The following is a 144,179-nucleotide window of genomic DNA, read 5'->3' as shown; positions in this document are numbered from 1 at the left end:
AATCTTAGTGGCAACTTGTAGGGTTTGTGTAGAAGGATTAACTCATATGGTTTCTACATCTATGGCTTGTGATGTAGCTTCTCCCACTTCTTTTGTAGCTTTCATAGTCCCAAAATCCTTAGATGAGGTATAAGGAACAATGGTTGTGGGAGTCCTTGAACAACCGCCACAAGAGTAGTGGCATTGGTAGTGGCCTCTGAGTCCATCACTATGACCAACTCTCCATGTGATTCACCCTCATGAGTCATGCCTTCAGAATTTTTAGGGTTTGGGTTAACTCCTTCACTCATTTGAAGTTCATGTTGTTGTCTTTCGAATTGATCTTGTGAGGTGTACTTGACTCGAGCCATTAGAACAAAGAAGAAGCTTGAAGATGAAGAAAGAAACTTGGTTGACAAAAGAGAAACATTAAACATTTAGGAAAACGATTGAACTTTTAGGTCTTGCAAAAAAAACATAGTGAAGTGATGGAAAAAGTGGAACTAAGACGTGGGTAATATTGTCCCAAAAAGGTTACTATCTAAGATATGGAGAGAGAAAATTCTGAAAACTATCCTCCAAAGATACAGAGATTATGTTCTAAAAATATTCTATCTTCAAAATAAATAAAACAACATTAGGAATCAGGGTTTGGATGCCACCAATTACCTGCCAAGTGGCAGATACCAACAAAGTTCTTCAAGATTACAAACTTGGCCGCATTTAAGATTTTTGTAACAGTCAATTGGTTTTGTATAGACACAAACTTCAACTAACATCAATATGTTTAATTTTCAAATTCATCAATGCGTTCTTAGAAATATTAATGACGCTAGTATTATCACAGTAGACAGTGGTCACTAGCAATGTCACTCTAAAGCAATTGAGCACAACAACTCTTTGTTGCAATATACTTTACTTTTATTGTAGAGTGGGAACATGGAGGCTTGCTTTTTGCTATATCAGGACACAAGCTTTTATCTCTAGTAAAAGCATTCACTTGAAGTGTGTTTTTTGATCATATAAATTACCTGTCCAATCAAAATCACTATATCCCACAAGACTTATGGCATTGTCCTTTGATAACCAAATTCCCCAATCAATACTTATATATGAACATACTTGATAATCCTCTTTACTATTTTGACATGTGATTTTATGTGATTTAATTGATATTTAGCACAAACGTCAAAACTGAAGCAAAGATCATATCTACTTGCGAAGTTAGATACAACAGATTTTTAATTAGACCCTTATAAGTGGTAAGTTCAGTGAGCACTCTCGTAATATTAGTACAAATCTTTTATATATTGATATGGGAGTTCTAACTTTTCTATTAACACGAGAAAACTTTTTAAGATAATGAATAATTTCTATTAACAAAAGAAAATATTTTTAATTTAATTTTAATTTATTTTATAAAATCATAATAATTTCGAACTTTATTTTTTCAATTGAAGTTACTTAATTTTCTCACTTTTAGACATGTTATTCCCGATTGAAAAATATTTCAATTGAAATTAATGGGGTATTTTCTCACTTTCAACAACAAATTATTCCTGCTTAAAAGAATATTCATTTTCAATTAATGGGTTTTAAACTCAAAACCTAAAAATTATATTTTAACCTTCTTACCATTTCACTATAATTTTAACTTATATATTGAAGTGTGAAAAAAATATAATAATAATTAAACAATTATATATAAAGAAAAAGTGACAGTATCAGTATGAAACAACTATTGATGATAATAAATTAAATTTAATCAAATATACATCATTAATTCAAATCTATTAAAATTATTAAGCTAAATTTTAATTAAAATAAAAAAAGTTTATAGATTTTAAAGTCAACCTTCTTTTAACACATGAGATTCCTCATTGTGTATAAACAAAACTCACTTTCATAAATTTAAATGAAATTCAATAATAAAACAAGTTAAAGTAAAGTTAAGAATTAAATTAAAACCAATTAAGAATCATAATATAAATATATAAGTATAGAAAGACCTAATCATAAACTTCTAAAACAAAGAAATTCTGATTTAAACATTTTACATTTCACTTCTATTTAGTCATTTATTTATTATTATAATAATAAATGTTACTCTTGTTCATAATTTTTTACGTTTAATTTCAGTCGTTGACTCGTAGGATTCCAGATCCTACGTTTAGACTGGGCCCTTCTATTAACATAAACTTTAAGACGCAATTGATCATTTTGGTTGGCGTTGCTGGCCAGAACAAAAGCATTTCAAGCATGAAGAAGAGCGAAATGACAGTGTTAAGTGCCTGTCCTATTCACCAATCACCTTTCCAACTTGAATTCTCTTTTCCTATTATTCTAATAGCTGAAGACGCATCACTTCCAAACTTCCATTATCATGAATCTCGCGTTGCAACATTCACTACTACTTCCCCTAACAAACAAACTGCAGTTAAAAGGGTATATATATAATATATGTTTTAAGGTTTGGATCCCCGTCCTTGAAACAATACCAAAATTACATCAGGGAATAAATTCATAGGCCACCATGACTCGCTCGTTCAACTTTCTACCCATGCTCCTCTTGCTTACTTTATCAGCCCTGGCTGTCCAAGAAATTTCAGCTGCACCTTCCTGCACTGAAGTTGCCATAGAATTACTCCCATGCCTCAGCTTCCTGTCTGGCAACGGTGCTGCAGATGTTCCATCGCGGGCATGCTGTTTGGGTGCTCAAACTATTGCTTACGAAGCACAGACCAAAGATGACCGACGGGCTATATGCGAGTGCCTTGTTAATGCATTAGCAAATATTGGCACATCTGACTCCTTCACTGCGCGGATACCTTTAATTGCTACCCAATGCGGTGTTGTTGTTTCTCTTCCGCCAATTACCGGCGACAAAGATTATTGTTCCAAGTACCAATCTCTTCTTCTTCTTTTTTTTCCATCTTTCATTCATCAGTGTTTTCAACGTTTAAGGCCACATTGATTTGAGTTTTCTTCTTGCAGGCTCTTCCCTTGACTTCGTTTGATATACCATTGTGTTGTGCCACACTAGGGAAGATATTAATTATATCTAGCTCAATCCATCATCCTTTAAATTTCTTAAAGTAATTTACATTGTACTTAATGAATAACAAATCCTACTTGTGGACAAATAAGATCATACATGATGTTAATGTGAAATCATACTTTCTTCGTTGCTCTTTTTTCCGTTTCTGTATTTGAAATCACCCATGTAGTATAGAAAACTTCAAAATAACTTAAATTTACTCGGGAAATAAACTTGGAATGAGGAAAAACTATGCATATATCTGTTTGGAATAATGCGCTATATGATAAAAACTGTTAATCAGCTGTCTTCAGCTGTAAAATCAGGCTCGGCTGGTTTTTGAGGAAGAAGTGGTGGTAATCTTTGAGGCAGCCTGGTGCTTTGCGAACCATTTTTCCGCAAGGTTCGCAATGCATTGGCAGCAAACTTTGATGCATAAAGAGTGGCTCCGAGACTTGGCGAGGTTCCGGACTCTTTTGCCAAAGCATTCTGCAGCTTATCCTCTGCTTCACGAAGGGATTTCATAAGCTTCCTCTTGCTGTACCGGCGCCATGCCGCTTGTATAAAAGATGCTGCCCAAGTCTGCCATTGCACAGAGTAGAACCTGAAAATAAAGTTTACTTGAGGTAAGTATTCGAATTGGTAATTATGGAAGCGAATGCATTTCTTCTAGACTTACTTGAAAGTGTGCTGGAACTGCTTGCTGTGAAGACGACGGAACTGGGAGGCAACGAACTTCAAGTCATCAGCCATTAAAGCAAAGGCTTCAACTTCAGTTAAGGCCTGCACGGTTCTAGTTGAGATAGGTAGGTTGGATGAGGACCGGAGATCCAAGGCCCATGTAAGAAGATGATCTCCACAAAAATCACCAGCCTTGAGATGAACTGCATTGAAGAAGCCGGTTCTTCCACCGTTGGTGGTCGTACTTGTTAGATTTCCTCGGATGATAAACAGCATCTCTTCTACTGGATCCCCTTCTCGGACGATGTAGCTCTTGTCGGTGTAAAGCGCCGGCTTGAGATGATCACACATTGCATCTAACAGTCTCTCATCCATTTTTTCAAACATTGGCACCTAAAAGGAAAATCTATAGGTTAATAATCTTTGACGTAAATGTGCATGCTCATTTCATAAGATGGATATTATTAGGAACGCACTCACTCTCTTGAGAAGATCCAAGCAAACATGCCTCTTTATATCCCTCTTGAGATCTTTAGGAAGGTTGGAAACCAACGTCTCTTCTTCAACCCCTCTGGTTTCTTGCCATTTATACTGCTCATACTTCCTAATACGTTCCCTCAGGTTCTCAGGTAGCATTCGATGGGACATCCATTGTTCTGCATCTTGCCTTTTCACTCTCATTTCCTCGACTCTGACTCCGGTCGACTGCAGATATTTCTGGCAAAACGGAACAAGTAATGTTCAGGTACTATGAAAGAGTTAGCAACATGAAATAAAAATAAAAATAAAAACAATGATGATGAATTAAAAAACACCTGCATATTCCCAATAAGCAGTGAAAACAGAACCAGTCCAGCAATGGAGATCACGATAGCAAAGAGTATTTCCCACACAAAAGTGCTGGTTTTGAGATTTTGACCCAGAGAACTAAAATAAGAAAAGAATCTGTAAGTTAGCAAACTTTTCAAGAACTAAACTAGAGAGGTTCATTGTTTACAAACCTTAAATTACGCAAACCCCACCAAAAGCAGTAGAAGAATTTTTTTGGAAAATCCCAAGTTTCCACCACCCGTGAGTCAAGTGCATCGATGAATATACCGAAGTTGAAGGCCCTGGAATCCTTTATGTCATCAGGATTTATAAATGGGCATGAACTATTCAGCAAGTTCACTAATGTGGTGTTTATGGTCGTAGTGTGTTTATCACAGTACAATGCACTTTCTTCACCTTTGCCTATGGCATTGCGCCAGCAGCTGTCTTCTCGTTCTATTGAGAACAAGTACCAAAAGGCTCCTACTACATGACTGGCTAGCATATAGAGGAAGAGATTCAAAGCAGCTCCAGCCCACGCTGTTTCTGCAAGTATGCCAGAAGTTCTTGTAACTTCTTTGTAAAGAGGAAAGATTCGAATGATCCTCGGAACATACTGGACGAAAATAATGAATTCCAACAAGTCCTTTGTGACCAATGAAACCGAGCCTTTGATTGTTGGAGTTATAATTAAGATTACCACCTAAGCAAAACAAACACATTAGTGTTAAAGCAACAGAACCGTCATGATATTGTTCGAAACAAGTTTGATGTGTAACTTGAAGCTGAAGGAAATAAATTAGGTGCATCAAATACCTGTGGGAGTGGAAGAATTGCCAGAACATCAATGATGAAATACTTGGACAAGTATCTCTTCGCTATTGGCCAAAGATCCTCAATCAACTCACCCCTACCAAATACCCGGGACGACGGGGCGATAAACGCAGTGCAGAACTGAAAGATCATGTGAAGTATATAAAAGGCATCTATGAATGTTCGAAGCACGCTAGCTGTAATTTCCAATCTGTCATCCAAATTAAGGCATTTGCGACGGCCATCGACCACAGGGATGTAAAAGAACAAGGGATCCACAGCAAGAGCAATGGCACATGATAAAAGGAACATTTTGTTCCATGTCTGAAGAAACTGTCCCTGTGGATTAAGAATTCTCTTCTTGGAACCCAATGCCTTTGCCTTCTCAGTTGCCGGATTACTGCCCAAAGATCGGAAACTTATTGATTTCTTCAAGCTTCTAATCTTTTCAACACCCTTCTCAAACACTCCCTGGAGACGCTCCATAAATGCATTCAATGATTGTCCAACTTCCATTTGAAACAATCCATCATCTAAATTCCAATCTTGGAACCTGGATTTGAAACAAGTTAAGACTAGTCGTAATTTCTTAGTATTCAAGAAAAGGCAACGATCAAACCATGTGAATTGGTCCACAGTTTCCAAACAGGGCCTTATTGTTGACTACTATTCATATGTTCATGCTAGGATTTGTACTATATACTTGGAATATGTCAATAATTCTAAAGTTAAACCGATGAAAACAAAACAAACAAAACAGGAACTGTCTACAAACCTTACAAATCTTTATCGCCGGAGATTCATGAATTCGTTCAAGTTATGTGGCGGTTTCTTCAAGTTTAATAAATTCAAACCTTTTGAGATCAGTAGTTTAAAAATCTAGTCCTATAATCCAGGCCCTGCCAAACAAAACCAAACTTCACATCAGATTATTAGCAAAACCTCATATTATTAATATCCATTAAACATAAAAAGTAGATCATTGGTTTATCTAGAAAATCTTTTAGTATAAAACATAAACTTCAACTTGTGCCATGATTACAATCTACTTTACCTAACCTGCACAGTATTTTAATTTTTTTTTTCTCAGAGTGTAAAACAAGTTACTGTTAATGTTCTTTCATTTTCCTCGTTTTCTTAATGGAGACCTGAGAGTATGAGGAAGAAAGCACTGAAAATCATGTCTACTTTAACTACGAAAATAATTTACGTAGAATATATTTTCAACAAAACAAAAATGGAAGAAGAACAAAATGAAGATCCAATAAAGACCATGATCATCAATCTCTCATAAATTCACGACAAAATTAGTTGACGAAAAAGAGAAGCAGCAGTCGTTGTTGTTACGTTGTTTTCTCTTCAAAACGAAGGGAGGGGGGAAGACTCACCTTAATGAAGTCAACACTCAAAAAATAAGTTTCATTTCATTTTTCGAAAATCCCGGTGACGGTAAACTTGTTTAGGTAATTGGTTTCGAATATTTTCAGACAAACCAAACAAAAACCAGGGAGAGAGACAAAACAGAGCAACAGCCGTTTTGTATTTGATCTTATAAAGACTTAAAAGCAATGGAAAATGAAGGAGAAGATTCGTATTTAAAACGGGAAAACAAAAAGAAAAAAGTTCGTGGAGGGAGGGAGGGAGGGAGGGAGTTGTTAGTGACAGTTACTATCTGCAATTTTTAATGCCTTTTCAAAAAGAAAAAAAAGGGAGGGAAATATATATATACAAAATGAAAACCAAAAAAATGTAATCAAAAACAAAATTGGAAAACAGAGCGCAGAGGGGAAGACAAGTCAAGCCAAAAACTTCGCTGAAGCCTCTGAGAAATTGTATAGCGTAGCTTTTGGGGGGCATGACAAGTACCTTAAAAAAGTCATTTGGATTTATTTTTAAGTGAGACAACTTTACGGAAGCTTAGTTCGGTTATTATGGAAAAAGTTTATTTTAAACCTAAAATAAAAATAATTTATAAAAATATAAATATAAATTTAGAATGATTAATCAAAAATTTCAAAATTAAAACCTCTCTAGTCTTTTTCAAAAACAGTTCAGATTAAAATTACTATTTAAAATTAATTTATTATTAATTCATATACTAAATGTTCTATTAAGTTGATATTACTCTCAATCGCATCATCCACCCAATTAAGAGAATTGTAGATATGTCCTTCTGTAATTAAAATATTTTATATTGTTCAATAGTAATTCAATCTTTTACTTAAAAATAATAAAAATTATATACATTGGGATTTGAATCCAAATTAATTGAGTTAGTAAAACTTTTATTTTACTACTCAACTAAATTTTATTTTTATATTTTATATATTTCAATTTTTTTATGCACATTTTATTACTTTCATCAACTATATATATATATATATATATATATATATATATATATATATATATATATATTTTATTGAGTTAGTGTCACAACTCGACACCGACTCGTAACATGATAAACAATTTTAATCTATTTTTTTCATTTTAATATCGTATATATTTTTATGTTATTATTAATTAGTTTCAAATAATATATTTCATTATTTATTCTATGTTTATTTCAAAACACATTTGTGTTTTAAATTTATAGTTTCCACAGCATACGCGTGTGATAGGATTTCTATCTTTGTTGATGGTTTTCATTTTAATATTTTTTTTGTTTTGAGAAATTCATTCTAAGTTTTAAACTTTAATATTTTTAGAATGAATTACATTGTAGGCCCCCAACTATACTTAGTTTGTTTTTTTCACTTAACTATAAAAAGTTATAAACCAATCATTTAACTAATTTTGTTTGTCATTTTTGTCCAATTCTATTAAATATAGTTAACTTTGTAATCAAAAGATAACATGATAGTTCAAAAATTAGCATAATAATAAATTTAACCTTCAATGTTTACGCATTATATGAATTTAATCTTGATTTTAAAAATTTAACACTTACCATTTACATATAAGCAACTCCTATCAACCTTAAACCCCAAATTAATTAAAAGCAACATGAAACACGTAGCCAAAATTGTTTAAAAAAAGGCTTAAGATCGGATAAAGTAGGGTTCAAATTTTGGGTTCCAAGTTCATGAGATTTGGGGTTATTTCAGAACAATCCAAAGGCAGAACAAGAAATAGGGGAAGATGAAAGTTATTTTAATGCCTAATTTGGTAAGAGAAAACTACCAAGGATAGTGGCGACGTCAACAATATCTTAAGGTTCTTCATATGTCTCAGATATTAATAAAAAATAATTTTGTTAGATCCCACTTTTTAATTACATCATCTATAAGCTGGGGCAATGCTTTTTTGTTGGTTTCAATTGATGCTCTCTATTTTCACTATATTGTGTTTATATTCAGGTGCATGGCTATTGTTTCCGGTGATACCTAATTCCTAACATTAAAACTATAATCTATTAATGACCATTACAACAAACAATGACAATATGCATCGTATCACAAAAACAAATATACAAAAATCCATACGACATCATATCCTTATAACAATTTATTCATTCACAACAATATCTCTCATTGTAAAAAGATCATTGACCTTAAGGTTTGAAAGAAAAAAGTTATTGTTGCAAATCATAGATGTTTTCCTAGGTCGCATCTTCAGGGAATAAGTTTATCCACCTTACCTAGTTTTAGTTACAGCTCGATTGCCTCTCTTACCCATCTTCCTGTCAAATACAAATAAAGGTTCCTTAACTAATACCCCATAAGAGCCAACAATAGGCAAGTCAGCTTGGCAAATTTGATCATCTAAATGGTTCTTCAGTTGAGACATATGGAAAGTAAGGTTCACTTAAGACCTCTCTCGTAAGTATAATTGATATGCCACACTCCCAACCTTGGCCACCACTAGATAAGGACCAAATTTCTTGTTCCCAAGTTTTTTATTTCTCCTTTACAAACTCTGTATTGTTTATAAGTTTGTAGTTTCAAATAGACCCTATCACCCATAGAAAAATTCCTATCACTGCCTTCTTGTATACCATATGTTTCATCTTGTTCCTGGTCCGTTGAAGATAAAATTTGAGCATTCTCACATTTGCTTCCCTGTGTTGTAAACTCTTATCAACTATGGCCACCAAAGAAGACCCTACTAAGTAAGGAGAATACAATGGTGGAGGCTAGCTATACAAGGCCTCTTAAGAAGTAGTGACAATGGAGGAATAATGAGTTGTACTGTACCACCATTCAGCTAACGGTAGCTAGCAAAACCAATCCCCAAGCCGCTTCCTAGTTATGCACCTCAAGTACCCTTCCAAACACCTGTCAAGAACCTCAATTTGACCATCTGTTTAGGGATGATAGGTTGTTGATAGCTTAAGTTTATACCCCAATTTCCTCAAAGTTCCTGCCAAAAAGTGTTAACAAAAATTGTTTCCTTATCTGAAACAATATATTCAGGCACCCCACACAAGTAAAACACATGATTCAAATATTCTTGAGCCATAATTAGGCAAAGTAAGGATGAAAAAGACCTAGGAAGTGTCCATAATTATTCAATGTATCCACTATCACCAATATGAAACTTTTTCCCTTTGAAACTAACAATCCTTTAATAAAATCAAGACTCACTTCTATGCAAGCTTTGTCAGGTATGGGCAGAGGTTGCAATACTCCAATTGAGGTTGCATTATCAACTTTACACCTCTAACACACCACACACTTAGCCACCCAAGCTTGAACATCTTTGCTCATTCCTTTCTAGTACAAGGAACTAGCCAACCTTTTCCTGGTGTCATGTGCTAGATCTGGTGCCACAAGTGTAGTATTTTCATCTAAGTACACTTGTATTTTTTCAAACAGATTGGTTAATAAAATTATTCATGAATTAAATTAATACTTTGTATATTTTCGTCACATGGTTTTTGCATGCAAAGTAAAATAGAAGCAAATGTTACTCATTGGTTGATAATGTTTAACTAATACTAAGCAACATTCCGTGGCCAGATTGTAATACGAAAAGATAACTTGTATTAGTAAATGAACCTAAACATGTTATTAGTCTAATTGAAAATGAGCAAATCGATTGAAAGACTAATATGTAATCTATCAAGTCCAATTAAGGAGATACCTTGTCTTAGGCATCGGAGCGGATGACTCCCAAAAGATAGAAACATATATGTGACTGACTGGATTGAAAGTACATTAGACTGGACCCAAGTAGAATAAATCCTGAATCCGTTTATGGATTTATTCACTTGTGATGTTTATAGTGTGACATACCTAAATCTTGAGTGGATAACAGATTATGTATGCATGACTTGTACACTTTGACGTAAGTAAAAGCCTAAGTTCAAATAGAAAAAAAAACTAAAAGCTGGTATGTTAGGTGTACAAATTCTATAGTATGTAATGTCATTCACAATAGTGGAATTCATAACCCAAGACAAGGTTAAATGATATCCTCTCATAAGCATTACATGGTTGATGAAAAGTAAACGTGGCCACGGGTCGTTTGTCTTTGTGATGGATGACTTGATCACTATTTGATAGTGATTGACTTTTCATAAAAGAAGATGTAATAGTTATTATGATATAAAATAGGATCAAATTGGGAGAGCGGATATTATCCCAAAGAGATTAAGGATATCCTCTAAGGGTAACACATATTTGACAAGGTCGTTGGATAAGTATTAAGTAGTTGCTTTCATAATGGTATGTCATTAGGGAGAGCTCAATCATGATAATATAATGGATGAATTCGTGACTAAATGAGTTTATAATTAATAGATGAAAAGCTAGAACTTAATTATAAATCATTTGATCCCTAATTACATATGTTCAATCAGTCCCTCTGCTAGCTTGTTGAAACCCGAAATGAATTGCATATTTGAATAGAAATAAACGGAATGAATAGGAAAAAAGAAATGAGAAACATTTAGGAATGATTATGGTTGTCTCCAAATGGAGAAATGAAATCATTTGGAAATGAATGTAGGTTTCCAAAATGGAAATGGAAATGAGAATGATCCATTTGGAATTCTGTGTGAATTACTTAAAAATGATCGAAAGAATGAGTATATTTTTTGAGCTATTTTGAAGCCAAAAAATGAAAATAAATAATTCGGTCACACTAAACATGTTGAGTTGTGAAATATTAAACATATTGTTTTCGAATTTTTACTAGGGATAAAATTGTCAAAATTTTATTGGGGGTAAAATCGTCAAAATTTTACTCGAGGTAAAATAGGGATAAGAAAATTATTTAATATAAATTATTAATGTTTATTTTGGAAAATAGAAAAATATGTATGAGTTAGATTGAATTATAAAATGTTGGGTTAAAAGTTTAGAAAACACATATAATTTGGCTTAATACATATGAGGGGAAGCACACCCTATTAACCCCTCTCCCTCTCCTAGTTGGACTAGAAGTTTTTTTTTTTTATTTGACATAAACATCTACAATTTAACAAGGGTTCTACCTTCTCTCCCTATAAATAGATGGCACCGGTAGAGCTATTTACACAACTTTGAGAGATTGTTATTCTACCGAAAAATAGAGAGAATTTATTTTCAACTATTAAATATATTTTTCCATAATAACAATTGTACTAGTTTTTATTAAAGAAGAAAGAATTTTCATTTTCCATTTTCACCTCTAAAGGAAAAGAAAAAAAAATTTAGTTTTGTGTTTTGATTTAATTGGTTCAAGCTCACACTCGAAGTAGTTTGTGGTACGAGAATAGCGGAGAAGATCAGTTGGTTGAAAGTCGAAAAACATCAAGGATCTGCTTATTCGAGAACATAGGTACGATTTAGGTCTAAGGTTTATTACTATAAATATCACAAACCAGGTCGATTTTCAAAATTTTAATTTTTTGCTGTACAAAAAAATCGTTTTCAAACCGGATTTTTTCCAACATCATGAGCCCTTGAATGACACTACAAAGAATTGTTATGAAAGTTCAAGTCGAAGTTATTACCAACCACCAACTTTTGCTTTCTTATCAAATATTGACCATCCAAAGTATATTTAGCATGAGACCTACTGATCCTACCAAGCCCCCAATAAGCTTTTGAATCTTATCATCAACTTGCCAAGATAGTTTAAATTTTTGTACCAAATTTGTGGCCACAAACACTGTTGGAAAAAAATTATTTAGAAAAAATTATTTTAGGTACAACAAAAGTTTAAAAATGTTCTAAAATCGAGTTGTTGTTTTATTTATAGCAATAAATCTATTGATCGAAATAGCAAATGTTCTTTGTACAAGGCAGTTAAGTCGATCCCGCTTTCAACTAGATGTCTTTCTTCACTATCCAAATTGCCTTAAGTGTGAGCTCGAGCAACTCAAACAAAATCACCATGAAAATGTTTAATTAACTTTCAGTAGGAAAGTTAATTTCTCTCTATAATCAGTAACTACACATTTTTCCCAAAAAATAGAATTTATTTTGTTAAATAAATTTTCACCACTTTCTGCCAGAACTTCTATTAAGTGTTGTAAATTGTTTAATTGGTAGTTCCTTATTATAAAGAAAAAATACAAAAGTTCTATTTGAATAAGGTCTAATTAAATAATATTATTTTAATAAAAATATACAATACTATAGTAAAACTATAATACAGGGGGTGACGACACCCCAAGTAAAACATTAGTGTTTGTTGCCTCTTACATGGTATAAGGCCAAGTTGGGCCTTTATTGTATTTGGTCTAATTATATGTGTTTCCTGAATTTTAATCGAACATTTATGATTTATCCAACACAATATTTATTTTCTATTACACAAAATTTTATTTATTTAAAATAAATTTTCAATTAAATTATTTTCACAACTCAATTCTAATTTCGTTAAACTCAAAGCAACTTTATCGTAATAAAATCTATGAGAAAAATACATTTAATTTCCCTATTCAAAAATCCATATCCAGAATGACTTAATTTAATTCTCACTTCAAACTTCAATATAATTAATTAAATAATAATTCAAGAACTTAAATTAATTCTAAGGTCATCTTTTGTACTTAGTGAGAAAAGCGGATAGTGATACTTGTGATCTATTACTCTTACTTCATCATTTTCATTCATTCAGTTGTATTCGGTTCTAATTAATTCATTTTTAGTTATCTCAAGTTAGTAGAGGGACAAATTGGACATATATAATTAGGGCATAATTAATTTATAATTAAGTTTCGACTTTTTGCCTATTAATTATAAACATATTTAGTCACAAAGTTATTCAACTAAATTATCGTGACTGAGCTCTCCCTTATTATATAACACTACGAAAGCTACTTAATAACTGCTCACCAAATGAGCTTGACATAAGTGTGTTACTCCTATAAGAAGTTCTTAATTTCTTTAGGATAAATTTGTTCTCCCAATATGATCATATTTTATCTCACGGTAACCATTACATCTTCCTTCATAAAAAGTCAATTACTATAAATAGTAATTAAATCATTTAGCACAAAGAGAAATAACCCATGACCATATTTACTTTTTATATATCATGTAATGTCGTTAAGAAGATATCACTTATGCTTTATTTGGACTATGAGTTCTACCATTATGGAATGATACTACATATTGCAGAAGTCGTATACCTAACATACCAGCTTTCAATTTCTTATCTATTTGAACTCAGGCTTTCATTTACATCAAAGTATACGAGTCATGAATATATAGTTCATCATCCACTCAAGATTAAGATATGTCACACTATGAACGCCACAAGTAAATAGATCTATAAACAAATCTAGGATCTATTCTACTTGTCTAATGTATTGTTGGTCCAGTTAGTCACATATATGTCACTATCTTCTAGGAGTCATTCGCTCAGATGCCCAAGACAAAACATCTCCTCAATTGGACTTGATAGATGAAATATTAGTTTTTCAATTAGTTTGCTCATTTTCAATTAGACTAAGGACATGTTTAGATTATCTACTAATGTAAGTTGTCTTTTCATATTACAGTCTAACCATGTAATACTACTTAGTACTAGTTAGACGATAGATAATCAACAAGTCAATATTTGCTTTCATCTTGCTTTACATGCAAAAACCGTTGAGGACAATATACAAATATGTTAATTAAACTGATGGATATTTTATTAAACCATTTTTTTCAAAAATTACAAGTACATATAGACGAAAATACTACACTAAGGATACTAGATCCCAATAGGCACTCTCACCAAAGAAAGCAATTGAGATTGAATGTGCTACAAATTGGGTCTCTTAGATAATGTATCTACCACTACATTAGTGGCCTCCTTGTAATAGATACTAAATCATACACCCCAATATTTTGGCTACCTATTTCTATTGGAAAAGAGTAATAGCTTGGTTTCCAGTGATTCATCATAATTTGATACGTCAAATTAGGCTCTCCAATAGACTAAAGGTATGTATTCTCAAGCAAATTAAGTTTTTTTTCTATGATTTTGTTGAATTTTAGCTTTCACCATTAATAAAAGTTCTTGAGTAGTTTTGCCCCTACTGAGACCCAAATTGGACAAATGGTGCCAAGAGGGACCTAACGATATGTTTTAATTGGTCTAAGAAGATGAAAATGACTCGACCTTAAGGAAAATATCATTCAAATAGGATTGTAGGTGATAAAGAATTATTTTGGTCCATATATTTGTGTTGCAATAGGTGCGCGATAGGATCACTCAATTTTCTGACATAATATGATATGACTGATGTCTTCACTCTTTCCAGTAACATAAATTTAACTTGTAATTTACAGGTGTAAGTCATCATCATCCGAGGCTAGACTCTAACATGGTAGCTGACATTATTCTACCTATGGTGAAGGCGAGTCTCAAGATTCCTATCCCGGTGTTGATTACCAACATCCGTAGCCAATATGTTTACATATCATCGTACTATAAAGCATGGGTCGCAAAGCAAAAGGTTATAGATAAGTTGTATCATGGCTGGGACAGGATGTACAATGATTTAGGGAAATAATGTCAGGTATTGGATCAGTACGTACCAAGTTTCATAATTGATCTAGAAATGCACCCAACATACTTCAGCGATCATCTAGTCTCTGGGAAAAGAGTATTCTATCGATTCTTTGAACATTTGATCGATGTAGGGAAGTTTTCCAGCACTGCAAGCCTTTGGTGTAAATTGGCAGCATTTGACTGTACGGGAGGTATCAACATCTGTTGTTGATGATTATTTCCCAAGATGGCAATTGGAGAATTTTACTGATAGCGTTTGTAATAACTCCCTCCCAAAAGGCAAATGACTAGGATTTCTTCCTTAATTGATTACCCAGTCGTGTTTGCCCATAGCCTGACATATGTTTCATATCAGACAGGGGAACCAGAATCTTGTCCACTATTGAGCGGTAGGGTAGCCTTTGGGATTACACCTACCATAAGTACTATATACGACATGTCAACTTTAACTACCATACAAAATGGCCTTCAGAAAGTGAGTAAGATCAATGCATTGACATGGGTACGTAGTTTCCACTTTGACTATAGTATGCTAAACCATATATCATTGTATATTGTTTGCATTAATCGATATACTTTAATCAACATGGTACAAGCTCATCCAACCTCGTCTTCACGAGATGTTGGATAACTTGTATGCCATTAACAACGTCGGTGTGGACAACTTCACCGACATACCCTTCGAACTGTGGAAGCAATCATATGATAGGGGTCTACGATACAGGTACATGACGATGAACCTAGCAGAATGCATCAATTTCGTACTGAAGGGGACGCATCATTTTTTGATAAATTCTGTTGTCAAAGAAACATAGCTTCACCTGGCTACCTTATTTTCAAAGCGAACGGCGGTGTATGCTGGGTAGATAATGGGTAGTCACGTCTGGTGCAAAGATGTTATGAAAGAAATTAGACGAAATACAGTAAGAGTGAACATTATGTATGTAGTGTGTCATTCACATCGAAACTAGAAATTTCGGGTCATGAAGTTCGCTAGGCCCAACCAGGACATGTTGGGGGCAATATATCATATCGACCTACCAGAAGGGACGTGTGATTATGGAATATTCCAGGCACTTCGATTCTCATGTGGACATGTAAGTACCACATGCGCGAAAGTATGAATTGAGTACACGTCTCATATCAACAATGTGTATGGAGTGGAACGCATTTACAATGTATGGAGACCTAATTTCCACCCATACCAAATGAGAATGTGTGGCTTCCATGTCTAGTGTGTCGTTCGAGTTAACTCCAAACATGAACTTGTGTCGCTTCCCAAAAGGTCATCCGACTTCCACTCGGATACACACAAATATGAATGTTCAAGAAAGGGAAAACCAACAAAGGTTATGCGGGTATTGCAGAAACTTAAGACATACGAAGGCAACATGTTCTGTATTGAGGGATACAGTGGTGCCTCAACATTGCTAGCATTCATATTTTCAGCTATATAAAATTAATTACCAGGCTTCCTTTTTTGTGTACAAATTTTTTTCTTTTCTTTTTACCTTGCATTTCAATTGTATTTGCCACTGTCTACTAACATTTACATAGTGTAAAAATTCCTACTTTAAGTGCTACTTCATGTACCTTTATTAATCACTAGTTCAATAAAGGTACCTATCCAAAGTTACATATTTCATATCAAATATTATATATGGAAATTTACCTATAATTTACATGTAACAGCCTAATTTTCAGTGGTATTGGGAATAGATATTTGAGATCACTAAATCCGACGGGTGATTTGAAAATTTAATAAATTAATACCTATGAGTCAAATGTGAATATAAAAGCATTTTTGAATTAGTGAATTTGGTGATTTAAAAGAATTAATTAGGTAAATTGGGTCGAGAATAAGGTATCGAGACCTCGACTTCATAAATTGAGCCATAAATATTATTAGAAATATTTATGGAGTGTTGGTGAGGTAGTAATAAAATTTAGTCAGAAAATTTTGACGTTTGGGTGGTTAATTAAATAAAAAGGACTAAATTGAAAAAGGTGCAAAAGTTGCTAAAAGGATTAAATAGCTCAATTGTCAAATAAGGAAGGACCTAAAGTGCAAATAAGCCCAAAGGAGATATTTTGGGCGGCAATAGCTAAGAAAAATCAGGAAATGGGTGAAATAATGACAAATTTGGAAAATTGACAAAATTGGCTAAATAAAAATGGGACTAAATTGGAATATCTAGAATTCTCTTCATTTCTCTTCATATTCATCAGCTGAAAAACAGCCATGGAGGAGGGTTCAAGCTGGTTTTCATACTCTAGCTTCATGTAAGTTTAATTCTTACTTTCTCCTTGACATTTTTATGTTTTTGGACTTTTACAATTGGGTCCAACTTACTATTTCATTAGTTTTTGATTCCATGTCTAATTTTTGAAGTTGTTATGGATGAGTGCTGGAAGTATATGATGATTTTGCATGGAATTAGAGCTTTAAATTGTTTATATTCTGATTTTATCGAAAGAATTGAATAGAAAGTGAATGTTCGGGACCTAATTATAAAAGAGTTTAAAGTTAGAGTTTTATGTGAAAATTCTGAATTTTAATAGTTATGAAATAACTTATAATGTCTAAAAAAAGTATTAATTGAGAAAATTATCTTAATTGAGGGGTTAATTGAGCAAGGACTGAATTGTATGAATTGTGAAATTTGAGTTAAAATGGAAATTAACATTTTGCACTAAAACTGTTTTGGGCAGCAGCAGTAGTTTAACTTTGAAAAATCACCAAAAATTTTATAAATCGAATTAGAGGATGAATAAAATATGAAATTAAAGCTTATTGATTCTAGTTTCTTATAAAAGAAATTATGCAAGCAATGAAATTGTAAATCATGAGATACAATAACTTTTGTGAGACAAGGTCAGAATGATTTCGGGTTCCCCTGTTCTGAATTTGGAAAATCATAAAAAATTGATAAAAATAATTAGAGCCTTAAATTTATATTTTTAGAATCTGTAATGAGTCTATTTTCAAGGGAAATAAACTAGGACATCATTCGAATCTTGTACGAGAAGATAATTAATTTTTAGTGAAGAAGGGTCGGAACTGTCAGACAGCAGAACAGGGGATACTTCAATGAATAAAATGTATTAATTGGCCCAACAAAAAATTATGAAATTTTTATGGTAAGAATAAATATGAGTCTAGTTTCTGGGAAAATTTATGGATCTTAATTTGGAGTTCTGTAGCTCAAGATAAAAATAGTTTAGTGACTATGACACAGATGGACAGCTTGAATATTCACATAAGTAGATAGTGAAAATTATGGATAATGTTACCTGCAAGTGTGTTGTTTATACTAAGGATGTGGATGGAGAGGAGGAGGAGGAAAATATACAAAAATATATGAATGACTCGTGTATAAATTGATCACATGCCCGATTATAATCGATAAGTGTTGGACTAGAAATGATTAATGTTTTATTTGGTATATTTATTATGAAATTATGATTATTGTTATAATACAAAAATTGAACTTGTGAGTTTATATGGCTAAATTTTAGTGATTATTTGTTAATTTTATGAATTTCATGATGTGTTATTTCATATGTATTGATGATAAAATCGTGAATAATGTAAAAGCATGAAAATTAAATAAATGATCAAATTGAGCATATCAGTTCAGTGCCAAGATGAATTGAAGGAAAAGACCATGGTTAGACCATGGCAACAAGTGATAAGTGATAGCTTCGGCTACACTTATCTGATCAAGAAAAAGTGAAAGTGATAAGTGATAGCTTCGGCTACACTTATCGATCAATGACAAATGACAAGTGAAAAGTGGTAGCTTGACTACGATCGATGAATAGTGGTAGCTGCGATCGATCGATGAAAAGTGGTAGTTTGGCTACGATCGGTGAAAAGTGGTAGCTCGGCTACGATCGATGAAAATGGTAGCTCGGCTACTGATCGATGAATAGTAGTAGCCCGGCTACAAGTGACAAGTGACAAGTGATTTTCAGTATAAGACCATATCCGGGATATGGCATCGATGTGATATATGCTACTGTATAAGACCATATCTGGGATATGGCATTAGTGAGATATGTGATTCGTGTAAGAGCATAGCTGGGCTATGGCATCGATATATGAATATGTGTAAGACCATAGCTGGGCTATGGCATAATTATGTGAAGATGTGTAAGACCATAGTTGAACTATGGCATCGAGAAAACGAAGTACTCAATTTCGTAAGACGTTCACTAATTTGACAAAGTTTGGTAAATGTTACATGGAATTATATGATACAAGGAAGTACGAGTTGATAAGATACGAGTATAGAACTTGGTTGATAAATGAATTCATTTGTGATTATATAATTGTTCATCTTGAATGTACTGTCCATATGTATTGATAATTCAAATGTTTTAATGAATAAAATTTCGATATGGAATAAATTGAACACGAGACAAATAATTATGAAATTGAACTCGAATTCATGAAAATGACGGTTATTGATATATGGAGACATAAGACATTGATATATGAATATGGAAAATGTTTGATAAATGTGTTTATTCATAATTATAGAATTATATACCTCATGTGTACTATTTGCATAAAGATGATATTTTAAATACTTTGGTTATTTAAGCTTAAATATGAAATAGTCTGAAATCAAGATAAGTTGTTGTGAAAATATATTTAGATTACAGAGTTATGGCTGATATATGTTGTATGATTACATAATGTGAAATTGTGTATATATATGAGAAATTGAATGAGAATTAAGCCCATACACATTTCTTGTTATTTATATGAAGTGTACGACTGACAAGGGTGATGAAGTTAGAAACAGAGAGTTACACGGGTTGAAAACACGAGCGTGTGACTCTCCAAAGTGTGAAAATTTTCTAAGTGTTGCAAAAGTTTCATATGTTTACGGTTTGGTCTCGAACCACCCTGAATGTATGTTTTGGGCCCCGTAGGCCCATATAAGGGACGTTAAACATATGTATGAAATTTTTTAATTTAGAAAAAAATTTTATGGCTGATTTTTTTTACATGATTGATCATATTAAGTTTGCTAATGCCTCGTACCCTATTCTAGGCTCGGAATACGGGTAGGGGGTGTTACATTACATTAGAATTAAAAAAAAAAGTATGCGTTGCAATAGAAATATATAAAAAAATTTGATCGTTTCTTTATTAATGTCATTTATATTTACATCGCAATAAGTAAATAAAAAAGACATCATCAACAGCGTCGGGCCAAATGTGTGCCACAAGGAGAATCCTAACAGGTGTGTGTAGGATTCCTGCGCACAACTAGTGGTGGCAGCTCGGTCTTGATCATGATCCTCGTCCTTACATTCTTAGTCTTCACCTCCATCTTTGTATTCATATTCATCTCCATCGTAGCCTTCATCTTTATTTCCACCCTCGGCTTCATTTTTATCCCTACCCTTGACTTCGTCTTCGTCTCTATCGCCTTACTCCCACTTGATATCGATGCCATCCTAGCCTCTCATCGTGTTTCCTCCACTCCACAAGAAGGTGGTTGTGTCGATGACCCACCTCAATAAAACAATGGCGCGATAGGTGTTTGTGACACTATCGGTGAATAATCGTACGATGTTGCAAAACTCAGATACATCGGCACTGACCTAGGTATCGATACTAACATCGATGACAACATTGGTGTCATCATCAGTGACGATTCATTCATTGACATCTGTGTCGATATTTGCATCAACATCAATGTCAGCATGGGTGTAGAATGTTAAGGATGAAGGTGCCCTTAAAAACGTACTTGCGTGAGATGTAGATGCAGGGAGTTGTAGTGGTGCATAGTGTGGTACTTGTGAAAAAACGAGGTTAGTAAAATGAATATGAATAAGTAGAATGAATTGATCAAGATGTGGCATAGACATCGTTGGTACTTTTTGGGTCAGAGACAGGGATGAAATCGTCGTGACACCTCCAATGATAATAGATTTGGTTTGCCAGTGACTCTAAACCAGGGTATTTACTCCAAATAGACTACCATGTCTGGTGCGAAAAAGGTTCACAGATAGGTAGGAATTCCATTTTACAATTCCAAAATTTGATGAACTCCTTATGGTAATCTCGTAAATTTTCTTCGGTCTTCCCCCCAAGATCCAACCTATACATTGCTTCCATGTCTCTAGTGGCGGCAAAATTTCTTGCCTTAATTTGAATTGTCGCATCACTCAATCCAATTCGTACATCTCCACCATCATGTACACTATCAATGGAACATTCGCATCCCACATACTCCGAATGGCCAAAAACTTAGACGAGACACATTCTATGATATCCGGACCGGCATATGGCATCCATTCAAACTGCAATGCATAATTATAAATTCTGTTATGTACTGAATTTTAAATTATAAATTATTGTGTAATTATTATAGGTTTGAAAAAAAATAAGTAATTAACCTCGTATTTCGAGTGTTGATCTAACACTAGCTAGATATCTTTGAGTTTCTCTGGTAATCCCCCGTAACTCGGCCTATGGTTCCACCTATTCAAGCAATATGTTAATTCAAACATATAATAAATAAACAACATTTACTATACTGATTATATATTTATTATCAAATGATTTTTTCCTTGTCACCAATTGGAACGTATATGGTCATTCATTCGGAGACGTAGAAATTGTAGTTGCCACCACGCCTATGATTGCAGCAGGAGCAGGCAACCACCGATTGACATCTTATTAAATTTTGTTGCCCGGCACAACTCCTGGTACAACGTTGCCAACACGGTTGATCCCCAACTTAGGTGTTTGCATTCTTTGAAGTCAACTAGGTGTAGTAGTCACCTTATGTGTACCAATTTTTGAGATTTATCAAGCATTCGAATGCCCTCAATTAACCTCAAGATGAATGCTTAGGTATATTTTTCTTTGACAACGTCGGGTGTATTCAAAGGAAGATCTTTGAAATTGGTCTCTAACCATTTCATATATTTCTAGCCACCTTGAAACTTGTTCGGCACCTTCCCCAACAATGCCTCGTAAAGGTCCCCTTTAACGGGAATGACCGTTGACCTCGTGATGACTAGTCCATCGATTGATAAACCAAGTTGTAAAGCTACATCTTCGAGCCTGATTGTACACTCACCATGTGGAAGATGGAAAGTGTATGTCTCGGACCTCCACCTTTTCACAAACACGCTGATGAGTATACAATCAAGTTTGCAGGCCCCGGGCATACAATACATATACAAGAATCTGGAGTCTTGAAGTAACTACGAATTTTAGTGTCTAGGCTCTTTGACAAGTTATGTATGAACCACTCCAAAAATGATCATTCCCCTATTTATATCGATAGAATAAATCATTTTAAAATATTTTAAAAAAAAAAACTTTAAATTTAACTTAATTGAAAATAAAAAAATAAAATTTCATCTTACCATTATCGCTTGAGCAATGGAAAAGTGTTTGTCGATAAACAAACTAGAGAGCTTGCCATTCGTGAAAATTTAATAGAAATGAATAATATAAGAAATAATTGAATAAAACTATAATATTTTTAAACAAGTGTATCGGAAAATTTAGAACAAAACTTGAGGAAATTGAGAGAATTGAGAGAGTTGAGAGTTTTGAAAGAATAGAGAGAGTTGGATTGAAGTGAAAAGACTGAAAAATGATCTGGTATTTATAGGAAAAAAAATTTACCGTTAGCCATTAAAAAATTTTACTGTTACCAATGTTCAAAAAGCCATTGGGGAAATGGCCGTTGGAGGAAAGCTTGCCCAACTAGACGCACTTTCACTCTCTCTCCAAAAATGGCCTATTTTCCTAATTTTTTAAAAAATGCCTAAAAGGCCAATTAAAAAAACTACATATTTGTCTTATTTAGCGGAATAAAGTCATAAATAATTATTTAAAGAATAATAATAAATATTTAAACTAAACATACTTAAATAATTAAAAGGTTGGATTTTGTACTCAAAGGAATATTGTTTAATTGTATATTTAAACTCTAGGTAAAGTATACCTAATGTCTTTTAATTATTAGTAAGTGTTGGTCACTTACAAATTAATCAGTAAGTTATTCGAAAGTTATCATTTAAGTCATCAAAGCACTAATTTGCTAATGGATGTCAAATGTGGGACTAGTAAGTTTATAATTTGGTCACTCAATTATAAATAAGTTTACAAATTGGTTACTTAATTTTAAAAAATTATAAGTTAATCATTGAACTATTAGTAAGATTGCAAGTTTACACTCTAGTCACTCACTCTTTGCACCATTACTCTTAACCCAATAATCCAAACAGTACCAACAACAATGCAAGCCCAAAACCCGACAAAGCCATTGTCAACAACATGCCTCACCTCTAACCTAACCAACTCAACAACCCTTCATTCTTAACCCACTCACTATTTCTCCTTCAACCAAAACCATAACCCAAGAAAATCTACAATGAAGTTATTTACACACTCTTACTCTGAACTAGCAACCAAATATCGCCACAACCATAATGAAAACAAACAAAAATAAAAATAAAAAAGGAAGAAAGTCTCATGTTTTAACGAGCCCTAAGTTTACCCTACAAAAGCAAAAAGATAGAATAAAATCAAAGAAAAGATAATCGATATATAATTAAAAAAAGACTCAAATGTGCAAGATTCAGTTAGGAGTTAGTAAAAGAGTTTCAAGTGTCAGAGGCCCATCCAAAAGGTAAAGGAGAAATTCTCGCTAAAAAGAGGAACATGTTTAGAGCAATGCGAGGACTCGATGATGAGGGATGAAAATTGAAGAGCTTCTCCATTATGGCTTTGAGTTTAAATCAATGAAGTTTCAGGTCATTCTAAGGAAAATTAAACCACAAATTTGAAAAAAGATGGGAAAAAGCTCTAATTCAATGTGTTTCTTTGTCGAAAGAAGAGGCAAGATGGTGGAGAGATTATTGGAATTTAACTATGAAAGAGGTTCCTAAAACCCTAAAGTTTTTTAATCATTTAGTGACCAACTTGTAACTTATTAGAAATTGAGTGACTAAAAGGTAAACTTACTGATAGTGTAACACCCTATACTTAACCCGATAATTGGGACCGGGTACCCAGTGTCACTATTAACCTAGATAACTTAACAACATTTCTAACCTGATTTACTTAAGCACCTAGACAATATCAAATTATACATACATTAATATCATTCAATCTTACTCATTTGATGTAGCAACATAAAATTACAAAATTTCACTTCTATTATAACTCATATCATTTGAGCATTGAATTCTTACAAACTTTCTATGTTATTAAAGCTAACAGTTTCTTACATATTTTAAGTTGAGGTTTTAATATAAATACACTAAATTTAGTCTTCGAGGCATAAGTTTAGAATGAACTTAATGAGATCCTAAGCAACAACATATCGTAAAGACTCTTTGTCTTCAAGGGAAAAGAATGAAAGCATATAATTTTGAACTCCCTGTGTATAGCTAGGAACTCTACAGATTTTCTAGCATGGTCGATGCCTTGCCTTTCCTGGTTTCCGCTATTGGCTGACCTACCCATTGAATTAATCACGGTATGCTCTTTCAATTAACAATTCCTTTTGGAACTTTATCCTACCCCGCTTCATCTTAGATTCCCATTTTAACTCTCATGGTCTTGCCTCCTCAAGATAACCATATTTGTGCATACATGGTTTAGTGACTACATTTGCTACTGGCAGACTTACAACTGTCTTTACTATTAAGGCAAATCCCTACCCCGATCTGCTCATTCCACACTAAACTAAACATATAATTACCATATTACCCAGCAATTTCCTTTTTTGGCTTAACCCATGGCATAAACCCTTCCTTATGTAAGACACAATCTAACATCTTCTTTTACGATCTTGAATATGAAATTTAGAGGATGTGTAACAGTCGATTTAAACCCTAATCAGAATGGTGGTTTCGGGACCATGAATCCAAGTCAGAAAAATATTTCAAAATTATTTTCTGTGTTTATTCTGTGTGAATTTATATCTGTAAAATTTTCGTAAATTAATTTTGTCGTTTAGTTGCCCGATTAGATAAAATGACTTAATCGCGTAAAATAAAAATTTGATGGTCAATTGAAAAAGGGCCAAATTGTTATTCTCTTTTTAAGTAGAGGCATTTAAGTTACAATTAGGCCAAAAATAATTAGTGTGGACGGTTGTAAACAACCACTATAATTGTTTCATATTTTATTTTAAAGGTTAATTAGGTAAATTAAATAATATGTTATAATATATATATTATAAATAAAATAAGCTTTCATACATCTTTCTCCTTGCCGAAATAACAAAATAAGAAAAGAAAGAAACAAGTTAGGGTTCGGCCATTAGTAAAGCTCAATCAAGGTATGTAACTAGCTCGGTTTTTGATAATTTTTACGTTTTTGAGATCGTTGCTTCGAATACTGTCTGACCCATGCTTAAATTTTTTTATTTTGATGAATATTTTGAGTTATGCCATTGATGAGAGCGTGTGATTTTTGTTTTTTGATGATGAATTGTGAAAGATATATTTTAGATTAACATATTTTGTATTGGAGTTGTAAGAATTAAGTGACCCGAATTCTTATTTAAATAAAATACGATGGAAAATAAAATAAAAGTAAAATCAATATAGAACTAGAATTCTTTTATTTTATTTTAGAATAAGGTTTTTAAACCTTATTAAACTCCATATATTTTATATTGATTAGGATAAGGTGTTTCAATCCTCCTAGAATATGGCTTTACAAGCCTATAAATAGACATAGTCTATTCCTCTTGTATTAATTAAAATTTTTCGACATAGTGAATTTTCTTCTCCTCTGCCCGTGATTTTTTCCCGAAAGGGTTTCCACGTAAATTTTGTGTGTTCTTTATTTTATTTTTATTTTATTTTATTTTTCACAAATTGGTATCTGAGCTTCCGGGTTGTTCATCTCAATCACGGTAATGGCGTCTTTGAAGTATGAAATTCCGTTGTTGGATCTCAATACCAGATTTGCGTTGTGGCAAATTAAGATGCAAGCAGTTCTTGCACAGATGGATCTGGAGGATGCCCTACTAGGGATAGATAAGATACCTTCGACATTAACAGATGAAGAGAAGAAGTGTAAGGATCGAAAGGCGTTAACACAATTATATCTGCATTTGCCCAACGAAATTTTGCAGGATGTGATGAAAGAGAAGACTGCCGCTGCACTATGGAAGAGGCTAGAACAATTATGTATGTCGAAAACTCTAACAAGCAAGTTACATATGAAGCAACGTCTTTATGCTCATCTTTTGGAGGAAGGTGCGTCTGTACACGAACACTTAACAGTGTTTAAAGAAACTCTCTCAAACTTGGAGGCCATGGAGGTTCAGTATGATAAGGAAGATTTAGGGTTGATTCTAATTTGTTCGTTGCCCCCGTCTTATTCAACATTTAGAGACACGATTTTATATAGCCGCAAGTCTCTCACAGTTGATGAGGTTTATGATTCTTTGACATCGTATGATAAGATGAAGCATCTTGTGGTTAAACCCGACTCTCAAGGAGAGGGTCTCATTGTTCGTAGGAGACAAGATCGAAATGCTGATAATGATAGTGGAAGGACACAGGAACGGAATCCTCACGGTAAATCTAAGGGTAGATCAAAGTCTTCAAACAGAGGTAAAACTTATAACTTCTGCTAGAAGAAAAGACACATTAAATCTGAGAGCTACAAGCTACAGAATAAGATTAAAAGAGAGGCTGCAAACCGAAAGGGAAAACAACCAGAAAATTCTGGTGAAGCTGATGTTGTAGAAGACTACAGTGATGGTGAACTTCTAGTCACTTCTGTCAATGATTCTAAAGTAAGTGAGGAGTGGATACTTGATTCAGGCTGTACCTTCCACATGAGTCCCAATCGGGATTAGTTTACAACTTACGAAACAGTGTCTGAAGGTATTGTTTTGATGGGAAATAATGCTTCGTGTAAAATCACAGGTGTTGGAACAATTAAAGTTAAGATGTTTGATAGAGTTGTCAGAACACTTAGTGAGGTACGACATGTTCCAGAATTGAAAAGAAATTTAATTTCTTTGAGTACTCTTGATTTAAAAGGGCACAGATACATAGCTGAAAGTAGGGTCTTAAAGATTTCCAAAGGGTCCCTTGTTGTGATAAAATGGCAGAGAAAGATTGCCAAGTTATATGTTTTGGTGGTTCTCATCATTATTGGTGATCAATTGTCGCTTCATCTTCCTTGTCAGATGATGATATTACTAAACTTTGGCATATGTGCCTAGGGCATATGAGTGAGAATGGCATGGCAGAATTGAGCAAAAGAGGACTTCTTGATGGGCAAGGAATTTGCAAACTGAATTTCTGTGAGCACTGTGTTTTTGGGAAGTAAAAGAGAGTTCGATTCACTAGAGGAATCCATAACACGAAGGGAACGTTGAAGTATATTCATTCTGATCTATGGGCGCCATCCAAAGTGCCTTCGAGAGGTGGAGCTAATTATATGCTAACCTTTATTGATGATTTTTCCAGAAAAGTTTGGGCGTTCTTCCTGAAGAAGAAAAGCGATATGTTTTTCGCATTTAAGTCTTGGAAAATTATAATTGAAAAACAGACGGGAAAACAGATAAAACACCTCCGCACAGACAATGGCTTAGAGTTCTGTTCTGATGAGTTTAATAGATTGTGCAAGTCAGAAGGGATCATGAGACACTTGACAGTTCATCATACTCCACAGCAAAACAATGTTGTAGACCGAATGAACAGAACGATCATGGAGAAAGTTTGATGTATGTTGTCAAATGTCAACTTACAGAAGTCATTTTAGGCAGAAGCAGCCTCTACTGCATGTTTTTTGATCAACCGATCTCCGTCCATTGCCATTGAGAAAAAAACTCCACAAGAGGTATGGTGCGTAATCACGCTAATTATTCTGATTTAAAGATTTTTGGGTGTCCTGCGTATGCTCATGTTGATAATGGAAAATTGGAACCGAGATCCATTAAATACGTTTTCTTGGTTATAAAGCTGGTGTAAAAGGGTATAAGTTATGGTGTCCTGAAAATAGAAAAGTTGTGATTAGCAGAGATGTTGTTTTTGATGAAACTACTATGCTGCCTAACTTATCTCTTAAAGACGCTTCCAATAAAGAAAATCAAAAGCAGGTGGAGCATCAGATTAATACAGAGTCAACTCCTCAAGCCAGAACAAAAATTGAGAATAGAGTTGCTTCTTCACCATAATACTCTATCACCAAAAATAGAACTAGAAGAGAAATTAAACCTCCAAAGAAGTGCTGATCTAGTTGCTTATGCTTTAAATGTGGCTGAAGATATAGATGCGAATCAAGAACCATCTAATTATTCTGAGGCGGTTAGCTGTGAAGACTCAGAAAAGTGGATGTTTGATATGCAAGAAGAGATGGAATCACTCCACAAAAACAGAACATGGGACCTTGTGAAACTTCCTAAAGGTAAAAAGGTTGTTCGTTGTAAATAGGTGTTTAAAAAGAAAGAAGAGACTCCAGGAGTTGAAGAACCCAGATATAAAGCAAGGCTTGTTGCAAAGGGTTACAGTCAAATTCCAATAGTGGACTTCACAGATGTGTTCTCCCTAGTTGTTAACATAGTTCGATTCAAGCTTTGCTTGGTATTGTGGCCATGCATGATTTTGAGCTTGAGTAGTTAGATGTAAAAACTGTATTTCTGCATGGAGAACTTGAGGAGGATGTTTATATGCAACAACCAGAGGGTTTTATACTCTCAGAAAAAGAGGACTATGTTTGCTTGCTGAAAAAGTCCCTTTACGGTTTGAAACAGTCACCAAGACAGTGGTACAAGAGGTTTGATTCCTTTATGACTTCTCATGATTTCAAAAGAAGTAGTTTTGACAGTTGTGTTTACTTTAAAAAAACAGTGATGGTTATTTTGTGTATCTACTTCTTTATGTTGATGACATATTAATAGCAACAAAAGATAAAGGAGAGATAAGAAAGGTCAAAACCCAAATAAGTAAAGAATTTGAGATGAAAGATTTAGGACCAGCAAAGAAGATACTTGGTATGGAGATTCTCAGAGATAGAAAAGCAAGTAAATTGTACCTAAGTCAGAAGAGGTACATTGAGAAAGTTCTTTGCAAGCTCAATATGCAGAGTGCTAAGCTTGTTAGTACTCCTTTAACATCCCATTTCAGACTTTCATCTGCTTTTTCTCTACAATCAGATGATGAGATTCAGTACTTGTCACATGTTCCATACTCTAGTGCAGTGGGATCCCTCATGTATGCTATGGTTTGTTCACGTCCAGATTTATCATATGCAGTCCGTGCTGTTAGCAGATATATGGAAAATCCTGGTAAAGAACATTGGAAAGCAGTTCAGTGGATTTTAAGATACTTACGAGCCACTACTAATGTTTGCTTACAGTTTGGAAGAACTAAAGATGGAGTCATAGGGTATGTTGATGCTGATTTTGCTAGAGACCTTTATAGAAGAAGATTTCTCACAGGTTATGTCTTTACAATCAGAGGTTGTGCAATCAGTTAGAAAGCCACTTTGCAATCTACAGTCGCTTTGTCTACCACTGAAGCTGAGTACATGGTGATTACTGAGGCTTGTAAAGAAGCTATTTAGTTGAAGGGACTCTTTAGTGAACTCAATGAAGACCTTCAAATCAGCACAGTATTTTGCGACAGCGAGAGTGCCATCTTTCTTACAAAAGATCAAATGTTTCATGAGAGAACAGAACACATTGATGTTCGAAATCATTTTGTTCGTGATATTATTGCTCGTGGTGATATTGTTATGAGTAAAATTAGTACTCATGAAAATCATGCAGATATGATGACTAAGTCACTTCCTATAACCAAGTTTGAGCATTGCTTAGACTTGGTTGGTGTTCATTGTTGAAGTTAAACCCTTAAGGGGTTTTATGGAAGAGGTGGAGAACTTGTTCATTGAAAGTTCGCGATGAAGAACTTGTTCATTGAGAATTTGTGTCAAGGTGGAGATTGTTAGAATTAAGTGACCCGAATTCTTATTTAAATAAAATACAATGGAAAATAAAATAAAAGTAAAATCCATATAGAACTAAACTTCTTTTATTTTATTTTAGAATAAGGTTTTTTAAACCTTATTAAACTCCACCTATTTTATACTGATTAGGATAAGGTATTCTGTTTTATAACGTCCGAGGTAAGTTTATAAGTAAATAGAAATCATTAATTCTAATTATGTGTGAGTTAATATGCTGATTTGGAATTTATAGATTTATAGTAGAGTTAGTCGAATATGATTAAGCATGGAAATAATGATTTTGAGTTTAATTCGACTAAGTTAACACATTTGAAAGCCCGTATGAACTATATGAAATATCTGGAATCTTTAACATATGAATTGTTTATGAGACAACTTTATAATAGTCATATTCGGGCTTTATTGCCTAGCAGGCTTTGTGCCGGTGTATTATATCGGGCTTTATTGCCTAGCAGGCTTTATGCCGGTGTATTATGTCAGGCCTATTACCTAGCAGGTTCTATGCCGGTGTATTATACTAGGCTTATCGCCTAGCAAATTTTATGTGAGCAATGGTAAAAGTAATCAAAAGTGTTAAACAAGGTAAAGTGATCAGGTATGTGAATGTGGTTTATTTATTTGAAATGAAGATAAATTGATTGAAAGTTATGTGATAAAAAAGTTATATGATGCTATTGAAAGTGTATAAAATTATGGGTAGTGTAATTTTCGGGATTTCTGGGATTTCTGTGGTTTTCAATGAATTTTGAAATTTTTGTGTTTTAACTATTTGGCGTAGGTTTAATTATGTTAGTGGGCCTCTAGAGGGCCCAAGCTTAAGCTAAAACCCGGTAATTTTAAGTAATTTTAGTCCATAGGGAAAAGGGGTTCTGGTTAACTGGGCTTTTAAGTATTAACTAGGTAAAATAAGACATAAGGAAGCAAGTGGCAAAGTGACATGTGGTGCCATTGGGAAGGCTATAAAAGTGGCGTGTAGAAGTGTAGGAAGAGCCCAGGTTCGAACCGCAAGACAAGCAAATAAGGTGTTTATTTTTGTGCACAAAAATGGGAGGTGATGGAACAAAATGGGGAACTCTGTTAGGGAGAGTTTAAGATGATAAGGGGATTGAGTAAGGATAAAGATAAGGGAGGAAATATAGGAGCTGATCAAGGACCAAGAGGTGGTCGGCCAAGGGACATTAGCATGGGAAATTTGGCTAGGTATTGTAGTAGCAGGAATTTCGGCATTTGGGTGTTTTGTGCCGTTTCTCTAACCATCCTTCCTTCTCCTTCTTTCTTTTCTTTTTCTCTCCATCTACCTTCTCCTCTTCTTTTCTCCACAGCTGAATCCTTCTACCACTTTACTCTTCACCACTTCTTTATTCTTTTTATTTTTAAGCCTTACAGCCGAATATCACAAAAGCCGAAAACCCGAAGGTTGATATTGTCTGTGCTGAATTCTCCTAGCAAACCTATTGATTTCTTTTTCGTCTTTCTTCATCCTTTGTGATCAACTCTTTCTTTTTCTGAACCCCAAACCTCTGTCGACAAAGCCACTACAAAACCCTCATCTCTTCTTTACTGTTACTAAAAGCCGAAAACCCCATATTTTAGGGGCATAGCCGAATTCTTAGATCATTAAAGGATCGACTTCTGCTAGGATTTGAGGGTTAGATCTACATCAGAATCAAATAAAACTTAAGCGGAATCATTGGCTGAAGAAACTAGTGGTAAGTTTTCGAATCTATTCTTTATTACGGGATTTAGAAAAGCCGAAATCCCTAAAGGCTTATGGAGGCTGTCGATTGGGCTTTAAAGCTCTAAGGGTTGTGACAATTGTTTATTATGATGATAGTGCGATTCAGAGGCTGCTGATCAGAGGCTTGGACAAGGGGAAACGACTGAATCTAAACACAATCGCTAGTTTCGGCAAAGGTAAGTTCGCTAGTGCCATGGTACTTTGGGCCGAACGTGGTAAGGGGTGAGTTAGAGTTCGTTTTTAGTAGTTAGATTAACATGTTAGTAATCTAATTGTAGGCAGTTCGTGTGTGGATCTCGACAGCATATTGTCACAAATCAGGTGTGTAATTGACACCCTCTCATAGACTAGATCGGCAAAAGCCGAAATGCCGAAATGCCGAAATGCCGAAATGCCGAAATGCCAAAAAGTCGGTATTTTGGGGGCTTGCGAGTGTGCGAATGCTCGTAAGAAAGACTGATTAATGTATTTGGTAAATTCAAGTGTTAAGACTGTAGAATGCGATATTTTGTGCATTATGATGTTTTGGGCTTAATGGGCCTAAACTGGGCCAATGGGCCAACAGGCCCACTTTGGTTAAAAGACGAAGTAAGTGTTTCCGAATACTTGGTAACGCTAAAACAAGCATGAAACCCTAGCCATAGGTAATAATTACTGAAATACCCTTATGCATGTAAAATTACCATTATACCCCTAGATGTGAATTGACCATTATACCCTTAGGGTTATTTTTGACCAAAAAGCATGATGATCTGACTCTGTATGATGTATGCCATGATTGTGTATCTGTTGCATGGGGACATGGGTTATGTTATGGAGGAAGCGTCCTGGTGGCTATGCCACAAATTATCTGATCTGGTGGCTCTACCACATATATCTGTCCTGGTGGCTCTGCCACAATTATCTGTATCTGGTGACTCTGTCACATTATCTGTTCTAGTAGCCATGCTGTATATTTTTGAGGCGTGTAGCGGTTGGGTGGGTCGAGTAGTCTCCCCACATGGTGAAAGGTTGGTAAGGGGGTATATGTGGTTGGTTATGGGTTGGGTTCTGCATATACATGAAATATCTGATCTGATCTGTTATGGCCTATGGGCTTAATTCTGTATACTATTCTGGGCTAAGGCCAATTTATTCATTTACGTGGTTTGAGTGATATGGGCTATGGTTGGGTTAATTTTACACATCGAGTTTCCCAAACTCATCCCTATCTTCATCCATGCGGTAATCCCCAACCATAGTGGGCTTGGAGCTGCGAGGATTTGAGTGGCCACCGCTACGCAATATGGTTTCTTCCGGTGAATTGGACTTCATTTTTCATTTACTTTGATGATTTGGGTTTTATTATGTAATAAGGCCGCTCTATTATCTTTTTTATGGGTTTGGTTTATATTTTATTATGATGAACTTAATTTATATTAACTATTAAAATGGGTTAGATCTAGGGTTCGTTTTCAAAAACATAAATTGATTACAAAGTAACACGATCTCAAACAAGGCTTTTACTATGATAACGTTTTTCAAAATTAAATATGTTTTATTTTAAAATGAACATAATTACAATGGTAACCTAAATAAATATACGATGTTAGAGTGTGGCAATGGCGGTGTGCATATCTAGGATTGGATCCGAAAGAGCTTGGTACTTAAGCAGTCTGATGGACTTATCTCCTCTTTTTCGGTTTCCTACCTGGTTCACAGCTTCCATCCACTTTAACCCTTAATGAATTAGCCCTTTGAACATCAAGTACGATTTCCTGGACTAAGAATGGATAAATGTTTTTTACGTTTCGATGTGGCACGTTGGATCCGGTCATGACGTCTAGGCCGGGTTTGGGGTGTTATATTTAGTGGTATCAGAGCCAAGTTGTAACAACTCAGCTGTGGAATTGGTTTACAAAAACAAAGATTTTCAAAAAAAAAATTTAAATTTGGATCTTCTGAAGGTGGCATTCCAAATCTCCGGCCGAAGCCTGTAAGTATCATTCTGAATTTCTCTGAATATTTTCCTGGATTGTCTATCTGTACTGAAACTCTGCTAGGATACTCTAGATATGATGATACTAAAACCACAGGAAAATTTGATAAGAGACTGAAACTGTAGCTAGACTTCGGTTCTGCGAAAATAATCTCTGAAATACTGTCTGATTCATAAAACATCTGTAATAAACATTGGAATGATATTAATGCATAAAATTCATAATCAGATAATACGATATGAGTACAAGAGCCGCTCGTAGAAGAGGCCGTAGACGTGGCCGTAGAAGGGCTTGAGCTGGATCTTCGTCTTCGGGACATATGCCGGCGGCAGATGCACTGGTACCATCGGTAACGGAAGTGGAGTCTCATGATTGTGGTACGGGGGATGATGCCCTATCGCAGGCAATGCTTCGTGTTCTGGAAAGGGTTACCGAGGCAAGTACGGGCAATAGAGTTCGGGGATCCATTTCTGAACGACTCCGGGCCAACAGAGCGGAGATCTTTAGGGGTGTGTCTGGTATCACCCCGAATGTGGAAGAATATTGGTTGGAGGCCACGGAACGAATTATGGATGACTTGGATTGCTCTGTGGAGCAGAAGCTGAAGGGAGCCGTATCGTTGCTACGGGACGAGGCTTACCAGTGGTGGCTCACTGTGAGAGAAGGAACCCCAGCTGATAGGGTAACTTGGGAACTGCTTAAGACGGCCTTTAAAAGTAAGTATGTTGGGGCAAGTTATGTGGACGCTCGTAGGAAGGAATTCTTGAATCTGGTGCAAAGAGGTAAAACAGTTGCCGAGTACGAGGCTGAATTTCTAAGGTTGAGCTGGTATGTCGTGGGCATAGTTGCTACGGAATATGAGCGAAGTGTGCGCTTCGAGGATGGTCTTAGGGATGACCTGAGGGTGTTGATTGCTCCGCAGAGGGAGCGGGACTTTACGGTCCTGGTGGAGAAGGCAAAGATAGCAGAGGAGGTTAAGCGGGCTGAAAAGCAAAATCGGGAAAAGGATCGAAACTATTTTCGGAGGGATTCAGGACCCTCGGGTGGTGCTAATAGGAATGTTAAAAGAGCAAGAGTGGAGGAACCAATTCGAGCAGTACCGATGAATGTGGTTAGACCACCAATCTGTGGAGACTGTGGTAAGGTACATTTGGGCGAGTGTAGAAAACGCTCTGGTGCTTGTTTCCAATGTGGATCTATGGAGCATAGAATTAAGGATTGTCCTCAGAGAGCTGATCAGGCTCAGGTTGCTGTACAGAGGGTTGCTCAACCCATGAGAGGTGGACCACAACCACCGAGAGGATGTGGGCAAGGTAGGAATAGAAATGGAAATGGTCGAGGTCGAGGGGCACTTGGCAGGGGTGCCAGAAATGTTGAAGCTCGACAACCAGCATTGGTGTATGCAGCTCAACTTCGAGAGGAGGCTGACGCACCTGACGTCATAACTGGTACATTTTTGGTTTCTGGCATGCCATATACTACTTTGGTGGATATTGGATCTACTCATTCCTATGTTGCATGTGCCATATCTGGGTCATTGGGTGTGCACTCTGAGAAGATTGTGAGTGGGGTATCTGTGTTAAGTCCTTTAGGTCATTCGGTTAGGGTAGACAAACTGTATAGGGATGTGCCCTTAGAAACTCAAGGTAGGATTTTCCTTGGAGATCTGATGGAGTTACCATTTGGAGAGTTTGATCTCATTCTGGGAATGGACTGGCTTGTTAAGCATAAGGCAACTTTAGATTGTGTTGTTAAATGAATGGTGTTAAGGACTACGGAGGATAAGGAGGTCATGGTGATAGGCGAGCGAAGGGATTACTTGTCCAATGTGGTGTCGGTATTAAGAGCCGAAAAATGGATTCGAAAAGGTTGTGAGGCCTATTTGGTATTTGTAAGCCAGTCGAAAGAGGAGGAATTGACAGTGGATAAGGTTAGGACCGTAAAGGAATTCCAAGATGTTTTTCCGGAGGAGCTCTCAGGATTGCCTCCGAACCAAGAGGTTGAGTTTGGAATTGACTTATTGCCTGGAACAGCACCAGTGTCCATCGCAACGTATAGGATGGCACCGAAGGAGTTGGTGGAGCTGAAAGCTCAAATTCAAGAGTTGTTGGATAGGGGTTTCATTAGGCCAAGCGTGTCTCCATAGGGAGCACCGGTGCTATTCGTGAAGAAGAAGGATGGTACAATACGGATGTGCATTGATTATCGCCAGTTGAACAAATTGACAATTAAGACTAAGTATCCACTGCCAAGGATTGACGATCTGTTTGACCAGCTTAGAGGGGCTTCTGTATTTTCTAAGATCGACCTTCGATCTGGATATCATTAGTTAAGGGTCAAGGAGGCAGATATCCATAAGACGGCATTCAAGACTCGGTATGGTCATTACGAGTTTCTGGTTATGCCATTTGGGCTGACAAACGCTCCTACAGCATTTATGGATCTGATGAATCGTGTGTTCCAGCCATTTTTGGATCAGTTCGTAGTCGTCTTTATTGACGATATTCTGGTATATTCTGAAACTGAAGCAAAGCATGATGAGCATCTCTGTGTAGTGCTACAGTTGTTAAGGGAGAAAGAACTTTATGCAAAGTTCAGCAAGTGTGAATTTTGGTTGAGGGAGGTAACTTTCTTAGGACATGTGGTCTCTGTTGAGGGAATTAAAGTGGACCCTCGAAAAATTGAAGCGGTTTTGGAGTGGAAGTCGCCTAGGTCAGTGTCAGAAATACGGAGTTTCCTAGGTTTGGCAGGATACTACAGAAGGTTTGTGGAAGGTTTTTCTGTGTTGGCTGCACCTCTGACAAAACTCATAAGGAAAGGAGCACCGTTTGTATGGGCTGAGAAGCAGCAGGAAGCTTTTGAGAAGTTGAAGAAAGTTTTAACTGAAGCACTTGTGTTAATTCAGCCAGAGCCTGGGAAGGATTTTACTGTGTACAGTGACGCATCACATGTAGGTTTGGGCTACGTGTTAATGCAGGAGGGTAAGGTGGTTGCATATGCATCACGACAGCTTAAGCCTCATGAGGGGAACTATCATACTCATGATTTGGAGTTGGCAGCAGTGATATTTGCACTTAAGATTTGGAGACATTACTTGTACGGGGAAAGGTGTATTATATACACAGACCATAAGAGTCTTAAGTATTTGTTGACTCAGAAGGAGCTGAACCTTAAGCAAAGGAGATGGATTAAGTTGGTTAAGGATTATGACTGTTCGATCGAGTATCATCCAGGCAAGGCTAATGTGGTAGCCGATGCTTTGAGTCGTAGAACCGTATCTGATCTGAGAGCAATGTTTGCTCATTTGAGTATGTATGATGATGGCAGTTTGTTGGCTGAATTGCAAGTAAGGCCAACCTGGGTGGACAAGATTAAGGAAAAGCAGTTGGAAGATGAGTCTTTGGTCGCTCGTTTTCAACAAGTTAAGGAAGGGGAAACTTCTGAGTTCGGTTTAAATGGTGATGGAGTTCTGTGTTTCCGAGGAAAAATTTGTGTTCTGAAGGACTCTGATTTAAGGTAGACAATATTGAAGGAAGCTCATGGGGGACTTTGTGCCATGCATCCTGGAGGGAATAAGTTGTATCACGACTTGCGAGAATTGTACTGGTGGCCTCGGCTTAAACGAGAAGTAACGAAATTCGTGGGGAAATGTCTAACATGCCAGCAAGTGAAAGCTGAGCATCAATTACCTTTTGGATTGTTGCAGCCAGTGAAAATACCACTTTGGAAATGGGAGATGGTAACCATGGACTTTGTGAGTGGGTTGCCTTTGACACCATCGAAAAAATACTCGATTTGGGTGATTGTGGATAGGTTGACCAAATCGGCCCATTTCATACCAGTACGTACTGACTTTTCGCTTCAAAGGTTAGCCAAGTTTTATGTGGCGGAGATTGTACGACTTCATGGAGTCCCAGTTTCGATTATCTCTGACCGGGATCCCAGATTCACATCTCGATTTTGGCAAAGGTTGCATGAGGTGTTGGGGACACGGTTGAACTTTAGTACGGCTTTCTATCCCTAAACTGATGGTCAGTCAGAAAGGGTCATTCAGATTCTGGAGGACATGTTAAGGGGATGCGTGATTGACTTTCGAGGTAGTTGGGAGGATTACTTGCCGTTGGCAGAATTTGCTTACAATAACAGTTATCAGTCGAGTATTCGAATGGCACCGTATGAAGCACTGTATGGACGAAGGTGTCGTACACCTAGTTGTTGGACGGGGCTAGGGGAGCGACAAGTTCTTGGACCGGAATTGGTGGCAGATACTGAGGATAAGGTCAGAATAATTAGGGATCGTTTAAAAGAAGCATCTGATAGGTAAAAATCGTATGTAGATTTGAAGCGTAAGGAGATTGAGTACTCAGTAGGGGATATGGTCTTCTTAAAGGTTTCTTCTTGGAAGAAGATATTAAGGTTTGGTAAGAAAGGCAAGTTGAGTCCGCGGTTCATTGGGCCTTATCGGGTTTTGAAACGAGTAGGCCCAGTGGCTTATCAGTTGGAATTGCCTCCAGAACTAGACAGGATTCACGATGTTTTTCATGTCTCCATGTTACGGAGCTATCATTCTGATCCTGCTCATGTCGTGCCAGTTGCAGAAATCGACGTTCAAACTGATTTAACCTTTAAGGAGGAGCCTGTGCAAATATTGGCTCGAGATGTTAAGGTCCTCAGAAGGAAATCTGTCCCATTAGTGAAAGTGCTTTGGTGTAATCATGGCAGAGAGGAAGCTACATGGGAGCCAGAAGAGGCAATGCAACAGCAATACCCTCATCTGTTTAAACCAGGTAAAATTTAGAGGATGAAATTTCTTTAAGGAGGGTAGAGTTGTAAGGCCCCAATTTTCGGGATTTCCGGGATTTCTGTGGTTTTCAATGAATTTTGAAATTTATGTGTTTTGACTGTTTGGCGTAGGTTTAATTATGTTAGTGGGCCTCTAGAGGGCCCAAGCTTAAGCTAAAACCCGATAATTTTAAATAATTTTAGTCCATAGGGAAAAGGGGTTCTGGTTAACTGGGCTTTTAAGTATTAACTGGGTAAAATAAGACATAAGGAAGCAAGTGGCAAAGTGGCATGTGGCACCATTGGGAAGGCTATAAAAGTGGCGTGTAGAAGTGTAGGAAGAGCCCAGGTTCGAGCCGTAAGACAAGCAAATAAGGTGTTTATTTTTGTGCACAAAAAAGGGAGGTGATGAAACTCAAGGGGGAACTCTGTTAGGGAGAGTTTAAGATGATAAGGGGATTGAGTAAGGATAAATATAAGGGAGGAAATCTAGGAGCTGATTAAAGAGCAAGAGGTGGCCGGCCAAGGGACATTAGCATGGGAAATTTGGCTAGGTATTGTAGTAGTAGGAATTTTGGCATTTGGGTGTGTTGTGCCGTTTCTCTGACCATCCTTCCTTCTCCTTCTTTCTTTTCTTTTTCTCTCCATCTACCTTCTCCACTTCTTTTCTCCATAGCCGAATCCTTCTACCACTTTACTCTTCACCACTTCTTTATTCTTTTTATTTTTAGGCCTTACAGCCGAATATCACAAAAGCCGAAAACCTGAAGGTTGATATTATCTGTGTCGAATTCTCCTAGCAAACCTATTGATTTCTTTTTCGTCTTTCTTCATCCTTTGTGATCAACTCTTTCTTTTTCTGAACCCCAAACATCTGTCGACAAAGCCACTACAAAACCCTCATTTCTTCTTTACTGTTACTAAAAGCTGAAAACCCCATATTTTAGGGGCATAGCCGAATTCTTAGATCATTAAAGGATCGAATTCTGCTAGGATTTGAGGGTTAGATCTACATCGGAATCAAATAAAAGCTTAAGCAGAATCATTGGCTGAAGAAACTAGTGGTAAGTTTTCGAATCTATTCTTTATTACGGGATTTAGAAAAGCCGAAATCCCTAAAGGCTTAAGGAGGCTGTCGATTGGGCTTTAAGGCTCTAAGGGCTGTGACAATTGTTTATTATGATGATAGTACGATTCAGAGGCTGCTGATCAGAGGCTTGGACAAGGGGAAACGACTGAATCTAAACACAATCGCTAATTTCGGCAAAGGTAGGTTCGCTAGTGCCATGGTGCTTTGGGCCGAATGTGGTAAGGGGTGAGTTAGAGTTTGTTTTTAGTAGTTAGATTAACATGTTAGTAATCTAATTGTAGGCAGTTCGTGTGTGGATCTCGACAGCATATCGTCACAAATCAAGTGTGTAATTGACACCCTTTCATAGACTAGATCGGCAAAAGCCGAAAAGCCAAAATGTCGAAATGCCGAAATGCCGAAAAACCAGTATTTTGGGGGCTTGCGAGTATGCGAATGCTCATAAGAAAGACTGATTAATGTATTTGGTAAATTCAAGTGTTAAGACTGTAGAATGTGATATTTTGTGCATTATAACGTTTTGGGCTTAATGGGCCTAAACTGGGCCAATGGGCCAACAGGCCCACTTTGGTTAAAAGACGAGGTAAGTGTTTCCGAATACTTGGTAACGCTAAAACAAGCATGAAACCCTAGACATAGGTAATAATTACTGAAATACCCTTATGCATGTAAAATTACCATTATACCCCTAGATGTGAATTGACCATTATACCCTTAGGGTTATTTTTGACTAAAAAGCATGATGATCTGACTCTGTATGATGTATGCCATGATTGTGTATCTGTTGCATAGGGATATGGGTTATGTTATAGAGGAAGCGTCCTGGTGGCTATGCCACAAATTATCTGATCTGGTGGCTCTGCCACATATATCTGTTCTGGTGGCTCTGCCACAATTATTTGTATCTGGTGACTTTGTCACATTATCTCATATATGGCGACCATCTTTGTATATTTCGAGGTGTAGCGGTTGGGTGGGTCGAGTAGTCTCCCCACATGGTGAAAGGTTGGTAAGGGGGTGTATGTGGTTGGTTATGGGTTGGGTTCTGCATATACATGAAATATCTGATCTGATCTGTTATGGGCCTATGGGCTTAATTCTGTATACTATTCTTGGCTAAGGCCAATTTATTCTGTTTCTGTGGTTTGAGCTGATATGGGCTATGGTTGGGTTAATTTTACACACTGAGTTTCCCCAAACTCATCCCCTATCTTCATCCATGCAGGTAATCCCCAACCATAGTGGGCTTGGAGCTGCGAGGGATTCGGAGTGGCCACTGTTCTGCAATATGGTTTCTTCTGGTGAATTGGACTTCATTTTTCATTTACTTTGATGATTTGGGTTTTATTATGTAATAAGGCCGCTCTATTATCTTTTTTATGGGTTTGGTTTATATTTTATTATGATGAACTTAATTTATATTAACTATTAAAATGGGTTAGATCTAGGGTTCGTTTTCAAAAACATAAATTGATTACAAAGTAACACGATCTCAAACAAGGCTTCTACTATGATAACGTTTTCCAAAATTAAATATGTTTTATTTTAAAATGAACATAATTACAATGGTAACCTAAAGAAATATACGATGTTAGAGTGTGGCAATGACGATGCGCATGTCTAGGATTGGATCCGAAAGAGCTTGGTACTTAAGGAGTCCGATGGACTCACCTCCTCTTTTCCGGTTTCCTACTTGGTGCACAGCTTCCATTCACTTTAACCCTTAATGAATTAGCCCTTTGAACATCAAGTACGATTTCCTGGACTAAGAATGGATAAATGTTTTTTACGTTTCGATGTGGCACGTCGGATCCGGTCATGACGTCTAGGCCAGGTTTGGGGTGTTAGAAGTAGTGTATAATCGATTATAAATGAAATTATGACTTGAATTGGAGAATAATAAGATAATTGTTATATGTGTATATTCGGCCATGGTATATTTTGAGTAGAAATATATGGTTAATTTGGTTTTATTTTACTGATCTATCAAGGTCATTAATTTGTTTAAATTGCTTATAACTTACTAAGCCAAGTTAGCTTACTCTGCGTATATGTGTGTTTCTGTTTTATAGATTTTAGATCAAGTTACGAGCTCGGGTATCGTCAGCAAAGTTCATCACACTATCCACTGTTTCAATATTTATATAGTTGAACTTGAATTATGGCATGTATAGGCTGGAGCATACTTTTGAGATATTGATTTTGGTTTTGTATTTAAAGCCATGCGAAAATGGCTTGCTATTTATATTTAGATTTGGTTTTATGTGTGCTTAGTTATAATGTTTAGTAAGCTTGGTATTGATAATTCAGTTTTGCTTTATTGTGTTTAAAATTCGTTAATTTAAAGTGTCTAGTATTATGAATGAATGACTTTGTGATAAGTGTTTTATGCATTGGAAATGTCTTAACTTTATGTTCGAATTTAGTCATTTTGCTTATGGTTTATGTATATCTTATTTATAATGCTATGTACTACGATGCATAGTAAATGTGGTAGTTAATAAATGTTTGAAGTGATAAATGATTTTAATTATACTTGTGTATAATTTGGTTAAGATTATGCATGAGTATAAATACTTAAAATTAGATATTTGATTATTATTATCAAGTGATATATATTGGAATTTAATTGATGATTCGGCTATTATATATATATATATATATATATATATATATATACCTAGGTATATGACATATCGATTATGGTACTAATATATGTACACGCTCATAGGTATATTAGTTAACTTGGCTATGGTACTTATGTCGTGTAATTGAATGAGTGTTAATCATTTGGGTTGGTTATATGAAAGTGTAAATAAATTAATTAATTTCTTTAAATGATTGAGAAACTAAGTATGATTGATAATTGGCTTGCTATATTAATTGAATTATATGCTTGTGGAACAAAATGATTGGATTAAGATAGATTTTTGATTTATATGAATATAAAATTAGTTTGAGATTTGATAGTACGATTAAATGTTAAGTCAAGTATAATACTTGTTTATATTTGTCTTGTAAAAGGTAAGATCGGTGATCATATGTTTATGTTGTTAATGATCTAACTTGGTTAATTTATTAAGGTTAAGGTAATATATATGTCTATATGAATGATGCATTTATAAAATGCAAATTATAGTATGTTTATGTATGCTTCCATGTGTGATTGTATATTTGTTTAGTAGTGAAATAAGGTTAGAAGGGAAATGATAATAGGCATATGCATGTACAGCTAGTGAGATAAAAATTAACTAAATGAATAGTAACTTTTGATAATTACTATTAAAACTCTTATATGTGAATTTGCTAAAAGTTATGAGCTTTGTGCATTTACAAAGTGATTATGGAAGTCTGTAATTGTTCAAGATGTTGTCGACTTATTATAAGTATTTGTTTAAATATTTTATACTTAAAAGTATATCTTATCTAACTAGTGTTATGAATTGTATTTTTGTATCATGATTTATAAGGTATGTTTAGAGTATAATCAGTTATATAATTCATATAATGCAAATATGATATGTGTAAATTTGTAAATATTTGAAAACTATGTCTTGTTCAGTAATGCCTTGTAACCCTAATCCGGCGACGGATACGGGGTAGGCGTGTTACATTTAATTGGTATCAGAGCTATGATTTAGTCGATTCTTGAACTAACATAACGTTTGTGAGTCTAGCTATACATGCCATAAATATGTTGTGATAGTGTGATGACTTCTGACATTAAAAATGTGTTTTCATATAGTAAATGGATCCCGACAGAGCTGTAGTTGATGATGTCGAGAGTGTAGCGCCTGCTCCCGCACAAAGGACAGCACCAGCTAACTCTCGACCAACTTTGAGTAATCAAGAAAGTGAGGCTAAACAAGCCTTCTATCAAATGATAAATAATTGGTTTACTCAATATATCCAGACTAATTCGACTGCACAACAACCTCCACCCCGACTAATCTATCTTCGATGTCGTTGTACCTCAAGTAAGTGATCCGTTGGGATTGTATAAGCCACCTGTTGATAAAATCAGAAAACATGGGGCTGAAGAGTTTAAAGCTATTGATGATGATGATGCTGAGTGGGCTGAGTTCTGGCTTGATAATACTATCCGTGTGTTTGATGAGTTGTCTTGTACCCTAGATGAATGTTTAAAGTATGCCGTATCTTTTCTCTGAGACACAGCATATCACTGGTGGAATACCCTAGTATCAGTGGTTTCGAGGGAGCGAGTGACCTGGGAATTCTTCCAGACTGAATTCTATAAGAAGTATATCAGTCAGAGATTTATTGATCAGAAACGAAAAGAATTTCTGGAGTTGAAACAGGGTCGGATGACTGTGACAGAGTATGAGCGGAAATTTGTGAGACTCAGTCGGTATGCCTGAGAGTGTGTTTCGACCGAAGCTATAATGTGTAAAATATTTGAAGATGGGCTGAATGAAGATATTAAACTGTTAGTTGGCATACTTGAGATAAAAGAGTTTGTGGTACTTGTTGAGCAAGCTTGCAAAACCGAAGAGCTCGGGAAAGAGAAAAGAAAAGCTGATTTTAAAACTAGAGATTTCCGTAAAAGATCATCGGGTAAGACTTTTCACTCAGCATCGAAGAAGTTCAGAGATGATTCTAGTTGATATAAGGATACTACAGGCTTTCCTAGACAAGATCGAGACCGACCCCCTATGAGTTCACGAGACACTTCGATAGCTAGTGTTGACAATGTTCGACAGAATAGAGTCGAGTGCAAGCATTGTGGTAAATGGCATTCTGGAGATTGCAGATTGCATGATCGGTCTTATTTTAAATGTGGATCAATGTATCATTTTATCCGAGATTGCCCGATGTTGGCCGAGTAAAACACTGTTCAGAACGCGAGACCGAGTAATACGTCAGTGCGAGGCAGACCACCCAGGCATTCGGGTAATGTGAGTGACAGTCAAAGAGGAATGAAAGATACAGTAGTTCGATCTGAGGCTCTTACACCTGTCAGAGCCTATACTATTCGCGCACACGAGGAGGCTTCATCCCTAGATATTATTACTGGTACATTCACTCTTTATGATACTAATGTAATTGTATTGATTGATCTTGGTTTTACTCATTCTTATGTGTGTGAGACATTAGTATTCAACAAGACTCTGCCTGTTGAGTCTACTGAGTTTGTGATTAAATTGTCAAACCCCTTGGGTCGGTATGTTATAGTTAATAAAGTGTGTAAGAATTGTCCCTTGATGGTTCGAGATCCATGCTTTCCGGTTGATTTGATGCTGTTACCATTTGATGAGTTTGACATAATTTTGGGTATGGACTGGTTGACTTTTCATGATATTGTTGTAAACTGCAAAAGAAAGACTATTGATTCACAGTGCCAGAGTGATAAGATTATCTAGATTGAATCTAATGACCTATTACCAGCAGTAATCTCTTCGATGCTAGCTCAGAAATATGTGAGAAAAGTGCTTGAAGCTTATTTTGTCTACGTGCTTGACAGTAAAGTGGCTAAAAAAAACATAGAATCAGTATCTGTTGTATGTGAGTATCCAGGTGTATTTCCTGAAGAATTATAGGGTTTTTCACCTATTCGAGAAGTAGAGTTTGGTATTGAGTTAATGCCTGGGACGACTCCGATATCCATAGATCTGTACAGAATGGCATCTATAGAATTAAAAGAATTGAAAGCTCAGTTGCAAGAATTGATAGATAGAGGTTTCGCACGACCGAGTTTCTCTCCTTGGGGTACACCAGTATTGTTTGTGAAAAAAGAAAGATGGAACTATGAGAATGTGCATTGATTATAGACAGCTTAATAAGGTGACTATAAAGAATAAGTATCTGTTGCCACGGATTGATGATCTATTTGACCTACTGGAAGTGGCTACAATATTTTCGAAGATAGATTGAGGTCAGGCTACTATCAGTTGCGAGTTAAAGAATCTGATGTACAAAAAACTGCTTTCCGAACGAGATCTTCAGACCGTATCTAGACCGGTTTGTGGTTGTGTTCATAGATGATATTTTGATCTATTCTCATGATGAAGCTGAATATGCCGAAAATTTGAGACTTGTGTTGCAGACTTTGCGAGATAAGCAGTTGTATGTGAAATTCAGTAAATGTGAGATCTGATTAAGTGAAGTAAATTTTCTGGGCCATGTGGTCTTACTATCGGGTATTCGAGTTGATCCGAGCAAAATTTCAGTTATATTTGATTAGAAACTCTAAAGAATGTTTCTGAAGTCTGAAATTTTCTGGGACTTGCTGGTTATTATAGACAGTTCGTGAAAGGTTTCTATATGATTGCAGCCCCGATGACGAAGCTATTGTAGAAAGATGTTAAGTTCGAGTGGTCAGAGAAATGTCAGAAAAGCTTTGATCAGTTGAAAGCTCTTTTGAATGAAGCTCACAGTAGTCGGTTATCTATTCACCCAGACTACTCGCAAGATAAGCTGGCTGAATTGTATGTTTCTCAGATTGTGAGATTACACGGTGTGTCTATATCTATTGTTTCGGATAGAAATCCGAGGCTTACATCGCGGTTTTGGAAGAAACTTGCACTGGGTATGAAATTACATTTCAATACTACTTTCCATCCTAAAATAGATGGCCAGTCTGAGTGAATCATTCAGATACTTGAGTATATGTTGAGATGCTGCATTCTCAAGTTCGAAGGTTCGTGGGAACGATACCTACCTCTGATTGAATTTGCGTATAATAATAGCTTTCAATTGAGCATCAAAATGACACCTTATGAGGCTTTGTATGGTTGTAAATGTCGTACACCATTGTACTGGACTGAACTTAGTGAAAATAAGATACTCGAGGTCGACTTGATCAGAGAAACTAAACAGAAAGTAAAAGTGATCCGTGAAAGTCTGAAAGCAGCGTCAGATCATCAGAAATATTAGGCGAACTTGAAATGTAAAGATATAGCATTTCAGATCGGAGATAAAGTCTTCTTGAAAGTCTCACCATGGAAAAAAATACTCAGATTCGGTCGTATAGGCAAATTGAGTCCGAGGTTTATTGGATTATATGAGGTTATAGAGCGTATCGGGCCAGTTGCTTACAAACTACTGTTGCCACCTGAGTTAGAAAAGATCCACAATGTATTTCATGTTTCGAAGCTTCGTAGGTACCGATCTGACCCTTCACATGTGGCTAGTCCATCTGAGGTTGAAATTAAACCCAATATGATGTATGAGAAGAACCGATTTGTATTCTGGCTCATGAGATTAAAGAGTTGCGAAATAAGATCCCGTTGGTTAAAGTACTGTGGCATAAACATGGAGTTGAGGAACCAACATGGAAGTCAGAAGATACAATGAAAGAGCGTTATCCGGACCTATTCACTGGTACGATTTTTGGGGATGAAAATCCCTAAGGGGGCAGGGTTATAATAGCCGATTTAGACCTTAATCGGAATGGTGGTTTCAGGACCACGAATCCGAGTCAAAAAAATATTTTAAATTTTTTTCTGTGTTTATTCTGTGTGAATTTATATCTGCAAAATTTTCGTAATTTAATTTTGTCATTTAGTTGCCCGATTAGATAAAAGGACTTAATCACGTAAAATAGAAATTTGATGGTCAATTGAAAAAGGGCCAAATTGTAATTTTCTTTTTAACTGGAGGCATTTAAGTTGAAATTATACCAAAAATAATTAGTGTGGACGGTTGTAGACAATCATTATAATTGTTTCATATTTTTTTAAAGGTTAATTAGGTAAATTAAATAATATGTTATAATATATGTTATAATATTTATATCATAAATAAAATAAGCTTTCATACATCTTTCTCCTTGCTGAAATAACAAAATAAGAAAAGAAAGAAACAAGTTAGGGTTCAGCAATTAGTAAAGCTCAATCAAGGTATGTAACTAGTTCGGTTTTTGATAATTTTTACGTTTTTGATATTGTTGCTTCGAGTACTATCTCACCCATGCTTAATTTTTTGATTTTGATGAATGTTTTGAGTTATGCCATTGATGAGAGCTTGTGATTTTTGTTTTTTGTTGATGAATTATGAAAGATATGTTTTAAATTAACATATTTTGTATTGGAGTTTTTGATGATTTTGAATAATTAGGACTAAATTGCAAAAATAATAATTTGAGGGACTAAAATGTGAAATAAATGAAATATATGCGCTTGTACAAACGCTAGGAATATTCGGCCAAACATGGGTATCTTAAAATTTTGAATATTTTGTGTTTTGTGCAATAGGGACTAAATTGTAAAAAGTGTAAATGTCAGGGGTAAAATGGTAATTTTTCCATTTATGTGTTTTTAGACTAAATAGAATGAAAATATGTTTGAATGAGCTTAAATTGAATATGTTTAGATCAAGAACCAAAGAGATCAGATTTGGATCGGGGAAAAACAAAAGTCGTCGACTAGCTGCCCTATTTCGTTTTATAACATCCGAGGTAAGTTTATAAGTAAATATAAATCGTTAATTCTAATTATGTGTGAGTTAATATGCTGATTTGGAATTCATAGATTTATAGTAGAGTTAGCCGAATATGATTAAGCATGGAAATAATGATTCTGAGTTTAATTCGACTGAGTTAACACATTTGAAAGTCCGTGTAAACTATATGAAATATTTGGAATCTTTGCTATATGAATTTTTTATGAGCCAACTTTATAATAGTGATATTCGGGCTTTATTGCCTAGCAGGCTTTGTGCCAGTGTATTATATCGGGCATTATTGCCTAGCAGGCTTTGTGCCGGTGTATTATATCAGGCTTTAATGCCTAGCAGGCTTTGTGCTGGTGTATTATATCGGGCTTTATTGCCTAGCAGGCTTTATGCCGATGTATTATGTCAGGCCTATTGCCTAGCAGGTTCTATGCCGGTGTATTATACTAGGCTTAATGCCTAGCAAATTTTATGTGAGCAATGGTAAAAGTAATCAAAAGTGTTAAACAAGGTAAAGTGATCAGGTATGTGAATGTGGTTTATTTATTTGAAATGAAGATAAATTGACTGAAAATTATGTGATAAAAATGTTATGTGAGGCTATTGAAAGTGTATAAAATTATGGGTAGTGTATAATCGATTATAAATGAAATTATGACTTGAATTAGAGAATAATATGATAATTGTTATATGTGTATATTCGACCATGGTATATTTTGAGTAGAAATATATGGTTGATTTGGTTTTATTTTATTGATCTATCAAGGTCATTAATTTTTTTAAATTGCTTATAACTAACTAAGCTAAGTTAGCTTACTCTGCGTATATGCATGTTTCTGTTTTATAGATTTTAGATCAAGTTACGAGCTCGGGAATCATCAGCTATGTTCATCACACTAACCACTGTTTCGGTATTTATATAGTTGAACTTGAATTATGGCATGTATAAGCTGGAGCATACTTTTGAGATATTGATTTTGGTTTTGTATTTAAAGCCATGCGAAAATGGCTTGCTATTTATATTTAGATTTGGTTTTATGTGTGCTTAGTTATAATGTTTAGTAAGCTTGGTAGTGATAATTTGGTTATGCTTTATTGTGTTTAAAATTCGTTAATTTAAAGTGTCTAGTATTATGAATGAATGACTTTGTGATAAGTGTTTTATGCATTGGAAATGTCTTAACTTTATGTTCTAATTTAGTCATTTTGCTTATGGTTTATGTATATCTTATTTATAATGCTTTGTACTACGATGCATAGTAAATGTGGTAGTTAATATATGTTTGAAGTGATAAATGATTTTAATTATACTTGTATATAATTTGGTTAAGATTATGCATGAGTATAAATACTTAAAATTCGATATTTGATTATTATTATCAGGTGATATATGTTGGAATTTAATTGATGATTCGCTATTATATATTTTTATATATATACCTAGGTATATGACATATCGATTATGGTACTAATATATGTACACGTTCATAGGTATATTAGTTAACTTGGCTATGGTACTTATGCTTGTGTAATTGAATGAGTGTTAATCATTTCGGGTTGGTTATATGAAAGTGTAAATAAATAAATTAATTTCTTTAAATGATTGAGAAACTAAGTATGATTGATAATTGGCTTGCTATATTAATTGAATTATATGCTTGTGAAACAAAATGATTGGATTAAGATAGATTTTTATTTATATGAATATAAAATTAGTTTGAGATTTGATAGTACGATTAAATGTTAAGTCAAGTATAATACTTGTTTATATTTGACTTGTAAAAGGTAAGATCAGGGATCATATATTTATGTTGTTAATGATTTGACTTGGTTAATTTATTAAGGTTAAGGTAATATATATGTCTATATGAATGATGCATTTATAAAATGCAAATTATAGTATGTTTATATATGCTTCCATATGTGATTGTATATTTGTTTAGTAGTGAAATAAGGTTGGAAGGAAATGATAATAGGCATATGCATGTTCGGCTAATGAGATAAAATATTAACTAAATGAATAGTAACTTTTGATAATTACCATTAAAAACTCTTATATGTGAATTTGCTAAAAAGTTATGAGCTTTGTGCATTTATTTTAAGGCAGATTATGGAAGTACAGAATTGTTCAAGATGTTGTCGGCTTATTATAAGTATTTGTTTAAATATGTTTATACTTAAAAGTATATCTTATCTGACTGGTGTTATGAATTGTATTTTTGTATCATGATTTATAAGGTTTGTTTAGAGTATAATCAGTTATATAATTCATATAATGCAAATATGATATGTGTAAATTTGTGAATATTTGAAAACTATGTCTTGTTTGGTAATGCCTTGTAACACTAATCCGGCGACAGATACGGGGTAGGGGTGTTACAGGATGATTTATGTACCCCTTTTCCTTTGCAGACTTGCATTTAGTACAGTCCTTTAGGAACTTTGTCCATTTTTGGCCATTACCAGGAATTCCCATAACAGATAGTCCCTAGTGGAATACCTCTTTTCTAGAGAGTCGCTGACGGATTTTCCAATCGTTAGTCCCAAGTAGGCTTTTCTTGTACTGGATAGTACTGGAAGACAACCTTTTTATTCATAATTCATTAGCGGTCTTTCACCCATTTAGTCGTTAGTGAACTCCATTGTTCCTAGCAACCTCTTTACCTGCAAACTATTAGGATTAGAATCTACTTAATTGTCTCACTTTATCACACCCAATGCTGGTTTACCCGCCAAACACTGGCAGACTAATAATGGTGGTTACTTAAGTTCCTCATAGAAAATATCTCTTCCATTACAACTGTTGCGTTAAAACCGCTTATACTAATCCCTCTTACTGTCGCAAATTGGCAAATCCCCTTATTAAACATACTTGCATTTTCAAACGATTCTACTATTTTTTCTTATCTACATCATCTAATGGATTCTCTTATTATCTCGTTTGCCTGCATTCTCAATCGTGCCACAATCATCCTATTATACTACTGGCAATGTGAGTCATACAGTGATTTCCCTTTTGTACCTTGACGGTGACCGCCTCCCAACATACCAATGTCTGAAGTGAGAATATTGCAACTAAATATATGAGTTAAGGCAGAGGCCACAAGTATGCGTGTCAAGTTGTAATATAGTTTGTTTACGATGAAACACTTGGTGTAACAGCTTGTTTTTCAGTGGTTTCGGGACCACAATTCTGACGAGTGAGTCTATAAATATTAAATTTATTATTTAATATTTATGAGTAAAAAATTATGATATAGAGAATTTTGATTTGATAATTTCATTTAATTGGACAATTAGTTAAGTACAAGTCGTTTGTCCATAAAGTCAAGTGGTTTTAAAAAATGAGGTATCAAGACCTCATTTCTGTAAACTGAGTCCGTAAATATTGTCATTTAATATTCATAAAGTTACTATATAGGTGAATTAAAGTTTAGTCTAAAAATTTTTGTGATTGGATGGTTAATTTGGGTTCAAGGATTAAACTATAAAAGTGGTAAAAGTTAATCACTATGAAACATTAATTAATTGGAGGACCAAATAAATAATTGACCATTGGTAAATGGTCAAATGGTGGTGATAGCAAACTATCATCCACCAAAAGGGTTAATTAATATTAATGTTATGAATTAATGATTTATTAAATTAATTATGATTAATTAATAAGTTAATCATAATATATAAGTTAAAATTGAAAAAAAAAATGCTCAACCTTGGTCATGTTCATGCTTGAATCTCTAAATTGGTAAGTGATTTTAATTTCATTTCTTGTAATTTTTATATTTTTGAGATCGTTACAATTATATCTAACTAGCCCATATCTCCATTTTCAAAATTGTTAAAGATTTTAAACTTGCCATTGATGAACCTTAGATGTTCTTATAGAAAATGATAAATTTATAAGTCATGAAATGTTTAAGGACTATTTTATAAAGTGATTTTGTTAATTTTGAACATAAGGACTAAATTATTAATATCTAAAATTGATATGTAATTTTGTGAGTTGTAATTGAGTATATTTTAAATTGTTTTAAATTTTGAAGTTCAAATTTGGAAGTTATGATAAGTTTGATCTTAGGGACTAAATTGAATAAAATGTAAAAGTTTAGGAAATTATGTAAAATAAATTAAATGATTATAAGCATGGATTTGAGTAAAATTATGAAATTGAGATTGATATTGATATTTTGAATTTTAACTATTATATTGATCAAGTTGTTGACTTAGGTGAAAATGAAAACTATTGAATAATATTTGTTAACTAAACTGCTACGGTTTTGTCAAATAAGTTCATACTACTTTTGTGATTATAATTTATTATTAATTGTTGTTAATTATATACATATATAAACTACTAAAATTGGAATCAAACGACTAAAATTGGAATCGAGCTATGTGGTAATGAATTGAATTCTGATGGACCGAGTAAAAGTCTCATATTCGAGGTTTCAGATTGATTCTCGACTGGACCGAGCTCCAACATTTGTTGTGGACTCAGATATACGTGTTACATAGATTTAGCCTAGACTGGTAATCTGTTGTCGTTTTTAAAGTTTATCTTGGATTGGTAACCTTACATGTATTTATAGCCCTGGCCAGGCTATTTTTATGTGTTGTCACTGGTTTTGCCTAGATGGGTAACTTAACACAGATATTTTTGTATATGACTAGCTCGGACGAGCATCATATGTTGCCCACACTCGTGCACTGAGTTCTTTTACAAAGTTCCATCGAAAAATCAAAGGATATACAACGTGAAATTGTATCGTTAATGTGGAGGAAATATGAACTCTGAATACTCATATGTTTGTTATTTATTGACCCGAATTTTTTTGAACTATGTCATGATAGGGACAATATTTTGAATAGCTATTTGAAATTAACTATTAAATAAGTAATGTAAGTTATTGAATTGAATTGTATGAGCTTACTAAGTATTTTATATACTTACTTTTGTTATTATTTTCTGGAGATTTTAGATACTCTGAATTTGTCAATCAGATTAGTTAGGAGTTCACACCTACCATCTTCTGACTTGGTAGTTTTTGAAGTTTGAAAATACGATTACTTGTTGCATGTATATAGGGTGTCTACTTTCCAAATTAACAATCATGTTTTAGTACTTTGGTTATGAATAAGATTATAAGTAACCTTGATATATTAAGTGTTTGGCACCTAATTGACATTTAGTAAGTTGATGATGTTAGCCAATATTTTAATGGCATTATGTGTAAGTTTAGGTAATAGCATGACACAATATTGAATGTTGGTAATTGTTGATGTTTGGAGTGAATGGCTTGAATGGTATAAAATGGTTAAAGGCATGGTTTAATAAGGTATGATTAAATTGTGAAAATAGATTCTTATATTTTAGGTCACTTGTTGAACTTTGCTTATTGATATCTTAGTTAAACTAATGATGATTGTATAAGCATGTTTAGGCATGAAAAATCTTGGCATGAATGTTAATGTTTTGGATGGTTGTTGTTTCATGATTGTATTTTGTTATCATTGAGGACATATTAATTAGGTTTAGATTGAATGTTTAATTAGCATGTTTTGACATGTTTTAGTGAGCTTTGAATTGGTATAAATAGATGTAAATCGTATAGCTTGATTTCTAATAAAAGATGGATGACATTACTTGGGTTTAAAGGTGTTTTGGATACATGCCGTTGGTAACACGATCGTGTGCTCGATTTAAATTTTGAAATTTAAGGTCTACACGGCATCAATCAGTTACACGATTTGGAGACACGGCCGTGTGTCTCCTTCCACACGATCTGAGCTCTGTCACATGGTTTGGCCACACAGCCATGTCCTTACACCACACAGTTTTTACCCTATCACACGGCTTGGCCACACGGCCGTATGACCCCTATTTTCATTATTTACCTATATTTTTGTAAAAGTTTCAATTTCATCTAGAATTGATTTTGGTTTGTTTTAAATGTTTCGTAAGTTTGATTTAGGTCTTGATATGATTGAACAACATAGAAATTATTGTGATTTATTATGAATTGATCTTTTTGGCTCTGTTTGAGTGGTTGGTGGCCCTTATTTTGCATTTTACTTGTTATTTTGTAAATGTTTCAAATTGGTCCGGATTTAGTTTTGAACTTGTTTAAAGGTTTTTATAAGTCGACTAAGACTCAAATTTGATTTTAATGCATGTTTAACACAGAATTAACTTGTATTTATTGATTATTGAGTAATATTGAATAAATTTCTTGTGAATGTTCTAGTTTACTGTTGTAGCATCTTATAGCTCGAGTCTGGCAACTGGACTGGGTATAGAGTGTTACACTTGGTAATATTCTGAGGATCATACCTTAGGGATTGCAGTGTGGGGAAAACTACTATTAAGCCAATTACTGAAAATAACTACTAATCTACTCAAGTCACGAATTAGTACTGTTAATCTAGATGTAAGATGATAATAATAATAACCAAATTAATTGAATTAAACCTAAATCTATTCCTAAGTTCATGTATCGACTTCTCATATCCTTTATTTTGACTATACGAGTTCCTTTAGCCTAGATCCAATTGTTTTACCTAATTAATTATTGATGTGGGGTTCTAAATAGTTGGTAACCTAGCAAGGCTTCTCAGCCTTTTACTGATTTCGGGTTAATTCTCACTTATATGACTTTCGAGGGCCATTAAGCCTAGAGTTTAAGTTCTTCCTTCCCTAGCCACTGATCTGCTGAGTGATACTTGGTAGGCAATACCGATTTCGAGTTAATTCTTACCTAAATGACTTCCCAGGTTCGTCAATCCCAGGGCTTAATTGCACTCAATCAGATCTAACCAATCCAAAGTGAACTCCACATGCCAATCAATTAATTAGATTCGTACAATGAAGTAGGCGAAATATGTATAAAACATAAATTGAATTTATTCTTTACACAAACATTCAATTAACAACGTTGAATAAAGAAATATAAAGAATAGTGTAACACCCTCAACCCTTATCCATTGCCGGAATAGGGTACGAGGCATTACTGGAGTTTACTGAACATTTTCAGATAATTTTGAGTCATTTATTATTCATATTTTGAAAATAACCATAACGTTTCTCTATTGGGCCCTCGAAGCCCCAAACATACATTAAAAACCAACCGGAATTAAATCGGGATCATAAAAAAATTTCACAAAATCTTACATTATATTTTCATCTAAGTACTTACCATTTCAATGCCCTTTTAATTAAACATGTTACCACTCAATCAATAGCTTGGCACTTGTCTAAGCGTCATACAACAACATTGTTAGTATACTTGCACATACTTCATATAAATTCAACAATGATATACCTATTTTCTCAACATATCACACTTAAGTTCAATAATAGTCTCAACTTACATAATTTCCTTATATCAACATATCAAAGATAATTATATATGTGCATGTCACAAAATATATTATTCTCTTACTATTTCTTCATAAACATATATCATTCATTTCGTTATATCAATATTTCATGCATCATCATTTCCTTATATCTTATGTATATTTACTTTGGTAATAGTTCGTATTAAACTTAACATAAATTAAATTCCATGTATCTATACTTATTTCATTTATATATCTTTTAATTATTTCATACAACTATTTTGTACATATATTTCCATATGACCAATTCCGTAAACATTTCACACAACCATTTTGTACAACCAATTCATATAACTATTTGTCATCTGGTACATATTACCTGAATATTAGTTGTTCAACAGATATCTTGGCATCTCTCTTCCACGGTCTTATTTATCTTTGACATGATGCCATAGTGTCTTTCAACTATGGTCTTACTCATTTTCTGTCATGTTGCCATGGTATCTTTCAACCATGGTCTTATTCATTTCATGTCACGCTGCCATGGTATCTTTCAACCATGGTCTTATTCATTTCATGTCACGCTGCCATGGTATCTTTCAACCATGGTCTTATTCATTTCATGTCACGCTGCCATGGTATCTTTCAACCATGGTCTTACACATTTCATATCACGCTGCCATGGTATCTTTCAACCATGGTCTTACACATTTCATATCAGGTTGCCATGGTATCTTTCAACCATGGTCTTACACATTTCATATCGAGAGCACACTCCATGAACCTCATTCTTCTGATGGGATTACGGTCTAGGCTAAATCCTCGTAATATAAACTCATAGAGTATTGTCGGGATTACTAGTCCAGGCTAAATCCCCTGCAACGACAATTACTTTAATGAGCTTGGATCTGAATTACCAGTCCAGGCTAAATTCAGACACTAATTCGGATTACCCGTCTGGGCTAAATCCATTTTCCACATATTCTTCGGGAGGGCTATATCAGGATAGGATCACCCGTCCGGGCTAGATCCTTTTTACCGTCAATTCCTTTTCAGAGATCCATCGAATTTTCCTTTCATTCAACCGGGATTTCTTCCCATTTTTATCAAATATATCAATGTTTTATCAATTTTCATACAATGAACATTCAAATCATATTCACATCAATAACATACATTCCAAGCATTTAAGAATATAATTCAAGTTACATAAAATTACCTAGCGAAATTGTAGAAATATCAAAATTTAGGGACATTTTGGTAATTTACCATTTTCCCAATTTTCACCCGATATTAAATTGACAATTTCATTCAATTTATTAATTTAGATAATAAAACAATTCATTCCCTTCAATTTGATCATTTTGACATTTTTATAAAATTGCCCCTGAAGTTTTACTTTTATTCAATTTAGTCCTTAAGCCTAAAACATGCAAATTAGCCATGCTAGCTGGATATTCATATATATTTTTCCCCCTCCTCCTCTACATTCCACATCCTTAATGTATATAACACACTTGTAAGTAACATCATCTATAATTTTTATTATTTACTTTTATGAATATTCAAGCTGTCCATCTGTGTCATAGTCACTAAATTATTTATATCTAGAGCACTAGAACTCCAAATTAAGATCCGATAATTTTACCTGAAACTATACTCATATATATTCTTACCATAAAATTTTCAGAATTTTTGGTTTAGTCAATAAGTACAGTTTATTCTTTAAAGTTACACCTATTCTGATGTCTGACAGTTGTGACCCTTATTCACTAAAAATAAATGATCTTCTCGTACAGAATTTGAATGATGTTCTTGTTTATTTCTCTTGAAACTATACTCATTCAAAATTCTAAACATATAAATTTAAGCCCATAATTATGTTTATCCAATTTTTTATGATTTTTCAAAGTCAGAACAGGGGAACCCGAAATCATTCTGATGTTGTCTCACAAAATTTATTATATCTCATGATTTACAAATCCATTGCTTACACCGCTTCTTCTATGAGAATAAGATTTAATTTAATATTTTTTTTATCTTCTAATTCGATTTCTACAATTTATGGTGATTTTTCAAAGTTAGTCTACTGCTGCTGTCCAATATTGTTTTAGTGCAAGTTGTTTATTACCTTTTTTCCCTTAAGCTTTAATAAATAACAATTTTGTCCCTACTCAATTAGCCTCTCAATTGAGCTGATTTTTCTCAATTAACACTTTATTCTATCACTTTAAACTACTTTACAACTTTTGAAATCATAGTTTCAGCACTAGACTTTAATTCCAACATTTTCACAATTATGTCCTAAAATCAATTTCCATTAATTTTACTAACTTAATTCATACTCTATTTCTATTCAAGTTCCATTCCAACTCAAATTTAACTACTAAATTTTCAGCTTATTTAACTAGTTTCAAAATTTCCTCAAATTAGCCCTTCAACATAAAACTTATGAATTACTTTACAATTCAATCCTTATTTCATTTCTAACTTGAATTTCTATCAATTTAACCCTTATTTCATCATTTTACTCAACATGAACATTATCTAAAAATCTAATATCTTTCAAAACATCAACTTAATTTCATCAAAATCTTGTCCAAAGCTTCTAAAATATCAAAATTAAGTAAAAAGGGCTCAATTGACTTACCTATTAAACCTCCAAGCTTCACACCTTTGATTTTCCCTTTTCTTCTTTCTTTTCTCTTTTTCTTTCTTTCCTTCCCCTGCTTTCTGTTTCGTTTGCTTTGTTTCTTTATTTCTCTCCTTTTTTTCTTTTTTCCTTTTTTTCCCCTTTTTCATATATACACACATGTATTTATACTTGAATAATAAGTATTATTTATTTATTCATGTGTATATTATTAGTACATATTATTAGTACATTTGTATCCATTTATAACCATACATTTGTCATTATTTAATATATTTATCATATAAATCTTATAATATAATTATTTAATTAATAAATATCTATTTAATATCTAATACATGTATTACAAATGTATATATTTTTATCCATACACTTGTATATTTTATTTACTATACATTTGTCTTTATATTAATTTGTTTATCATATAAATATCTTATAATATAATTATAATAAATTAATTTAATATCATTTATTACTAATATATATATTAATTAAAATCTAAGTAAAAATCTTAGATTTTTATTTTATATCTTGCCTCACTTATGCTAAATGGCATAATTGTCATTTTGGTCCTTTTATTTTCTTTTAATCTATAATTAAACTTTCACACTTTATTCAATTTAATCCTTTTATCCAATTATCCTTAATTAAGCTAAATTCACTTAATTAAACTCTAATTAACCACTCAGAACTTTTTAAATATTTTTGATAAATATTTACGGACCTTTTTTTTTTTAGTAACGAAGACTCGAAAATACACTTTTCCGATAATCGCAAAATTCGGGTTATTACAAATAGAATAAAAGAAAGAGATGCTCATGGATTTATTGATGAAAGTGTGGCTCCAGAACAATTTCCACTCACGAAAATCTCACTTCGGAATAGGATCTTTTGATTACAAGAACATAACATCAACTAAGTAAAAACTAATAACAAGAATAAAAATCTAAGAATCCCCCTAATGTGTTGTTCTAAGTGAGTATTTATAGATTACATGTATTATGACCTAACTGGGTCAAGTAATGACAACTGAGCATGTTAATTTAGGTTGCGTAGACGAAAACACCCTTACTCATTAAATTAGCCTCGTCACAGCTGTGTCGCAATACCCTCAAGCCTATGTCACGACATTGAAAGTAGTTTGTTTTATTCTTGTGTCTTCAGGGCTGTGTCGCAACACCATTTAGCCTATTTTGCGACATCCTCGGTAGACTATTCTTTAGGTGTTATGCTTGCTATGTGCGAAATCCCAGCTCTGTGTTACAACATCGAGAGCAGTCCACTGTTTTTTTGCCCTCAAATGATGCTTTGCACTCTTAATCAACATGTTAGTATTCCCTTAGCCCCAGCTTGGCCTAAAAGATCATAAAACACATAAAAATGGTCATTTTATTCATTATAAAAATGGTCATTTTATTCACAATGTCCTAAAAAGGAAAACTTAATAAACGATATTAATTTGCTATAAGACTAGCTCGTTAAATATAGAATTGGGCCTAATCCGCTACAACGAATTGTGGTAGATCAACCTCCCCCACACTTAAGTTATTACCTGTCCTCAAGCAATGTAAACATATAATTAACAGTAAATAAAAGAAAAAGATAAAATAGAAAAATAAATATGAAGATAAAAATAAATTAGTTGCAAATAAAAAGAAAAAAAAATTGACTTGGTTTCTTTCTTTAAACAAGTTAGATTTAGTGAAGATGAATATAAATAAGAACCTCGTACCTAAACTCCCCCACACTTAACTTTTTGCTCGTCCTCAAGCAAACCAAGTGTAGACATATAACATGCAAAAAGTAAGCGTCCTTTAGATATTTTTACTACTATAAACATCGTTATCAAATATTAAAGGTATAACGATTCCTATTGCACATGCAACTTAATCTTGATAGTTCGATGCCTTAAAAAACTTTCAAAGTAAATTAAGATTAGTTCGAAAAGTTACGTTGTTAACAAATTAGAAATATTTCAGTGACCAAAAGTTTAACAATATCAACATTAATATAAATCAAATAGATATGTAGCAGACACAATAATATAAATCAAATAGATATGTAGCAGACACAATAATGTGAATCAAGAATATTCATTAAGTATAATTGTTAGCAATTCTAAAAGGTTATGTATCGATAATGCTTAAGTCACATAGGTATTCTAGGCTTGTAACGTTCTAAGGCTTAGGACGGTACGAGTTCAAAGTACTAATAATTAAGTGACATAGGATGTAATTTACCCTTAAATTATATATTATCATTATTTTATATTTTAGTGATGAACAATATCAAATAAAATTAATTTTTATCTATAATATATAGAAAAGCAAGAGCATGGTTAAACTTTTAAAATTCAAAATAAAAAATAAAAATATTCAAATGTCAATTTTGCAATATCATAAATAATAAAAATTATTTTTGTCAAGTTAATTTTTTCCAAACTCATACTTTATATATTCTTGATAATAATTTAAATAAAATAAAATTTGTATATATTATATAATCATAAACATTATATATAATAAGCATTACCCTTAATATGTGTGTTATCCTTGGTTCGCCTAGCTACAATTCCAGTTGAGCTGTATGTTGGCTTGCTAATCAGCTAATGTCATGATGTTTTTAAATGATTTTACCTTTGGTTTTATTATCTGTGCATTGATTTTCTGCTGTTTTGAGTTGATATATTCCATTTTGTCATATCTAAGCAGCTAACCACATTGGTTCACAATCTCTTTCTCTCTCTCTCGGCAAGGATGTACTAGTTGTTAGTATCTCAAGGCTGTAGCTATTTTTAAAATAATAAGACTAAGCCTTAGGGGGATTTATTAGCTTGTTAGTAGGAGGAGGAGTTGTTAGCTTGTTAGTAGCAATTTGAATTTATTTCTTGTTGAGATTGTTACTTGGGACTTGTATTTAAGGGCTGCTTTGTTAATCAATTATATTATCCCTTCATTTCATCTTTAGTTCTATATTTCATTTAAGTCTTTGTTAAACTAACAATGGTATCAGAGCATTGTCAGTTGTATCTTTGGTCAAATGAAAAAGCTCCCTTGGCACGTCAAACTTAAATCCAAGTCTGACAGGAGGGACTTCCCTGTACATCTCCCAGTTAAAGTTCTTGTTTTCAAGTTCTGATCTTACAAAGTTTCTTGAGTTATGTTGAGTTGTGACCAGTTGAGTGTTGAAAACCACGATCTTGCAATCAGGGAGGACGCTAATGGAACGAGCCGGCAGGCGAATGTCCTGGCCCCTGAAATTCACATGTTGTGCCAGACGGTTGTTATTGTTGGCCAAGAAAGCTGTACAGGCTGAAGCTCCAGGTTGTTGCCAGACTATAGCCTGTTGATCTGGACCCAGTTTTAGAGTAGTAAGAACCCCCCAAAATAGAGCCCTTTTGCACAAACTCAAGGCCCTATAGACGTCCTTAAGATGACCCCACTTTGGCTCCCTTTGAAGACCCAATTCATCAAGAGGGCCTTCGTCATAGTAACGAGTTGTTGTAAATGAGGCACTTGTCCTGCCAAAATTGGTGCCACCATAGTACATATAGTAGTTGACTATGCTTCCAGTTTTGGAGAAGAATCTAGCAACTGAGTATGCCAAATCTTCAGCTGACCTTTGGGATGGTGGATCACAGAATACTCTATACTGTACAGTCCAGTTCTCAGTCCACAATACCGGCTTGTTGCGCTTATTTGGACCATAGAAAGTATCTCCATAGTGCCTTCCATTGCATGTATTGATAATGGGATCTGGGGTATCCCTATGCTTGCACATGATCCATGAGACATTGCCATTCAAGCTAAGGGCCAGTTTTCCAGCCCATTGAACATAACTATCCCCTTTTTCCCTGAATGCTCTTTGAATAGTGTTATATTGATTCTCGATCTGTGCTAAAATAATAGGTCCTCCTTGTGGAGCAAACAACTTCTCTTGCTTCAGTTTTTCAACAATCAAGGTCACAAATCTTTTCATGTGTTTCTTGAAAGGTTCATTATCGAGAGCCATTTTTCTTGAGGGACATGTGAGAAAAGTTTTGTGAGAGTTCTAAGAGAAAATTTGAGAGATACACTTGTGAGGTTTTTGAGGAAAATGGAATCGGGATCGAGTAACCTATCCATCTTAGCCCCACCTGTGTTTGATGGAGAGAATTATCAAGCATGGGCCGTGAGAATGCAAGCATACATGGAGGGTTGTGATTATTAGGAAGCTATCGAGGAAGACTATGAGGTGACTCCACTTCCTAATAATCCAACTATGAACTAGATCAAAATTCACAATGAGAGAACCACCAGGAAGGCTAAGGCAAAGTCTTATCTTTATGCTTCGGTTTCGCCATCCATATTCAATAGAATTATAGCTTTTGGATCAGCGAAGGAGATATGGGACTACCTCAAAGCTGAGTATCAAGGAGATGAGAGGATCAAGAGCATGAAGGTGTTGAACTTGATCAGAGAATTCGAGAGGCTACAAATGAAGGAGTCTGAGTCAATCAAAGAATACTTAGACAAGCTTATAGGTATTTCCAACAAGGTAAGAGTTCTTGGGATTGAGCTCTCTGATTCTAGACTAGTGCAGAAGATACTTGTCTCTGTGCCTGAGAAATATGAAGCAACTATTGCCTCTTTTGAGAACACTAAGGACTTGACTCAATTGAGAGTAGTGGAGTTGATCAGTACTTTACAAGCACAAGAGCTGAGGAGGCTAATGAGGCAGGAAAGAAGCATAGAAAGAAGTATAGAATGAGCATTGAAGGCTAAGATGCAGCAAGGCGAAAAAAGAGAGGAACGGAAGTGGAATGGGAAGAAGAGTGATTGTAATAATGGTTCAGAAACTGTCGCAAAAGGTAATAGTACTGAAAATTATAATAAGTATTCTTCATGTAAGTATTGTGGAAAACAGAATCATCCCCATTTTAGGTGTTGGAGAAGGTCAGATGTGAAATGCAGAAGATGTAACTTGATAAGGCACATTGAGAGGTTTTACAAGGAATCGAGAAATTAGCAGCAGGGTGAAGTACATGCTGTAGTTGAAAAAGAAGAGGATCATTTGTTTGTCGTCTCTTACTTCTCATCAAGCATTTTATGTGACAGTTGGTTAGTTGATAGTGGTTGTACCAATCACATGAATTATGATGAGAAGCTGTTTAAAGACCTTGACAGGTCATTGAAGTCGAAAGTCAGGATAAGAAATGGAGAATACCTAGAAGTGAAGAGAAGAGGCACAGTAGCAATAAAGAGCTGTGCTGAAACTAAGTTGATTTTAGATGTTCTGTTTGTACCTAAGATTGATCAAAACTTGTTGAGTGTGGGTCAATTGGTAAAGAAGAGATTCAAGGTGATTTTCGAAGAGGGAATGTGTCTGATCCTTGACTCTAGTGGCAATGAATTATTTAGGATCAAGATGCAGAAAAAGAGTTTCTCATTGAATTCATTTGAAGAGGAGCAAGTGGCATCCAAGTGTCAGGAAGATAATCCTATCATGCAAGAACAACTGCAAATCAAGTGTTTTGAGAATGAGAAGTTGCATGCAAAGGTAACTCTCTTGGAGCAGCAGGTGACATCTCTCTTTGATAAACTATCATCTTTTGCACATGAAATATCTAAAGAACATGCTGAGGAGCCACGAAAAAAGAATCTATCTCAGGAGATCAAGAGTAATGTGCAACTTTTAGAAGAGAATAGTGGGTTATGTTTCCAAAATCAAAAGCAGACTAAAGAAACTTCATATGTGAAAGAATTGACATCTGTAGATGTTGTTGAGTTTAAGAATTTAGTTGGTAAGGTGATTAAGCTTTCAATGTAAAATAAAAAATTGAAAAAGAAATTGTTAGCTGCGAGAAGATTGGTTAATCAAACTATAAATCATATTAATCGCAAGTACAGTGACAACACAAGATCTTGGAAGAAGGGAAAGCACTTTGGCCACTCTCATGACTTTTCTAGAGCAACTTGTGATGATTTTGAATTATGGAATTTTGATTTAGATGGCATTGCATGCTAAGAAACAATTAGAGGCAACTCTTGAAGCTACACTAGTCGACAAGGAATTCATAGAAGGTGAATATTGAAGAAACTCGCTTTCAGAGATCAAATGACGGATATTTTACTACATTTTTCATGTTAGTCATTTTGAGTTTCTTAAGAATAAATTTGGTGTCTACAGCACTTGAATTAGGAGGAGAATGTTAGTATCTCAAGGCTGCAGCTATTTTTAAAGTAATAAGACTAAGTCTTAGAGGGATTTGTTAGCTTGTTAGTAGGAGGAGGAGTTGTTAGCTTGTTAGTAGCAATTTGAATTTATTTCTTGTTGAGGTTATTACTTAGGACTTGTATATAAGGGCTGCTTTGTTAATCAATTATATTATTCCTTCATTTCATCTTTAGTTCTATATTTCATATAAGTCTTTGCTAAACTAACACTAGCCAAGGCCAAAACAGGCACGGAGAAGACACAAGCATTTTTGGTAAGATGCTGCATATTTGAGCCACTTCGTTCATAATGGGATAATATTTGCTGGTCTGGTGTTATCAAAGTTATAAACCCTTTTTCTTCGTAAGATTTAAATGATTAGGTCCTTTTTTATGGGAAAAAAAAAAGACAGAGAAATAAGCATCTACCTTGCAACAAGATTGTTGCTTTCCATGTTTTTGCTCTCTCTTCTTTTATCCTGTGTCACTTTCAGGGTGAGATTATTTATAGGCTTCAACAATCACTAGTTTCTCTGAAGTTAACGTAGTATCTATTGGATTCAGGAATTCTGTGAACTAATGAAACTTACTATAAACTGGTGCTCCTAATTATTAGATGTGCTGGAGTTCTTCACTTTGCTTATTGTTTCTTTCTAATTTTCAGCTTCCATTAATTGAAATTGACTCGTACTAGTCCTGATTTTAAGCGATCGCCAGCAATTAATGTCCTTGTAATTTGTCTAAATGGAGAGCTTATAAATCAGGTTGCTTCAGAAGCTAACAACTTACTGAAGTATAGTCCCTTTATTGGTGTACAAGTTCTTATGGGAGGTAGAAGTGTTGCTACAGAGGAAAAAAACCTGCGACAAAATCGTTGCGAGGTGAGTGAGTTGTAATTAATGCTTGCTTTCTTATTCATTAAGGTAATGTTGGACAAATTTTTTATCCTTACATGGTTAAACTGTTGGACTGTCATGGACTAGAATGAGATTGAGTTAAAAAAGAATCAAACTATAGATTCTGTCCTAATGTATTGAATCAGGGAACCATCAGTTTCCTGTCAACCCGACTCTGGGTCTTCACTTTGAGTTAATACTGCACTTACTATCAACATCTTATACAGTAGAATGTTACATTTTATCCCATTTTAACTCGCAGATTATTGTTGCTACACCTACAAGGCTCTGGGACCGTATTGAGAATACTAGAGGATTTGAAGGGAGGCTGAGAGATGTGAATGTACTTGTACTTCATGAAGCAGATTGTTTATTAGCCATGCGTATTCGTCAAGATGTTGAAAAGATAACTGCTGCTGTTCCAGAGACAGACGCTTGTTTTTTCTGCAACAGTTCCTGAAGAAGTTTCTTTCTTTATCCCTTGTGTGTATTGGATAATGATGTTTCACAAATTTGAAGAAAATGCTAAAGTTGCTAATTTGTGTGAAGGTCCATCAATTCTGCCATAATGCATTGAGAAAAGATCATGAATTTATCGATATAGTTCAAGAAAGCTCTGAGGAGACACATTCACAGGTGGTTTTTCAGCCTGCCTTTTTTTTTTTTTTTTTTAAACATGGAATTCTCTTGATGTCTTTTAATTGCTTAAATTTTGGATATTCCAGGCCCAACAAATGCACTTGATTGCTCCTCTGGACAAGCATTTTTCGCTACTGTATATTCTTCTGCAAGAACATATTGTAAATGATGTTGACTACAAGGTGCAACTTTTAATTAGACAGTTGCAGCTATAAAGGCCTTTTTTCCCCATTCCTAATATTTTGCTAATGTTATTAAATGTTTAGTATCGGGAATTAAAAATCAATTTCCACTTATTTGCTCACCATTTTGACAATCCTTTCACAAAATATGTAATCTAGCAATCTATTCTGCAGGCTATTGTATTCTGCACTACTACTGCGGTAACAAGGTTGGTGGCTGAATTTCTCTGTAAGCTGAACATGAATGTTGGAGGGATTCATTCAATGGAAAACACCAAGTCATAGCGCAAAGGTATCTGATGAATTCTGAAAGTCAAAAGGCATTATTCTTGTGACATCTAATTTACCTGCGGGGGTTGATTATCCTGATGTTACACTTGTCATACAGGTAACAAGGCATACTTTCCCTAGTTAAATTAAATCTCCTTTTTCTCATTTGTATTTTGGGAAATGTACTGATGTTTTGAACCTATAGTTAAATGAGGTTATTTGCTTGCAAGTTGGAACAGTCTGTATCCAAGTGCATTGTCTCTCTCTCTCTTATATTCTATTCAGTCTACTGTGCAACAGTTAAACTGTTGATTTTTTTCTTGATAACATTTTATTATTACAGGTGGACGTGTTAGGAGTATCAGCTAGTAGTTAGTTAGAAGAGTTAGTTATTAACAGTTGTTAACAGTTACTCATCTTTTGTATAAAACCCTAAGGTCTCTTCATTAATTGAATAAGTCAGAATCGTTATTCAACACTGTTAGTTACTCTTATTGTTATCTTAACATGGTATCAAGAGCCATGATTTTCTTGGGGTAGTTTTTTTTTCTCTCTCTTCTTCTTTTCTCATGAGCCTGTTACTATTCCTGCAGGAGACACACCTCGCCACTCGTCTAACACTGAGGGTGTCGCACAATCTCAAGGACCTGGCAACACAGTTCTACCAAACATTCATTACTTCTCTAAGCATGATACTGTAAAACTTAGGGAGCACAATTTTTTGTTATGGAAGCATCAGATATTGTTACTCCTTGAAGGATATGATCTTGAAGGCTTTGTACTTGGCATTGTTTCTGTTCCACCCTCTTGCATACCTGGATCTGAAGGTCAGTATGTTGATAACCCTGCATTTCTTCTTCATAAAAAGAAAGAAAAATTTCTTGCTTCTTGGTTACTTTCAACAGTGACAGATGACGTTTTGGTTCATCTCACATCGGCTAAAACTAGTTTTGATATTTGGACAATTATTGAAAGGCATTTTGGGGTAAAATCCAGTGTTAAGATCTCGAGCATGCGTCATACACTCTACTCTCTCAAGGAAGCGGATCTTTCCGTCAAAGAATATCTTGCTAAGGTAAAAACCTTATGTGATATTCTCCTAGCTGCTGGTAGTGTGGTTACTGATCAAGAACAAGTAAGTATAATATTGGCTGGTCTCCCAATTGAATATGAGTCTATTCGAGTGGTTGCCTCCGCCACTCCTATGTCCCTTGATTTGTTAACGGGGATGCTTCTTGACTGTGAAGCACGTCAACTGGCGTCTTTAGCCGATGTTCCTTTACAGGCCAATTTTGTGTCTCATCAGAAACAGGCTGATTCTGACCAGTTGAAACAACCTGATGCTCCTACCACCTAGTCGCAAGGCTACAAACATGGTTCCCATGGGCAAGGACGTGGTTGGTCTCATGGTCGGGGGCGTGGCAGTAGCCGAGGCTGGCCACAGACTAGACCTCAATGTCAATTGTGTGGCAAACTTGGTCACTTGGTTCAGACGTGTTATCACCGTTTTGATTAAACTTTTTCATGTGTTGGTTCGAACCACGCGGTGTCTCTTAATTACCATCAGTTTGGTGATCAGTGAGGTTCTTCTTCGGTGACTACTTGTCCTCATATGGTACATACTTGTGGCTCCTGCTCGTCTCATTCCTCTCCTTGACAATCTCTCTCTGTTCGTCCTGATCAGGCTTGGTACTCGGACTCTAGGGCTACTAATCATGTCACACCTGATATGACTACCATCTCCAATGTTTCTCCTTATACAAGTATGCAACAGGTTTCTATAGGGAATGGTGCTTCCGTTTCTATTGCTAATGTAGGTTCTTCTAACTTGCTGGCTGGTATTCGTCTTTTGCGCCTAAAGAATGTGCTGCATGTTCCTACTGTAAGCAAAAATTTACTATCTGTTGGACAGTTTGCACGTGATAATGCAGTTTATTTTGAATTTCATCCATATCTTTGCTTTGTGAAAGATATTCAGTCAAGGAAGATACTCCTAGTGGGCCGCATGCATGATGGTCTTTACCGATTTGATGTTTCTGGTACAAGCCACAACAACCATGTTACCTCTTCTGGCTGAATTCTTGATTCTGACCTTTATTGACTTACTTTTTTACGATCGTGGCATCAAAGACTTGGCCACCCTTGTCGAAATGTATTCGTGGATACGTTGAAGGATTGTAATGTTCTATTTTCTCGAACCACTTTATCTCATGTTTGTTCAGCCTACCGTTTAGGAAAAGCTCATAAGCTTCCTTTTAGTTCTTCAAAGACTGTGTATTTGTTACCTTTTGAATTAGTTGAAACTGATGCTTAGGGTCCTGCTCATTTACGGTCGAATGGCTTTGTTTACTCTGTCTCTTTTGTGGTTATGCATAGCCGGTTTACTTGGGTGTATTTTATACAATCCAAATCAGAGGTGTTCAAGTGTTTTCATCTTTTTCATGAAATGGTTCGTGTTCAATTTGGGTGTTCTATCAAGATGCTTCAAACTGATGGGGGTGAATTTTGCTCATTGTACGCGGAGCTGTCTTGTCTTGGTATTCAACATCGCATCACCGACCCCCACACTTCTGAGCAGAACGGGGTGGTTGAAAGGAAGCATCGCCAGCTCGTTGACATGGGGTTGACATTTCTTGCCCAAGCAGCTTTACCCTTGATTTTATGGTCTTATGCGTTTGCACATGCAGTTTACTTGATAAATAGGCTTCCTACTCCTATTTTGCAGGAAAAAAGTCCTTATGAGCTGCTCTATAAGAATCGCCCTGATTATTCTCTTCTGAGGGTTTTTGGATGTGCGTGTTATCTTTACCTGCGCCCGTTCCAACAGTACAAGTTTCAATTTCAATCCGAACAATGTGTGTTTATTTGCAGAGCACCAACTCAGAAAGGTTACTAGTGTCTTTGTTGGGTTTTTGACACACTTTAATCGGGTAAAGTAAGAATTTCAAACAGAGTACCAGCAGCAACGTATTATACCCGGATAAAATATGAAGGAAAAATGCTTGGAGTTCAAGCTTTTAGCTACTGTCAAGAATGAAGAACAGAACTTAGAAGTTTTTAGAAGGCAAAGAAAAATGGAGCATATGGAAGAAAATCTGATGATTTCATTCATTTGAAATATTGGCTTAAAGCCATTACATATACCAGTCATTGGCTGGTCAAAAGATCAACAAATTCATCACCTAAACACTACCTAACTCCACTTATTACATTGGAACTTACAAAACTAAACTTGTACACTTAAGTAAAGTTGGTCATCAGCTCCTCCATCATCAAACTACATCAAATGTAGGCTTAAACTAAGTTTAAAATGAACTAGAACACATTTCATAGACTTGGTTACAAAAGAAACAAAATAAACAGATTCAGATTACGTACTTTACCGGGTAACTTATGTGTATGAATCCTTGCACATACTTTACAGGTAACTTATGTGTATTTGTTCTTGCGTGCTTGAATCTGCATGGGCTACATATCCACCTTTGTTGCTGCATGTGTTGCATGGCTCGGGCTGCTTCTTGACATGTTGGAAATTCACATGCTGCATGCAGGCCAGTTTCCAACACTCCTCCTTGGCTTGCATGCTGTAAACTCTTGTTCATTAAGCATTCTCTAATGATTTTATTCACTAAATCATTTTTCTCATCTCCTTTTGCTTCCAAATCTCTTTGAAGGTCCTCGACCATTATCTTCAACTTTGATTTTTGATTCTCTATTTCATTCAGTTTTTTGGATGACTTTTGTTTCTTTCTCTCAAACTGCAATTCCAGTTTTGCTTTCTGGATATGAAGAGATTCCAGCTGCTGCTGCAATGTGTTTGCCTCATCTATTAACCTCTGTACTTGATTCGATGCTTCATCACCTTCAAATGCAAAATTTTCTTTCAACAAAGCCTTCTCAGCTTGCAAAGTCTCCTTCTCGATAGCGATTATTTTCTGGCGGTCAAGTTCTTCACACGGACAATGATTCACTGTTATCATCCTCAAGTTTTTTCGTGAGAATAAAAATTTCTTTTTCTCTCTTTTCCAACATTATTTCGAGTTCTGAAATGCGGGATTGGAGTCCTATATTTTGTTCTCCCAGTTTTTCGGCTTCACTTGCTTTGTTCTCTAACTGTTCCGCCATATCTCTGTTAGTTGCTTGCAATGATTTCAATTCAAGTTCCAAGCTAGTTACATGTGCCTTTAATTCTTTTATCTGAGCAGATGTTTGGTTCCCATGCATATCATGCACCTCTTTGAGTGTCAAAAATTTTCTTTCTTTCTCAACTGAATTAGTGAAATTTTCAACCGAATCTTCTTTGGTTAGCTGAGCCATTGACATGTAGTTGGCATGGCTAAGCCTCTTGTGACACAACTTGGATTCATCTGCGGCATTTGTGTAGGCACTATCTGGACTCTTATTCCATCCACAATAAAACTTTTTACATCATAGCTCTTGTCATGAGCTTGGATCCACTAGGATCACTAATCGGGCATTCTTTACCTTTGAATACAACTGAATAGCCCTTCTCAAGCAGTTGAGCAATGCTAAGCAAATTTCTATCAATTTCAGGCACTAACAAGACAATTTTAACAAGTTTGGTACCTGTAGGAGTGCTTATCAGCACATCTCCTTTGCCTTCAACTTTGATGAAGTGTCCATTTCCGACCTTCACATTTGTTTTGAAGCTTCTATCAATTGACTTAAAAATGCTAGCATCAGGGGTCATGTGGTTTGTGCAACCACTGTCTATCAACCATCTATCTGTAGCTTTTCCTTTAACAGCTGAACAAGAAACTGCAAAAACTTGTTCTTCTTGGTCATTGTCTTCTTCTACTACTTGAGCTTCAGCTCTTGGCTGCTGGGGTTGGTTGTATCTTGGTCTGCCTTTGTTTTTGCAAACCCTTTCTACATGACCCATCTTCTTGCAAAATCTGCATTGCACATCAGGCCTGAACCAACATACTTTACCCGGGTGACTTACCCTTCTGCAGTGTGGACAAGGTGGATATCTTCCTGCACCATCTGCTTTAGGCTCGTTTGACCAGGTATTCTTGCCTTCGTAGGTAGAAGTGCTCGAGGCAGACTTGGCTTCGGCTTGAAAGGCACCTTCTTGGTGCTCCTCCTGTCTGCTGGCCCTCCTTTGCTCTTGTGCATACAGAGCATTGATCAGCTATGTTAAAGTGATGCTGGTTAAGTCTCTTGAGTCCTCTAAGGAGGATATTTTTGCTTCGTACCTCTCCGGTAAGGTAGAGAGCACTTTCTCCACAATCCTTGCCTCATCAAATTGCTCACCAAGGAGCCTTATGCTGTTTACTACAGCCATGATTCTGTCAGAATACTTCTTGACAGTTTCTTCTTCCTTCATCTTTAAGTTCTCAAACTCCCTTCTCAGGTTCAACAACTGCTGCTGTCTTGTCCTCTCTGTACCTTGGAACTCCTCCTTAAGCTTGTCCCAGGCCTGCTTTGGAGTCTCACAAGCCATGATCCTAGTGAAGATAACATCAGAAACACAGTTCTGAATGCATGACATGGCCTTGTGCCTTTTGGTCCTCTCATCTGCATGTTGGCTGATTTGAGCCACTGTTGGGTTGGCTCTGAGTGGAGCTGGCTCAGCATCTGTGTTGACAACTTCCCACAGATCGAAGGCCTGCAGGTAAGTCCTCATCTTAACCTGCCATATGTGAAACCCTTCACCATTAAAGACTGGTGGTGCAGCAGGAGAAAAGCCTGATGAATCCATTTAATTTTCAACAACAGGTCCTCTAAGATGAAAGCTCTTGATACCAATTGTTGGAGTTTAAGTGTACTTTAACTGGGTAAAGTAAGATTTGCAAATAGAGTACCAGCAGCAACGTATTATACCCGGATAAAATATGAAGGAAAAATGCTTGGAGTTCAAGCTTTTAGCTACTGTCAAGAATGAAGAACAGAACTTAGAAGTTTTTAGAAGGTAAAGAAAAATGGAGCATATGGAAGAAAATCTGATGATTTCATTCATTTGAAATATTGGCTTAAAGCCATTACATATACCAGTCATTGGCTGGTCAAAAGATCAACAAATTCATCACCTAAACACTACCTAACTCCACTTATTACATTGGAACTTACAAAACTAAACTTGTACACTTAAGTAAAGTTGGTCATCAGCTCCTACATCATCAAACTACATCAAATGTAGGCTTAAACTAAGTTTAAAATGAACTAGAACACATTTCATAGACTTGGTTACAAAAGAAACAAAATAAACAGATTCAGTTACACGTACTTTACCCGGGTAACTTATGTGTATGAATCCTTGCACATACTTTACCTGGGTAACTTATGTGTATTTGTTCTTGCGTGCTTGAATCTGCATGGGCTACATATCCACCTTTGTTGCTGCATGTGTTGCATGGCTCGGGCTGCTTCTTGACATGTTGGAAATTCACATGCTGCATACAGGCCAGTTTCCAACAGTCTTCACATAGATGGCTGCATTATTGTCTCACGTCATGTCACATTTGATGAGTCACTGTTTTCATTCAAAAATGGGTTCAAGTTGCCTTCTGGTTCTATTACGACTTGCTCTTCTCTACATAAATCTTCACTTCCTTTGGTGGTAGCTACTGTTCTTTCAGACCGAAGCTCTTCAAGTTTTGACCAGCCCATATCCTCTCCTGCTGTCGGATCCATTCCTTCTTTTTTGAGCCTAAGCTCTCCTGGTGGTCATTTTGTTTCCACAGGGGCACATGTTGGGTCCACAGGTACACATGGCAATTTCTCTGATCAACCTGCTTGTCCGGATGTTATTGTTCCGTGCATGAATACTCATCTCATGCAAACCCATTCAAAAAGTGGTATCTTCAAGCCTAAGTTGTTTACCTTCGTTCTCACAAAGAAGGAGCCTACGTCTATTAATAAAGCCTTCTAAAGTCCTACTTAGACAGCTGCTGCACATGCAGAATACTAGGCTCTTCTAGCAAATAACACCTGGCACCTGGTTCCCTTACCTAAAAATCGTAGGGCTGTTGGTTACAAGTGGATCTTTAAGGTCAAACGACATACTGATGGCTCGGTTGCTCACTACAAGAGTCGGTTGGTTGTGAAAGGCTACCTTCAGGAGGCCGATATTAACTTTCAAGAAACTTTTAGCCTTTTGGTTAAGCCGACGACCATTCACGTGGTTCTGGCTTTAGTTGTTTCCTTGGGATGGATACTCCGGCAAGTAGACATCAATAATGCCTTCTTGAATGGCGACTTGCAAGAGGAGATATATATGGTACAACCACCAGGATTTGAACAACATGGGGCTGGTGGTCAACAGTTGGTCTACCGATTGAAGAAAGCTCTTTATGGTCTTAAGAAAGCCCCTCGGGCTTGGTTCCACAAGCTACGCGATTTTTTTTTGGATGCTCAGTTTGTTGTTTCGAAGGCAGACACTTCTCTCTTCATTCGTCGATCGGGGTCTCAACTGATGTACTTCTGGTTTACGTCGACGACATCATTGTTACTGAACAGAATCACACGGTATAAATCAATTTGTTAGGGAGCTTGATGTTTGGTTCTCCTTAAAAGATTTGGCAAGCTGAGCTACTTTCTTAGTATTGAGGTCAGCTATACTTCGGATGGAATTTTTCTTAGTAAAAGGAAATACATACTCGATCTTCTTACAAGAGCTTCTATGGCAAAGTACAATGAGTCGTCCACTCCTACGGTCACCACGTGCCACTTGTCAGCTCATGAAGGGACTCCCGTTGACGATCCCCACTTGTATAGGAGTCTTGTTGGTGCCCTCCAATACGTTGTCATTACGAGACCTGACATTGCATTCTCTGTCAATAAAGTTTTTCAATACATGCACAACCCATTAGATTTGCATTTTAAGGCTGTGAAACGTATTCTTCGATATTTGCAAGGAACCCTGGACTATGGTATCACATTCACTCGGAGGTCAAAGATTCTTCTTGAAGGTTTTTCTGATGCTAGTTGGGGGTCGGATGCCGATAATTGCCGCTCAACCTCAGGCTATTGTGTTTTTCTTGGCGGCAATCCAATGTCTTGGAGTTCCAAAAAATAGTAGGTGGTCTCCAGGTCTACTGCTGAGGCGGAATATCGCAGCCTTGCTCATGTCACTGCCGAAATGGTCTAGATCCAGTCGTTGCTGTCAGAGTTGGAGGCTCCTGTTAGAGGTAAAGCATTACTGTGGTGTGACAGCTCTGCCGCTATGGCAGTAGCTGGAAATCTAGTCATGCATTCAAAACTCAAGCACGTCGAGCTTGATTTATTTTTTGTCCGGGAAAAGGTTGCAGTGGTTTCTTCCAAGTGGGGCATGTTCTGAGCCAAGAACAAATCGCAGATGTACTGGCAAAACCATTGTCGGAGGGTTATTTCAAAAGTTCATGAGTCAAATTCGAATCCTTCCTATTCATAGTGCAATTCCAGCAACGTTACAGGGAGGAAGTTGATTAGTACGAGGCATGTTAAGAGTATCAGCTAGTAGTTAGTTAGAAAAGTTAGTTATTAACAGTTGTTAACAGTTACTCATCTTCTGTATAAAACCCTAAGGTCTCTTCATTAATTGAATAAGTCAGAATCGTTATTCAACACTGTTAGTTACTCTTATTGTTATCTTAATAGGGCGCGCCATCTAATAGAGCACAGTATATACATCAGCTAGGTGGAACTGGGCATGATGGTAAAAAAGCGCAAGGAATGCTCTTGCTAGGACCATGGGAATGGGAGGATTTATTTCTATCTAGCATCAAGGATTTGGCAATTGCAGAGGCTCCTTTGCCTTTGGTGGATCCAGACATTAATCGAAAAATAAAGTTGAACAGGTGGAGGAGGTGCTTTCTGACATAGAGAAGAAGACCAAAGAGTCAGGTTATATGTGGCATGCTTCGATGTTACATTCGTATTAAGAAGGTAGGCGAGGATAAGCATAGACTTGTGGAGCTTGCCAACGACTTGAGTAGAAGCATCGGTCTTTACAACCTTCCTGAAATCCCCACGCACATCCTAAATGAGATGGGCATTATCAATAACCCTGATGTAAGTGCTACCTAAATTAGTAGAAAGAAATTTCTTCCATAATTAATAATTCTTAAAAATTATTGAAGCTGCTTTTTATTTTTAATTTTTAAGAATTTTTTATTTTTATTATAATATGATCTTGTAGTTCCATTTTAATCCTAAGAACTTTATTTACATTTTCTCTAGCTCTATTATTTTAGGACTTAATATAATTTTATATTTTATGAATTCTTTAGAAATGATATTTAGATATTTTTATGTAATCCTAATGTATCGAAAATATTAAAACATCATCTATGTAAACTGCACAATTTTTTATATTTATTAAATATTGAATCCATCTATCTTTGAAAGATTTGTGGTGCATTACATAATCCAGATGGCATTACTTTCCATTGATAATGTCCATTAGATGCACTAAAAGTTGTCAAAGGTTTGGACTCTTCTGTTAGTATGATTTGCCAAAATATTGATTTACATTCAAATTTACTAAAATATTTTACTTGTTTAGCTTGATTAATTAAAACATCCGTTCTCGAAATAAAATAACCATCAAAAGTAATATTTTGATTTAATCTTTTATAATTAGTAACCATTCTAGTTTTTCCTCTTTTTATTTCGGCATGATTTTTAACCATAAAGGCTGGACGAGAATGTGGACTATTAGTTGTTTCTATTAATCATTCTCTAATAATTCTTTAATTTGCATATCAAATTCATCTATATCTTGTTTAGTATAAATCATTGGTTTAACTCTAATAATTTTATTGGGATTTTCTAATTTAATTTCACAATATCTAGGGCTATTTTGCCATAATTTTAATGGTTCTTCACTAAAATTATTTTCTAATATTTTAAGCAATCAATGACTTGTTTCAAGTTGTTTAATTTATTCTTTTCTTGGTGGTGTAAAGTTTTATCACAAACAAATTTATAATTTTTACCAATGGTATTTCTATAGAAGTTTTTCTCTGATAACATAATTAAATTTTATTAATAAAAATAGTAAATGTTTATATATAAAATTATTACCTAATAATATATCTTTATGCATTCTTGGAAAGCATAATATTTTAGGTATCACAAATCTTACATTATTTATGTAGATTGGTATATTTCTAGCTTTATATTGAATTATGGTTTCATTACCATCTATTCCTATGGCTTTTATTAGATGTTTCACAGGTTCCCATTTTTCTAAAAGAATGGTATTCTTTTTGCAACTACTAGTTGTAGCTCCAGTATCTAATAAAGCATTTAAAGAATATGTTTTATATTCTCTAAATTGAAATGTAATTTCAATATATGTGTAATATTTTCTGGATTGGAAATTTGAAAATGTAATTGCGTCACTTGTTCCAAGTTTCATTTGTTGAATTATTGTCGAAGTTTGTATTTCTTCCATTATAGTGTTTCTAGAAGATATAGAATTTCTACTTGGTTCTGTAGGAAAAATAGGAATATGAACTATTTTCATTCCTATCGGTGTTGAAGATATAGAACTTCTACTTGGATTTTCCTCATCTTCCTCTATTTGAGCATTTGAGGGTAAAACCAAATTATCATTCGTATTTGTTATAGCTATATTTTTAAAATATAATTTATCACCGACGACATATATTCTATTGTACTTAAGGTTTATAAGTATTGACACTACTTATCTTTTCTATCATTCAATCTCTTAGTATTGATAAATCTCTTAAATATAATAATTTTGGTTGTATTTCAGTAGTGATTTTATTGGGTTCAAAGAGTTCAATAATTTGTTATTAATTTCTTTGATTTCTACTTTTCTTGTATTAGTATATTCATTAATAAAAGTCCAACTAATTGCTAGATCTTTTGGTAAATCATTAATTTAAGAATTTTTGTCTAAATTCTATGACATAAACATTCTTCTATCAATGGATCTGTAATAGATATAAATTAATTTGGTTTAACTTTAAATCCTATTATCCTTGTATGTAAATTTGATTGAATTTCTCCGATAAGTGCTTTTATTGGATTTTCAAATCTCATCTAATAAAGCTACTATTATTGATATGTCATGACCTTTTTAAACAAATCTATTATAATTATCATTATTATTCCTAAATATATATATCTAACTTGGGGATATCTCGTTTTAATCCTCTTAATCTTTATCTTTATTAAATAGTGGGATTTTTGTTAATCCACCTCTAGTATCTTTAGCTCTTGTATTACTACTTATTTTTTCTATATGTCTTTGACTCCATATCTTATATTTAGATATTTTATAAATTTCTTGTTTAGAAATATGATTTTTATTAATTTTTTCTATCATTTCATCATAAAAGTCTTTTCTTTTCCAATTATATTTCCTAATTTTATATCTTGTTGTTCATTTTAGGAATTTATTCTAGCGATTATTAGAACTACTTCCTATATTAAACACAAATATATATTCTTCATCTATATCGAACACATTTACGATATTAATTAAATATAATATTTTCTCAAGATTTATTTCCCTTCTCAACATATTTCTAAATCTTATTCTTCAAGTATTTTAATCATTTTCTTTCACTTTTTCCTTTATTAGGACAATTTGGTGCTATATGTCCTTCTTCATCACATTTAAAACATTTACATATTTTTTTTTAGGCTTTTTAAAAGTTTTTCTTCTAATAAATCTTTTCTTATTATTACAACCAAAATTTTCCTTATTTCCTGGTTTTTATCTAACTAGCTTATATCTTTTATTTTTCTTTGTATATTTCTTACAAGTATTATGGCGTACCGATTTAAATACAAATTGCCATTCATTTTCTAGAATTTTTGTACAATGCTTATTACTTAGTTTATGCTTAACTTGTTTAGAAACCTTACTTTGTAAACCAATGCATGGTTATTCTTTCTTTTGCAAAATTAATTCTATTTCCTATAGAATTTATACTTTCTAGTTCTACACCAGTTATTTTATTATGCTTTTCTAAATCAGAATCGTACTTTTTTATACAAATTTCATCCTATGGTGGTGGTAATTTATGAAAATATTGGTTTTCTAGAAATTTATATTTTCAGTTTTTAGTTTTTGATTTTCATGAAGAAATTTTTTAGAAAATTTTTCTAAGTATCTTACGTCACATAATTTTATTTTTGACAATACATAACTAGATAGACAATCATGATCTGTTTTATCAGTATATCCACAAAATTTTGTTTTTAGAATAAAAATTAGCCCTTTTAATAAATCTTTGGGAGTTCTAATCTGGTTGATTAAATGCAATTTATGTTCTTTTCCTTTTTCTGATTTTTCCTATTGTAGAGCCCAAATTTTTCCCGGGCTCAACAAGCAGAGCCCAAAACACCAACCATCCAATTAGCACCCCACTAAACCGACCACTAACTCCATCACCCCACTAAATCACCCCACTAACTCCACCACCCCACTTGCCACTAACTCTATCACCCCACTAAATCACCCCACTAAACTTGCAACTAACTCCATCACCCCACTAAATCACCCCACTAACTCCATTACCCCACTTGCCTGCAAAAAGAAAGAGGCAATCAGTTGTAAAATTTAGCTATAAAAGTCATTCAAAACTATTGTAAAGGGGGAGTTTTTTTGGAGAAAATGAGAGGAGATGCTGAATACGAACACAAAAAACAACGATTGAATAATGGTTTTTATTTCAAAAGATTTGCGCATCGTTTTAATTTACTTCTCATTTAAATACTGCCTTTTGTGAGTTGAAATATTTGTATTTTAAATACCTATTTATTTGGGCACATTTCATTCTAGTCCTTGTCTACGCTTTAGGAATTCTATTTATTTACAAATTATCCCTTTATTTTGTTTTTATTTCCATTGAGTTCTTTTAAAATTCATGTTTTTATATTCTTTATAATTCATTCATTCTTTCCCCCCCTTTTCATATTATTTTAACATTTTGTTAATTGATTCCACCTTCTTTTATGTTTTTTTCTTGTTGTTATTTTCTTTTGTATATTGTCATTCTGTTTTATTATATTTTATTTATTTTCTCTTTTATGAATATTTTTAAATATTATATTATTATTTTGTATATATTATTTATATTAAGCTATTTGTATTTTGTGTATATTATTTATTAGTATATATATATTATTTTGTATATCATTTATCTTGTTTAGTTACAAAATTATTCCTTACATTTATATATATATGTAAATGTTTCCTAAATCATCACTTTGAATTGTTGTACATTATTTTTTATATATATATTGTTGATTTTATATTATTTTATGTATTTTCTTTTAAATCTATTTGTGATTATACATTTCCTTTTAAATCTATATATATAATTTATGCCTTTTAAAGTTATTTTATGATGCATTTTGTTTATTTCAAACGTTTTTATATTATTATTTCGTACATATATTTATAATAAGTTTTCATTATATGTATATTATTAATTTAGATAGATCAATATTTTGTATTTTATGCATTAATTATTTTTATTTATTTTATAATTAAATCTAAAGTTTTACATGTATTGTTTGTTTGTATACATATAGTTTATTTTATGTATTGTTATTTTGTTTATTGTTTGTTTTGTGTGTTTTAATTTACATATCTACACCTTTGTAATATCGTTGATAAATGGTGTAATATATTAACTATGTACATGTTCCATATTAGTTACTTTGCTTTTGGATTTACGTGTATTGATTTATAATCGAGCTTGCTTACTTTGTCATCTTAAATTGTTCAATTCATTTTTTTTATATAAACCGAATAAATGTACTTCACCGCTTTTATAATCACCCTCATTTAAAAAACCTCTTAAAACGAGGCAATATTTCGTGTTTGGAAGTTTTAGAGATCGTGTCCAATCGTGTTGGGTTTCAATTTTTCATTCTACTAAAATACAGAATATCCTTTTGAAATTTCATCCATGATTTCCTAAATTAAAATGAGGCAATATTTTGAATTTAGAAATTCGATAAATCGTGCCCAATCGTGCTGGGTTTCGATTTACCGTTTGGCCAAATAGCCAAATATCCTTTTAAAATTTCAAATGCATGAGTTTTGAAAATCATGAGATGATTTGGTATCGATGTTTCGAAATGTTGTGTCCTATCGTGCTGGATATGATATTTTATTCTTTCTGAAAGAAAGAATCTCAATATTCAATTTAGGATATCTAAAAATTTTTAAAGGGATCGTGTTTTAAAATCTTTTCAACTTTTCAACATTAGGATGTTAATTGATCAATACTGTACTAATTTGGGGCATTGCGAGGGTACTAATCCTTCCTCGCGCGTAACCGACTCCCGAATCCATTTTCTAGTTTTTCGTAGACCAAAAACGTTGTTTTAATAAACAAAAATGCTTTATTAAAATGATTGATCACAGGGTGACCCGACCTAACAAAAAGGATTGGTGGTGACTCCATTTTCGTTTTAAAGTCGACCTCCATTTTTCAAAATAAAAATGGTTTCGACACCTATCTTCTTAGGAATTGTAAAACATCTCCTTGATATGTTCCAACAAAGTTGTTTAAATAATTTTCTTTTGACCACATATTGTTGTTAACAACTATAGTCATAAATTGTGCTCAATCATCTATGATTTTTTCATAGTATGCTATAAGAATATTAGTTAGATCTAAATATATTCCTCCTTGTTATTTAAATCATCTATTCTATGTGGGACTGGTTGAGCAGATGGTTCTCCTAAATTTTCAGATTTTATTTCATTTGTAGCTATATTTTCGCTTTGATTGCCAAAAATTCTAGTTATATTTTCAACTTGTTCATAGCTTTTATTAAAAGATCTTAAATAATCATCTTTTTGAAAATCTGGCTCTATTTTTCTTTTTCATGAGAATCTGTTTGATCAGTATCCATTGGTTCTGGTATTTCTATATTTTCTTCCTCATCTGTTGAAGTATTTTCTTCATTAGAATTGTAATTTGTAACCTATATGTCTTTTAAGTTTATAGAATTATTAGCAGAATTATTAAAACTACTACTGTTTGTAGTGTTATAGTTTAACATATAATGATAATTAAATAATGTAAGCAGATCTTTATGTTTTTCATAAAGATATTCTATTAGTTTTAGATATTCTATTCTTTCATTTTTATCAGATGTCTTAGTAAATTTGTTCTTCCTGTGACAGCCCAAAATTGACCCTAGTCGGAAGGTGGTCTCGGGACCACAAAACCGAGGCATAAAAATAATTAAAAATTTATTTTGATGCCTATAATATGTGTGTGCTCATGTATGACATTTTATGATGATTGATTTAGTGTTATAAGGGTGAATTCCACAAGAAAGGACTTAGTAATGAACTTTGAAAGTATGATAGGGAAATGTGTGATGACTAATTAAAGCATGCATGCAAAATAATGGACTTGCATGTCAAATTCCCCCTTTTATAGGTGGTGGCCGGCCATGACAAGGGAGGATGGGCTAAACATGTCATGAAACATGTTTTGTTGGTGCATTAGGGTGAAATAATAAACAAATGTGTATGGGTGATAAAAAAATGAAAAAAAATGTGTGTGAGTGTGGTAATCCCCCATTGCCGTGAGTTGTAGAGAAGGAAAGAAAAAATTTTGTTCATCCTTTCTTTGAGCCAAAACTAAGGAAGAAGGAGGATTTTTGCTTCATGCTTGGTTTGGAAGAGATCTAGAAGGAGATTTGGCTAAGTTTGCATCAAGATTAAGGTATGTATGAGGTTGTGTTAGGAGTTTCATGCATGTTTTGGTTGCTAACTTGATGTGCATGTTAGCCATGGCTCAAATCTTTGTTAAGCCATGGAAATGGTATTTGGCCAAAGTTGTTATGGTGATAAAGCCATTGCATGCTAAGTGTGAAGCTTGATGATGATGCATGCAATGATGGATTGTCTACTCTTGAGTAAGATTTTGAGCTTTTTTTGTTTTATCATGATTGAAGTTGAAAAGGAGCATGATTGTCATATTCGCCATGATGCATTCATGAGCATGGTTCATGCTTCTTGCATGTTAGTTAAAATTTGTGTTTTGGATGGCTATGGACACCTTGAAATTCGCCATGCTCATATATGTATATATATGTTTGCACATGATGTTTTGGTTATGAAGGAAGTGATGAATAAGTTTGTTTAAAGAAGAAGATGTTGAAGAATAATTGTGAAATTGTAAGCACATTCGCCTAGCACACATATGAGTGCTTGATGCTATATTGTAAGTTTTGAGCTAAAATAAGCAAAGCATTAACTAGTAAAATGCATGCTGTTTTTGTGTGGTATTAAGTGCATAATTGGCCTCAACATGGACAAGTATATTCGACCTTGGGTAGCCTATTGAAGGCCTTAGCTTTTCCTTGATGCTCGAATAAATTGTATTGAATTGCTTGATGTAGTATAAAATGTGCATGACCATTGTGTATTCAAGCTAAAGGGTGGCCATATGACCATTTAAATTCCTTGTCATATTCGCCATAAGCTAGCACAATGAGGTTTTGATAAATTGAATTTGTTTGAATTAGCTCAAGAGCTAAGAGGGCCACAATTGGACAAGGGAAGGAAAAAGTAATCGAATAGCAGTAAAATCCGTTCGACAACATCCGAGGTAAGTCCTCAAGAAGTGACCTTACTTGAATTATGTGGAATGAAATATGGATGTATTGATTATTGATTTATGTGTGTATGAGTATTGAATGATACCGGGCTAAGTCCCGAAGGCGATTATGTTAGTGATTATAATTGTGTTTGAGCCTTAGTAACGAAAATAAATATGTATGTCCAATGATTATTGATGTATGTGTGCATGAGAAATTGAATGATATCCGGGCTAAGCCCGAAGACAATTATGCTGGAAATTATAACGGGTTAAGACCGAAGGCAATTGTGCTAGTGGCTACATCCGGGCTAAGACCGAAGGCATTCGTGCGAGTCATTCTATCCGGCTAAGACCGAAGGCATTTGTGCAAATCGTGATATCCGGGTTAAGTCCGTAGGCCTTGGTGCGGGTTACCATAACCGGGCTATGTCCCGGCGATTGATCGAGTAGCGACATCCGGTTAAACTCGAAGGTATGTGATTTGAAAATTATAAGCTTGCTGGAAAATTTCAGCTAATGCACTTGTGAAATTTCCCAATGACAAGGTAAGTGCGGTGTGTGCTTTGCTGCGCTAGGAGTAGAGCGTGTGAATATCCGCTCCTATGATGGAACGAGTTATCGGCCTTAATGAAGCCGTTATTTGTGTATGAACATAAGAGTTGGGATGGTGAAGTAAGTATGATTATGTGAATGTGCATTAATGAAATGATGCATTTAACTATGTGAATGTATTGCTGTAATTAGAGTTGATTATATTCCTTGAGACTTACTAAGCATAAAATGCTTACTCCATTGCTTTGGCTCTCGTTTTCTAGATTTCGCTCGATAGCAATCGGATTCGGGATCGTTGAAGTCAAGTCATCCACACTATCAAGCCCCCATTTTGGTATAAATTCTTGGTTGAACTTGAAATGGCATGTATAGGACTACCCTTGTTGGTTTAAATATGTTATGATGTATATGTGTACGGCCATGCGAAAATGGCTCGTAATAGTGAAGTATCAACTTAAACTATTTGCGGTTTGTATATATATATATGGTGTCATGATGTGACTATGAATTGGAAATGGGAATGTTGGTCACATGATCAGCCATTGGCATGGTTAAAATGATCATATGTGGACCTATGTAAGGCAAGACTAGTTGGTTCATGGAGACTACAAAATAGGTAAGACCTACCTTAAAACAGATGCTGCCAGCTGCAGTAACGTGAATGTGAAAAATCACCAAAATTTGTAGGAATGGTATTAAATAGTGAATCAGCTATGTAAATGAACATTGATGAGTCTATTTTCATATGGAAGAAACGAAATGGTCATAGGAGTTACATGTTAAGAGATATTAAAGCTATTGTGAGACAGGGCCAGAACGGTTTCTGGGTTCCCTGTCGGAACTTTAAAAATTTACTATAAATTATCCAGAAAGAATTAGGAGACATACCTTATATGTACAGATTCCATTTTGAGTCTATTTTCATTAGAAACAAACGACACCAGAATTAAAGCCCTGTAAAGAGAGTTATTCAAGTTATACCGCGCGAAGGTCAGAGCAGTCGATCCCTGTAACATGGGTGACTTTAACTAATAAACTGTACCAATTGGCCCTACCAAAAATTCTAGAAATAAATCCATGGATGGATATATGAGTCTAAATTCAGGGAAAATTTACGAAACCAGTTTCCGAGTTTTGAAACTCGAGATATGATTTTTAAGGCGACAGTGACGCAGTTTTTCCAGCCTGACTGGAAATGTCCAATGGATGGGCAAAACAAGTGAACTTGGCTTGCTAACCTCGTGTCCGACACGGCGATGGTCTCGGGTTCGGGTGTTACAATTTTATTGGTATCGAGCCACGGTTTAGTCGATTCTAGGACTACCGTGAGGTGTTTGGGGTCTAGCTATACATGCCATTAAATGATGAATCGATAGTGTGGTGATTTCGACAATTTGACTTTGAGTTTGTTTATAGCAATGGATCCCGATCCCAACCGAGCAATAGCTGATGATGTGGAGAGTGTGGCGCTGCTCCCCACAAGGGACAGCGCCGGCGGACTCTCAACCTATGGCCAACAATCCGAATGATGAGGCTAGGCAAGCCTTTTATAGTGTGATGAGCGAATGGTTTAATCAATACATTCGAACTAACACGGCTGTCCCACAACCTCCATTCCCGACAAATGCAACCCCGCACCTACAATACCTCCGTAATGACCAAATAAGGTCAAGTAAGCCTCCGATCGATAGGATTGAAAACATGGGGCCACTGAATTTAAAGCTACGGATGATGATGATGCCAAACGAGCTGAATTTTGGTTGGACAACACTATCCGGTGCTCGATGAGCTATCTTGTACACCGATGAGTGCTTAAAGTGTACCATCTCCTTGCTACGTGATTCCACCTACTATTGGTGGAGTACTCGACTTGTGGTACCTAGAGAGCAAGTGACTTGGGAATTCTTTCAAACCAAGTTCGAAAAAAAAAAAAAAGTATATCGATCGAGATTCATCGACCAAAAGCGAAGGAATTTCTTGATCTTAAGAAAGGTTCTATGTCGGTTCTGACTATGAGCGAAAATTTGTGAGGCTTAGCCGATACGCGAGAATGCATTTCGTCCGAAGCTATTATGTAAACGCTTCGAGGATGGGCTGAATGATGATATAAGGATGTTCGTTGGCATTCTCGAAATCGAGAGATCGTAGTACTTGTTGAGCGAGCTTGTAAAGTCGAAGAGCTTAGAAAGGAGAAACAAAAAGCTGATGTGGGAACCGGAGAATTCGAAAGAGGTCCTCGGAAAGTCTCTTCAACAGCACAGAAGAGATTTCGAGATGATGTGAACCGGTCTAGAGGCGCTTTGGGCTTTTCTAGGCGAGGACGCGATCGACCCCTGTGACCACACGAGTCACTTCGATCGCTGATGTGGTGGAAATGATCGTAGAGAGGCGAGTGTCAACATTGTGGCAAATGGCATTCGGGAGCTGTTGGTTTCGTGATCGCTCCTGCTATAAGTGTGGATCGGCCGACCACTTTAGGAAGGATTGCTCGAGGATGCTTGAACAGAATGTGAGTCAGAGTGGAAACTCGGGTGCTACCACTGCTCGAGGTAGGCCACCTAGAAATATGGGCAATGTCAGTGGCGGTCAGAGAGGATCTAGAGATGCTACCATCAGATCTGAGGCTCATGCTCCTGCGAGGACTTATGCCATACGCGCACGCGAGGATGCTGCCTCTCCAGATGTCATTACCGGTGCTTTCACTCTTTTCAATACTAATGTGATCGCTTTGATTGACCCTGGTTCTACTCAATCTTATATATGTGAAACCTTAGCATCCAGTAAGACTTTGCCTATTGAGTCTACTGAGTTTGTAATTTGGGTGTCAAACCCCTTGGGTCATTACGTGCTTGTCAACAAAGTGTGCAAGAAAAGTCCCCTAGTGTTCGAGGTTCTTGTTTCCGCGGACTTGATGCTTTTGCCGTTCGATGAATTCGACGTTATTCTTGGTTTGATGGGTTGACCATGCACGATGCGGTCGTAAATTGCAAAAGCAAGACTATCGATTTGAGGTCTGCGAATAACGAGATAATTCGGGTTAAGTCTACGGACTTAAAGGGTTGCCGGTGTAATATCGCAATGTTGGCCCGAAAATATGTAAGAAAAGAGTGCGAAGCGTACCTTGCGACGTGCTCGATGACAAGGAATCGAAAAGAAACCGAATCTATGCCCGTGGTTTGTGAATACCGGATGTTTTCCACGAAGAATTGCGGGTTTACCACTGTTCGGAAATAGAATTTGGCATCAATTGGTACTGGTACCACTCCAATTTCGATAGCTCAGTATCGTATGGCACCAACGGAATTAAAGGAGTTGGAAGCTCGGTTGCAAGAATTGGTGGATAGAGGTTTTGCTGCTTGAGTTTTTCGCCTTAGGGTGCGCCGGTGTTGTTCGTGAAAAGAAGGATGGAACCATGCGGCTATGCATCGATTATCGTCGACTTAATAAGCGACAATAAAGAACAAATATCCGTTGCCACGTATCGATGACTTGTTCGATCAACTAAAGGAGCCTCGGTGTTCTCGAAAATAGATTTGAGATCGGGCTATTATCAATTGCGAATCCGAGATTGGACGTACCCAAGAGCGCCTTGAGCGAGATATGGTCACTATGAGTTCCTAGTGATGTCGTTTGGGCTCACTAATGCCCTGCGGTATTTATGGATTTAATGAATCGGATCTTTAGACCATATTTGGATCGATTAAGTAGTCGTGTTCATTGATGACATCTTGGTCTATTCAAGAAATGAGACCGAACATCTTGAACACTGCGGTTAGTCTTGCAAATTTTACGAGATAAGCAATTATATGCTAAGTTCACAAGTGTGAGTTACGGTTAAGAGGTTAGCTTCTTGGGTCATGTGGTATTCAGATCGGGTATTCGAGTCGACCGAATAAAATTTCAGCCATACTTAATTGGAAGCCTCAGAAATATTCTTGAGGTTCGAGCTTTTTGGGGCTTAGGTTATTACCGACGATTTGTAAAGGCTTCTCAACGATAGCCACGCCGATGACGGCTTACTCCAAAAGGATGTTAAGTTGAATGGACGGAGAAATGCCAAAAGGTTTCGATCAATGAAAACTTATTTGGTGAAGCCCCAATTCTAGTGCAACCCGAATCCCAAAGAGTTTGTCATCTATAGCGACGCCTCTCTACTTGGGTTAGGTTGCGTATTAATGCAAGAAGGTCGAATTGTGGCCTGTCGTCGAGGCAATTAAAGCCACATGAGAAAAATTATCCGACTCATGATCTCGAATTGGCGCCATCGTATTCGCCTTAAAGATTTGGCGACATTACTTATTTGGTGAAAGGTGCCATGTATACTCGGATCACAAAAGTCTCAAATATTTGATGATCCAAAGAGACTTAAATCTGCGACAAAGACGTTGGCTCGAGTGTTAAAGGATTACGAGCTGGTCATTGACTATCACCCGGAAAGGCGAATGTGGTTGCGGATGCCTTGAGTCGTAAATCATTATTCACTTTCTGAGCGATGAGCGTGCACTTATGCATTCGATCCGATAGTGTGTTAGTAGCTGAATTGAAAGCCAAACCACTATTGATACATCAAATTCGAGAAGCTCGGAAAGTCGACGACGAGTTGGCGCAAAAGCGGGTGAGTGTGTTTGAACAAGGATTGAGTTTCAAATCGATGATGACGATTGTTTGAGGTTCAAAAGTCGTCTGTGTGTTCCAAAGAATTGAACTCATTTCGATAATTTGAATGAAGCCCATTGTAGCGAATGGCAATCCACCCGGGAGTCTGAAGATGTACAATGATTTGAAATGTCGGTTTTGGTGGCATGGTATGAAGCGAGACATCTCCGACTTTGTTTGAGATGTTTAATATGTCAACAAGTGAAAGCGGAACATCGGTGCCTTGAGGATTACTTGACCAATCACGATACCCAGTGGAAATGGGATCGAGTCACAATGGACTTTGTATCCGGACCGCCATTGTCGATAAGTAAGAAGGATGCGGTTTGGGTCGTGGTAGATCGATTGACTAAGTCGGCCCACTTTGTCCCCGACGTCTGATTTTTCAATTGACAAATTAGCTGAATTGTGCGTTTCTCGGTTGTGAGATTACACGGGTGCCTATTTCCATCGTGTCGAATAGAGATCCGAGATTTACCTCGCGATTTTGGAAAAAGTTGCAAGAAGCTTTGGGTACCAAGTTGCATTTCAAGACCGCCTTTCACCCCAAACCGATGGTCAATCCGGCGGATAATTCGGATACTTGAGGATATGTTAAGATGTTGCGTCCTCGAGTTTAGTGGTTTATGGGAGCGGTATTTGCCGTTGATTGAATTCGCTTACAACAACGACTTTCAATCAAGTATTAAGATGGCACCCTACGAGGCCTTATACGGTCGTAAATGCCGTACACCATTGTTTTGGTGAGCTCGGTGAAAGCAAGATTTTCGGTGGATTTGATTAGGGATCTTTGAGCAGAAAGTGAAAGTAATCCGTGAAAGTCTGAAGATAGCCTCCGATCGTCGAGAAGTCGACGCGGACTGAAGCGTAAGGATATCGAGTATCGGTGGGTGATAAAGTGTTTCTCAAGGTATCGCCTTGGAAAAAGATACTCGATTCGGTACCGTAAGGGCAAGTTGAGCCCGAGGTTCGTTGGGCCATATGAGATATCCGGCGAGTCGATCCGGTGGCATATCGTTTGATTTTGCCCCGAACTCGAAAAGGTTCACGATGTCTTTCACGTTCGATGCTTGACGCTATAGATCCGATCCATCGCACGTGATTAGTCCATCGAAATTGAAATTCAAGCTAATATGAGTTATGAGGAAGAACCGATTCGTATCCTATCACGAGAAGTGAAAGAGTTGTGAAACAAGCGGGTTCCGCTTGTAAAAGTGTTATGGCTCAAGCATGGGATAGAAGAAGCTACTTGGGAGACCGAGAACTCTATGAAAGAGCGATATCCAAACCTATTTACCGGTAAGATTTTCGGGGACGAAAATTTCTTAAGTGGGGGAGAGTTGTGATAGCCCAAAATTGACCCTAGTCGGAAGGTGGTCTCGGGACCACAAAATCGAGGCATAAAAATAATTAAAATTTATTTTGATGCCTATAATATGTGTGTGCTCATGTATGACATTTTATGATGATTGATTTAGTGTTATAAGGGTGAATTCCACAAGAAAGGACTTAGTAATGAACTTTGAAAGTATGATAGGAAATGTGTGATGACTAATTAAAGCATGCATGCAAAATAATGGACTTGCATGTCAAATTCCCCTTTATAGGTGGTGGCGGCCATGACAAGGAGGATGGGCTAAACATGTCATGAAACATGTTTTGTTGGTGCATTAGGGTGAAATAATAAACAAAGGTGTATGGGTGATAAAAAATGAAAAAAAATGTGTATGAGTGTGGTAATCCCCCATTGCCGTGAGTTGTAGAGAAGGAAAGAAAAAATTTTGTTCATCCTTTCTTTGAGCCAAAACTAAGGAAGAAGGAGGATTTTGCTTCATGCTTGGTTTGGAAGAGATCTAGAAGGAGATTTGGCTAAGTTTGCATCAAGATTAAGGTATGTATGAGGTTGTGTTAGGAGTTTCATGCATGTTTTGGTTGCTAACTTGATGTGCATGTTAGCCATGGCTCAAATCTTTGTTAAGCCATGGAAATGGTATTTGGCCAAAGTTGTTATGGTGATAAAGCCATTGCATGCTAAGTGTGAAGCTTGATGATGATGCATGCAATGATGGATTGTCTACTCTTGAGTAAGATTTTGAGCTTTCTTTTGTTTTATCATGATTGAAGTTGAAAAGGAGCATGATTGTCATATTCGCCATGATGCATTCATGAGCATGGTTCATGCTTCTTGCATGTTAGTTAAAATTTGTGTTTTGGATGGCTATGGACACCTTGAAATTCGCCATGCTCATATATGTATATATATGTTTGCACATGATGTTTTGGTTATGAAGGAAGTGATGAATAAGTTTGTTTAAAGAAGAAGATGTTGAAGAATAATTGTGAAATTGTAAGCACATTCGGCCTAGCACACATATCTGAGTGCTTGATGCTATATTGTAAGTTTTGAGCTACAATAAGCAAAGCATTAACTAGTAAAATGCATGCTGTTTTGTGTGGTATTAAGTGCATAATTGGCCTCAACATGGACAAGTATATTCGGCCTTGGGTAGCCTATTGAAGGCCTTAGCTTTTCCTTGATGCTCGAATAAATTGTATTGAATTGCTTAATGTAGTATAAAATGTGCATGACCATTGTGTATTCAAGCTAAAGGGTGGCCATATGACCATTTAAATTCCTTGTCATATTCGGCCATAAGCTAGCACAATGAGGTTTTGATAAATTGAATTTGTTTGAATTAGCTCAAGAGCTAAGAGGGCCACAATTGGACAAGGGGAAGGAAAAAGTAATCGAATAGCCGTAAAATCCGTTCGACAACATCCGAGGTAAGTCCTCAAGAAGTGACCTTACTTGAATTATGTGGAATGAAATATGGATGTATTGATTATTGATTTATGTGTGTATAAGTATTGAATGATACCGGGCTAAGTCCCGAAGGCGATTATGTTAGTGATTATAATTGTGTTTGAGCCTTAGTAACGAAAATAAATATGTATGTCCAATGATTATTGATGTATGTGTGCATGAGAAATTGAATGATATCCGGGCTAAGCCCCAAGACAATTATGCTGGAAATTATAACGGGTTAAGACCGAAGGCAATTGTGCTAGTGGCTACATCCGGGCTAAGACCGAAGGCATTCGTGCGAGTCATTCTATCCGGCTAAGACCAAGGCATTTGTGCAAATCGTGATATCCGGGTTAAGTCCGTGAGGCCTTGGTGCGGGTTACCATAACCGGGCTATGTCCCGGCGATTGATCGAGTAGCGACATCCGGTTAAACTCGAAGGTATGTGATTTGAAAATTATAAGCTTGCTGGAAAATTTCAGCTAATGCACTTGTGAAATTTCCCAATGACAAGGTAAGTGCGGTGTGTGCTGCGCACTAGGAGTAGAGCGTGTGAATATCCGCTCCTATGATGGAACGAGTTATCGGCCTTAATGAAGCCGTTATTTGTGTATGAACATAAGAGTTGGGATGGTGAAGTAAGTATGATTATGTGAATGTGCATTAATGAAATGATGCATTTAACTATGTGAATGTATTGCTGTAATTAGAGTTGATTATATTCCTTGAGACTTACTAAGCATAAAAATGCTTACTCATTGCTTTGGCTCTCGGTTTTCTAGATTTCGCTCGATAGCAATCGGATTCGGGATCGTTGAAGTCGAAGTCATCCACACTATCAAGCCCCATTTTGGTATAAATTCTTGGTTGAACTTGAAATGGCATGTATAGGACTACCCTTGTTGGTTTAAATATGTTATGATGTATATGTGTACGGCCATGCGAAAATGGCTTGTAATAGTGAAGTATCAACTTAAACTATTTGCGGTTTGTATATATATATATGGTGTCATGATGTGACTATGAATTGGAAATGGGAATGTTGGTCACATGATCAGCCATTGGCATGGTTAAAATGATCATATGTGGACCTATGTAAGGCAAGACTAGTTGGTTCATGGAGACTACAAAATAGGTAAGACCTACCTTAAAACAGATGCTGCCAGCTGCAGTAACGTGAATGTGAAAAATCACCAAAATTTGTAGGAATGGTATTAAATAGTGAATCAGCTATGTAAATGAACATTGATGAGTCTATTTTCATATGGAAGAAACGAAATGGTCATAGGAGTTACATGTTAAGAGATATTAAAGCTATTGTGAGACAGGGCCAGAACGGTTTCTGGGTTCCCTGTCGCAACTTTAAAAATTTACTATAAATTATCCAGAAAGAATTAGGAGACATACCTTATATGTACAGATTCCATTTTGAGTCTATTTTCATTAGAAACAAACGGCACCAGCATTAAAGCCCTGTAAAAAGAGTTATTCAAGTTATACCGCGCGAAGGTCAGAGCAGTCGATCCCTGTAACATGGGTGACTTTAACTAATAAACTGTACCAATTGGCCCGACCAAAAATTCTAGAAATAAATCCATGGATGGATATATGAGTCTAAATTCAGGGAAAATTTACGAAACCAGTTTCCGAGTTTTGAAACTCGAGATATGATTTTTAAGGCGACAGTGACGCAGTTTTTCCAGCCTGACTGGAAATGTCCAATGGATGGGCAAAACAAGTGAACTTGGCTTGCTAACCCCTCGTGTCCGACACCGGCGATGGTCTCGGGTTCGGGGTGTTACACTTCCAATGTTCTATAAGTTGTTTATAGGATTGGAAATCATATTTTGGTTGATGAGTATATTTTATTTTCTATTTTTTTGGTTTTTTTATGTCTTTTGTTTGTAGAAAACAGATTCTTCAAAGGAAGTATCTTCTTCTTCTGAAAAATTTAATATTATATTACTATTTCCATAATATAAATGTCCTAAATCTATTTTTTGTTCTGTATTTTTATTAATGAGAACTTGTTCTAATTTATTAACTTCAGATAAGATTTTTTAGATTTGTTGTTTAAATCTAATTCTATAACTTCTCCTAAATTATTTATGTGTTCTATTTTACTTACTTTATTATAAAACTTATGAAAATATATAGAAGTAATATCTATTAAACTATTAAAACCCTTATTGAGAGCTGAAACATTGTTTTCATTTTTTGGATCAATATGCATAGCATGATTGCAAATTTTATTCTTATATAGACAATCTGTTTCTTCCATGAAACTTATTTTAGGTACCTAAAAACTTCTGTTATCTTTATATGTTCTTACTTTAAAAAGCCAAAAGTCTCACCCAGACATAAATAGCCTATTGTAAGACAGAATAACAGATATATGGATTTTAAGATAAACAAACACAAAATAAACAAAACTGAAAATAAAAAATAAGAACTTACAATGAATACTAAGATATTATTTCTCCAAATGACGTTACACTGAAACTCTGATACTAATTACAACGGGATACGGTAAACAATAGATAATATTACAAATTTACAACCTAAAACTAGTAGAAAGGAAAAGGTTTTTAAAGAAAGAAAAGATAGCGGATAAAAGTAAAGAGGATGGTGGATGAGAAATGGATGGAGATAAGTTCTCTAAACTTCCTTCAATGCCCCCTTAGGCTTCCTTCATCTCCCTTTTATAGGAGAATTCTTGAACTCTATTTAATTTCTTTTAAATCCCGTACAGTTTTTCTAATAAGGATAATATCTCATCATTAATTTGACATGGTTACTTCCGCGTTGTTTCCTTTTTTATCTGTATCTAGATGTTGCTTTCCTAAGTTGCTTTCTTAAATGTCATTTTTCCACTAAGCTTCCTTTTTTGTTTTCACTTGGATGTTGTTTTCCCAAGTTGCTTTCTTGATATTTTAATTGGTTTTTATACTTCTTGAATATTAACTAGATTCATTTCCTCCATTTCATCTAGCTGTAATGAATCTATTGACAGTCTTGGTGAGTTCCAATTTTCCCATGTATTCTTGATTTCTTTTATTATGTGTGATGAAAAATCATCAATCTCCATATTAGCTATCTTTTTTAATAATTGCATGCACTCTTCGTCTCTATCATCTTGAGTGTTTCTAGTATCATATGCCAATATTCTTTTTCCATCAGTCCATAAGCTATAAGTTTTTTGTTGAAGTAAATTAAAAAAGATAACTGACATAGAGATTGATGATTTTCTATCACATAGGACAAAAGAAATCAAGAATACGTCAAAAAATTAAAATTCACCAAGAATGTCAATAGATTCATTACAACTAGATGAAATGGAGAGAAAGCAATTTGGGACAATGACATCTAGATGCAGACAAAAAAGAAAATAATGTAAAAACAACCATGTCAAATCAATGATCAGACATTATCTTTATTAAAAAAACTATACGGGATTCAAAGGAAATTAAATAAAGTTCAAAAATTTTCGTATAAAAAGGAGATGAAGGAAGCCTATAAAGGCATCGAAGGAAGTTTAGAAAACCTCTCTCCATCCACTTCTCATCCACCATCCTCTCTACTTTTATCCACTATCCTTCCTTTCTTTAAAAACCTTTTCTTTTCCTTTCTACTAGTTTTAGGTTGTAAATTTGTAATATTATCTACTGTCTCCTGTAACCCGTTTTATTTTACTTTACTCTTTGACCAGGAGAAAACTTTCATTGCACTGGAGACCGAACAAGAAAGTTACTGAAATGTAATGTCAAAATAAAATCTCCTAATAACAATGTGGGTAAGTACATCTAAATCATTGCAATTAATAGAGAACTCGGTTCCTTTCATTTTGTAATCCTAAGGAGCTCCTATTTCGGTTACAATGTGTAGAACCCTAAACTTAAGTCTAACCTCCCGAGTCCTGCATTCTTTTCACCATTACTCTTACCTCCTCAAAAGCAGAGCGTTTAAAAAAATGATTTTATCATCCATAATGTACATACAGGCACAAGCCAAGAAGCATGGTTGACCATCTTGAGTGAGATGTGAACAAACATGCCTTGTAAGGGGCTTTTCACAAATGGCACTCCATTATTTCTTCCCTCTGATGGAAAAGAAAGGGGCCAAGAATCCTCATCTTCAGCCACAGATTTGGCAATCAAATCAAAGTCCTCTGTTAAAGACAAATAAATGAGATTCAGAAAACAATCTAATTGAAACAAAAGAGTTCAAAATAGAATGTCGAAGGTATGAACTTTAAAAAAGAGGGTTATGATCCACTTTTAAAATTCAATATACTTGCCATATAAGGAATAACTACTAGTCATAGACTCATGGTTTATGGCAGAGAAACAGCCCATCAGAACTATGAGCATCAGACAGGAAAAGGGTGATGCCAACGTGGGAAGAGGAGGAGAGCAAGCAGCAATTCCCATACAGCTAATTCAAGCTGTCCATAGATACGCCATCAACTCTATTGCCAGACCAGTAAAGGCATTTCAACAATAGCATAGATGCCGCGTTCTACTTAGGCTGACTCCTTTTGTTTAGTCTAGTAAAGAAACTATCTCAGACAAGCAAGACAAATTACCTTTGGAGGTGGGGTGAAGAAGGCTGATCTGGAGAAGACTGTTGAGCAGAGGTACCATGAAACCTTTGCTTGTCATATACCCCACCTGGGTTGCTTCCATCACTTACCTGTGATGCTTCTTCATTCATGCCTGAGAAATCCACTGGTCCAAGAGAACCAAATTCAAGTTGTTCATCAGAGGAACCATAACCAGAATTATGATCATAGGGATACAGCATGACAACAGAAGGAATGGTAGGTCCATTTGACGACACCCCACTGGTGTTCATGGCTGGCAGTGGATACATGCCATATTGCATGCTGGCAGAGCTACCTTGAGAAGAGTTTGCACAGACCGGACCATTATGAGACTGGTATGAAGAAAACGAATCATGCCTATGTGAGCCCCAAGGCCTCTCAGCTCTGCTGTCATCAGCAACAGCACCCAATTGGTCACATGTGAACCTTGATTTTTCATTTTGATTGCAACTATGGCTGTACCCACCAGCTTGTGACTTTGAATTGGCAATCCAGTTCCCATCTCTATCACCATGGTGGTCATTTCTATCATAATTATATTTTCCCCTCCTTGTATTTGCAGAATGCCGTTCTCTGATTGAAACTTTCTGAAGTAGAAAAACGTATAGAAAATTTATGAAGGCTATAGTTTTAAGTGTTAAATGGCACAAAGCTAACAATATTAAGATCACTTCAAAAGACAGACTAATGTATGAATATCTTATGGCCAAGACAATATTGCATTTGAAAAGATTGTCCACTGTATCGTTGTACGCTAAATTAAAGGAGAACGGAAAAATTACAGGACCGTGTATGTAAACAACATCACTCTCCAAAGCATGCATAATGGAAAAACAGGACCATGTATGCAACCAAAATTACTTTTCAAAGAAGGCAAAGTTCAAATGCAGAAATTTAAAGTCATAAAGGCTCATTAGAGAATGTCAGTATGTGACTTACAGGATTAGGCAGGTAGGTCCCAGTACCACTGCGATATCTTGGCATCTCATCAGCATGCCGTTGGTATACGCTCGCAGGTCTATTTGAAACAGATTGATGGGGAGCAGAAACAATACGAGGCCCATAATTCATAAGTTGAGAAAAGAGGTTCACATTTGATGGAGGAGGTCTCCCAGGACCATCCCATGGAAAATGACCTTGTAAATATAAAGGTGGCACCACAACAGGAGAAGGATAAATCAGAGGTGGAGGATATTGTGAATTTTGGCAAAACCGTCCATATTGCAAGTTTTGCCAATGGCTAGCAATGTCACCATTGAGAATGTCTGACTTACGCTCTACTGGCTCGAGAGATGAAGCATTTCTTGTAGAACTAGAAGTACTTAACACCTCAGATTGATCAAGTCCCGCAGATGATTCAAAATTCTGACAAGAATCATTGTTATCCAAACCCTCATCCCAACCAAAATGGCTTGTTGATGCATCTGGAGCTCCTGTTTCTGCTGGAATGTTGTACACAGGGCACAATACAAATGGTACTGGCGGCCCTGTTATGGTGAAGGCCAAGGGATGAACTCCAGAATTATCCATAGTTCTTTGACCTGAACCTGGACCTAAGAGGAATGGAGTAATGGGTATCAATGGATCTGAACCACTTGTCAAGGCTGTCTCAAATCCAGATATTTGATGCCTTGGAACAGGCAAAGAACAAACTGGTTGAGGTTCAATAGTTCTTCCTGCCATATCACTGCTCCCTATTGATGGTGGGTTCCAGTCTCTGCTATTGTCTTCTGCCTGAGAGGAATAGTCAGATACACTTTTACCTTTTCCACATGTAGCAGAAGGAACCGCAGAAGAAGACAATTTCCTACCCCTTTTCTCCCTAGCTGGCTTACAGACCTTTGCTGACGACCCATCCCAAGAACTTTCTGATGAGGTTTTACTTCTGAGTGAACTTGTATGTGAAGCAGTCATGGATCTAGAACTTGTAGTTCTTTCATCAAAGAAAACATCATTACCTCGGTTATCATCTAGATGACCTTCCCTACTTGAACCTCGAGCTTCTTTAGCAAACTTCTGTTGGGTTTTAGAACTACCAGAGCTGCTTACCCTAGAAGACTGAAAAAAATTATAGCCAGCTGAGGTTGAAAGTTGCTTATCATCCGACTGAAGCATTTCAAAACTCCCGTTATGAAGATCAACAAAACCACCACTAGAACCCCTGTCTTGTTCCTGCCATGAATCACGTTCCACTTCCCCTGAGTTCATTTCTGGAGAACCAAAATTTTCACTACTGGCCTCAATTGGATCCTCTGTATTTGAGGCTAACCCAATGCTAGAAAAATAATGGGCCAGAGGAAAAGAGACCAATCCTTGGGGAAACATTTGAATATTTGAAGGAAGGATTCCACCCAAATTTCTCTGATTGTATCCCATTGGTAGAGATTGGAAAGGAAAAGGTAAGTGACCTGCAGCTAAATTTAGCGGAACAGGAACCTGACCATCAAAGCCATGAGCCGTAGAAAATGCCATCATGTTCAGTAGATCTTGCTCTTCTTGATGCATTCCTTGTACACCTGGAACCAAAGAAAATTCCTGACTCATGGTTCCCAAGCCAAAATCATCTTGGAAACTATTTGGAAGACTGTTTGGATCAGCAGCAGTATCAATGCTTTGATGGTTTGATGCTCGCCTAATAGATGAAGGATCATCAGATGAAGATTTAATGTTATGCCTTTCTGCCAAACCAGATTCCATATTCTTCCCCCCGTCATTATTTGACCTCATAGAAGCAATCTGGGTTTTCCCACTCTCCGGCATTCTGTTCTGCCTTTGGTTAGAAGTAACTTCTCCATATGTTTCAGTAAGCTCAGGACTAGAACACGTCCTTGCAAAAAGATATCTTCCTTGAACATCAATCACCAAATTCTCTGCTTTAGAAATTCTCTGACCAGCACTGTTATGAACATTCTGATTGGAATTAGAATCCCATCTAACTTGATCAGAGGTTTTTGAGTTGCTCTTGCTACCATGACTCCTTTGGTTTTCAGTACAAGAAACAGCAGAAACATCACTAATCTTACTTGTGCTTTCCAAAGGATAATTAACATGCTGTAATGAAACACCAAATGATCCTTGAACTCTTTCAGCTTGAGTTTCATGCCGTGAGGACATGTCATTTCCTTTGCTGCTTGAATTGTTTCTGATATTCTTAGATCCATGAGTGTAGTCCAAATTTGACAATCTCAAGCACCGCAGATAATTCCTTGGTGCATCAGGCCGTTGGCCACTGCCATGCCTTTCCCATGTATTCATAAAGAATTGATTTACTTCATAATACAGGTCCTCTTTGGGACAATCAAGCACTCTTGCCAACTTTTTAGCACCAAATGCAAATGCACTGCGTATCCTAAAGAAATTGCCTGGAGAATATAGAATTATTTTTATTCACAACAAAACCTATTATTAGCAGAGGATACATCCAACCAGAAAATTCACAACTCTATCTATTCAAAAAGCACTAAGACTGAAAAGTTTTACATGTACATGGCACTATCCATCATCGACTCATGACATGCTTAATCATAAAGTTTCTGCTAAGTGCCAGAATTTTGCCGAAGTAAACAAAATCAAGATTCTAATTGTTTTCTATTACCTTTTCATCCCTGCATTGACAGTCTCTTCAACTTCCTTTTTACCAATTTAAGTTAAATATTTTAAAAAGTTCTTAATCAGGTCGCTGTATTAGAAGTTCATTGCAATGTATCACCCACAACTGAATTTGATAGCAACAAAGTATGCAGACATAGTTTTGGAAACAGAGAATGATAAGTAAGGGAGAAGGAAGTCACAAAGACAGAGAAATATCAAAACAATACAAGGAATAACCACTTAAAAAAGTTACAGATGTACCTTTACTAACACTACGTCCAAGATTGTTATTTAGACGCAAAGGATCAATCACATTGAAATGTTTAGAAGTGAAGGGTTGCCCCTGATTTTCTTGGCAAACAGCATATCTTGAACTGCAAGTATCAAGAAAATATTTGCTAAGTAATAACTCTCCACCATCTTTTCGAGGAGGTTCCGCTGCAAAAAAAAAGTATTTCAAACAATGTAATTAATAAAAAATAAATAATAATAAAAAAACATTTGGTAAATGGAGGATTCTTATTCAAAGCTTAGAATAAGATGTCCAGAAAATGCAGTACCAGATATGCCTGGAAGCGAACGAATTGGAACAGGCCCCCATAGGCTAACACAAAAATTTTCCCAATCAAACTTGCTAAAGAACTCAAGAAAACGATACAGGACCTAAGCATGAAGACGTGAGAAAAGTCAAACAGATGTGGAGACTAACGAAAAAAGAATAAAAAAAAATAGAAAGGTAAAAATGGCCACCTCAAGTGGTCCAGAAAAGGACTTATTGTAAACATGGAATATGTAAAGAACCAAGGTTTCCAAGGCATAAGTTGAGATAAGTCCATGATGAGCACCCAATATACGGCTCTCATAATAACACCATGCTTTTATCAATATGATGCTACGCTTGAACAAATGGTTCTGATTTATCAAAATATCAACCTACACACATGGACATTAAGCTTGGTTAAAACTTACACTAATCCCTAAAGGTCCACCATTCCACAATTCCAAAAATAAATCTGCAGACATTAAGTGGCAGGTATTGCATCACTGACCTCTTCAAGAAAACAAAGGGTACATAATCCACCGAGCTGATTAAATGAAATGTCTACCACAATATTTTCTACAAGACACTTGATTATCTTCACCTGAAGTGCATGAGAAGAAAAAGGAAATATAAAAACAAATTCATGTGTTAAAATAACATAATCAAGCAAACATGTGAAGAATTCTACAGCTAGTTTAAAGCAAGACCTTCTAAAGATAATATTAAAAATAGGAAGAATAGCATTAACACAGCAAATAAGAAGATCCCAGCCAGTAGCAAGTGTCACAAACATGCAAATTTTCATTGAAGAAATCAGGCCAAGGATACTAAAATGTTGACATAAGGATAAACAAGATATTCTAAGAATCAAGACAATCTCTGAGATTCCAGAGAAGATTCCATAAGAATTGTGAAGAAAAGGCATCAAATCATGACTTTACCTCGGCCTGAATGTACTGAACTTCTTTCACTCGGAATTCAGCATTTTCATTTTTTTCTTCATTTTCCAGCATATCACAAACCTGATGAGCCCATGTATCCTTCAAATTTTGATTCTTACTGAAGGCTGTTAAGTCAATATCCCCATCAGGCAAATACGTCTTGAGGGGCACAGACCCAAAAGTAAACACCTATCATCAAAAAGCAAAGAAACTCAACATTAAAATTGGTATAGCATAAGTTACATTCAGCCTTCCAGTCAACATCCCGAAAAAGAAATGCAAAGATATGAACTTTTTATCCTATTTATATGAATACCCCTTATGAATTATCCACATTTAACATCTGTAACAGAGTGAATTCATTCAATCATCTCCTCAACATAGAAACCAAAAATGAAGAATTAGACATATATAATTTCATAGATGGCATTCACATTATGAAAAGAAATTATAATGGAGTGGCATTTGATTAGACCTGACAAGGGAAACATTTAGCGATTAGGCGTTGTACATAATCCGCGACCGCATTACGGCGACTTTCCGAGGGTGAATCGGGCTGAATGCAGGCAATGAGATCAGCGGTTCTTTCCTCAGCCTTCATCCATCGCTCCGAGTCAAGTACCAGAATAACCGAGGCGGCTTCATTCGGTAACAAACCGTTCGGTAATAACCCGATGGGTGGCTGCTGTGCCGCCCACCCTTCATACTCTCCCATGCAATCCTAAACCACTTTTCCTTCCCTAATAACTTCTTAACCCTTCGAACCACCACAACGCAACAAAAAACAAAGACAATAATTTCAAAATAACAAGGCAACTAATCCGAATATAGAAGTGGTTTCTTTCAATACGTACGGTTTCCAGGTGAATATATGACTACAAAAAAAAAATGAACTTCGGAAGTAGTTTTAGGCTTCTTTTTTTTAATTAATCAGGTAAGAACCTATATCGTCGTGTTAACGTTTCTGAAGTAAGGAAATGGCAAGTGCAGTAAATACTGCCAAAAGGAACGGGATATTCTAATAAATTTCCCAGGTAAGTTTTCTTTTCTTTTCCTAATTGATAATAAGAATCAACAAAAATCGGATAAAAGAACCCTAGAAACTAGAAAACTAAAGCTAGAAAAAAAAAGGAAAGGGAAAAAGGAAACCTGGGAGGGCAAAAGAAAGGAAAGGGAAACAATAAAGGGAGCGGTGATATTATCAAAAACCCTAAATAGAAACTGCACCAATCCTGGAAATTGGGAAGTATCGGCGAATCATCAGAAAAAGAAGGTGAAGGAGGTAGAAAAAGCAAATGCAAATGAAAATATTGGGGATAAAATTGGAAATAGGAAAAAAAGGAATGAAAATAAAAGAAAAAAGCCTACTATGGGTCTGTGGTAAAGAGTCAGAGAAAGAAGAAGAGGGAGGGAGGGGGAAGAGAATGGAGGCGTTTGGTTACAAGGATATGGGATTCCTGTTCTTTCAAGAAATAGTTAGACCCAATCAAATCTAATAACTAAGGCCTTCTAAGATATACAATGGGCTCGGACACCCAAATCAAATGCAAGGATAACAGGGAAAACGATGTTAGATTTTATTTTCATGATTTTGTGAGCGTATTTTCAATTTCTTTTTACCATCTATGAATATCAATTATGTTAGCTCTTAAGTATTGATAAGGGTAGTCCTGGACTAAAGGGGTAAGTCCTCTCTTCTTTTTTTTTCCTCTATAATATTATTTCCTTTCTTTATTTTAAAGCTTTTGAACTAATTTAAATATCAGAAAACATCTCAAAATATAATTCTAGTACTTTTAACTTATCGATAGAAAAAAAAGTGATTGATAGAGCTACTGAAAATGTCATAGTAAACAGAACTACTAAAAGTTCATTCACAACAATTTAAATTAAAAAAAAAAAGAGACATTCTAATAAGATTAAAATGAGATAAATGTATGATCCCATGAAAATAATTTTTTTAAAATAACTTCTTTTATTCCACAAATTGCTACAAGAAACATGCAAAAAGCCACCCAAATGATATATGCTCCACATTTCAAGAGAATTTACATGAAGTTATTAATGCAGTTGGAGTATTTCTTGATACACCACAAAAGAAATATGATCCTTCCTCAATTACTTACAAGTTATGATGGCAGGACCATCCAAATTTCAATTATGGAGTAAGGCCACCAACTATTTATAATTTTCAACTAAGGTCACATGCTTGTGCACAATCATCCTCTTCAAGTTTAGGTATGTATTTTGAATAAATTGTTAAATCACTTGTGACTAGCACACAAATTTTAATAGGAGCAAAAATTAAGCATTCACAACTTGGAGAATCAAATTAGTTAGTTGACAATTTTAGGAAGTAGACTAAAATCTCAGGATAAATTGCTTTCACAAACTGTTATTAATTCAAAACAAAAGTTAATGCAATTACTTTGAGAAGTTGTTGTAACACTCTATACCCGACTCAATGTCCGAACTTTAAGTGTCACATTAGCTGCTGGAGCAACTATAATCTAATTATATTCAATTTATGCCAATTAACATAAAAAAAACAAGTACTATAAATATATGGTACGTCATATAATCAGTACCGAGTCTTACATGAGCTTACAAAAGTTCTAAAGCTACCTCGAAGTTGAATTAAGACTAAATTGTAATGTTGGAAAAATTTCAAGTTGATATTACAACATAGGGAGTTCCTCGTCACAACATGACATACTATTATAACCTTGTCATGATGACCAAATTTGACATATCATTGTGGACTGAAATTTTGATCTCGTCGCGACGTCACATTGTTTCTACAATTTCTAAATAAATATCAACCTACAACTTTTCAGATTAACTATCAAACACAAGCATTTCATATTCAACCGTCATATGTCATTCCCTAGCATTATTTCATGCATTTCAATACCTTATTGAACATTTTACTAATGCATCATCACATGTAAGTTAACAATTTAGTGCAACTCATTCAAAACATATGCATTCTTACCTAAATTCATCAAAGTCAAAAACCTTCAGCATTTGACACAATGCAAACCAATTATGCAACACATATACAAACAATGTATAGGGAGGTACCAACATTTATGTAACGGTGTTAAAGAAAATGTATGTGGTTTGTACGTGTTGCACATAGAATGGATGGTAATAAATGCTGATTTATTGAATTAACCAGTGGATAATTACATAGATTGGGTAGAGGTGATGTTGCGTATTTTGGATAGGGAGGCTTTTGTTGGTGATGCAAAAATTTGACCGTTACAATATGATTGTTGTAATTTGATTGTTATAATATGATTATTAGGATCTGACCGTGTAATATGATCATTAAATTTTTTGTATCACTTTAACCATTTGAGAATCTTATAAATAGGTCAAATTTTTCCCATTTTTTACGAGCAACAAAATAAGAACTTCTCTCATTCTTTTCAATTATCTTTTTTCTCAAAATAAAATCTTTCTTTTTTCTAAAATTTTGTTATCTTACTAAAATTACATTAGAGGAAATTCTGCTTAAAAGTTTGGATTTTAAGCAGAACCGTCTATGACTGCATTAACCTTTAAACCTAGTATAATTTTTTTGGCCAAGTTTTCCGACCTGCTTTAAAGCTTTATTTTTATCTTATTTCCTGATTTCTTAGAGAAAAGTAATACTAATTGTGTTCCACTTTTCTTATTCGAGTGTACGAATATTGAAGTTCTATTTTGTAGTTGAATTTTTACTTTTACAAGCCTAGTTTTGTTACTTTGGCAATTGTAAATTGTGGAAAAATTATTTCAACTGATATTACTTTAGAGTAAGCTCGGTAACTGTAGGATGAATTCATATTACACAATTTAGGATGACGCCGGATCATTCCACAAGCAAAGAGAGTGGTGCATTTGATAGTGAAAATACACTGAAAATAAACATTGATGGTGCATTTGATAAGGCGGATATATCTAGGATGTAGGGTGTCGTGGTACACGCTGGCGGGAGGTTTCACACATAGCCTCCTTGCTATGTTGACTACGTAAATGATGGAGCCACAGGCTTTCATCCTCGGGCTGAAATTTGTTGAGAACCGATGCTTAGAAATATAATCATAGAGGGTAATGCTTATGGACTGATTTCTAAACTCCAAAGAAATTTGGTTGATTTAATTTTGCTGGGTTACTTAGTTGATGAAGAACGTTCTTTAGCTTTAAATTTTCATAATGTTCCTTTTTGTTTTATTAGCAATACCAGTAATAGGGTGGCACATAGAGTCGCCCAGATGAATCGTCTTAGCTCTAGTTTCATTATTTTTGGTTTAGGTTTTTCAAATGAGATTACAATGATATTATGGTTTTAATTAGTTTGATTAATAAAATCTCATTTTTACTTTTTTAAACGTGACACATATCATTTTTAGGGTGAAGTATAAAATAGATATAATAATTTATTTGATCATTCAATTTTTTAAAAAGAAAAAATTATTTTAATTTTCTATTTTTTCACTTTTTTTTAGTTATTGAATTTGTCTGTGTTTGTCAAATCACTCCAGCATAAATGAAAAAGTTAATGTTGGTTAGCTGTACTAGCATAACATTCACGTGACAGTCCACGTGTATGTTACATCAGTAATTAATTTTTTAAAATATAATTTTTATAATTTTTTTTTAAATTTTAAAATTTTTAAAGTTTAATTAATTACTAACATGACATCCACATGGCAATCTACATGTATGCCATGTAGCAAAGTTAACAACGGTTAACTTTTTCATTAATTTTGGGTTGATTTGACAAACAACGCAAGTTTAAAAGCTAAAAAGGAAAAAAAATTAAATGAAAGACTAAAATGATTTTTTTATAAAATTGGAGGACCAGATAAGTTGTTATGCCTATAAAATAAGTAGTAAAAAAATGTAATAATATCGGAGCTTATTTGTGGAATTAAAAATTTTTAGAACAATTATATTAATTAGTACTAACCCTCTGTTTAATCATATGAACATTAATATAGTATAAAAACTATTTAATGTTTTGTGGTAGCTCGAGTAAGAATTGAGGAATTCAAGGCAGAGTCAAGTAGAAGATATAATAATCGAGAGATATAAAAATAGGATTGGAGATGGGGTGAGAAGAAAACCTCCGGCCTTGTACAATTGCCATCCCGATTTAAGTATTGTAAAGAGATGAAAATTTTAATTTGACATATTATCATCTAGAAATAATGTTCCCTTTTCTGGCTGTGTTGTACGGATAAAATTTCTGCCTTGTTAGTGATGAATGAATGCATTCTTTTTCACTGGGTTAGAAATAAAATTTTTACTAACAGAAAAATGTGAAATAAAACTTAGGTTTTGAAGACAAAATATTGACAGCATGTTTACCAATTTTAGTCTATACCATGGAAACATAAGGTCTAGTGACTATACAAGTCTTGGTGGAGATGCTATTGACCTAGGATTTTCCTTTTTTCCATGGTAAAAAGAAAGAAAAGAAAGGCTAAATCATCCATATGTTGTTAACATATGCATATGCGTAGAAACCATGATGAAGGCCGAGAGTGCAGAGTTATACCCTATCATAACTCTGTAAATGTGATTGTGTTCAATTCAATCATTTGAGATAAATATCTCAACAAATTAAAATTTAATTAATGGCTTTAATGAACCCTCCTAAAAAATATCATTAACAAATTAAAAAATGAAGAATGAAAATAAAATGAATAATGGAAAATTTCTCCCTTGAAGAACAAAGCTTCAATAAAAAAAATGAAATTCAATAAACTCCACATATGACTCTAACCAACTCTTAAGACTGAACCCAAATAAATTGGAGGATGAACAATTTTCCCATGGCTTCAAGATTAAGATTAAGAAAAAAACCTATTTCTAAAAAATAACAAAATATAAATTTCACAAAGGAGTTAAAATTTATTGATCAAAGTATCTTTGTAATAAATAATGAAAGACTTTTATATAGGTTAGCTAATTACATCAAAATAAAACTCTTTTAAGTATAATAAAACTCTAAACAAAGTAGAATTAAACTTTCTTATTAATTAAGAAACATAAAACTCCTAAAACAATTTTAAATACTTAAAAATATCATAAAATTCGAAATAAATAAATAATAAAATTTAATATATACAAACCGAAACCAAAACACTTAATTCCCCGTAATAATCCGGTCTGAAAACTCTGCTCACACCGTCCTCACTAAAACGATCATAACTAGAGCTCTCAACCTCAAAATTGAGTGATTCAAAGTGTATTTTGAAGTTAAGAGATAGTTCTTTAAACACTATACAGACATCTCATCCCATAACTGCCTAGATTCCATCCAAACATTCGTTGCAAGTTGACTAATTTTTAGTGAATTCAATTAGTTGCTGTAGTCATGCATGATCTCTTAAGATAGTGCCTTCTGAAATGGTGAAACCCATAACAACCTCTGTTGTTACCAACAATCATTGCAGGAACACTTCCCTTCACTGAAATGGTGAAACCGACTACCATCCCGTAGGAAAATCTCTCGATTCTTAACCAATGACATGTATTTAGCTGCAGTATGGCAGTCGGGGCAAATCCTTGAGTTCTTGATTACCCTGATAGGTGTAATGCTTCTTGACTTGATTAGTCCATAAGTTATAGCCAATTTCTCTGTGTGACTAAGTAGCACCTTCTCCTTTTCACTGTCATCAATATTTTGATAAACACACTTGACATCAGGTTTATACCCAAGCTTCTTCATTTCAGAAACCAGATGGTACAACTCATAATATATCTCCCCTTCATCTGGATGGTTCTCTCCTGCACAGAATACATGAATTATCTGATCAATTTCAACCCAGCTCCAAACTTGCCCATTTTTCACCCCTATATCACTCATCAAATCTTTGATACGTTCAACATCCCCCCATCTGTCAAACATGGCATATAGATTCAACATCAAAACATAATTTGCAGAGTTATAAGGTTCTAACTCGAAAAGTTTCTTTGATGCAATCTCTGCCAGTTGGATGTTGTTATGGATACGGCAGGATCCAAGAAGAGCACCCCAAATGGTTGCATCTGGTTTCAATGGCATACTTTGCATGAAATCCCAAGCTTCATCAAGGTATCCAGCTCTTCCAAGCAGATCTACCATGCAAGAATAATGTTCAATTGTTGGTATTATCCCATAGACAGAGCTCATACTATCAAAATATTTCCATCCTTCATTAACTAAACCTGAATTCTTACAACCAGAGAGTACAGCTGTGAATGTTATGGCATCTGGAATTATGTCTGCCCCAAGCATCTGCTCAAAGAGTGAGACCACCTCTTTACCAAGACCATAGATTGCAAACCCCATAATCAGACAATTCCAGGTGGCCAACGTTTTATTCTCAATCCTCTCGAAAACCTCATAAGCAGCTTTCAAATTGCCGGATTTACAGTACATGTCAATAAGTGCAGTAGCTACAAAGACATCTTCAATAAAACCATTTTTTATGCTGAAGCTGTGTATCTCTTTGCCTTTCTGTAAAAGAGATAGCCCTCCACAGTTTCGAAGTAAGCTGGATAAAGTGACAGAGTTGGGCCTGATACCCTCTCGTTGCATTTGGCTGAAGAATTCAAGAGACTTCCTATAGCTTCCATTTTGTGAACTGCCTGAGACCAGAGCAGTCCAAGATACCACATTGGGACTCATTCCTGAACTCTTTACTTGATGAATCAGGCCCAAAGCTTCATCACCTTTCCCCCACATGGAATATCCTGAAATCAAACTATTCCATGTTACTAGGTCTGGCGTTATCCCTTCCTCTTCCAATTCATTCATTAATTTCCTAGCATCGTCAAAAAGGCCCTTGAACGAATATCCAGATATTAACGTGTTCCAAGCAACAATATTTCTTTTATTCTTCATGCAACTAAAAACTGCCTTAGCTTTTCCTATATCATTATGCTTCACATACATGTCTAGCAATGAAGTTACCACATATGCATCAAAATCCAACTCATTTCTTGTAACATAACCATGAATTTCTCTCCCAAATTTCAATATTCCCAATTCAATGACAGCTTGAAGAACACTGGTGATAGAGCTTGAATTTGGCCTGAAACCGACAACCTGCATTCTCCGCAAAATTTTCAGGACTGCTTTATGAGATCCATGAAGGGCATGGCCAGACAAAAGGCAGTTCCAGGTTATTATATCATGTTTTACATCAGATGATTCCATTTCCTTCAATAAATTCCAAGCATCATTCAAATAGCCATGGGTAGCATAAGCCGAAATTATAGAATTCCAAGAAGATAGGTTATGATCTTGCATCAAACCAAAAACTCTCCTAGCAAGTTCCAGTCTATTATTTCTTGAGTACATATTGATTAAGGAATTGCTTACCAATAAATCAGATTCTAATGCAAATTTTAGTACATACCCATGAATTTGCTTTCCTTCCTCGAGAGCTCCCACTTTGCTACAGCAATGCAGCAATTTTGCAACGGTACTAGCATAAGCTTTAGCACAAGAAAACTGCATTCCCCTGAACAACTCCATAGCCTTCTCCCATCTCTCATTCCTCAAGTTTAACATGATAACTTCATTCCAGGCAAGCTCTTTCTTTTCCACCATTTCATTGAAAACTTGATTGGCACTCTCCAGTTCCCAACACCGCCCATAAAAATTCATCAATGCACACTTCAAATGCACATCCAAATCGAAACCTTTCTTGACCAGATCAGCATGAATCTGCAACCCTAGCCATGGATCCATCAAACTAGCACACATCTTCAGAACCAAAGTAAGAACTTTACTATCAAAAACCACTCCTTTACCACATAGTTCACCAAAAACCTCAAGTACTCTACGTGTCTGTCCCCCACAACTTTGAAGCTCGTCCAAGAAAGAACTCCAGAAAACATAGTTCCGAGCGAAACCTACGAAGAAAATCATCGTAGCGGCTCTGAAATCGTTGAATTTCACATAACTCGAGATCAAACTCTTAGTCATAGAATCTGAACTCCAACTATTACTCATTTTAAGCAACCTGGCATGCAAAACTTTAACTGACTCCAAACTGTTGACCTCTTTTAAGTCATCGGAGAAGTGAAAAGCAGGGGAAGGAGAGAGATGTGACCAAGAGTATGACAGTGATAAATCAGAGAGTTGGGTTGCAGGAGAGATGAGTGCGGGGCCAAGAGCCACAGAAGCAGGTGAAACTTTTTTGGGTTTTATAGAGTTTTGACTCTGGGAGAGAGTAAAGTAGCGTTGGAATGGTGCTACTCTATCCATGGAGGCTTTTTGGCGGTTGGGCGATGAAATGAGGATTGTGAAGGTGGTGGTTGGGCTTCGAAGAAATGGCGTTTTGGGGTTTTGTTTTCATTCTACGTGAAGCGATCGGATGAAAAAAGAAACAGCGCTGCCTTCAGGATTTCATGGATAAGGCTTTTTATCCATACTTTGCTTTATTATTATTTATGTCCAAAAGCTTTTTCTCTTTTTGCGTTTTCACCTCTCTTATTATCACCCATTGGGATCAATCTGAATACATAAATTTTGATATTTTAATTTTGTGTAATTTTATAATTTTAGTTTAATTTTTATAAATAACTAACCCTCCTTTTGAAACATTCATGTTTCCTTTTTTGCATACACTCATTTTGTATTTACCTAAATAAAAGAAAATACATCTATTAGTTTTTCCAAATGCTCAATGTATTGAGAACTCCATCTGTTAGAGAGGTCTAATCAAATTATTCTTATTATTAAATATATTAATTTAATCCCTATACTATTAAAAATTTAAATAAAGTCAAATTAAAATAGATTTAAAATTTACTATTGAAAGATGTTTAACAAAATTAATATTTTTAAAGTTTTTATAGTTTTATAAATAAAATTTTTGTTTGGAATTGAACTACAATTGAAAAAATAAATTTCAAGATATTTTTAATATAGTTTAAATTTATTTGATTCTTTTAATAGTATAGAGACTAAATTAATCCATTTAATAATAGAAGGACTAAATTGATCCAATTTTCATAATATAGGAACCTCTTAGATACTTTAAAAATAAAAATAAAATTTCATATATAATTAAATTAAAATGAAAACTTTATGAAGTATGATTATACCAAATCTAAATTAGCATATTTCATTACGTATTAAATTATAATTCATAGTATAATTTCTAGATACATACAAGAAATCTCTTCCTACAAGAAAGTTACAGTACTGTACTGATGGATGTATTATATATATATATATATATGTATGTATTAGTACTGTTATATTGATGCATTTCAATACCTAAATTTTTTTGGTGCCGAATTAAAGACTCAAACGGTACTAATCAGCCGGATACTAACAACCACGAATAGCAGCGTAGCTCTGCAATTTGGTAAACATAATGAATTCATTTTACAAAGTTCCCAAACATTCCTTATCGTTTAAAAATTTATTAAAATTATTTTCAGATAAGCCCTGTACATTTGTGAATAGTAGACATCTGGTTACAATCTGAGCAGCAAAGGAACCTAAATGAGATGCCCTGCAAAATAGGGTAAATATCATAACAGGAAATAGTGCCACTGCAATACCTTGTAAAGCAACTACACATTAACATCCCAAAAGAGTTGCCTAAATCATTGCATATATGAACTAGTTATACATATTAGTACAGTTTGCAGATATGATTTAATTATCCAAGAGCTCCAACCTGCCATTTCACTGTTATTAATACAATGTACTACGAGACAAAGATAAACAAGAACAAATCACTAGAACATTTCTATTTAGATCAATGGTGATGTCTCAGATATATTAACAAAGAAGCTTTCAAGAAATAAGATTTGGCATCTCATCAAATACTAAACTGGATTCTTTCTCCAGAAAAAAAACCTAACCTTTTGAAGCCAAGCAACGATAAGCAACTATTTAGGAGTCAAAAGGAGTGGGGTCTTCATTTTATAGCAAATTTGGTATCTTTTTACCAACGCTCTCTTGGCCGACCATCAGGAAATACAGGAGCACGCCTTTCTTCCTCTTTCTTGGCTGAGAAAGCTGTTTGTTTAGTTGGTTTGCTCGACCCAACATTAACAAGCTCATCATTGTCATCAAAATCTGGTGGTGCATCACCATCATCATCATCGCTCCAATCATCCGCATAGTCATCATCTTTGCCACCCTCATCATCACCAAACCCACCATCACTCAGATAACTATCCATATCAGAATATCCTTCTTCTTCTTCCTCATCACTTGCCTCCTCTTGCATGTTGCTTTCTTCATTATTATCTGCATCTTTCTTTGAACTACCCCTTTTTGGGAACCTAGGAATGGCAACAAGAGAGCGAAACTTCTCTTTAATAAGCAACAGTGGATCCTTATCTATCAATTGAGAATCACGATAAGCTTCCCTAAGAAAAACAGAATCCCTATCCCCTTTCAAAGACACATAGAACATATCAGGGTGCCTTATTATCATCCCTCGAAGTTGCTGAGAGAATCTAAACTCCTCTCGGAAATGAGTGAGGTGATCTACAAGTGTTCTCTTCTCAACAGCGAGGCTCAAAATCTCATGTACCACCCCGCAAGCATGCTTCTCCTTCTCAGGTGTTCCTGATCTCAATCCTGAAAAGTCTGAATAAGGGCTTATATAAGGCATGTCTCTAAACTGGCATAGCCTTCTCATTTCACCCTTAGAAAGATTAAGACCCTTGGGAAGCTTAATTCTATTGAATTTAAGCGGTCTATCTATAATCAAGTTCTTCTCTTCCAACTCTCTAGCTCGATTTTCCTCTTCAGCTAGTTCAGCAGCTGATACAGCAAGCTCAGGATCCCAATGAGTTAACTCCAAAGCAGGGCCTCGTTCAGTTTGAACTACACGAAAATACTGAGGGTATCGCTGACAAATTGTATCACGAAACTCTAAAGGAAGCCCAATATCAGTCCTCAAATGTGCAATCTTCTCCAACAGAATCCGCTTCTCCATTGACATCATCAGCAACTTCCTCAACTTAACAACCAGCAAACCTTCCATTTCATTCCTAACTCTCAACTCATCCAAGTATAGCCTTTCAGCTTCAGGTGTCAATCTAAACCTCAGTGAAAAAGCTCCCTCCTCCATAATTTCAAACACTCCAGGAAACTTCCTCAATAAAGCAATAAATCTACGCCTTTTTTCAAGACCTAAGTCTCTTCTATATCTCCCCAACGACCTAAGTGACATGATTCTATCAGGTTGACTCACTAGAATCTTCCTTATCTTTAAGACCAATTTAAGCTTCTTGTCCCTTTGAATCACATTATCAAAAGGAAGCTCTTTTCTTCTCTTAACTACAGCTCTTATTGGCTCAAAAGGGACATGGGTTTTTCTCAGATTACCCAAAGAAGTAAAAGCCTTATCTTGCAAAACCAAGCTTCGACCAAAAAATGGCGTTTTCTCTGGAACCCCTTTTGAGGGATGAAAATGAGATTTCCTGGAAATTTTTGGTTTTTCATGAAATGAGGATTTGTAGGAGAGAAACAGGGGGAAGGAGGCCGATATTGAAGCTTTGTTTGAAGCAAGCAGAAGCAGAGGTTCCATTTTTAATTGTTTAGTTATTGATAAAAAACAATAAAAAGGAAAAAAAGAAGAAGAACATAAAAGATTAGAGGGAAGAATAACCTGTTTGGGACGGAGGTTGAACCTCGTTCGGGATTGAAAATTTGGATTCTTAGGGTTTATGAGCAAAACCCAGTTTTAACAGATTTTTCTGATGGGATTTTTGTTATCTACTATCTATTATTAAAGGACTTCAATGCAAAATTATTGAGTATGAAGGGCAAAATTGTCAGAATGAAGCAAAACGGCAAGTCGTTTTGGTTTCCCCGTCAGCTAAACTATATTGCTTGAACTCGTGCCTGGTAGGGGCGAAACGTCTTCGTTTCGGGCAAGCGTATCCGTTGCAGGTTTGTAGCGGCGCGGCTGAAATCTCAAGTGAAATGAAGCGGGAAACATAACTTGAAATAGTCTAAATACAATGGTCCGATCTAGAGTTTTAGAGATATTGGCTGTGTTAGATTTTTGAAGAAGCCCCTTTCCCTCTGCTAAATAACAAGACAGCGTTGAAACGAAGGTCAATCGTGCCCTGAATCCCAGTTCGCCAGTCCTTTTCATGTCGAGAACCAAGCACACCGCTGCTAAGAAACCAAGACGGAAGCCATCTGGTATTTTCTTTCTTTCTATCTTTCTCTACAACAGATAAATTTGGTTTGGATTTTGCTAACTGCTACTGTTTTCTCTCTCTTAATCTGCAAAATGTAGCTGCCGCTGCGGCTTCACCGGCGACGGCATCACCACATACCAGATCGGTAACTTTTCCTTTCTCTGATTTTTTTTTAACCTTCATTTGGATTTGTCTCGTTAATGAGAAAATGTTGATAGAGAATCCAGAAAATTAGGTCATCTTGTTGATTTTTACGTTGTCTTGGGGGAAAATTGAAGAAGACGGAAATTTTATTCTTCTTAGCTCTCCCAAGCTGGATTTTATTCTTCTTCTCCATGTGGTGGCTGGCTAAGTAGAGTGAGGAAACTAGACAAGAACAAATTTTGAAACATTCAACATAGATCTGAGCAATTACTGCTAACAGCTATTATGTTTATAGCAGATCCAAATTTACTATTTCTCTCTTTTTTTTTTCTTTTAATTCTTTTGGTAATCGAATTTTGTACCTATCCAAAGAAAAGTAGGAAGACATGCTAGAAGAAACAACCTGCACAAATATGAAAAGAATGAAACCAACATATAAAAATGTTATCTTTCAACCTCCGTTAGCACATGATATAGCATTTTTATTTGTCTTTTCACTCCCGCCCCTTACATTTTCCCTTATTTTCCTTCTTTATTACAAGTGCAAAACAAATCTGAGTCAGATACGCAATCTTTTGTTCCTGAAGGTAACTGCAAAAAAAACTGGAGGACCGGCCACACCAAGTGAGTTTTTCTCAGATCTGATAACTCCCCCTCCTTTTCCCGCACTAAAAGTAACAAAGTACATGCTATATCAAAGATTAAATGTTCCTTCCATACAAAGAAGAAGATTAAATGTTCTGCTTGTTTATTGTTTAAGCTCCAGGAAAATCGAAGAGGCCTCATCGTTTTCGAGCAGGAACTAGGGCTCTTCAAGAGATTCGGAAATACCAGAAGACCTCAAATCTACTTGTTCCTGCTGCCAGCTTCATCAGAGAAGTGTGCTCTCTTCCTCATCTTCTTTATATTTTTGGTGCTTAGTTAGTTTATGCACAAATGCGATACAGAACAGTTGCTGCAGTATATGTAACTGTAATATTATTATGGTAAATTGAGATTAAAATAAGCTCTATTGGCTATGAGTGCATGAGTTATGGTTGAATTTGATTAAAGGAGGCATCTTATTAAAATTTCCATATTTGACTCTAAAATTTTACAATTAGCTGATATTAACATCTCTGCAGTGACTTATCCAAATCATCTCTGCGCGAATTATGCAGCACCTTTCAGCTAAGCATTGTTATGATTTATGAGGCTTAATCAGAAGGTATTGATGTTCTATGTGAAATTTTGTAGGTAAGAGCTATTAGCTACCGATTTGCTCCAGACATAAATCGTTGGCAAGCTGAAGCTTTAGTTGCAATTCAAGAGGTTTGGTAACTTATCCAATCTTCTACACTAAAGAAAAAAATTGTAAGACTTCAAAATCAAATACAGACAAACACAGTAAAACACATACATGCTGATTTTTGGCATATGGTTGTCGATGTGTTTGGTCTGTTATAAATCATGCTTCCTGACCTCCATATTATCATGAATGCATAGGTTAGATTGCTAATATTCACATGCAAATTATTTTACCCTTATTATCATGTATGCATAGGTTGTCCAAAAACTGAACTTGCGTCTGAGTGGTATGATTTTGCTAAATTGCTAATTTTCATTTGCTGAATTGAACTGTATGATTATGATGAGCTGTAGTCCGTTCGGTTTGTCATAGATCATTTGAAAATAAGTAACAGCAAGGCAATTTGTAATACCAATAAATTTTCTACTTTATATTTTGAAAAGCATATAACTTCAGGTGCATGTGTAGGCAGCAGAGGACTATTTGATTCAATTGTTTGGAGATGCAATGCTGTGTGCAATTCATGCAAAGCGTGTTACACTGAGTAAGTTAAACAGTAGAGAAACTGGTGTTGTTTTTGTTTGAACATTTTCATGTTGGCGATATTTGTTCTGCATTTCAGGTTTCCCTAAGTTAATGTTGAAATGTTGTAGTGACCTATAGGTAGTCATATAACCCATAATAACATGGCGGTATAAATTGGTAACATTATGAAGTAAACTCTGGGGTTTATTTAAGAAGTTGTTTATATTAACGGAGATCATTCAGGTTTCAGCCTATTAATCTTTTCTTCTGTTGAAGTCTCTCTCAATTAAGGGAAACAAGGAGAAGTTTAGGAGGAGTAGCTATTTGTAATGTTTATTTTGAATATCTAGCTTACTCCTTGATTAGAAGAGTAAAATCTTACTTGCTGGGTATTAGTTTTATCGCATTTTTAGTTGTTATCTTCATCTATACATATAAAATTTAGACTATGTTTTAATCTTGAAATCTCTGTACCCTCTATATCCTGTGTGTCTAGCTATATTCTTATGCATCATTTGCTTAGCACATTATTATTAACAATCAATTTATTACATTTCTCCTTTCAAAAGGAACGAACAAACTTGATATACTTTTTCTTGCCTCAGTGAAGAAGGATATTCAGTTGGCAAGGCGACTTGGTGGGATGGGCCAACCTTGGTGAGATACTGTACTATAACCTAAACTAGCCTTCAACCTAGCTATTCTGAAAATTGAAATTTAGTTGTATTTTGAAATGTAACCTTTCTTTTGCAAGACTTCAGTGTAATGGTTCTTGAAGCCTACACTGCCTTCAGCTAACTGCACGTATGGTTGGAGATATGGACTAGCCTTCCTCCAATATTCTGTGATGAATCATTTTTCAATAGTTTAATTGGAATGAATGGTGAATTCTATGTGATACTATTCATCCTTTCTTCTCTTTTGTCTTATAGTAATCATTTTTGGAGGATGTCAAGGAATGGGTAATTTTATGGAACAAGGAATAGCAACATTCAACATATTTTCTTATTCCCTTATAAAAGTTTATAAGATATTAATAATAAAGGTAATTATTTGATACACTGGTTGTGGAAACTTTTATTTCAATAATATGGTTAAGATTTTGCTACATGTTTTATTTATTTATCTTTTATTTTTAAAAAAATATTATTTAATAACACAAGACAAAATCTCAACCTATAATAATATAAAAGAAATATTATTCTTAATGTAAGGGTAAAATTTTCATTTTATTCCATTTCTTACAAAGGAAGTTTATAAGGATAAATTTTAAAAGTATACAATAACTTTAATTTAATGTGTAATTGCATATATGAATTTTAATTTGATGTAATTATATATGTGAAATTCTAATTGTGATTCAAATATATATTTGAAATTTTAATTTTGATTTATTCATGAAAATTTAAAGAAATAAACATATTAATTTATTTTATATTGGATAGATATAAATATTTATGTGCATATAAATATAAAATAATGTTGTATTAATAATTGTGGTAATAATTTACAAGAATTGAATCAAATCAAAATTTCATGTATAAAATCACACAAAATCAAAATTTATATATACAATTACACATTACACCATAGTTTATATATAGTTTTGGGATTTATCCCAAGTTTATAAGATTTTAATAAATATATAAATAAAATAATGTTTTTAATTTAAGGGCAAAATTTTCGTTTTAATTTATTTCTTACAAATTCTCTAATATTATTTTATCTGATAAAAAATACAATACATGTTTATCAAACTCAGTAATATTTATTGCCTCTTTTCAATTTTAACTAAATAACTACTTTTTCTAGTCTATTTCATTCCAGTAAATTAAAACATGACGTATGTTTGACTGGAACCGGAAAAGTAGCAAATCGTTCATGATGTAAGAAGCAACGAAGTTAAATAATGATTATTATTATTATACTTTCTGAGAAGAAAAAACATTCAAGACTAAAATACAATAATATGTTTGGTTAGTATTTTTTATTGTCAATGTTTGTTTTACGGATAAGTGTTATACCTTCAAATAATAAGAACGAAATTTTAAGAATAATGATATAATAATGTAGATTAATTCACATGGGATTATATATATTACTTTATTAAGATATTTTATTTAAAATTAATTGAACTGGTAAGAGATTTGTGTTAAAAGTCTTCAGTTAATATTAATTAGACAATTTTATTCCTTAACTTAACCCTCAAAAAAGTCATATATATAATTTTAAAAAAATTGTCAACTATACCAATAGTAGAGTGGCAAAATACTTGGGGTTTAAAATGACTTTTGTGGATATAAGTTTTGAGTTTGATCCTTAGGAGATTGAGTGTAGATTCTAAAATGACTTGCGATGTACCATCCAACTTTTAGATAGATAATTTAAAACTAAAAGAAAAATTATTTTCTAAAATCATCTTCTTAGTTAGTCAAATGTGGATCGACCAATAAATCAATATAAATGAACCAATTCTTTTATATATATATTACACGTAAGTTTTGAGTTGAAATAAGACCTAAAAAATTGGAGTAAGGAAAAAAAGTGTTTACGAAATTATGAGTTCCGACTTATTGATGAATCCTTTTATTCTTCTCTTCAATGGAGCTTCGATCCAAGTGTCGTCTAAACTTGATTTTAGATTGATGTGAGTCGCTTCAAGGGTCGTTGAAATTAGATCTAAAAATTGGGTTTGGAAAAAATACTTGCTTGAAAAATTGATTTAATTTAGAATCAAGAATCTTCAAGACTTTATCCTTTATCAATGAAGCTTGCTTGTTGAGACTTGATCTTGAAAATGAGTTTAGAGAGAGTTTGGATCCATGAGTTTTTGAGACTTTATATTGGATGGTTAATCCACTTCAAGGGTCATTGAGACTGGATCTTAAAGAGCAAGTTTTATCTTCTTCATGTTGACGCAATCATATTAAGAAGAAGTTTGATTCAAGGATCTCTAGTGAAACACCCCTTACCCGGCTCGGTCGCCGAACCCAAGCTACGAGATGCTACTTCTATCACCAGAATAATTACGTACATTTTATGGCAAGTAATTCAATTTAAAGATTATTGAATAATTTTTTTAAAATACGAGTATAATAGTAATTACAAACAGAAACGAAACTCATCAGTTTATAAATATAAATAAATTGTTTCACACATGAAAAATGACTAAATTACAAATTTCCAAAAGCAGGGTATAAGTATCAATACTACGATTTGGTATTGATACTAAATTGGGATTCTGTTTATTTAGCAAAAACATTTCAAAACCATAAGTATTAATACATAGGATTTGTTATTGATACTTCCACTAATATCGATACTGAAATCTGGTACTGATACCATTTTGGTATATTGCCATTTTTAAAACACTGCTCATTTGGTCAAGTACCGATACTTCCTCTAAAAGTATCGATACTTCTTGACAAAAACCAAAAATATCATTCTTTTTTATACTCAGTTCTCAACCAAAATATCAATGGTGCTTTTAGGCACCAAAATTAACCTACACACGGACATTTCAACATCCCAAATACCACAACTCAATCATGTACCATTAATCTACTATATGCCTCAATGTCATTCCAAACATACAATCACATTTATACCTTTCATTCCATTGAAATCATGCTCATCCTCTATACACATTCACTTCTATCCTATCTAATTATGCAACTATCCATTCACTAAGTCATACAAAACTTTGTCATCTATTTCCTTATAAGTCATACAAAGCATTGTCATCAATTTCCTTACACACCTATATTGAGTTATAAGACTTGAACCATTCAATAATGCTAACTGGAACGATGAAAAAATGTGCAAGTGTACACAATCGCAAGAAGTAATAAAGTGACAAGTAAATGTCGAGTTATCGTACCCACAGGGACTGTAAAAAGAATTATTTATGAAATTAATTGTAAAACACTTTGGTGAAGTAAAAATAATTTAGTTTTAGAAGATGGGCAAAAACTATTTAAAAACTTAAGTAAATTATTTAAATAAAACAAAAGAGTTCTAGTGCAAGATTTCAAATAAGATATAATCAATGTAACATACTTGTGTTGGATTAATTAATTTCTTAAACTCAGAATTATTAAACTCATGTTTATACTGTTATGAATAAATTTACAGCAACCCGGTAATTTGCTAACTTATGAACAAATTTACATACAAAAAATCCATTCATCTCTTGACATATCTCTATGTCAATTCAACCGACTAAACAAATTCTAGCAAGCAAAACATGTTATTGCACATACATACTCATTAAATTGAACCAATCTCTTGCATATCCCTATGTCAATTCAAACGGTTAATTAAATCTAATAAGCATATAAAATACTTTGTGAAGTAACAAGATATCCCTACCTTGAAACAATTTAATCACAATAATCTTGCAAGTTATGCAAGGCAATAATATCGCCAGATACATTGCTAATTTAACCTTCAGCTACCTTAGAAGAATAAACATGCATTGATTAAGTATTGTGTCAACTAATTACAATTGCAATCCGTTTAAATAATTAATTCATTAGTTACCTCACAGTCGTAACGCAAGAATAACCTAGGCATGATTTTACTTAACCAAGCAATTTACTGAGGCCTATAACAGCATAAACATCATTTTAACAATTTACGCAGACATAATATAATCAACCCAACACAAACATAATTTAAGCTGAATTGATTAAAATAACCATTTCAATAGCATAAATATTCATAAACATGTTCGTCAAAACAACAACAAAAATTAAAGAGTTAGGGAACAAGAGGCAAATCCGGTGTTTCTCCGTGGCTTGACTAGTTGCTTCGTTCTTCGTTCTTCGTTGGCCTTGGCTATCAAGGTGGCTTATGAACACCTAATTGTTACTCCAAAATGGCTGCTGGACACCTCTTTCCCAAGAGAAGAAATCGGCACTTGAACAAGAGGGAATGGAATGGAAAAAATGAGAGAAAAGTGAGAGAGGGGAATGAGAGAATGATGTGAAGTGAGGGATGCTTTGAATGATCAGCAATGGGTGGCTTTTATAGCTGATTGTGGCTGCTAAAAATAGCAAATTCCAGCAGCCAAAGAGCCCTCCCTTGGACGGCCACACACATGGCAAAGTTGAGAGTTTCAACTTTGCTATTTTAAGCTTGGGGCAAATCTACAAAGCCATAATTTAAGGTGGGGTTTGAATGCAATTTAAAAGTCTTTTGAGGGCATTTTTGCAAGCATATTTAATCAGATAAAATACTGATTTGGGTCAGCATATGGACAGTTCTGGGCTGCCCATTTGGTGGCTGGTTTGGTTCATTCAATTTGGCTCGACCAGTACGGTTCAACTAGACCCTTTCTCCATAATTAATAATTTATTGAACCCAAATTAAATGGGGAATAAATTAAAATTAATTAAATTATGAATTAATACACATTTCTGGACGTCTTAGGCTAGAAATTAAAATGCCTCGCTACTTCAAATTGCTTCTCGATTTTGTGCTTTCAGCAGTGTCAGCCGAGCCAATTTTCACCCTTTGGTCGAATCTATCGAAAATAGTCAAAATTAGTCAAAGTTAAGTATAAAATTAAATAAATTCTCCATGTTCATATTTTTAACATGACTTAATTATTTTATAATATTTAATTATTTTTCGACAAGAATTTACCCGAATTTGCATGAATTTAAGAAAAATTGGATATGAAAAAGTATATAAATTTTTGTGTTTCCACACCCTCAAACTTAATTCATTGCTCGTCCCGAGTAATGCACAAATTTTGAAAAGAATTTCTCGGAAACACCTTTGAAAAATCCCTTTAGAACAAAATTTTTCTCAAAATTATGGATAGAAAATACCCATGCTCAAAAACAAGAAATCTGATAATTATGCTAACTTAAGTATACATATTGTTCAAATTAAATTCAACAACTTATTATAATAGCAAAATTTAGACTAAATGCTTTTGTAACAAGACATGTTAACCCTTACCAATTTGATTTTTATTCCTTTATTCAAGAATAAGTTGCAATCATTAAGCTTAACTTATGTCTTCATATGTTGATCGTAGCAATTTCTCTCCACTAATGTAGGTAGCATGAGGACTTTGAATTAATAGGTCTTTAACAAGGTTGTAACGTGGCTAGGCTAGGGGTAGGTGAAGGATGGATAAATTTGGTTTAAAAACCCTAGACTCAGCCTCAATCGAACCTTCGGAGTTTTTACCTTCGATACACCAACTTGACTTTTATATGCTCTTTTGTACATCTCTTTCAAATACATGCGCTCTCTCTCTTTTTTTTTTTTATACGAGCACTTACTTTGTGTACTGCAATTCTCAAGCAATTGATACTTCTTTTCAACTCCCCCAAACTTATTTTTGAAGTACATATTGAATATAACTGAGTCTAGTGTTTGGGACAATTTTAATATCATTAAGCGAAAAGTAATGGCTAATTATTGTAAGGGTCGAAATAAAATTAGGTCATATAGTCTCAAAGTTGGGTTTCAAAGGATAAAATTTTACCATGGTGGGCTTGAAAGGCTCAAACGGTCCAACAACAGTTGCCTAAATCATTTCGAACGTTCCATGCTCCCTAGGATTTCGCCTCGAGAAACTACTAAGTCAATTCTAAAGACTTAAACTTTCATGCATACCTAACTCTCCTAAAGATTAAAAATTTTATGGTACGAATTGAGCATACTTAACAAAATTCAAATTTTTGAACAAAATATCCTAATCATAATTTAAAAGAAGAATTTTATTCTGAGTGGAAATAATTCAAATTTTCGGTCCCCCCAACTTAAAATGAACAATGTCCTCATTATTTAAAGTGAACAGATACTATACACCAGGTAGGATTTTAGAAAAGAGGAGGTGAGTCAATTTGACTGCTTAAGTACCAAGCTCTTTCTAAATCCAATCCTAGACATGTATATATCTATTGCCACACTTTATACTTTGCGACTTGCTTACATTTTATTAGTGATTTCCCTCTCTTGTTTTGTTATGCAACAAAAAAATAAAAGATTCCTAATTAAACTTAATCCTAAAATGACCTTCCGAATTTGACTCATTTTTTGCGGATTCCTAAAATGACCTTCCTAATTAAACAAAAATAAAATAAAGTCAAGATCCCCCCTTTATTTATTTGCAGACTCTTCCGAATTTGACTCATCTTTTGCTCCATCATTATGGCCTTTGCATGAATCGCTTCGCTCCTTTTTCTGATAATGGACTCCATGGTTCAAATATAAAATCTGGAAACTCAGGCACAAAAATAAACGGGTCATTTGTATATTTTCTTAAAAGCACTTCTCATCAAGTCATCCCTTATTTTTGAGTATCTCCAGTAGGCTAATTACTACCATTGCATATGTTGCATTAAGTCCATCAATTTTGACAGCTCATCTCGAAGGTCTAAGCTAGGCGGTTGAGCTCTAAACATTGAAGTTTCAGCATCAGGTTCAGCTTCTGGCTCCACTGATTCTACCTTTTTAGGGACTTCGAATGATTTCATTATGGGATCTTCTTCTTTTTCAGGGTCCTCTGGTTCCTCACTTACTTCAATTTGTTACTGTAGGATTGAGTCTCCAGCTACTCGGTAAAGGTCCCAATCCGTGATTGTGCCTTGGCTATACCCTGTCTTCCTTACATTTGCAAGAATTTCAGCTTTCAAGCATAGAATTATTATTGTAGAGGGGAAATGAGCAGGGCCAGAGCGTTTAATGGCATAATTCCGTATCTCCCTCAAGATGATCTTTCCCATATCAATGGTCTTACCAGTTAGGATCGAGTACAATAAGACCATTCGCTCTAATGAGATTGTAGTCCCATGTGAGCTAGGCATAAGGCTGAATCGGATGAAGTAAAACCATACCTTCATAAGTGGAGTCAAATATTCTCTTCGACAAGTGTGGATTCCTTGTTCTGACACAGTCCATGTAAAACCCTGAACTGTCAGTTCCTCAAGAATTTCTTGCAAATTTTTAGGCTTGATATTGCTCATCAATATGGAATATTCATCGTTTTCGAAATCTGGTAATTCAAAGAACGCATTAATAGCATTTGAATTTATCAATACCTTGATTTCGTGGACTGGAACTTCTGTCATCTCGCTTGAAGTTAAATTCGCATAAAACTCACGAACTAGCTCCTCATCCACACTAGGTCTCTTTTCACAAAACAACTCCCAATTGAGGGTTTCAGCAACTTGACGAATACGTGCCATAAAGTCTCGGTATTTGCTCTCCTTTAATGTAAAGCCTTTTTCTGGATGCATCTGTTGATTTTTAAGATACTTTCGTATCTCACTTTGGCTTCTTCAAAGTGGAACTTGTTTTGTGTTTCATCAATTTGAGCGATAGCACGAGTTGGTTGTAGAAGTAGAGTTGAACACTAATATGAAGCTATCATTAATATGATTATAATTCATACAAGCTTACCTCGATAACTTTGGTTGTAGAAGTAGAGTTGAACACTAATATGAAGCTTTAGCCTTTCCTCGATTTAAGTCCAGTTGTTGTTTACGTTGATCTAAATAGATAATTTCATTCAATTAAGTACTTCTAGTATTCAATTTAATCCATAATTCATATTTATATAAAATTACCCTTAACATTTTAACTTTCTACAATTTAGTCCTTAAGCTCATAATTTGAAATTTAACCATTTTAATCCTCCATACAAGCTAGCCAAATTTCTTAGAGACTCATACCAATCCACTTAAATCATTATTTCATAATTTTACCATAGAATTTTACTATTTTCAGAAATAAATCCCTAAATGAAATTTTATTAAAAATCACTTAACAAAACATGTTTATTTTACTACTAAGATTAATAATCTATCAAATAACTTCAAAACCTATTAAAAAACAACCATGGTAAGTCCCTCAATCTTTAATAGTTTTACAAATTAACCCCCAGGCTAGCTAGACTAAGTGAAAACAAACTTAAAAACATAAAAATAATTAAAATCGGGGCTTGAATTCACTTACATGCATTAAAAGGAGCTTGGAAGAATATTTCTTTAGCATAAAAATAGAGTTTCGGCAATGGCAAGGTGAAAATGAGAATGATGATAGCTAATTCTCATGTTTAAACATTTATTTATTAAATTACTTATTTATCCATATGATATAACTTATAAAATAACTCAATCATGTCCATCATTTTCCACCATAAATGTGAATGGCATAATTACCCACTAGATACCTTAATTTACCTTTCCATAGCCATTTAGCCCTTTTAACTAATAAAATTCAACTTTTACACCTTTTACAATTTAGTCCTTTTTGCCTAATTAACCATTTAAAATTCAAAATTTCTTAACGACATTTTAATACGACCTTAAAATAATCCCATAGACATTAAATAAAACTAATAATTCACTCATCGAAATTGTGGCCCCAAAACCACTGTTTTTGACACCACTGAAAACGGGTTGTTACATAATCTGTAAATCATTCATTCATTAAGTCATCTATCTTAAGTGGAGTTTTTATTGCCGAAAGTGACATTTTAGAAAAGACTATTTTTTGTCGCTTTGTTTTGCAAAATTTCATTATCTTTTAATGCAACGAAAAAAACATTATTGATGTCCAATTTTAGCTAGGTCGAGTAGCATGCATTTTTTGGTTACCATAAATGTATATTCATCATGTTTGAATAATACATGTATGAGAAAAACCAATATCTAAATAAAAACCCAAACCATAGTCCAAATAAATCTTATAGTCCATAAACTGAATAAAACTTATTAAAATTTATTTTAATAAAAATAATGGTCCAAAGTTCGTACTTCTGTATGTCAAGTCCGATGTTAGTTTCGAGCATTACCTGAGAAGTTTGAAACTATAGGGTGATCTAAACTAGCTCAGTGTGAGTCTATAACAATGTAAACACACATTCATACATACAAATAGCATTCATTAATTCAATACAATACAACACACAGCAGACATCAATAACATTTGAGTATGTCATGAGTATGATGCAATGCAAAAAGGTTCCTACTCATCCATCCGCTACATTCCACGAGTTTCTCAGAACCTTTTTGCCAATATCCAAACAATGTGAGCTAAGCTCGATGTGGTTAAACTACCAATTTAAACAATGTAGTTATACTGCCAATCAATATGCAGACAAGCTGCCAATTTTGTGGATAAGCCACCAGTACAATAAATACAGTTTAGATTGCCAATCAATATGGGATAAAATCACTAATCTCCTTAGTACTCTCAGCGCAGTACACTGAAAAAAATAATGCGGATTGTAATTGCCGCTGGTACTCTGTGGAACTCCTCCGTCATCTACAATATCCCACCCCATGCACATGTATTATGGCATACAAGAAACAAGTAAGATCATGCTTCCATTTTAGTCTCAATTCAATAGTATTATATACATGCTTTCAATTTCTCATTCAATTCAGTCCAATGCCATGCTTGACATGCATACAATTTCATAATCATTGCAATGGCATTTAATCATGCTACAATAACAACTTTAGCGTACAGGCTTTCAATTATTCATACAATAGTATCATAACCAGACATACATTTCACACATTCAATCAAACAATAATTGGTTGTGTGCCATGTTATACATTTAACTAGCAGCCATTAATATCCATATCAACCATTCAAAATTATATCAATACCATAAATACAACTAATCAGTTAACTATGACAATTTTTGCATTCATGCTATTTAGTTAGGGTTTGATATGTACCTAATTTGACCACTTTTAAATCACTTATTTAGCCATTTAAATAAGCTCGGCTAGCAAGCTTAAACATTAATTTAAACACTAAAAATATAATTTTAACACTTAATTTTAGAAGTTGGAACCCATACTTTAAAATCGCAAAACCGCAACACTATTTTTGCGGAGTTCGCACTTCCTCCCTTAAAATTAACTCGTACCTCAAACAAAATACAACATTTATAAAGTTAAGATGTTGTTAAACCAACATTAAAACACCCTCTAAGGGTTTGGCTAAATCAGTTCTACCATGTCCAATTTACGAAACCAAATCGTTTAAACCACTTACACTGATTCAGTGCGAAACGAGGGCGCAACAAGTAATCGTCTTCACTGCTGGTTCAGGGCATTTAGACCAGTATCTAGCACAACATAATAATGAAAAATTAGTAATTTAACATCAATTAAAAACTCCAAATTATCCAGTCAACATATTCCCTATTAACGAAATCAAAACTACACATTAACTCGCAAACAATTGCACTTACGCTTCCTAATTTTTCAGATCTGAGTTGCCGAACGGTGGGGATCGATTATTCCTAAATCACACATGATTAAATGATAATTAGAGTCATGTATTACAAATTTAAACCTTTCTAAAAAAGGGTGGAAAAAATAAGAAAAACTAGTAGCCTTATAGAAAACTTGACCTTATACCTCCAGTGGACACTGACGGTATACTCCATTAGCTAACATACTATCCCTAAATGAACTAGTAACAGTCGCACCTTTTTCTATGGTATTTTCTGCTATTCCCAACTCTCTGGCTAGTTCACTCAAAACATACGAGTGTGTTGAACCAAAGTCAACCAAGGACAATAAGGGAATAGTTCGCAAAGTGAAGATACCTGTAATAACATCGGTGGTACCTTGCTCACGTGGCTCCCTCACAAAAAAGACCCGTGCGAGGCTTCCTAACTCTTCCTTTGGAGTCACAACAGTATGGGCCAGAGTTTGCTACCCAACTGGCCTTGTTTTGCCACATTTGCCTCTTCCTCGTCCACAAGTATCAGCTCACACTTTAGTAAGGGTCACAGCTTGAGCTTGCGAATCCTCCTGTCATTCCGAACAGTCTCTAACAAAGTGATCCTTCGAACCATACTTGAAACACCTTCCAGTCTTCTTGTAACACTCTGCAAGATGATTCCTTTTGCAGAGGTTGTAGTATATCCAGTTCGCAGACTCATGCAAACCTTCTTTTTTATCATGAATTTCCTTCTTTTGACGCAAATGATCTGTCTTGTAAACTTGCTTGACATTTCTGCCAGAGTTTTGTGAGTTGCGGTCCTTTTTGGACACTCGCCCAGACACTTGCTTTTTGGTTCATGGGGCCTTAATGTCTTTAATGGCTTTATCTTTGTCCACCATCTTATCGAAGTTTGTAGCGTCGTGAGTCACTGGGTAGAGTTGGATGTCACGATGTAGTCCATAACGAAACCTCTAGCATTGGTTCTTCTCTTACGAGACCATCTCTTCAATGTTTTGGCTTAGTCGCACAAACTCAGCCTCATACTCAGCTATTGACAGTTAACTTACTTTAGGTTGATGAAATCTCATTTGTGAGCCTCCAAATACTGTTCACCCATAAATTTCTTTTTGAAGGTTCTTAAGAAAAACTCCCATGTCAGTCTATCCGCAACAAGTCCTTGCTTTACAGTGTTCAATGATGTGCTTCATTGGTGAGTGGGGACACAGTGCATCCTAACTTCTCATGATCAAAACATGCCATTTCCTCAAGGATTTTCTCAACACCCTCAAGCCAATACTCAACCTTAGTGGGACCAGCTCTATGGACAACATTAAATTCCTTGCCACCTAAAGTTCGCAGGCGCTTCAGTGGCAGTCCACGGTGTGTAGGTGCAGCATTGGCTTTAGTAGCTCGCTTAAAAGCCCCAATCATAGCCTGAACTAGAGGCTTTATGCTTTCTTCGAAAACCCTTATCTTGTGGGATCACTATTGCGTAGCCGGAATCTGGTCATCTTCTACGTAATTAGCAGCTTCATTGACATGGTTCGCATTCACTCTACAAAGAGGCATTCTTGCTTACTCTAAAAGTACACAAGATATTGACTTTAGGTAAGACATTAAATACATAACTAGGTATCTAGACGACCAGACACACTTGCGAACGTAGTTCACACTTTAGCAATCTTACACTTGCAAACACAGTTCACACAAGACAAACATACACTTGCGAACACAGTTCACACTGAACATATCTTACTTTACAGAGTTGGCAAATAGCAGATGGATGATCCTAGGCATAATCCTACAAAAGATGTAGCTGAACTAAAGGCGATGTTTATTCCCTGTCCTACCCTAGCAAACAATCATACAATCCTGCATACAGAGCACTTCAAAATTTCACACACAATAATTTACCTTTTTCAGCTCTGGCAAGCCTTCCTTGCCAAATCTGGCAAACTCTCTTCGCCACATTTTGGCAACCACATTCTGCCACTTTCCGGCGAACTTACCTAGCCTACCCTTGCTTTGGTGAGCTCAACATGGCTAGATCTGTTACCAACCAATGTAATACCCCAAACTCGACTTAACAGTTTTGACCTAAATTTGGTAAGCTACATTAGGCACCAAAGTGATTCTTTGTTGACTCCCAACCTAAACTCCAACACACCACTTAGCCTTAACAGTAGTTGTGCTAACTCAAACGCAATAGTGAAAACAGAATGTAAACATGCAAGCTTCACAAACAAACATAAGTAGGCTTGCATACCTCATAACATCATATTTAAGAGTTCACAACACAACTGAGACTTTGCAAACCACAACATGGTTCACACAATAGGAAAAACATATGAGTTCACAGTTCAGTTTAAAGCATAGGCTGCTTACTTATTAGACTTTGCATGAAATTTGTAACACTCTAAACCTAGCCCAGTCGTTATGGCCGAATTCAGAAAGCTACATTGGCCACCAGAATGATCCAAAAAAACTTTCTTGATTTCAAATGTACTTATTTTATTTTAAACCATATGCGAAGTTCGTTCAAAATTAGTAAAATTGAATGTTCAACTTTATTTTCAATCTCATTTCAAAAGCCATTTGTCCATGAAAATGCCTGAAATAAAGTTTTGGAATTTTGAATTTTTTTTTTAAACTATTGGCTTATCAATTCAAAACAAATGAAATAAAACCTTTATTTTAATTTCATAAAAATTGTGCAAATTTTAGGAATCGAAATAAATAATATCTCAATTGAAAACATTCAATCATTTATTCAAAACTATTTCGGATTTTCAGTCATACTTCTAAATCATTTGTCTTTTTATTCAAAATTGGAGAACTTCGTTATTTGTCATTATTTTGAAAATAAAATATATCAACTTCATAAATCAAATGCCTTTAAAAATTCATTTGTAATCATTAATAATTTTGAAAACTAAGTCTAATTTTATTAAAACTCATTTTTTCGAAATGCAATGGAAAAATTTGTTATTGACATATTTTATTGTAAAAATCGAGTTTCAAGCGAAATCTTATCAAATACTAATTTATGCAGTTTTTAAAACTTAAAGTCATGCAAGCAATTTATGCAAATTAGAATAAAAAAAAATCCCCAAAATAAAGTCCCATGCCACAGTCCATACTCAAACTTATTACAAACCCAAAATATCAACATATCAAAATAAAATTTAATTACTTTAATTTAAAAACACTTCCGAGGAACTCCTCCAAATGCCATCATCGAATCCTAATAACGGGATTATGTGTAAAATCAGAAAACCAAAGGGAGGTGAGCTATAAAGCTCAGTGTGAGATAAACATAAACGCAATCACATAAAAAGAAACATATAATTATAAAATCATAATAATCATATCAATTTCATATAACTCAATATTTCACACTTATACTATGCATGATCATGTCAATGCACATTTCGTAAAACGATAAAAATTTTATGAAAATAATCTTACCTATCTTCGCTACACACCAAAATCAAGTTTCCCCAGAACTTGTCCATCCAACACACCGAATTGTGAACAGTGTCACCAAAATCGCAGATAAGCTACTAATAATCAATATCATGGAAAAGCCACCAAAATCGCAAATATACTGCCACATAATCAAAATTGTGAACAATGTCCAATTAATGCAGATAAACTGCCACGTACTTCTGCCATCCACATATCCTACCCAATGTATGTGATATGACCAAAACCAATTTTTCACTTTGGCATGTGAGACAGGCTCATTATATCACTTTTCACTTAAAATCTCATAGGTATGCTTAACATACAAATCACATATGTACACATGGTACCAAAATTTCACATTTTATAAATCATGTGAAAATCAAATATGCCATAAGATCACATAACATGAGAATGAGATTCTATAATTTTCATATCATTAATAATCAACAAATCACACATCATACATATTACCAAAATCAATGGTTTCAAATCACTTACTTGACATAGTCCATAACAATTGGTTTTATCTCTCGTAATGGATACATAAAGTATCCTCATCAAACATAATTTAAATTATAATTTTAACAATACAATACATAGGTTTATTTTTGTTTAATGTTAAAAACCCACACCTGAGCTAAGCATCTCCAATGCGAAAAACTTCTTCTAATGCCCAGTTCCAGATTTAATTAAATCTATCTCGGATCTAAACAAAAAATGAATAACCCATCATTAAATCATCACTTAAGTTATTCCTTTAAATAAAAATGGATTAATCTTGATTTCCAATACTACACTTATGTTAATATGACTAGAATCAGAGATGTGATTCACTTCCCAAAAGTCAAAGGTGTTCTAAGTTATTAGGAATTGACCCTTCACACAAGATCAATATACGAGATGTTAATATCGAGAAAAAAATGATGTCTAACACTAAAAATACATTCAGATATTAATAAAAAGATGAGGAAGAAGTGATGATTTAGTACTCAATATCATCCTATACTTATGTTATTCCTTAACCGAATCTTTGCTAAATCAACTAATCAAGAGGGGGAGAAGGGATAAATCGAAGAAATAATTGATAGCAAATGATATTTTTAGGATAAAAGCAATAAAATTCTAGCAAGGATTTATCAGAACTAAAAAGTTAGAGATTAAGGTGGAACGAGTTTTTCTAAAGAGAAAAGAAAAAATAAGAAAAGTGGTGGTCACGATGGTGGTTTTTGCGATGGTGAGGTGGTGGTGCAGAGGTAGTGTGGTTAACTAATGGTGGTGGAAAGTAGAATAGAGGTGGAGAAAAAGATGTACAATGGTGACTCAAAGAAGAAGAAAATGGAAGAGAAAGGAGGAGCAATGGAGGAATCAGTCAATAGGGGAGGAGGAGACACCATAATGAGAGAAAAAAAGTGAATGGTGGCTAACTTAGGTAGGATAGATGGTTCAAGCTTGGTAAATGGAAGAAAATCGAAGCTTTGGGGGACAATGACATGAAAAGTGGATCAAAGGGGAACATGTGGAGTGAAAAGGGGATTTATGGGGAAAGTTGAATAGCTAAAGGAGGAAAGAATCTTTTTTTCAATGGTAACTAGGAGTGGACAGTTATGAAAGCTTTGATTAAATTTTTATGAGCCAAAAATTAAATAATAACATGAGAATGTGGGGAATTGAACATAAGACCTTTAGGAAATTAACTAAGCACTTAACCACTTGACTATTCACTAGCTTGTTATAATTCCTACAACATTTATTTTAAAAACATGGTGTAACCTTTGCTAAGGTTTGAGGCAAAATTGCACCACATAGAAAATAATGTGAGGGAAGGGATTTGAACACAGGTCATCAAGGATAGCTCTACCGTTACTCAACCACTATACTTGATACTTATTTATTATCAAATGAGTAAAAGATCATCTAAAAGAAATTCGGACATGACCATTCTTGGTTCATTAACCCTATTTCTACTAACCCATATTTTGGGATACGAGAAAATTAGATAATACAAAAGTTCGCTAAATATGAAATGTTCACAGCTATATCATGCTTTCACAAGTAGACAGATATGCATGTAAAGGTTATTATATTTCAATATGATTTGCATATAATCATGAGTTTGTATGCATATATGGGTCCACATATCTTACCAATGGTTCGCATATAATAAAATAATCATAACAATGGTACGCATTTAAATATGACATGCAACATGTAGTAAACCTTAATCATATATCTAACTCACATGTAAGTAAACACAGTACTCTCATTCCTAGATAACATCTATTTTATTTATGAAATAACAAGTATTTTAAACATGGTTAGAAAATTAATGTGCTAAGAACTTTACATGTACCTAAACAGTCTAACATTCAAATAATATTGTCATATTCATAAATTCAGAATTACAACATTAAATTCTAAATCCCATATCAATAATCCCATCGCCCTTAACCTAGGTTCGTCAACATCTGCTTAAGAGTGCACCTCACTTCATCATTGACTTTGCCAATTCTAATCTGTGACCTACTTATTTCAAAAGAAGTAAGAAAGGAGTGGGTGAGTTCATTGTGAACTCTGTGAACAATAAGAAAAAACATTAGGATATGTTTTAAAAAGAAACTTTAGTCTTGAAAACGTTTCACTTGTTGGGTTCGCACGTGAGGTTGCGAGACCTAGTTCAAACATTCTGTTAGAAAACATAACTTTGGAAAACAATTTTGAAAACTCATTAGCCTTTTCTTAAAACATATTTAGGGAGCTTCACTGATACACAACTTATCACTTAAGCTCTCGTAGGGAGCTTCGTTGATACACATATTATAAAACTGTTTCTGAAAACATTCTTTAAAACCTTAGCTTGCGTAAAACTGTGCTTTAAAAATCATATTTTCAATCTATATTTGAAAATAAAGGTTTATAACTTTAAAACATATCTCTTTCAGAAATCTTACCTTTGAAACTTGCTTCAAAAACATAATTCTTAAAAAAAACATAACAATATAAACTGAGCAACATGACAATTAACATACTCCAAATAATTCTAGAACACTCACTAAAAAACGGAGAAACTTAAACAAGTTTGCTTTGCCTTTATCCTAACTAGTAAATAGTCTGACTGGTTTGCAACGACATAAACACATATTGCTTAAGCGGAACAAGACATATATAATTCATGCAATGCAAACCTGGACAATAACACCCAACAAGACAAAGACTTACCCAGATAGCTATGATCTGAACTTAGCACAGAGAATTTGATGATAGAATATTTACTGAATAATTTTACAAAATTAAGGATCATATTTATAGACTTAAGAGTCCCGGTAATCTTTGGATACCCTACTTAATTTAGGAAAGTTGATAATTGTAAGTAAATTATTCCTAGATTCACTAAATCTTTATCTCCTAATTCGAGTTTGACTGTATCTTTAATTGGTGAACCCCAATTCACAACTTAACTGGTGAACCCTAGTTCACCAAACATATTAGCGAACACCTACTCGCCAACACATTAACGAACCTACCTCGCGAGAAACTGGCGAACCTAACTTGGTAATAGATCTGGTGAATCCCTTACCAGATCTTCTTTAGGCATGCACTGCTGTTTGCGAACCCCCTTGCTAATACTATTTTGGTGAGCCCCAACTTGCTTAAACCTTGGTGAATACCCAGTTTGTCGGAACATTGTCGAACCCTTCATTTACTAGGCCAAAACTTTTAGGCTTGCTTGCGGGATGTTATAGACACAAACCCTTTAAACCTAAAAATGTATAATATTGTCATTGTGTGGCACCATGCCATATCTATGGCATGATACACCCTCAATGATAGCAAGAACAAGGGCCAAAACAGGTGTTGTGTTGTGCCTTACATGCCATTTTAAGTAACTTTCTGTTCTTGGTTTGACACAGTCTTCATATTAATTCTCCAAGTTTGCATGGCAAGTACAGTCGTAGATGGCCTCTATATATTTCCCTTACTAGTAACTACATCCTCCAAGTCGTCATAACCAGCCAAATTACCATTTGCAACCCTTTTCTTTGAGATTTTGTGTATTCTTTTCCTTTCCCCTGTCTATAGCCTCAAAACCATGCATAGCAACCTTTTCGAAAGTGAATTAGTAGAGGATAGCCATGCCCACATCCAAGAAAAAGGAGCTAGAAAATAACTTTCTACGATTCAATGAAAAATCTCTCTACAAGAATGAGGATCCGAATCTATAAGCACATTGAAGAGTGAAACATGAGAGTTGATCCAATTTCATCGATCGGAGAAGTTTTGTACAACCTTGACTAATCTGGTGTACATTTTCAATTGTGCATGAATTCTATGTCGCGTTAAAGGAGGTGGATACGATTAGACTGATGGATGTACCGTGGATGCGGAGGCTAGTTCAAGGGAAGGAAATTTCTATCTCACCTCCCGAGATAGTGAGGTATTATGACATTCATGTATTTCCCAAGAGAAAATATGGACAATGTAATTAATCTCTTAACGGATGAAAAGGGTGAGTGGAAAAGCCACTTAGAAATAGACTATCCAATATTTTACTCAGGCGAAGTTAAGTTCGAAAGCCAGAATGTGGTTGAAATTTATTAGTAGTCGAATCTACCCAGTGTCAGACATGTCCAATATCCATATATTCCAAGAAACGTTGTTGTATTGATCTTAAAAAAGGAAAGAATATGTGTAGGAACATGGATGTATCGAAGCATGCTCAAATTCGCAAGGAAAAATGATATGGAATTACTTTTTCACACTGAGTGACAACCTTATGCCTACAAGCAAAGGTGTCAATGGGACGATCAGGCCGTGTCTTACAACCAATCAAGTTTCCAATATTGGAACCATGTGCGGAATATCTTATTGGAAATAGGAAATGAAAATGGGAGATAAAGACAAAACCACATCTAGGTAAGAATGCGATATCTGATTTGGAATGGATAGTTCGATGGATGTAAGAAGCTGGATCGATTTTTGAGAGCTATGCAAGGAAAAATATGTTGAAGCTGCCACAATTTCCAATAGTTAAGTATGAGTAAAGGCCGAACCAAGCAAGATGAAAGAAGAGTAGGATACCGAAGAAGACCTGAAGTGTGAACTAGGCAAAATGGATGAAGAGTCGGATTCTGATTCCGACTAATTTTAAACAATTTCATTTAAATTTCAGTTTTTTATTTTTTTATTTGGACCTTGTATTTTATTTTTATTCAGATGATTTTTTATTTTTGGTTTTTTACTTAGTTTTTTTAATATTTCCTATATATAGTTTTGTTTAGTTTTTTCTCAGTAGGAACCCCCAAATTTTGGAAGGCAGTACAATAGTGAGCCAAAATTGAAAAGAGGAGTAGTCCCACCATTTGAGTTGCACATATCACATCAATCGGGTAACTTCTTTCCTTTTTTTTATTGCATATTAAGGACAATGTATCAAATAAAGTGTAGGGGGTGACTTAAGAAAATTTTAATTTTTTATGTTATTTTATTTTATTTTTTCTAGTTTTTAAAATTTTTATTTTGCATGTTTTCTATGTGCTTGAGCTTGTATAAATACAAGTGATTGATTAGGAGCATGTTAATAGGATTTTGTGAATAAACTATAAACTTAGTTTGATAGTATTTGATTCTAAATTTTTAATTTTAGACTAATTAGTTCAATTTATTACATCGTGAATAGATTTAAGATGTTAAGTATACCATATGATAAATACATATATAAATAGCATGCATGTTTACTTAAATTATAGGTTATAGAAAGTGATAGACTTATTCGATTTAATTCAGGTATTGAATTACCTAAGGACAACATAAGGCATTGTTTGGTAGACAATTTTTTGAGCCAAAAAATTATCAAAAAATTATCCCGTAAATATTTTCCCTAGTACCTATTTTGAAGCTTGAATTCATTTTCTTGATGAACCATAATTGAAACCTTAAGCCTCAAGAATATTCTATTTGATCTTTTATTTCTTTGCCCTTGCATGGATTTAGACATTCGACCATTGGTATTGAGGGATTAGGTAGATACATCTCTGATGTTTCGAAAGAAAAAAATGAGTGAATTGAGGAATTGTATGGTATAGTAAGTATAAGATTTCTTGAGCTTGTAGAAAAATAAGGCAAAAATGGCTATTGAGAAAACCTTGAAGAAAAAATAATTAAAACAAAATGAGTTGAAAAAAAAAAAAGAATGCTCACATTTGTTAAAAAAATATAAAAAAAATACGAATTCGGATGATTGTAGTCATGAATACTATATTAAGCCTTAGTCAATGGAGAAATAAGAAAGGTGAGGGAAGTGGATATATGATGGCGAGATTATTCGAAATTGGAGGAGTATTGGAGAAAATGTAATTTTCCAAACTACTTTCGTGATTACTTGTTTTGTCCAGCCTGTTCTTTGACTTCCAAACCAACCTAAGTTGCAGAACGTTACAAGTCGAAAAGTCCTATGTGACTTGATAGTACCTTATGTGGATGAAATTGTGCCAATGATTGATATTTTTACTGCTTATATTCATTTGAACATAATTGTATATTTGTATATTTTTTTATAGAAACCTATACTTAATATTATTTTATTTGTTTGTTTTGTAATTTATTGAACTAACCCGTCTAATCTTAGAAATTGTGAGTCAATTGTTTATCACTCTAGAATTATTTGTTTATTTACATTATATTGTTAATATCTTTCTACCCAAATTCTTGTATCAAGCTAGCTCAAATGTATTTTATTTCCTTGTATGTTTATTTATTGTTTTTAGCTTATTTTGTTTTCAGTTTTTGTTTAGTTTGCTTGAGGGCAAGCAAAGACTTAAGGTAAATGTATTTGACCTGCCATCAAATGTAGTAGTAATTTCTGTCTATTTCCACACTTAAAGAGCTTGTTTTTTAGCCAATTTAGTATCTATTGTTATGTTTTCAGTAGTTAGTACTTAGTACTAAAAGTTAATAAAAATAAATATTTTTAACACATTTTGTGAGAGTGGTTACCTATTAGGCTAACACGGGCCTTAGGTAGTGCTAATGTGACACCCCTAATGTGACCCTAGTCGGAAAGTGGTTTCGGGACCACAAAATCGAGTCACAAAAATAATTAGATGTTATATTCTGTGCTTATTGTATGTGGAATTTGTATGTGTGAATATTTCGTGCCTTGATTTTATCAATTAGGTGCTAATTTATAAGAAAGGACCCATGTGATAGGACTTGAAAATGTGATAGGTGAAATTTAAAGTGGCCAAATAATGCGTGAGTTATTAACATGAGGGACTTGCATGTCAAATGGACCACTTTCAATTTAGTGGCCGGCCATGATGATGGTTGATAGATATTATATGCATTTTTTTTAGCATGATAATAGTTAATGGTTTTATAGTATGGAAGAAAGAATAATTAAAAGAATGGAAGAGTGATAGAAACAAGGTATGTTCATCCTCCTTCCCCCCCCATTGCCGTACCTAAAGAGAAGAAATTGAAGTTAAGGCATGGGTCACCTTTAAGGAAATAAAGGTAAGAGTGTTCATCTTCCTTACCTTCTTGCACAGCCGAAACAAAAAAGGAAAGAGGAAGGAACTTGTCTAGGGCATTCGGCTATCTTGGAGGTTAAATAAGGTAGGAGTTCATGTTATTTCTATTGATTTTTATGAGAATCTAGCTAGTAGTCAAGCTCTTATTGCAACCCATATGTTGACTTTTCTTTAGTTTTGGTGACAAATTGTGCATACGGTATTATGGGGTAAATGCAAAAAAAAGGATAGTGTTTTGATGTTTTGGGTAGAAATATTAGAAAAGGGGAAAATATGAGCTACCTAAATAGATATATGTGAATTTAAAAGATGGTATGAACAAATGTGGAGTTTTGCTAGTTTAGGATTATTCGACCAAGTGTTTATGTGGTAGAAATTAAGTGTTAAATGAAATGAAAATGATATTATATGGGGGTATGTATATTCGGCCATATGAGTAAATATGTGTTGTGATGTTGATTATATGATTCAAAAAAATGAGGTATGTTAATGATGAAATATAATCGGCCATGGAAGTAGCTCATTTTGGAAGTATGATTCGTGGATGTTTTAGAATTTGGCCTAAGTGTTTTCGTCATTAACATATATATATATAATGCCGAAGGTATGCCTGAGGAATTGGTTAAGTACATTGTTGTTAAATGCTTGTTGTCTTGTATAATTGTTGCCTAGCTACTAAATGAACTTAGGATATTATGGATAAGTTCAAGAGTGACAAAATTGAAATGAAGTAGGCTTGTGCCGAATGAGTTTGCTGGCTAACGAAAATTGTTAAGTGCTTAGTTAATGTGCATATAAGTAAGTGAAGTTATGTTATAATAGAACTAAGTATGGCTAGTAAAGCCTATTTAGTTTTCTTGCTATGTTTGACCATAAATATGATACATATTTAAATCTATTGTTCTAGATATAGATTAAATGATATGTGATTGCCAAATGTGATTGTTAAGTGAATAACATTAGTTAAGTACTTAAGCAAATCTATTGTTTTACTTAAGCTTAAGCTAAAGAGGACCAAAGTTGGATAAGGAAAGGGAAAAAGTGATCGAATAGCCGTCGAGATCGTTCGACCACATCCGAGGTAAGTTTTAAGTGATTAAACGTTGAGTAAATTCAATCATAATAGGACATAATGAGTTGATTTAATAAGATATGATGTGGCCATGATATGTTTTAAACTCAAATGGTAAGTTCATAAGTGTTTGGACTTGAAATTTAAGAGCAAATTGTAATAATTTGCTTAGGACAGCAGCAGTAACGTGATTTTAGAAAATCACCATAAATTGTTGGTGTGGAATTATAGGCTGAATAAAATATGTAATCAAAGCTTAATTAGTCTAGTTCCTTATAAAAGAGGCCGTGTGAGCAAAGAAATTTCCTATAAAGAGATATTTAAAGTTGTGTGAGACGGTGTCAGAATGACTCCGAAATCCCCTGTTTTGTTTTTAGAAAATCGTTATAATTTGTACAAAAATGGTTATAAGGTAAAATTTATATGCTTAGACTCCTTAATGAGTCTAGTTTCAAATGAAATTGAATATAACACATTTTGAATTCTGTACAATGAGAAATCGGATTCGTAGTGAGGAGTGGTCAGATTAGTCGAACAGTGAAACAGGGGAAAACTTTAAGAAAAATCTGGTATTGATTGGCCACACCTAAAATTCTGAAAATTTTATGGATGAAAGATACATGAGTCTACATTCGGGGAAAATTAACGGCAATTGATTTTGAGTTTTGTAGCTCCAGTTATAAACAGTTTAGTGACTGTTGCTCAGGAAAACTGCTTGTAGTGAATATGTGATTTTGTGGTACACTTTGATGAAACTATTTGAATTGCTTATAAGCTATTGCTGAGATTGATGTACAAGAAAAATATGAAATATGTATGAGATATATATATGTGATAAGGCCTAATGGCCGATGTGATGAATGTGAAAGTGTATATATGTGATAAGGCCTAATGGCCGATGTGATGAATGTGAAAGTGTATACATGTGATAAGGCCTAATGGCCGATGTGATGAATGTGAAAGTGTATATATGTGATAAGGCCTAATGGCCGATGTGATGAATGTGAAAGTGTATATATGTGATAGGGCCTAATGACTAATGTGAAATATATGTGTGATATGTATATGTGGTAAAGCCGAATAACTAATATGAAATATATGTGTGATATGTATATGTGGTAAAGCCGAATGGCTAATGTGAAATATATGTGTGATATGTATATGTGGTAAAGCCGAATGGCGAATGTGAAATATGTATGAGATATGAATATGTGGTAAAGCCGAATGGCTAATGTGAATGTTGTAACATGTGATTAAATGTACATGAAATTTGGAAATATATTCCGGGTAAGACCCGATGACTACGTGTGGAGATTATGTCCGGGTAAGACCCAATGACTACGTGTGGAGATTTTGTCCGGGTGAGACCCGATAACTTCGTGTGGAGATTTAAATGCGAGCTAAAGGTCTCGCCGATAATCCGAGTAGAGGTTAAAGCTATAAGACTTCGTAATAAGAATTGCTTATAAATATATTCAATGCGAAAGGTTAAGCAATGTATGTACTCCAAGTTTATATGCGAGCTCGATTTGAACTAAATCATAAGGTAGTTATGTGATGCATACGAGAGCAATCCATGAGACTATTCCTATGAGTATGTGACATCGGATCGATGTGAGAGGTTAGGTGAAATCATACAATATATCTATGTCACATGAGCTCACTTTTATGTGAAAGTTTATCGCCTATTGTATATGATGAGATGTGCATATTCGGTAAAAGGGATGGTATGCACGAAGGAAGAGTGAAATAAAAATACGAACAACTATGTTATAATTTGATTGTTATCTGTTGACCTGCTTAAAACTTACTAAGCATTGAAATGCTTACTGTTTACTTTGTTTTCTCTGTTTTATAGATCTCATTTGGAAGCTACTGAGCTCGGGGATCGTCAAGAACTAGTCACACTATCACTATCCTTTGTTTGGTACTGCTATGTTTTGGAATATCTTATGGCATGTATAGAATAGACTAGTAGTGAGAGGATATTTTGGTTAATGTATTGGACTACCCCTTTTTGTTGTGGGTCATGGACCCTTTGGATTTGTATAATTTTGGATAGCCATGCGAAAATGGCTTATAAATGTTTTGAGCATAATGTTATAATCATTCAGTATGTATATGCTCATTAAGAGGCATGGAAATGTTTGGCAACGATCAGCCATTAGAATGGTTCATCATGATTATATTTTGGACTATATATGCAAAAGGGTTAGTTGAATCATAGAAACTATGTGTTAGATAAAGTCTACCCTAAAAATAGATGCTGGTAGCAGCAGTGATATGGATGTGAAAAAAATCACTAAAAATAGTAGGAATGGAATTAAATAGTGAATAAATTATGTAAATGAACCTTGATGAATCTACTTTCACATGGAAGAAACGAAACGGTCATATGAGTTATATGTTAAGAGACATTTAGGTTTTCGTGAAACAGGGCCAGAACGGTTTCTGGATTCCCTGTTCCGACTTTGGATATTCATTGTAAATTAACTAGGGACATTCAGAAGTCATGCCATATATATATAGATTCCTTTTTGAATCTAGTTTCTATAGAGACAAACAGAATCAGTATTGAAGCCCTGTACAGGGAGATATCCAAGTTTTAATGCATGAAGGTCAGTGTAGCCGAACCCTGGAGCAGGGGAGACTTTAACTAATAAACTGTACTAATTGGCTCGACCAAAAATTCTAGAAAAAAATCTGTAGATGGACATATGAGTCTAGTTTTAGGGAAATATTATGAAACTGATTTTTGAGTTTTTAAACTCAAGATATGATTTTTAAGGCCACAGTGACGCAGTAACCAGCTTGTCTGGAAATTTTTAAATGGACTGTGAAATTAATTAGGTCTGTGTGCACCTTGTGTCCGACTCCGGTAACGGACTCGGGTACGGGGTGTTACAGCTAAAGTATTGAATTGAGTATATGATGATGATGATTTATAGGCCCAATGGATGTAGGACCAAGAGACGAGTGATGAAAGCATGAAACGAACCAAGGAAGCCACACATTGATTGTCATGTCGCGCCATTGACCTTGTATGGCACAACATAGCCCACATGGTGCTCAAGCACTTCAAGGCTATTCTTTTCTGCATAATAAACTTTATACGAAGACCTAGGATGTGTTGAAAACCTAATTCAGGCTCGTTTGAGATGCATCCAAAACCATAGTAGTTTAAGAGAAAGACTAGATTAAGTTTTCTTTCGATTTTCATAAACACTTTGTTCTTTCTTCTTGGAATCAGTTTCGACCCAAAAGTTTTTTCTATTTAATTGAAGAATTTCAGTTTACTTGCTTTCACAACCGACAATATTTTTTATTCCAATCGAGAGGATTATCTACTCCATTCTCTATTTGACATCAAATCTAAGATTATTCTAATCTCTTCTCTCTTTCAATTTAATCATGTTCTTTACATATTTAATTCAATTAAGTTAGAGATTATGAATACCATAAGTGGCTAAATCCCTTAGGGGTGATTAATAAGCAGATGAGGAAGTGATTAACGGAGGATTTAGGGTTTCCCAATAGGATTAGTTGGTTTAAATTATGTGTTTTTAAACCTTATGTTTGACAACCCTAGGAAGTAATCATACACTGAAGGTCGGGAGATAAGTTTCTTGTAAGGGATAAACCCGATTAAACAATGAACAAAGTGAAGAAAATAAGAATTGAAAAGATTGAACACGTAAATTTTATGTGAAAAAACTCCTCAAAAGAGGATAAAAAAAACACGGGCAAAAGGAGATTTCACTATAATAAAGAAGAGATGGAGAGAATTAAAAGAAAAAAAACCTAAAGCCCTACAAGAGAAACCCTTCGAAACAAAGAATAAAATTCTCTCAATATAAATATATTTTTTGTGTAAAACCTATAGTAAATAAGTCCTATTTATAGGCTAAAATTCGTAGCATATATGACTACAAATCTAGGTTAATTAGAGTTTAAGTGGGAAACTAAAAACAGAGTTTAACTAGGAGAAGAAAAGTCAAAATAAAATTTTGTCAAAATAAAAGGCATTCTCCCACAAATCTCCACCTCTACTTATATTTGGACCAACTCCCTCATTGAGCCCTATTATGAGCTTAACTAATTCTTCGTCGGATACTTACCAAGTCTAAGCAATGCTCGAACTTTGAAACTAGAAGGCTTTTTGTCAACATGTCGGCCAGATTGCATTCTGTGCCAATTTTAAGTATATGAACATCTCTTTGAATAATCACCTCTCGAACAAAATGATAACGAATGTCTATGTATTTCGTTCTGTTGTGATGCATTCGATCTTTGGTGAGATGTATGACCCTTTGTTTATCACAATATACGACAATTGGCCCTTTTTCACTTACCAGTTCACTGAATAGGAACCAAATTTTTTTCTTTTAATGCTTTTGCAATTGCCATGTATTTTGCTTCTATAGTAGACAAAGCCACTATTGCTTGAAGTGTCACTTTCCAATTAATGACGCAATTCCCAAAAGCAAATAGGTAACTTGTAAGAGGCCTTCTTCGATCTAATTCTCCTACATAATCAAAATCAACATATCCGACTAAATCCTTTTAAGTTCTTCCAAGTTCTAAGCACATGTTAGAGGTACCCTGTAAATATCTGTAATTCCACTTAACCGCATGCCAGTACAACTTACCAAGATTGGCCATGTAGCAGCTAACAACACTAACAATATGTGAAATATCAGGACGAGTGCATACCATTGCATACATCAAACTTCCAACTACGCTTGAATAAGGTACTTTTGAAATGTACCTTTCATCTTCTTTAGTTTGTGGGGAATCTAAAATTGAGAGTTTAAAGTGTGCAACTAAAAGAGTACTTATCAACTTTGCATCTTCAATCTCAAACTGCTCAAAGATCTTCTTGATATATGTTTGTTGTGATAAAGGAAAATTCTCGATATGTTTATCTCTCAAAATTTCCATCCCAAAAATTTTCTTTGCTGCACCTAAATCTTTCATCTCAAACTTAGAGTTAGGCGTACTTTTAAAACGCTCAATTTCAAATGGATTCTTAGCCGCAATTAACATATCATCAACATAAAGCAAAAAATATATAAAAGAACATCATAAAACATTGT

At 34.8% G+C, this 144,179-nt stretch overlaps 7 protein-coding genes, 1 long non-coding RNA gene and 1 pseudogene across 13 annotated transcripts; 3 read left to right on the top strand and 6 right to left on the bottom strand.

Moving 5' to 3' along the window:
- Window positions 1-2,424: 2,424 nt before the first annotated feature.
- On the top strand, window positions 2,425-3,150 carry LOC108488179 (non-specific lipid-transfer protein-like). Its single transcript, XM_017792477.2, has 2 exons — window positions 2,425-2,880; window positions 2,974-3,150. Exons 1-2 carry the CDS (start codon window positions 2,513-2,515, stop codon window positions 2,984-2,986), a joined length of 381 nt encoding a protein of 126 aa, XP_017647966.1. The 5' UTR covers window positions 2,425-2,512; the 3' UTR covers window positions 2,987-3,150.
- On the bottom strand, window positions 3,035-7,013 carry LOC108474358 (cyclic nucleotide-gated ion channel 1-like). The gene is made up of 8 exons (XM_053030899.1): window positions 6,709-7,013; window positions 6,096-6,219; window positions 5,324-5,873; window positions 4,699-5,210; window positions 4,513-4,624; window positions 4,178-4,414; window positions 3,696-4,090; window positions 3,035-3,620 (listed from the first exon to the last, which is right to left on the bottom strand). The coding sequence occupies exons 3-8, from the start codon at window positions 5,834-5,836 to the stop codon at window positions 3,317-3,319; spliced, it is 2,073 nt and encodes a 690-aa protein (XP_052886859.1). The 5' UTR covers window positions 5,837-5,873; window positions 6,096-6,219; window positions 6,709-7,013; the 3' UTR covers window positions 3,035-3,316.
- Window positions 7,014-61,231: 54,218 nt separating this feature from the next.
- LOC108474370 (beta-galactosidase 13-like) lies at window positions 61,232-62,251 on the bottom strand. The gene has a single exon (XM_017776280.1). The coding sequence runs from the start codon at window positions 62,249-62,251 to the stop codon at window positions 61,232-61,234; it is 1,020 nt and encodes a 339-aa protein (XP_017631769.1).
- A 753-nt stretch (window positions 62,252-63,004) lies between these two features.
- LOC108474381 (DEAD-box ATP-dependent RNA helicase 26-like) lies at window positions 63,005-75,451 on the top strand (annotated as a pseudogene).
- An 18,951-nt stretch (window positions 75,452-94,402) lies between these two features.
- LOC108456466 (uncharacterized) lies at window positions 94,403-102,212 on the bottom strand. Its single transcript, XM_017755037.2, has 9 exons — window positions 101,146-102,212; window positions 100,671-100,859; window positions 100,238-100,330; window positions 99,939-100,121; window positions 99,749-99,851; window positions 99,450-99,626; window positions 96,537-98,959; window positions 95,580-96,184; window positions 94,403-95,162 (listed from the first exon to the last, which is right to left on the bottom strand). Exons 1-9 carry the CDS (start codon window positions 101,383-101,385, stop codon window positions 95,153-95,155), a joined length of 4,023 nt encoding a protein of 1,340 aa, XP_017610526.1. The 5' UTR covers window positions 101,386-102,212; the 3' UTR covers window positions 94,403-95,152.
- A 4,442-nt stretch (window positions 102,213-106,654) lies between these two features.
- Window positions 106,655-110,109, bottom strand: LOC108460206 (pentatricopeptide repeat-containing protein At4g01030, mitochondrial). The gene has a single exon (XM_017759620.2). It carries the CDS (start codon window positions 109,924-109,926, stop codon window positions 107,104-107,106), a length of 2,823 nt encoding a protein of 940 aa, XP_017615109.1. The 5' UTR covers window positions 109,927-110,109; the 3' UTR covers window positions 106,655-107,103.
- Window positions 110,110-110,940: 831 nt separating this feature from the next.
- Window positions 110,941-113,405, bottom strand: LOC108460017 (protein WHAT'S THIS FACTOR 1 homolog, chloroplastic). 2 transcript variants are annotated; one of them, XM_017759405.2, is made up of 2 exons: window positions 111,540-113,405; window positions 110,941-111,184 (listed from the first exon to the last, which is right to left on the bottom strand). In XM_017759405.2, the coding sequence occupies exon 1, from the start codon at window positions 113,219-113,221 to the stop codon at window positions 111,623-111,625; it is 1,599 nt and encodes a 532-aa protein (XP_017614894.1). In that variant the 5' UTR covers window positions 113,222-113,405; the 3' UTR covers window positions 110,941-111,184; window positions 111,540-111,622. The 2 variants fall into 2 exon arrangements, with proteins under 2 accessions (XP_017614894.1, XP_017614901.1); XM_017759412.2 differs by having other exon boundaries at window positions 110,941-111,170.
- Window positions 113,406-113,530: 125 nt separating this feature from the next.
- Window positions 113,531-116,766, top strand: LOC108482392 (histone H3-like centromeric protein CENH3). Of its 5 annotated transcripts, none has more exons than XM_017788088.2 (7): window positions 113,531-113,844; window positions 113,942-113,988; window positions 114,575-114,611; window positions 114,754-114,866; window positions 115,224-115,298; window positions 115,744-115,819; window positions 116,406-116,766. In XM_017788088.2, exons 1-7 carry the CDS (start codon window positions 113,793-113,795, stop codon window positions 116,459-116,461), a joined length of 456 nt encoding a protein of 151 aa, XP_017643577.1. In that variant the 5' UTR covers window positions 113,531-113,792; the 3' UTR covers window positions 116,462-116,766. The 5 variants fall into 5 exon arrangements, with proteins under 5 accessions (XP_017643577.1, XP_017642840.1, XP_017642051.2 ...); XM_017787351.2 differs by having other exon boundaries at window positions 114,748-114,866; XM_017786562.2 differs by having other exon boundaries at window positions 114,530-114,611.
- A 9,819-nt stretch (window positions 116,767-126,585) lies between these two features.
- On the bottom strand, window positions 126,586-127,359 carry LOC128295205 (uncharacterized). Its single transcript, XR_008285545.1, has 3 exons — window positions 127,206-127,359; window positions 127,037-127,087; window positions 126,586-126,910 (listed from the first exon to the last, which is right to left on the bottom strand). It is a non-coding gene; the product is annotated as an uncharacterized LOC128295205 (long non-coding RNA).
- Window positions 127,360-144,179: the final 16,820 nt, after the last annotated feature.

The sequence above is a fragment of the Gossypium arboreum genome, chromosome 7 (assembly GCF_025698485.1).
Source record: "Gossypium arboreum isolate Shixiya-1 chromosome 7, ASM2569848v2, whole genome shotgun sequence".
Lineage (NCBI taxonomy): Eukaryota > Viridiplantae > Streptophyta > Magnoliopsida > Malvales > Malvaceae > Gossypium > Gossypium arboreum.
This window is presented reverse-complemented; position numbering and strand designations above follow the sequence as displayed.

What these genes read in the sequence shown, in the direction of transcription:
- LOC108488179 (XM_017792477.2), top strand. Translation starts at nt 2,513, where the DNA reads ATGACTCGCTCGTTCAACTTTCTACCCATGCTCCTCTTGCTTACTTTA.
- LOC108474358 (XM_053030899.1), bottom strand. Translation starts at nt 5,836, where the DNA reads ATGGAAGTTGGACAATCATTGAATGCATTTATGGAGCGTCTCCAGGGA. An exon ending in CAATTCTTCCACTCCCACAG is followed by an intron (nt 5,211 to 5,323) that starts GTATTTGATGCA and finishes TGTTTTGCTTAG; the next exon opens with GTGGTAATCTTAATTATAAC. An exon ending in TGCTTATTGGGAATATGCAG is followed by an intron (nt 4,415 to 4,512) that starts GTGTTTTTTAAT and finishes CCGTTTTGCCAG; the next exon opens with AAATATCTGCAGTCGACCGG.
- LOC108474370 (XM_017776280.1), bottom strand. Translation starts at nt 62,251, where the DNA reads ATGGCTCTCGATAATGAACCTTTCAAGAAACACATGAAAAGATTTGTG.
- LOC108456466 (XM_017755037.2), bottom strand. Translation starts at nt 101,385, where the DNA reads ATGGGAGAGTATGAAGGGTGGGCGGCACAGCAGCCACCCATCGGGTTA. An exon ending in CTAAATGTTTCCCTTGTCAG is followed by an intron (nt 100,860 to 101,145) that starts GTCTAATCAAAT and finishes TTTTGATGATAG; the next exon opens with GTGTTTACTTTTGGGTCTGT. An exon ending in TTCAGTACATTCAGGCCGAG is followed by an intron (nt 100,331 to 100,670) that starts GTAAAGTCATGA and finishes CATGCACTTCAG; the next exon opens with GTGAAGATAATCAAGTGTCT.
- LOC108460206 (XM_017759620.2), bottom strand. Translation starts at nt 109,926, where the DNA reads ATGGATAGAGTAGCACCATTCCAACGCTACTTTACTCTCTCCCAGAGT.
- LOC108460017 (XM_017759405.2), bottom strand. Translation starts at nt 113,221, where the DNA reads ATGGAACCTCTGCTTCTGCTTGCTTCAAACAAAGCTTCAATATCGGCC.
- LOC108482392 (XM_017785852.2), top strand. Translation starts at nt 113,793, where the DNA reads ATGTCGAGAACCAAGCACACCGCTGCTAAGAAACCAAGACGGAAGCCA. An exon ending in ACCAAGACGGAAGCCATCTG is followed by an intron (nt 113,845 to 113,941) that starts GTATTTTCTTTC and finishes TGCAAAATGTAG; the next exon opens with CTGCCGCTGCGGCTTCACCG. An exon ending in TGGAGGACCGGCCACACCAA is followed by an intron (nt 114,612 to 114,747) that starts GTGAGTTTTTCT and finishes TTATTGTTTAAG; the next exon opens with CTCCAGGAAAATCGAAGAGG.